We start from the raw sequence: 133,807 nt of genomic DNA on the forward strand, positions 1-133,807 counted from the left end.
ATATCTATGTCAATAGATATATAGATATGTGGCTTATAAAGTACCTTATTTACCAAGAACCCCCTAGAATATAAGCTCCTTGAGGTCAAAGACTTCTTCATTTTGTCAGTCCTTCTATATCCCCAGAAGATACCTCAAAACCCGAAAGACCCTGTGCTCAAGTCTCATCTCCAACACATAATGGCTGTATAAGCCCAGACAAGTCACTTACCCTCTTAGGGCTCTAGGCAACTGTCTAAAACCCTAAATTGCAAACAAGGAGCAAAACTGAGTTAGTAGAAGCACCTTCGTCATGGGGAAATATCCTGTGCCAGCAAAATGCCAGCTCTATTTCCAGTAATAATCCCAATGAATAGCATAGTGCGTTGAACAGTGTAGTCACTTTAGAAATGCCTATGAGATTGGTTTGGAGGTAGGTAATACGAATGTTATATCACCTCTTACAGATGAGGAAGCAGAAGCCTGGAGAGATGAACTGAGTTGCCCACAGCCACGCAGCTAGTTAACAATATTGCTGAGACGTGAACTCAGTCCTCCCAATTTAAAACCATGTGGTCTTTCACAATATAACATGCTAAAATGTCACAACTGATAGTCTGCCTTAAGAAAAATGTGATGGTGATTCATCTCATAAAAATGATGCCCAAAGCAGAGCACTACCACGTGACTCTCAGAGCCTTCTCAATAGCTTTTTATGTGATAGGATCAGAGGCATGGCAGATGACTGCATTTGCTGCAAGGGTGGACACCTCTTGCTGCCATCCCCAGACTAACTCTCACAAGCTTGGCTTGGTCCCCCAATATGCCTGAATAACCTCTATAGGTTATCATAAGTGTCCTGGAAAACATTCTCCGGGATAGGTGGAGAGGGAAGGGAGAGAGCTGCTCTCCTCCCACCTGCTAAAAGAATCCTTTTTTCTAAGGAGGTAAAGAAACCCAAACCATTATTATTCTACAAACTTACTGGCCCCATATCTTAAGGGAAAATTGTCTGTCCAGACCAGTTATTTCAGGAACAGCTTTAAACAGGTATCTTACATAGCATTTTTTGGAGGGTGAGGCAATGGAGTGAAGTGACATGCCCAAGGTCACACAGCTAATAGGTGTCAAGTATCTGAGGTCAGATTTGAACTCATCTTCCTGAACCCAGGGCCAATGCTCTGTTCACTGCACCGTCTAGTTGCCCTCTCTTCATAGCTTTTTTCTCCTCTTTGCTGGCCAGTGGCCTAGATAAGCTTCAGACACTTCCCTTCCAGGCCTCATATATTCACCTTTTACAGAATCATAGATCCATGGAACCTCAGAACCATTCAGGCTCACCAGAGGTAACCTAGTCCAATCTCTACATGAAACAAGAATCCCCTCAACAATATCCTTGACAAGTAGTCATCTGTCCTCCACTTGAACATCTCCAGAAACAGGGAGCTCGCTACTTCATATGGTAGTCAATTTTTAGATACCTCTAACAGTCAGGAAGCTTTTCTTTATAATGAGTTGAAATCTTTCTCAGGGCAATTATCATCCAGTGGCTCAGATTCTTTCCTGTAGGGCCAAGCAAAACAAGTTTAATCCATCTAACACTGGAAAACATTTTACATACATGTCTCATGCCACCCCCAAGTCCAATCATCTCCAAACTAAATGTATTACTGTTCCCTTCAACCAGTTCTTGTGTGACACTTTTGATTCCCTTCAACAAGGTCCTCCATTAGTCAGTCACTAAACATTTGTTAGGTTCCTACTGCACGCCTTGCACTATGCTAAGCACTGGAGATGCAAATAAGGGCAAAAGACAGTCCCTGCCCTCAAGGAGCTTACAATCTAATACTAACAAACTATATACAGGATAAATAGGAAATAATCACTAGAATTAAGAAAAATTGGGAAAGGTTTCCTACAAAAGGTGAGATTTTAGGGGATACTTGAAGGAAGTCGGAGAAGCCATGAGATGGAGAGTAGGAAAGAATATTCCAGGCCTTGGGGTGAGCCAGTGAAATTCCCAGAGTCAGAAATGTGCTCCTGCTTATTCTTCCTATGTTAGTGGCACCCAGAATTGACAATACTACAGCTTTGGCCTAATGACTTTATGATGCTTCAGTCAGTCAACAACATAGTATGACTGACCACTTCTGCTGATCACTAAACACAATATTTTAAGGGAAGTATTATATTACTCACCTACATTTATAGAGTGACAATAGTATTTGAAGACCTTTATATGTATATTATTTCAATTTCCCCTCCCCAGTAGTTTCATGATGGAAGCAGGAACTATTTTTTCTTTTCTTTTTTCTTTATTTGTTTTTCAAACAACGAAGAACCTGAGACTTTGTGGTGTTGGCTTGTTTGTGACCAAAAGTCACACAATGAGTATGCTGCAGAACTGGGAAAAGGAGGTGGGCAAGATTCGAAGAGCTTCGAGGGACCACTGGGGTCATTTTGTCCGCACCCTACCTGAATCAGAATCTGCCTTCTAACACCCTCAACCTTCACTTGGAAGCCTATCAGTGAGAGGGAGTCCATTAATCCTAAGAGACAGCCCTACTTTACTTTTGAATGACACTTTTCTGAGAAAGTGTTTTTCCCCACTACACAAAGCCCATATTTATCTCCCTGTAGCCATTGCACCTAATTCTGTCCTCTGGGGCTAAGCAAAATTAGTCTGGGCTGGAAATCAAGGTGCTTAAAACTGAATTAGAAAACTGGAGAAAATGCATTTAGGAAATTCAAAGAATGATATTTATAAGTTCACACAGAAACAGTAACTAATGATGGGAGTACTGATTATTTGAAAATCATAAAAATATTCATGGTACCCAAGCTTTACATTATCAAAACTTTTAAATGAAGAATGTGACTATGGGGCTTATTAACTCTGTCTGACCAGATGACTATTACATAACATTTGATTAGCCAAAGGAAGCTATGAGGCCCAGTGGATAGGTGAGGGAGGGAATAAGAATTTACACAGCACCTGCTATGTACCAGGTATTGTGCTATGTTGTTGTTGTGGCTGTTTTAACAAGTATTATCTCATTTAATCCTCACAACAACCTGGTGGGGTAGGTGCTATTATTATTCCCATTTTACAGTTGAGGAAACTGAGGCAAACAGCGGTGAAGTGATTTAGCCAGGGTCTCATAGCTACTAAGTGTCTGCAGCTGAATTTAAACTTATTCTTCCTGCCTCCAGGTCCAGCCAACAGGATAGAGTGCTGGACTTGGACTTAAAAAGACCTGAATTCAAATCTAACCTCCGACCTTTACTAGATGTATGACCATGGGCAAATCACTCACTTAACCCCTGTCTGCCTTTTCTTATCTGTAAAATGGGGGTAATGATAATAAAATTTTACATATAATGTTATGGTATATTAATAATATATTATAATTTATTATTCTAACAACGCGCCTACCTCCCAGGGTGGTTGTGAAGATTAAATAGGTTAATATTTGTGAAGTGCTTTGCAAAACTTAAAGCACCACATAAATGCTAACTATTATTATTATTATTAGCCAAATTCTAGTTACAGCATTTATTTGAAAGAAATAAAATCATTTTCACCTATTGTGAATGTAGATAAAATTACACTTTAAAAATAAATCAGATTTTCTTTTTACTCTTTTGAGTGGGTCCAACTAATCCAACCAATAATTTAAATTTAAGTAATTTGTATGTACTATCTCTACTCAGAATACTGTGCTGGGCCCTGGGTGAGACATAAATTTTAAATAGGACATGGCTTAACTTAGAAAATAAATTTAGTCTTACTAAACTTACTTATACCATAGGGTGTAAATCAAAAACATAAGTGCTGAATGGATACATGGTGAGGATCAGAATCAGTCTTCAGGCACTAATAAACTGTCTAAATTAAATCTACCTGGATTATTCAAATCACATCAGGTGGGGCTGTTTTTCAAGAGCAACTAAGGTGAACACGTCGTTGCTGTCTGCCTGAAACTGTTCTGTCAGCTTGATGGGGTAAAGGAGAGGGAGGCACTATGGTGGGCAGGAAAAGCCTGGACAATGGAGCCAAGATGGTCCCAGCATGCATCTAGGTTCAGTCACTTACTGCCCTGTGACCATGAGCAAGTAATTTTCTAAATCCTATGTAAAGATTGACTTCTCAGACAGGAAAAGAAAGACCAGAAGAAATATTTAGCCAATTCTTTGAATGGGCCAGTAAGGTGGTGGCAGTGGATGGAGTACCAGGCCTGGAGTCAGTCTTTTGAGTTCAAATCCAGCCTCAGACACTTATTAGCTGTGTAACCCTAGGCAAGTTACTTAACCCTTTTTGCCTCAGTTTCCTCATTTGTCAAATGAACTGGAGAAGGAAATGGCAACCCACTTCAGTATTTTTGCCTAGAAAACACTAAATGGGGTCATGAAAAGTCAGACGTGACTGAACAAAAAATTCTTTAAATGCATACCGGCAAAGCAATGTGGGTTCTCCTTAACCAATCAACATTATTGCGCCTACTATGTGTGAGACATTGTTTAATCACTGATGATACAAATATAAAAGTGAAGCAGTCCCTGCCTTTGATGAGCTTATTTACATCCCACAAAAGTCTCCACAGAGTGGGTAAGTCAAATTCCCAGAATGCCTTTGCAGACATGGCTAGATGCCATGGCTCTTCCCCTTCTCTCTCAAAATGCAAGTGACCCCAATCAGAGGGCACCAGACAAATGTTTGGTGGTTCACTAGGGTAGCCCTACCAGATCCTAACATTCTTCTGCTTTCCGTGGTTTCTTTGTATCTCACGAAGCTAGTCCTAACGCTCTACCAGCCTGCACTCTCAAGCCAGTTAAACAAATATCTCCTAATAGTTAAAAAGCTTGTAATTGTATTGCAGTAGCTGTTAAGCATTTAAAATGGGGCTGAGGGAAGAAGCGAAGATTTCAGGTCAAAACGTGCCATTTGGAAAGAAATGTAAGGTAAAAAACAAGCAGGGAAGTTGGGCTAAAATAACAAAGTATGCAGATATTTGACAGGATCGTGGATTTTAAGCTGCAAGGAACTTCAATCCCACCCTTCATTTTACAGATGGAGAAACTGAGGCCCAGGGAAGTTAAGAGATTTGCCCAAAGTCACAAAGATAATAAGGGAGAGGAGGATTTGAACTCATTCAGAGCCAGTGAACATTCTGCCACTTTAGGCCAAGCTCTGCCATTCATAAAGGATATATTCTCCCCTAGATACACTTGGTGACAACCTGGACAAGACTGCTAAATGTATGAATCAATTAATTAGTCGACTAGTATTTATTGTATGTCTACTAAGTACCAGACACGGTGCTAAGCCCTAGAGACACAAATAATTTCCTGCTCTCAAGATGCCCCCAATCTAATGGGGGAGACAATATACACACAACTATGCACAAATAAATTATAGATTGGATAAACTGCGGATAGTCTCAGATGAAAGGCACTAACATTAAGGACTGGGAAAGAATTCTTGTAAAAGATGATACTTGAAAGAAGGCAGGGAAATTAAGAGGGGGAGATGAGGAGGAAAAGTGTTCCGGGAATGGGAGACAATCAGTGAAAATGCTTGGAGTCAGGGGATGGAATGTCATGTGCAAGGAACAGCAAGGAGGGCAGTGTCACCTGACTGTAAAATTTGTAGAGGGGTGGAAGGTTTGAGGCTAGAACTACTGAATCACTTTAACAGAAACAATAAGACTACGCATGCAAGCATTTGCTTCCTCCTTAGCTGTAACATGGGGGTTGAGGGGTGGGAATGGGATCTATTATAATCTCATGCAATTATAGATCTTTAAATTGTTCAATTATTACCTATATGAAAATCATATCAGATGGGCAGCTAGGTGGCACAGTAAAAAGAGTGCCAGGCCTGGAGTCAGAAAGACCTGAGTTCAAATCTGTCCTCAGACCCTTACTAGCTGTGTTATCCTGGGCAAGTCACTTATCCCTGTTTGGCTCAGTTTCCTTATCTGTCAAATGAGCTGGAGAAGGAAATGGCAAACCACTCCAGTATCTTTGCCAAGAACCCCTTCACCCCCAGGGATCATGAAAAGTCAGACGTGAGTGGGGAAAAAAAAACCTAAACAATTTGTAAATGACTCCCAGATGTGTCTAATTATCCCCAGTTTCTAATCTGATCTTCAGTCGCGCATGATGAGCTCTCTATTGGGCATTTTGAATTGGATGCCCTTTAGGCTTCCCGAACTCAACATATCCAAAACAGGACATTATCTTTCTTCCCAAACTCACACCTTTTTGGAACTTCCCTATTACTGTTGAGGGTGCCCCCACCCTTCTAGTCCCCCAAGTTCTCAGTCCTAGTGTTATTCTTGGCTCTTCACTTTTGATCACTGCACAGATCTAAATATTTGTCAAGTTTTGTCAATTCCACTTCCACCGCACCTTTCACATCCATCCCCTTCTTTCCACTCACACAACCACTACCTTAGTTTATGGCCTTGTTGCCTTTCACCTGGACTATTGATATAGCATCCTAACTGACTTTGCTGCTCCAAGTGTCTCCAATCCATCCCATCTAATCCATCCACACAGCCATGTAAGTGATTGTCCTAATGTCCAGCTCTATCGCTCCCCTGCTCAATAAATTCTTAGGTCTCTCTATTGCTTCTAGGATCAAAATTTATTTCATGTTTCTTTCATCCTTTTTTTTATTCCTAAATTGTAGTTAATGTAATGCAGAGTAGATTGTATAATGTCAAGTATTACTATAGGACTATATTTGTATAACTTACAAATAATTGAATCCACATACATTGTGAACATAAACACACACACAAAAAAATTTTACTGATGGTGATATAAGATTAACTTTGAACACCATTTTCCTAAGCCATCCTTCCTGGCAGGAGATTCATAGTAAATATTCTTTTACTCAGATTCAAAGAATCTTACTATATGGAAAAGTCCTACTCTATGGAAGATAGCCAGTGATGGAGATAGCATTGCATCACAATTCAACAAACACTTATTAAAATCCTCTATGTGCAAGGGACTAAATATGTATCATTCCCAACATTTGAAGAATATGTACTCTAAAAGAAAAGATATGTACTCAAAAATATGAAAGAAACCAGAATGGTAATTGCTATATAATAAAGCAGCAAAATTCTAAGAATTTCAAGAAGAAAAGATGATTTTTGACTTGGAGAATTATTGGGAGAAGGTTCAAGGAAATAATGAAGTTAATTAATCCATCTGTCCAGTGGACCATTTTGTGTTTAAAAAAAAAATTCTCTGCTTCCTAGCTCCTGCTTGGTCCATGAAGGATGTGCTAGGAACAATGGATGGTAGTTACAGGATGACAGATTTAGGCTTAATGTAACATAAAGCTTCATAATAATTAAAGCTGTCCCAAAATGGAGTGCTCTTCCTGAAAAGGCAGTGAGTTTCCCTTGATTGGAAGTCTTCAAGCAGAGACTGGATTCTCTAAAATGTAGGTCTTACCATATCATCTTCCTATTCAATGAGCTCCATGATTTCTTATTAGCTCCAGAATCAAATCTAAAATTCCATGTTTGGTTTTTGAAATGCTTCACAATCTGCTCCTTCCCAGATTTTCCAGTATTAACCTTTCTTTTCTTCCATGGACTTGATAATCAGAAGTGTGCTGATACATGTTTAGCAACAGCCTCTCTAAAAAAAAAAATCTATACATAATATGCCTTTGAGTTTATTCTGTGATATTAACATTTCTCCATCATTTTCTTGTCTAGACAACCAACAAAATAATAAGTCAAGCTCTGATTTGTAGCATTTGCAGATTTCTGAGGTATAAATGATCACACTGAATGTTTAAGAAACTTACCATTGTTGGACTACAATCTTGCAATAGTGGTCTTCTTGCCATTCCATACAATACTCTAGTTCTTAACTGAACCTTTTCACTGGCTCTCCCATAAGGGGACATGGAAGGAATATTCTTCCTCCTCATATTCTTCCCCTGGCTTTCTCAAAGACTCAGCTCCAATCTCACCTCTGACAGTAGACAATTATATGCCAACAAATCTAACAATTTGGATGAATGTTTACAAAAATATAAATTGCCCAGCTTAACAGAAGAGGAAATAGAATAATTAAATAACCCTGTGACCAGGGCCTGGCAAAACATTAATGCACTTTTTCACTCTGGAACTGGGAACTAGAACTGTATATGTGCAACCCAGCACCAACAAATGGTTTCCTGTAACATCTTTCTGACCGGATATCCAACCCTCTTACCATCTCTGAGCTGAGAGCTCTTGAAGCCAATGTTGTAACTGCCTCTAAGGACTGCTGCTGGCATTGCCATGGTACTGCCAGCGCTGTACTCTGGCTCTACAACCATCATGGTGTGACAGATCTTTCCTACCAACCTTCTAAGTTGTCTTGGGCTGGAAAATGGTTTCATGCTGATTTTTGTTGGCTTTGCCTCTCCAGAATTTGATTTGAGGCATTATTTTAAAGTTGTTTGGAGGAGAATGTTGGGACAATTCAGGTGAGATCTCTCTACTCCTCCTCTACTTCGACATCTTGGCTTCTCCCCATCTCATTTCATAAATGAGAAAATTGAAGGCCAGAGAGGTTGAATGTCTTGACCAAAATCACACAGCTGAGCCATTGCTGAGAGGAACTGTAATTTTGGACTTCCATGAGACAGTATGGATTAGATTCTGTCTGTAGCCAATTTAGAGTTCCATAAGCTGCTTAGGGGGAAACTATTTATATAGAGAGACATCTTGGTATGATAGTGTTGGATATAGAGTCAGGAAGATTGGCCACTGAGAGATTATATTACGTGTCCTGGCCATTTGTCTTTATCATATGTCTTAGTCCAGATTGGACCCAAGTCTTCTTTACTATCAAGATAGTTCTCCATCCCTTAGGCAAGTGGTCTCCAAAGCAGGGGTTGTGGCTCTCTGAGGGTCGATGGAATGAAGTCAATGGACTTTTAGATTGATGGAATGGGTGATTAACCAATCAGAGGGCCCTTTTCTCTTCTCTGTATTTGCTCATTTGGTGACCACATCAATTAGAACAGTTTCAACTATCACTTATATTCAAATAACTCCCAGATCAAATAACAGCCTGCTCCAGTTTCTTACCTGCACTCCAGTTCCACAGTGCTTATTGAGCATTTACTTCCTTCATTTTCAGCCCATAAATCCACTGAAGCTTAGTTTCTATTATCCCAAAACAGTTTGTTAAAAAAAAAAATTAATGCTTTTAGCCAACTGATTTGTCTACATAATGACAAATAATAGGCTTGCCATCCTTTTTGACATAATTACTTGTATTGCCTGGTGTCATGTAGCTTAAGACCATAACCTAAGAGCATATGAGAAGATAAATTGCAAACTTCTATCAAGCAATCAATAGGCATTTATTAAGCACCTACTATGTGCCAGGCACTGTGCTAAGCACTGCAGATAGCAAAAAAAAAAAAAAAGGAAGAAACCTCCAATAATAGTGCAAAAAAGCAACCAAGAGAGAAAAGTTGTCCCCCAAAGAAACTTTCCCATAGAAAACATAGGCAGACAGGAAATGCCTGGTTGAGATGACAAATCCCAGATTATTCTACTTACTAAACTTCTATCATTGCTCTCCTGTGGCTACCATTATAAGTAAGAATAATCCTCCCAGGATCATTTTTTTTTTGTTTTGGATTGGGGTATAGAAATGACATGCTATACATTTGGCATTTTCCCTAGAGAACCAACCCTATATTTGCCACTCTACGGTATAGGAGGAAAAGCAATGTTTTCTCCTTGGAGATCATCAAGGTTGATTCTGGAATTGGAAAGAAGTCAAGAGGCCATAACATACAGTTTGTATCTGAACCAAGAATCCCTGTTCCTACATCCCCCAAAAGTGATTATCAGTTGGTCAATAAGCATTTATTAAGCACTTACGATGTGCCAGGTGTTGAGCTAAGTACAAGGGATAGAGAGAAAGGCAAAAAGTTGATCTCTGCCTTCAAGAAGCTTACATTTCTAATTGGGGAGAGAAAATACAAAAATATATATGTATGCACGGGTAAATCAAAGGTAATTTTAGAAGGAAGGTCCTAGAATTGGGAGTTAAGGAGGAAGATAAGTGAGATTGGAACTGAGTCTCTGAGGAAGCCAGGAGAAGAATGTGAGGAGGAAGAACATTTCTTCCATATTCCCCCATGAGGGAGAGCCAGTAAAAAGGCTCAGTTAGAAGATAGAAACCCAAGGCAGTTTCTTCATAGTCTTGATATTCTGAATGCTGTAAATAGAAGCACTGGGACACCCCAAATATCAAAGGAACCATAAGGGCAACATTGCAAGGAACCCTCTCCAGTCCTCATTTTCTTAAGAGATTTAGAATAGCCAAAGTTAGTTTGAATGGTTCTCTAAATTTTTAGTCAACCAGTTAAGAGTGCCTAATAGACCTCGCAAGGGAAGCCTTGAATCAAGACCACTTTGATAGCCTTTTATAACAGACACTTTTAATACATTATAGCTCCAAGAGACACTTAATTTACATAAAATGTTTCATGACTTTTTTTTTTAGCATAGCCACCTTTCTAACCTCTTGTGATATTACCAGTACTTCTCCTCTAGACTAGCACTGTCTACTGGGTATTATAGTTATTATTTCACAGCCTATTAAGTGTCTGAGTGGTTATGCAGTGCTGAAGAGGCCTCCCATAATTCTTTGTCCTACCTCAGAAAACCATGGCCCTTCTCTCTTTCAATCCCATGCTTAAACTTCACCTTGTACTTACTTGAAGATATCCCAAACAACCCAGAAACAGAAATGCAGAATCTCAAAGGACCTCAGTAGTCACCTAGTCCACAATACATACTTGACCAAGAAGATCTAAGACACACCAGACCAGGTCAACTAACCTTTGCTAAAAGCCCCATAGTAAAGGAGAACTCTCTACCTTCCAAGGCAGTATCTTCCACCTTAGTATAGTTCTAATTATGAGGAAGCTTTCCCTTTGTTGATTTGTTGGTCACTCATTTCAGTTGCATCTAACTCTTGGCAAAGATACTGTAGTGGTTTGCCATTTCCTTTTCCCACTCATTTTATAGGTGAGAAAACTGATGCAAACAGAGTTAAGGATTTGCCCAGGGTTACAGGGCTAGTAAGTGTCTGAGGCCAAATTTGAACTCAGGAGGATGAGTCTTCCTAACTCTAGGGCCAGCACTCTATCTTGGAACCTAGAACTCAATTCAATTCAATTCAACAAAGAATCATTAAGAGACTAGAATGTGCTAGGTATTGTGCTAAGCACTGCAAATACAAAGACTGAGTCTCAAAAATGAACACAGATAAATAGGTTACTTTAAGAAGGAGAAACTATTAATTGGGAGGATCCAGAAAGGTTTCATGAAAGAGATGATACCTAAAACGTACCCTGACCATGTCACACCCCTGCTCAGAAAGTTCCAGTGGCTCTAGGATCAAACTCAAATTCCTCTATTTGCATCTAAAGCCAATCTAGTTCTAGACTATCATTCTAGACTCTATACATCATTCCCATTGATATATTCTAGCCTCCAGTCAAATTGTTCTGTTTGCTATTCTCCATATGTACCATTCTATCATTTGTCTCTAAGACATTGTCCCCCATGCCTATAACGTTCTCCCTCCTCACCTCTTAGAATGCCCAGCTTCCTTCAAGGTTCTCTTCAAGCACCATCACTTCTTTCATAAGGCCTGGATCCCTCCAGCTGTTAGTGCTTCCCACCATATTACTTATCTATATACCAACTGTCTCTCCTGTCCCCCCCCCCATAGATTGTAAGCTCCCTGAGGGCAGGGAGTTTTTGCTTGAATACAAGTTGAATACTAATGCTGACCCAGGAAGAATGACAAGGATTCCAAGAAGTAGAGATAAGGAGGGTAGCATTCCAGGCATTGGGGATGGTTTATGCAAATTCACAGAAGTGGAATGTCAAATTCTGGAAACAGTTGTTTGGTTGGATTGTAAACTACTTGGAATAAGACTGCAAAGGTAGACTGGAGCTAGATTGTGAGGGTAAATTACATATTTATGAGTTTAAATGTTGTTCTAGAAGTGATAGGCAGGCAATTGAGAGTTTTTGAGCTAGCAAGTGACTTGGTCAGAGCTTTACTTTAGGGCATTTGGGCATCTCAGAGGAAGAGGGATTGTAGAGCGAAGAAACTGTAATTAGGAAGACCAATTAAGAAACTGTTACAATAGGGATGGGATGAAAGATTAAAATCCATCTAATCAGACCCACTAATTATACAGATGAGAAAACTGACGTCCATAGAGGTTTTATCCAAGGTTATGCAGAGCCAGAATCTTAGCTTTGGTCCTTTGATGTCAAATGAAATATTTTTTCCACTGTACCACATTACTTCTCTAAATCTGGGAAAAAGATGATAAGAGCCTATACTTGAGAGGTGATTACTTGGGTGAGGAGAAGCAGACTTAAGTGAGAGAAATAGTGAAAGCAAAATGGGCAAGCTTTGACAATTGATTGGCTGTGGAGGTCGTAAGGGTGAAAAGTCAAGAACTTCTCCTAAATTACGAATCTAGGTAAGTAGGTAAATTGTAGTACCCTTGACAGAAATAGGAAAGTATGGAAGTGGGGTTAGTCTAAGGGGAAAGGTGTTCAGCTCTGTTTTTGAAACATTGAATTTGAAATGCTAATGAGACATCCAGGTGGTAATGTCCAGCAGACAGTTGGTGAAGAGGGACTCGAGTTAAAGAGCTGTACTGATTGGGACTATGATAGATAATAGATAGATAGGATAGATCTGAAACCATGATCAAACCTCCTCTCTCGCTGCTCCTGGAAAGGGAAAACTCTGTCAATAAATTCCCCCAAGGCTTCACTCATCATTTCTGTAACTATTTAAACAAAAATACCTCTATCCCAATAAAATGTAAGCTCTTTTAGGGGCAGCTAGGTGGTACAGTGGGTAGAGGACCTGAATTCAAATCCGGCCTCAGACACATAACACTTACTAGCTGTGTGACCCTGGGCAAGTCACTTAACCCCATTGCCTAGCCAAAAAAAAAGGGAAAAAATGCAAGCTCTTTGATGACAGAGACTGTCTTTGCTTTTTGTATTAGTGTCTTCAGGATTTAACGCAGTGCTTGATACATAATCATCTCTCTCTCTTTCTCTGTACATAGGTAGGTATGTATGTGTATATATACACACACACACACACACACACATACATATGCATGCATATTATATATGTGTGTATACATAGAAATGATCATTGAATCTATGTTTCATTTTGGCTTTGAATCCTAGCCTCCAGTGTAGTACCTAGAATATAAGTAGAGTGTAATGAATGAATGGCTGATGCAGCCACCTAGGAATAATGAGGAGAGAAAAGAACAGAACTTTGAGGACATTGAAGCTCAGGGGGTAGGAGATGGATGATGATACAGCAAAGGAGACTGAGAAGAAGCAGTCAGACAGAAGGAAAATAAGAGACAGCAGTGTCACAGAAACTGAGGAAAGAGCATCCTGGGAGAGGGGATGATCAACAGTGTAAAAAGCTTCAGAGTGGTCAAGGAGGATGAGGATTTAGAAAAGACATTCGATTTGGAAAAAGGATAGTCCCAGTTAAGAGGTCATGGTAACCCTGCTGACAGAAGTTTTAACAGAGGGGTAGGGTTTGTAGCCTGGTTATAAGGAGAACCTACATCTACTAACTGGAAGCAGTCTGGTGTTCATTCTCCTGTTATTGCAAGCTCCTTCCCCCTATATTATCTTATTCTTATCTATAAGGAACCCTATGGGCAGGGGTGAGGCAAGGCTTCAGATACATGACTCTACTAGAGAATTTGGAGATGACTAACCCTTCATTAGCTAATAAAGCAAACCAAAGCATCCTTTCCTGACTCCACTTTTAGCCCAGGGCCTGCCCATGCCCTGGTAGTACCAAGTGCATCCCTAAAGAAGCACCAAACTAGGAAACAAAAGGCAATATTTATTTCTCCCTGTTGACAACTGACATCTAAATAAAGTCATCTCTGAATGTTCTCAGTGTTCCTGACGCTACTGGCTCGTGTTATGCTATATTTAATCTGCTGGCCTGGGGATCTGATAAACAAGCTTGTTAGACTTACAAATAAATTAAGAGTAAAAGACTGAGTGAAAGTCTAAGGCCTGGTAAAAAGCTCCAGTTGTGGTGTGTTGATTTGGGGCATCTATTTTAAAGACCATCAAGAAAATTTCTTTTGCTTTTGGATACTTGTCTATCTTCCAAATAGCTGACCTATTTCATTTCATCCCCTTTTCCTCTGGTATGATGGCTAGGGATGGTATGGATGTCCCAGAAGTGTAACCAAACCAATCTCTCCCCAGAGAGGCTGGCATATACAAGACAGAGCAGAATCATTCTCGTGGCCCCAGAGAACAGAACCGGAAGCAATGGGAAATTATGGGGAGGAAAATTTCTGCTCAACGTGAAGGCTTCTTAACTATCAGAGGTCTCCGCTAGTCAGACAATTTGCCTTTTGAGTGAAGTTCCATCACTGGAAATATACAAGCAGAGTCTGGATGCTCAATCATGAAGGATATTACAGAGGGTATGCTTGTTCAGGTATACATTGGACTAGATTCTTTCTAGAATCCCTTCCATCTCTGAGATGCTATGATTCTATGAGGGATTAGAGGCGAATGGGTTAGAAAATTTTTTGTAGAAACTTGATAGTGAAAGGAAGGTAAGATACAAGAAAATGGCTTTCAGGAATGGCAGGGTCAGGTTTTAAAAAAAGTTAAGAATGAGGAAATTGGGTATATTTGTAGGTGGAAGGAGCTGGTTGAAAAGGAAAAATGATTAAGAGGCAGAGAGAGAAAGCAAGACAGATTGAGAGTAAGAAGGGAGAGAGACAGAGACAGAGAGACAGAAGGAGATTGAGTGATTGATTAGAGGAACAAATTGCTTGAAGAAACAAGAGGTCAATTTGGAATAAAAGCACCAATGCTCTACAGCCAGCTGAACTAGAGTAGATTGTAAAATTTTCAGTGTAAGCATTTACGCCTTAGAAATTAGCCATTGCTACAACTAGAGCATGACTTATTATTTTGAAGTTTGCATAAAATTAACAAAAAACTTATAATGCAGATTAAACTTTAAAATGTGTCCTGCAAACATTTTTTCCAGGTTGGTGGTTAAATATTTACCAGCACTCAAGGACACAAGTGCCTAAGTTGAAGCAGCAGCTTTAACCAGAGGAAGTGCTCCCTCTTGCCTGGAGATTGGAGCCAAGGACAAGAAGGTATAGAGGAAAGGAAGTGAGAGCTCACAACAAATAGCCTCATTTTATTTTTTTCAGTAAGGTAGAACATTCAGGATGGTCCATGTGACTCAGGAAGCAGATTTGGAGCTGAAGCCAGGCGTTCCATTTTAATCACTTTTTGGCATCATGGAGAATTCACTCAGACTATTTAACATATTTTGGGGGGGAAGAGACTTGCATTTATGATGTCATTAGTATAGTGAACTCTCAATGCGGAAACTATCTCCCCTAAATGCATATTTGAAACTAGGGTATATTCTACAGTCTGAAAGTTTCCATTGATAAATTATTTGTCCATGGTCACAGATTATATGTATTAAAGACAGGGCTTGAACCCAGAGACCCCCAACTCCAAGGCCAAACTTCTATAAACTATGCTATACTGTTATGTGTGTATGTATGTATGTATGTATGTGTGTGTGTGTGTGTGTGTGTGTGTGTGTGTGTGGTTGGTTGTGCTTCTTCTCAAAGAGGACCAAAATGGCCTCACTATGCTAGAGTCAAGTTACAGTGTGTCCAACTACGGATGATCAAACTCATATGAGCTTGGAAGGCTCTACCACAACTCATGCATAAATAGTCCATGTGAACATTTGGGGTTCTATCAGTACAGACAGAAAAAGATAGTTGGCCCCTTGGACCATTATTTTAGATTCATTTGATTACATCTATTGTCTTTGTGCTGAAATTTTTTCTGCATCATTTACAGCATAGATTCTGAACTCAGACAAACCGTTACTTCTACCAGTTCATCAACAATCACTTTTAGGTGCCTGCTATATGGTAGGCACTATGCTAGATACTGAGGACACAAAGACAAATTCTCTGCCCTCAAAAAAATGTATGTTGTATTGGAGGAAGCAACAAATCCATATATAAATAAATACAAAATACATGGAAAATAAGTGCAAGGAAATGGGTGATTGGGGTGGGATATTACCAGCTGGGGACATTAGAAAAGGCCTCATGTAGGAAGTGGCCCTTGAGTTGATCTTTAAAGGAAGATAGAAATTGTAAGAGTTACAGAGGAGAAGGGATTCTAGGGATGGGGGACTGTCAGTCAATAAACATTTATTAAGCACCTACCACATACCAGGCACTGTGGGAAGAGCTAGGGATACAAAAAGAATCAGAAGACAGTCCTTGCCCTGAAGGAGCTTACATTCTAATGGCAGAGATAATAAGCAAACAAATAAATACAAGGAAGTTATATATAGGTTAAATAGGAATTAAATAAGAGAGGCAAGGCACTAGAATTAAGAGTTGTTGGAAGAGACTTACTGGAGAAGATGGGATTTTTCTTGGGACTTTCAAAAGGAGGTTGAAGAAAAGGGGACTTGACAGAACAGTATACAAAGGCATGGGAAACAGAATGTTACGAATGAGAGACAGCAAGTAGACTGGGTTGGCCGGGCCTTACTCTGTACAATAGAAAATAAATAATGTGTAATAGCCCAGAAAAGGAAGAATGGGGTGAGACTATGAAGAGCTTTAAATGCCAAAGAAGGTGTTGTTTTTTATCCTAGAGGTAATAGAGAACTACTGGAATTCTCTGAGCTCAGGCCAAACACGGTCAGGCCTACACTTCAGAAATATCCCTTTGGCAGCTTTGTAGAAGATTTAAACCAGTTCTGACCAATTACATGAAATATTCTTTTTCCTTGTTAACAAAACCCAAGCAATTATTACTGGTGAAGAAAACAATGGCTTTAGTGTATTTGGAACAGCTTAAATACCAATCTGGAGAGAACCTGCATGAATCATCCAGTAGTTGACAGAACAATGTATTTGGAGTCTGAGGACCTGGGTTCGGCTGTGACCTCTATTACTGAGTCTCTGCATGAGCTTGGGTTAGTCATCCAAACATCTCTGGGCTACAGTTTCTTCCTTTTTGCAAAATGGGTGGGTTTAACTAGATGGCCTCTAGTCCATTCTAGCTCTGAATCTATGATCTGGCTGCCCACAAGTAGTTTCAAGTCAGAGGGGACAATGAACTTCAGGACACTTCCTCAAACCAGATGGACATGGAAATGCTGCCTGATCCTATCTAGTCTAATATACGTCCCTCAGGAATCTTATTCTTAATATTATTATTATTGTCTGAGGAATCTCATTTTTATAATTTGTACAAAGGTTACATTTTCTTAAAATTTTTTATGTAGGAGCAGTATTAATATGAACACAGTCCCAAGTTAAAGTCTTCTCCATCTAGCCTATATTATACATATATGCACGTATGTATGTATTTGTGTATATATATATATATATATATATATGCTGCACGTCTATATTCAATTTTTTTCAGTGTAGAAGCATTATTAATTTGTACATACCTTCATTAATCTTCTTCATTTAACCTATATACACATATAAATATATAGATATATGCATAATTATTCTCTCTATATATGTATATATAAAACATATATATTACAGTTTTGTTTTTTGTTTGTTGTTTCATTTTTATTTTTTTAGATAAGGTGAGGACCTAGTCACCAGGGAATGAAATCGATCAAATTTTTTTAAAGTATAGTATTCATTCTGCTGGAATTACAAATATGACATTGGGAATCTTTGGAAGAAATAAACATGACATGGGGAATGGAATGTGGTTTACCACTACATAGAAAAGCTGTTTATACTCTTAACCACCAAGTATTATAGCCAAAAACACTTTTAGGGGAATAGGGGGAATCCCACATATTTCAGGAGCAAATGAATAATGTCTTCTACAGTCTTAAAATTGTTATACAAAGACCTTCCCTCTGAATAAATCATTGTTTTTCCTTCCTACCAGTAAAAATTGTTTGGATTTTGTGAACAAGGGAAAAGGATGTTTCTTGTCAGAAGTATAGGTCTACATAGCTGTCAAAGTAACATATTCCTAAAGCACAGGAATAAATGTACAGGACTACGAACCTTAAGGCATTTTATAGATACTAGCTATAATTACTATTAGTAAATTCAGAAGATTGAGAACTAGAAGGGACCTCAGAGATCATGTAGTACCAGCTACTCATTTTAGAGACTCATTTTAGAGATGAAGAAACTGAAGTCCAGAGGTTAGAGGACTTGTCCAAGGTCATAGAAACATTGAATTGCAGGACTGGGAACTTATCTAAGGTCTTCTGATTCCAAAGATTGCAGGTGCACCTGGTCAAGCCTTGAGCAGCATTTCTTGACTGAGTAATGCAACAATTTCAAAAACATCCAACCTTTAAATAAAATCAAGTTTTAAATGTCTTATAACCCCTCCCACTTAAGAATAGGATTCATGACACAGAAGGTGTTTTCTATGCTGTCATAGGAAAGCCACATCCATGTACAATTGAAATAATTTATTTACCACTAGAGCACCACAAAAACAGTCATACAATGTGATAATATACAGAGTAATCGGTCACCAAAATACAAAACAGCTGTTCTTATGTTCCATTAAAAAAAATATGCCAACCATACAATTGTATTGCTGCTTAACACACAGAAAATGCTGCCCTAACCACCCATGGTGCTGACATTTCCCCTGTTCCCTTCCCTCCACCCTATGTTCATATTTGCTAAAGGGGAATAAATGTCTAACAGAAGCCCCAAATGAAAAGGTTCTGGAGATTTAAAATAGAGCATTTAAAATATTATCAGTGCATCCATGAGGAAAGAAAACAAAACAAAACAAAACAAAACAAAACAAAACTTTGTCCTATCTGGAGAGAAAATACCTACAGAAATAAAAGCGCACTACATAGAATTAAAAAGAAAATGGAAAGAAAAAAAATAGTCAAATCTGGCATTGGGCTGCATTCAGCACACATCAAGTGCAGGTTTATCATCATGACATCCTATTCCTGTGCATTACTATTTCTCAAGCAATTTCTTCATTTTTAACCTAAATACATGGAAGTTGATAAGAGGAAACAAAAATTCACACTTCCCTTTTGACATCTGCCATTTTCATAATATCACCTCCCACATTTTATTTCAGTGTTTCTTTATCAGTCCATTGCCACTGACTAATGCTTGGGACACTTACAGATGCAGCTACAGGTGTCTTGACCAAAGGGCCTAGCCACCTATGTTAATGTGAGCCAATGCAATCCAAGCCTAAGAAAGAGATGACTCTCACTCCATAGGGCTCCATTTGTAAATAAAGAAGAATTTAGCTTCTCCTGGAGTATAAAAGAACATCTGGAACATCTATTCACTTTGGCAAAATAAACCAAACTAGCTATTTCTATACTGATGTAGGTTTTATTTTTCTTTAAAAAAAATTAAAAATAAAGGAAAAATATTTGAAATTTGTTTTCCCCTGAAAACTCAAAATCCAATTAAAACCAAAGATATTTTCTAGAGCTGTCTACCCTTTATGCAAACAATACAAAAAGTGGAATAAGTGAAAATATTGACTTAACCAAGTTAGAGACATTTATTTACCCAGCCATCAACTTCAGGCAGATCCTTAAGCCCCTTAAGGAAAACATTTCACTCTGACCATATCTATATGTCTAAAACTCTTTGTATAATCTTTTAAAAGACTTGTGGAGTGGGCTTTTTAAAATCTGAACTGCTTAGTAATTCGCAGCTGTAACCATGGAGACACAAAGTTCTGTGATTTCATTAAACCAATGTAGACAGTAACCCATCTATGACTTGGTAGATAAGTTCTAGGAAGTTGCCTCAGGCACACAGAAGTTCAAGGACATGCCTGGGGCCATATTGCTAAAATGTATTGAGGCTGGACTTGAACCCAGGTCTTTCTGATTCCAGGGCCAGAAGTTTATCCACTAGGCCATGTTGTCTTAATATCCATGGATTAAAGAAGGAAAAACAAATGAACTTGAATCTATTTCTTTTTTTTTTTTGGTAAAAGAAAAAAAGACAAGTGGAGTCAGGTAGCTTATGTCATAATGCTGAACAATATACAAAGCACATGTATAGCAAATATCATATAAACATGTATTTGTAGTGCAAGTAAAAAATATAGGGACTCTACTCATACTGGCCAGCTAGAGGGAAACACATTATTCTGGGTGATCCAAAAAAAAGAGCCCCAAATTTAAATTCAAACTTATCATAGTTGACAGTATTACAAAATACAAAAATATGGTGAAAATTTACACATTACACGTAAAGTACTTAATGATTTTTTTAATAGTTTACAATAGAGATCTACAGATATGTTTCCAATTAAGCTGGCTTTACTACCCACCTATTGTAATACTATAGGTATGGTTATAGATACCAAAAAGAAGGAAAAAATCCCATAGCATAGCTATACAGCAACACATTAAGTAAGGTCTGACGACTAGACCAATATATGTCAAAACATTTCAACATTTCATTAGTTTTACTAAACTGACATTTGAACCACTTATTGTAAAAAAAAAATCTTACAGACTTATCTTTCAGGCTAAAGATTTCCTTTATTAATGAGCTTTTTTCAGTATCTTAAACCTTACAAGAAGCTTCCTTAGGCATCTGGCATATGAAATACGTGTTTGGGTTTTTTTTTTTCCTTTTTTGTCTCAAGTCAGACTTTCTTAGTCATGTAATCACTGACTTCAGTCTTCACTCCACTATGTGGCCTTTTTTTTTTCCATTTTCCCCCCAGCTTGTCAAGAGTTCAAGTTCCCTAAGCCTTCCATCCTCAGGTTTCTGGCCATTGATTTGATCTCCTCTTCATCCACCAGTTTTTGCTTTCTGAGGGCCATGAAATGTTCATTGTATAGTTACACACAAATAAATAATGCACTGTTAACTCTACAGCTAAAAGAAATGGGAAAGGGGCCTATTGCATAGCAATACAGAGAAATCAAGTGAGGCATGGGATAGGACAGGTACATACAACAACTCCACTTGATGGGATTTTCCTGTTTTTTCCTTTCACATAGTTAACACTAAACAAATTTTTCCAGTGTTTATTTTTTTTTAAAAAAAAAAAGGTCTTGCTTCTTGTCTATCACACTATCAGAGAAGGTGAAATGTAGGATAAGGCCTTCAACTTTTTTTTTTTTTGCTTCGGATGCCAGTTTTAAAAAACAAAGAATCAAACCTCCAAAGTGTTCATACTAGTACCGCTTTTTCTTTTCTTTTCTTTTCTTTTTTTTTTTTTAACACTGATGAACTGAGGCTCTCTTTTTTTTCTTGGTACACATGTCATTATCATCGCAATCATCATCATCATCATTGTGATCATCGTCATCATTGTGATCATCATTATCTGCTTCCAGGATTTTTAGCTGCATTTGCAAGATTTGACAATCATATTGGAAAGCTGTTCAATCTTGGGTGTTTTGCCTACGTAGTAGAGGATGGTGAGAGGTTCTAAATCCTGGGATACACAGCAAGGAGACGCAGATGCTTCTGGATTTATGGTGTTGTATAAGCTGAGAACCTGTAAGGGGAAAAAGTAGTTGTGAAAAAATGAAATGGGAAGAGGAAGGGATGAAGGGGATTAGCTGACGGTGTAGAGAACTAACAAATTGCTTTACTGATAACCCAAAGAATTGATTAAAAAGTCTCATCTTAACTGAGAGTTCTAAGTTTCACAATTTTCTTCCCCTTGTCAGTCCATCTACACCCATATTAGGCTGCATCTATGTGCGAAGAGTGAACTGGCCACTTTTCACTCAACATTTTTGGTGGTCATCTCAGTAATTTGTTTCTGCAATACTGGTCAGAATGAACAAAACCAATAAATCAGTGATTGTCCCATCTCTCTTCAAGAAGCTTTCCCTCATTAAAGTTGGCCTTCTTACCATGATCCCTCTTCTTTAGTAAAACACATCAGCACTTACTGATCATGATGGTGCAAAAGCTTACCTTTGGTTCTAAGTTTCTTTATAATTGCAATTTATTTTTTTCTTCCATGTTCATACATTATGTCTTCCCATCTATATTATGAACTTCTGGAGGGCAATGACTGTGTCTAGCTTTCATAATCTATCTCCTCTTCCTAGAGTAGGGTGCTCTCTGTTACATGCCATAAGCACTAGTGTGTATGGAATGAATAAATACATCCTCTTTGTCACAGCTTTATATGACAGGATTTTAAGTCACTTTTAGATACAGAGCAAGACCTCTTACTTCAGGGTGGGAATACTACTAGAACAAGGAAGCATGGTATTATGAATGGAAACTGGATTCAGCATCCTAGGCTCTGAGTTCCAGAGTCAGCACTGTTACTACCTGTGTGACCTAGGGACAGTCTTTGAAAATCTGTGGACTTAGCTTACAAAACTAAAGGGCTGGACCAGATGACCTCTACATTCAAAATACTCTGAAGGTTTCCTGTCAAATGAATTGGGTGATCTAATTCCTAATTTCAGTTTACTCTTAAGTTCCAGAGAGAAATTTCCTTTGATTTACCCTTATTTTCAGAAATGAAATGATACCATGACTGTACATCAAGGGAAGAACAGGAAGGCCCCTTACTGCCTAGGTTTTTTTTTTCTTTTCTTTCCTATTTTTCACTTTAAAATCACATCAATTTAGACTTCCATGTTATGAGGGGGAAAGGAAAGGAAGGGAAGGGAAAGAAGACTAGAGAGCTAGCCGTGAAATCAAATGAACATCCAATTTCTACATATTTTAATACTATACTTTTAATCCCACATTATATTCACCTGGACATTCACCAAGAGAAGTCTATAGGTTACCTACTGGTATATATGGGTATTTCCAAGGCTACCATTAATGTGTTAAGTTAAACACTAACTGGCCTTTTCTTCAAAGATTCTATGTAGCTTTTCAGCCTCAGACAGAAATTCTGTTCAGCCCAGCAACACTAGCTACTTCACTAAATTTTCTCTGACTTCTTGGGGAACTGTCCAAACCACATATTTGTGACCATGACAGTTTATTCTTCCTCTCCCCTTAAAAAACAAGCACAACTCCCAATTTCCCATACTACGTATATGTAGCAAGGAGATGAACAATGTCTCTCCTTGGCAATTTAGACAAGCCTAAACTGCTGTTACTGCTGCCCTGATGGAACAGCCTAGCTGTCCAAAGAGAACCCAGAGAAAGGGAAGGGAATGTATGAGAATCTCTCTGGAGACTGAGGACTCAATTACCTTGGAGTGTCAAATCGATTTGACATAATAATTATAGCACAAATAGTAAGTGCCTGAGCAGGATTTAAATTCAAGTCTTCCTGACTCTAAGTCAGGTACTATGTCCTTGTACCACCTCAAATGTCAATCCAATGTTTCAGAATGCAGATGAAGAAGTGCAAGTCATATTTGTTCGTCTGATGTCAGATAGATATAGACACTTCAAAATTATTTCAGATATCTTCAAGAACTGATGTTGTATGCTCTTGGACATAACTAGGACAGATCACTCTGAGCACAGGGAAACTCTATAGACTAATATTTCACTTCGGGATAAATTATGGGTGTTTTCTGGCAGCAAATTCATCTTCCTATTCAGCACTGTCGGATATTGTCATAACCTCTTTTTTTTTTTTTTGGCTAGGCAATGAGGTTAAGTGATTTGCCCAGGGTCATGCAGTCAGTAAGTGTTATGTGTCTGAGGGCCAGATCTGAACTCAGGTCCTCCTGAATCTAGGGCCAGTGCTCTATCCACTGTGCCACCTAACTGCCCCCCATAACATCTCTTAAGTAAGAAGAACTACAAAAGCATTAAGTGTCAAACAATAATAATAATAGTAGCACTTAAATAACTTTTACAGTTTGCAAAGCATGTGACATGCATGATCCCTTTCAAGTTTCTTGACAACCTTGTAAGTCAGGTGATTCTCATTTCACAGACAAGGAAGTTGAGGTTCAGAGGTTAAGTGGATTCACTAAAGTCACTCAGCTAGTGACAGAAGCTGACTCTGAACTAACGCGCTCTTGTCATCTCCAAGTCTAGCCCTTATCTCTACTGTGCCATACTGTATTGGCTGATCTAGCTATCCCAGAAGTTAGCAGGTTCTTGACACAGACTCTGGGACACCCGCACAAGATGATATAAAGGAGAAAGAAAAAAGCGCAGGGCTGCAAGTTAAGAGACTTGGCACTGCCCCGATCTAACGATTCAATCTTGGACAAATCACCTAAACTCAATGAACTGCAGTTTTCTCTTCTGTAAAATGGAAAAAAAAATCTGAATTAATTGACCTTTGCCAACCAGTCTAGCTTATAATTTCTTTGCTTCTAAGGATCAAATGAGATAACATAGGCACAATGCTTTGCAAAGCTTAAAGAGCTACATAAATGTTAGCTACTATAATTATTATTCCTAGGCACAGGCAAGTATAATAGAGGATCAAGAGGCTTTCTTAAATATATACAGCAAAGATAATGCTGTAGATTAGAATCCATGGGAGATAATCTGTTTCCCCACCCTCCCTTCCCCCAAACCAACTATCTGTCCAGAGATAGTAAGCATAATGGCTAGAATACTAGACCTCTAGTTAGAAAGCCCTGAATTAAAATCTTACCTATGACATTTACAAACTGTGTGACTCTGAATGAGTTATTTAATCTCTCTGAACCTCAGTTGCCTCATCTATAAAATGGGGATAATAATACTTGCAGCACCTACCCTCACTGGTTTATTGTAATAATCTACACAGAGTGTCCCAAAAGTCTTAGTTCAGTTGTAAGCTATTAAAGCTTAAACCTATTTAAAATATAATAGTCTCAAAAGTGATAGTTCAGTTTTAAGCTTTCTTAAAACTATTTAAAATGTGAATAATAGTCTCAAATACAAAGTTTTAAGCTAGTAAGGCTTAAAAGACTATTATTGTTATTCAGGTTTAATAGCTTAAAACCGAAGACTTTTGGAACACCTGGCATAAAGTCCTTTGCAAACTTTAAAATCATAAACAAATGTCATTTGTTATTATCTTGACTTAAGTAGCTGGAAAACTGATACATCCCCACTTCATTTTGGTCTATGTGGAAATTTAGAAATGAAAACATTTAACAAATTACCATGAGGACAAGCTACCATCCAGTTTTCAAGTAACAAATCTGTTTCCTCTCATTGTTTTTGTCTGCTAACAACATGTCATTCAGTCACTCATCATTCAAAAACTATTTTGGGGGTACCTGCTATATGTAGGAGAATCTTGAGAGTCCTCACCCTCAGTGAGCTTGCAAACTGTTTGGGGAGACAAGCCCTATGCATCTTTCCAAAGGCAGAAAATGACCAAGTGAACTCATAGTGATTTCTCATTTACCAAAGTTTTCACATCTTTCTCCCCCATGTAGCAGATTCCTCCAGCATCCATCCATGAATAGTAATGTACCAAGTGCCACATTGTAATGTGTGTAAATGAATAGTAATGTACCATTGCCACACAGAAATCATTTGGAAATGCCATCAGCATGTGTATCTAAACACTATGCCAATGATTTCAAAATCAAATAGAAATGGGGGCCACTAAACCACACATGAGGCTCCCTGCAGGATGTATATTGACTTAGAAAACCACATTATAATATTAACTATGTTCTATTGTTTTATTTATTTTGTTAAATATTTCCCAATTACATGTTAATCAAGTTTGGGCACACTTGCGAATACTATAGGTCAAGAGTTTGACACCTTTGCTATGGACTTTCAATAGCTTTACAAGCAAGTATTAAAGTTAGTGAAATGCTTACTCTACTATGCTGAGTATCGGAACTCCATAGATATGGGCAGGCACCAGCACAGAAATTAGCATTGTACCCCTTGGGTTCATGAATCCATTTCCATCCAAGATCCCTCTTGAAATCAATATAAAGTGGACGCAGGCAACAGTTATCCTGTACATTCCTGTTGAGAGAAAAAGAGTAGACAGTGGCATTTGAATAAAAAAAGAACCACAGGCCTTTGGGTTTTGCTGTAATCTAGAGTAATGTTAGGGCAGTATAGTGATTTACTATGCTTTATGCTTTGAGCCCTAAATCTGACTAATCTAAACCCTGGCTAGGACGATCAAACTTTTATTCTCAATTTCCTTGTCAAATAATAGCAGAGACAAAGTTGGGAAAGACCAAATTCTCTGCAATTCTGCACAAAGGCAGTTTTGCAATTAGGTCAAGCACTTATCATGTGCCTAGTAGGCATCAGGCTCTATACTAGTCACAGGGTATATAAATACAAAGAGATGGTCTCTACTCTAAGGAAGCTTATATTCTATCAGATCCTATCATTTTAAAGAATTTTAGATGCCTTAGCACCAGAAGAGACTTCAAAGATCTTCAAGGTCAGGGGTTCTTTAACACTTCTATGTCATAGACCCCTCCCTTGGCAGTTTAGAGAGGTCTACAGACCCCTTCTCAAAATTATGCTTTTAAATGAATAAAATAAAACACATGGAATTACAAAGGACACTAATTATATTGAAATATAGTTCTCAGAATAGGTTTTCAAACTCAAGTTTATAGAGTCCAAGTTGAGAACCCCTGATTTAGTACAACCTTCTTGTCTTACAGATGAGGAAACTGAGATTGGGGGATGAAAGAACTTGTCTTGTGTTCACATATGTAATAAACAGCAATAGCATGAAGGACAAATGTCCCAGTGAAACTTTCTGGGGACAAAGAATTTTAGGACAGATGTGTCTCCTCTCCAGTGATACACACATCTATGTCTCAGCTGGTATAAGTGGCATCTTTAGTAATCACAGTGTCAAATGAATGAAATTGTTCTAAACCAAGGATCACAGTATTTATTCTGATGAGCAGGAATGAGAAATAGTTGTGAACAAATAGTAGGAACTACATATATACTGTAGATCAGGAGTGGGGAACCTGTGGCCTTCTAGATCCTTAAATCCTGAATCCAAATTTTACAGAACAAATTCTAAAACTTAAGGATCTAGAAGGCCACATGTGGCCTCAAGGCCACAGGTTCCCTACCACTTCTCTAGATATATTCTTAAAGCATACTTAGACCAGATATTCCTCTTTCTATTGGCTATGGCATGGGTCACAATAGATTCAGGTCTCATCCCTATTTCTCTGGTGCTGTTGACTAGAATGACAATCATCCTGTCTCTTCCTAGCCTGAGTTCGAAGAAACACATGATTTTTATCCTGCCCCCTCCTCTTTCCATGTTCTCTGCTCTGGCATTAATGAGGTAGCAAGAAGGACACAGTTTTGCTAAGCCCAACTACATATGTGTTGCCTTGGGTAAGTTACTTCTCTGGGTCCTAGGTCCCTCATTTGTAAAATAAGGGACTTGAATTAGATGATTCTATTTCTAAAGTCCCTTTTAGCTCTCACATTCTGTTACTAGAAACATCTAGGGCTAATCTTTAAAAAAACAGACAAGCATTTACATGTCAGGCACTGTGCTAAGTCTTTTCCAAATATTATTTAATTTTATGCTTACCACAATCCCAGGTGATACGTGCAGATGAGAAAACTGAGACATAAAGAGGCAAAATGACTTGCCCAGGATCACATAACTAATAAGTGTCTGAGTCTGCTTTGAACTCGGGTCTTCCTGACTCCAAGCCCAAGGCTCTATCCACCATCCCCCTAGCTGCCTACATAGTGGCAATAGGAAGAAAGCCTATTCCCTCTTCAACAAGGGATGAATCTATGCGAGCATTTAAAAGTAGGATTTTCTAGCTTCCACATCAGAAAGCATTGCTAGCAACCTCCTATATGCAAAGGAAAAAAGAGAATATAACATTCACTTGGAGTTACTAAGAAGAAAGTTAATAATAAGACATTATTCCCTTCATCTCTAGGCTAAGAAGTTAAGCCAGGAGTAACATTCAGTTCAACAAATGGGAAAAGCCATTCAAAAAGTAAAAAAGAAATGATTTTATTAGAATTTTTGTTTTGTTTACCTAAAACAATAGGCCGCATCTAGAGCGCGCTTCTTCCGCCGGCTGGACTGTTGCGACTCAAGTCTGTAGGAGGGTAACAACATTAGCAGGAGATGTGGGGTCTTCCCACTGTTTTTTTTCCTAGTGGACTTTATAGTTTTCAGATCACTGAAGGAGCCATCAATACCTTAATGCATTTGGGTAATAAATATTTAGCTTTTATCTTCATCAATTATAAGCAACCCTCTTTATCTCTTTGATCATTGTCACAGACAGTAGGGAGGATGATGAAATCGACAGCAGGGTGCTATGCTTGCCACCCATTGAGATGGATGCCATGCAATAGGCCTTGTCATGGACATAGTCACCAACTAGTTTTCTCAATAAGTTGTTTTTTGTTTTGTTTCCCCTAAATTAGTTTCTCTTCAAGTGGAACTTCAGTGACATGAGCAATAAGAACTGGAGGGAGAAGTTATCCTATAGTAAGTCCTTATCCCACAAATTAAGAGTAACCTCCCAAGTTTAGCTCAGTCAATATCCACCTGGGCTGGTCTCAGTCCTTTCCAGGCCAAAAGCAAGGCAGTCCACCATGCCTGGATGCCCATGCCTGTCACATTCTTCCCCAGGCTACCAAACCAGGAACATTCTCCAGCACAACACAAAGTAAGCCTTACACTGAGCAAGTTTAGTACGAGTAAAACAGAAGTCACCCTCACCTAGTGCTATTTTGGGAGATGGTGAAGAAAAGGCTTTTTCATCAACTTTATAGCATCCTTAGCACTTTCCTGATTCTCTCTAAGACTCAGAATCCTGAGCTCCAAGAAACACAATCAAGACATTGCTGGTTTAATCGTTTAATCTCTATTTGCAAGAATCATGACTAACTTGCATACTGACAGAGCTCTCAAGCCCTTCAGTAAAGGAAGGGATTTTTCCATTAGTTAGGGCCACAGAGCCCTACTGTGATCTTTCAAGAGTCATGGGAGGTTGGTCAGGGTGGTTCCTGAAGGGACAGTGACTCTTAAAGAAGCATGCCACATGATCTTGGTCTTGGATTGATGCAGTGGTAGTTTAGAACATGTCTGGGGGTTACTGAATGCAGCTCTTGCATTCAAAGCCCAATTACTGAATCTGTAGATAATCTGAACTGTTGGCTTCCCCCACTTCTTTGTGGCTTTTGGAGATTTTATTGATAATGTCCCTATCAGGAGGTGGACAGAGAGAAGAAAGGAGACTGAAACAAGTCATCTTTAAAACTTACTGTAAACTCTTGTAAATGTTGTGTGAGGAAGAACTTTGAGGCCTAAGTATGTCTATGGTTCAACCTGTGCTCTGAAGCTCACAACAGACAAGAGGATATCCAAAATTCTCTCCTTTCTGATATTCAATTTGGGATTTAAACCTGTGCCACTGTCCTAGAGCTAACAGCTAAAACAGGTTATGAGATTATGTGTGAATTTTTATCAGTGAGTGCCATCCCCTTTCTGATTATACAGATAACAGAGAGCAGGCTGTATCACTGAGAGGAATTTTCTTGTTGAACTCAAAGAAAAATAACATATAAGACGCTTTAACATTTCTCTGTACTACATTTCAGCCAGCTGTTCAACGAGGTATTAACTGAGCATCTATAGGGCATGGAGTTTGGGTAGTAGGTGTTTTCCAGTAATGCCTCCCTTTTTTCCTAAACCTCATGTGCACAGCCAGCCCCACTCTTGCCCTAGTAAGTGAAATTTATTCCTGCCCCATTTTGCATTTTCCCCTCTGTAGCATGATGTTTCCTGAACAAAATTCTAACCACCATCCCTACCTCAGAAGACAAAAAGCTACAGTAAGTTACCTGCAAATCTTGCTTCTAATTCTTCGCTTTTATTCGGGATGATGTAATTATTGGATGGTACAAAAGTGCAGCATGGGCAGTGTAAACTTATCTTAAATCCCAGGTTCCTGTCTGGAAAACATGAAGTCAGGGAAGTCATTCTTTTCCCCCCTTAACAACTCAGTCACCAAACATCTACCAAGGAAAGCAAAGGGCTGGTGCGTAACCTTTATGGTGCAGCCATTCATGCACAGCTTCGGTGACATCAAACGAGAGCCATTCCCCTTCTGCTCTTGTCTTAACAACTTTGCTATCAATGTAGCGCTGAGTTGGGGATGTTAAGTCTTTGGATTTGAGAATCTGGAAGAAAAGAAAAAGTAGCATGGAAAATAAAGAATTAGTATATATTAACCAAGACCTAACTGAAAATATTAGCTCCTCTCATGGGAACAGGATTTCAACTTAGCATCTAAATTTCAAGGAATCACAGAACTGAGGAACAAAGTATTATAGAATTAGAGTGGGAAGCTACCTCAAAGGCCATCCAGGCCATCCCTCCCCACCCTTGTTTTACAAATGAGGCCCAGGGAAGTTAAGTGACTTCCCAAATATCACACAGGTACAAGTGTTTCTGAGGAGGGATATGAACCTCGTCAGCCTTTAGAATAATCCAAACCTGAAAAGCATCCTCATTGTATCACACCCAACTAAGGGTTTTCCAGCCTCTCCCTGAAGTCATCCAATGAGGGGAAACCCACTGGCTCTCCAAGAAGCCCATTCCACTTTATGTTAGGAAGTTTATACTGACATCTAGTCTAAATTTCCCTCTGTTGCTTTTGGTTCCATATTCTGGAGCCACTCAGAACAAGCTTGATCCCATTTCTGCATGACAACCCCTCAAATTCTTGAAACCAGATGTTATATCCCCTCTATATCTTCTTTTCTTCAAGCTGAAATTATCTAGTTCCTTCAACTGTCCTCCTATGACACAGACTTGAGGTCATCACCATCCAAATTGCCCTCTGCTCAATAATCTCTGGGTTATGAAATTCCTTTTAGGTACTTGTGATTATCCACGTATTGTTACCTAGCTCTATAACATGGTCATATACACAGAACACATGAAACCAGGTTGTATTCTATGGGGAGGGGGGGGGAAAGGAATAATGAAATCAGCTGCTTGTTATGATAAAAAGTGACGTGAATTATCCAGCCAAATGTGTAATAGAAAGTGACATTAATTATTTTATTTCTGCTGACACATGCTTTATGAGGCTTCAGTCATAAAGTCAGTGCTATTAAGTTAATAGTTTTGTTGTTCCATAGATCTCAGTGCCATGTTTATTTAATTGGGGTGGAGTTGGCGGGTGGGGGGGGGGAGAAGAGGGTAGGGCCCTGGGCCCTCCCTCCCTCAGCCTCCCATCATCTTTTTTTTCTCTGAGTTTCTTTCTCTCTTTCTCCCTCTCTTTTTTCTTCTCCCTTGTTTTCTCTTGCTCTCTGAAGGTCTCTGTTATAAATCTCCTGATAAAGGAAACAGAGTTGTAACCCTCGCTCTTAACTCCACTGATACTAAATTCCTTGACATGCCACAACATTCTAGGTAAGGATAACACTGGACTTCTGGCTCCTAATAGGACTTAGTGGGATTTATAAAGACACCTCCTATCCCACAGGCTGGGAATGAGTTTGGGGCAGAAGTAGTCAGGAGCAGGGTGTAGATGAGAGCTCCCAGGTAAATCTAACTCAGTTATGCAAGACATCTTTAAGAGGTATACATTTCAAACAAGTGAAAAACAGCAGCACTGTCTCCTCAGGTTTTTGAAAGAGGATCTACCTTTTTAAATGGCTTTCTGATTCTCTGCCTTTGGGTAATAAACAGCACATATGAACAGGTTGGCCCAAAGCTTCCTGATGTTGGCTACTGACCCACCACAGCTCCTTTCTTCCAGAGTTTCACAGCATCTCTAGACCCAGGGTGGTACTACAGGACTTTGCCCTTCTTGACAGGTGGCAAGAGGCAGTGGAAAGAGCCATGGACTAACTAAGCACTGAGAATCACAGATCTCTACTAACTAGCTCTGATGGACTTTAACACTAAACAGGTTAGCAAGTCATTTCAGCACAATGTGGGAAGGATGCTGCTTTTCAATCCCACTACCTGGGTGACCATGTACATAATCCGATTTTGTGAACTCTCTAGTCTTCAGTTATGTCATGTATAAAACACAAGGGTGGGTTGGAGGAGATGATCTCTAAAGTTTCTTTAAGCTAAAATGTTATTATTTAGGACCCATTTCATGTATATAGGATTTGATCTCTCTAACTAGATCATAAGCTTCTCAAAAGTTAAAGATCATATTTCTTCTCTTTCTTTTGTATCCCACCCCCTAATTTGGCCCCTATACCTGTATAGCGCTAATGCTAGAGGAAATACTATAGACATTACTTAAAAGCAGGAGAAATAAGCAGTCCCTTGACAACACACATCTGGACTATTGGGACCCCCAGCGCCCATTATCCAGCTAGAAATAAATGTAACTTGCCAGTCTAGTATGTGCCATAATTATGAACAATGAAGAAAATATCTTTAGGAATTTCTGTTCCTGAGCTTCTAAAAACTCACCCTTAACCATCGTTGACTAATGTCTCTTCAGCAGTGATACCCAGAAACCCCACTTATGGCTCTGAATCTATTAAATCTGATGTCCCTTCTGTGTTAATTCATGGTGCTCGATATTTTTTTCTTTGAATTTTTTCTTTTAGAAAAATTTTGTTTACACCCCACCTGTGATTTCATTGAAATAGGGAACTCCCAGGAAGGAAGTATCAGTGAAGATCAGCTTCTGTTCTGCAACTTATAAGCTTAGGGTCCCAGTCACTAAAGAGGTTAGGTGACTTGCCCAGGGTCACACAGGCAGATTTTGAACCCAGGTCTTCCTGACTCAGGAAAGTTCTTTAGGCACTAACACCACATTGCTTCTCAGCATGAATATATTCTTAAAGTTGTTTTGAAAAATTGTTTGCTGGGATTGGGGAGGATGTGCATGTGCCAAGCAAGACTCAATCAATAAGCATTTATTAAATTCCTACAATGTGCCAGGCACTGTTCAAGGTGCTAGGGATATAAATGCAAAGAATAAAACAATACCTACTCACAAGGAATTGTCCTATCTCCCTCATTAGACTCTACTCAAAGGAATATAATTTTCTCTTTTTATCTTCCCATAGTGCTAAGAGGAGGGGGCAGAATGCAGCAGAATATGTTCTCTCTGTATTTATGACTTAATTAATTAATTGGCTGTTTAGTTAATTCTTAATTAATTAGTTAATTATTGTTACTGTCTACTGACTCGAGCCTCACTGTAATGATTGTTCAGTCTCAATGGTAGGAAAAAAACAACAACAATAAAGAATAAAACTCATAGATGTGGGTTCAAATGGCAGAGAGGCACAGGCACGTGGGAAACTAAGAAAATCCTAGACCTGATGGAGATAGGGGAGAATCAAAATCATTATCTCATAAAATAGACCAAAGTTCTCAAGGGAGAGCATTAAAATCTTTTTTTTTTAAGGCAATAGGGTTAAGTGAATTGCTCAGGGTCACACCTCTAGTAAGCATCTGAGACCAGAATTAAACTCAGGTCCTCTTGACTCGAGCACCTGTGCTCTATCCACTGCACCACCTAGCTATCCCATTAGAGTCCTTTCTAAGCCATAATCTATATGATACAGGTGAAGTCATGTAATCTACCAGAGACTACTGATCCCATAGATGTTTCCTTACATCACAGAAGGGGGAAGTAATCTTGAAATGTTATCTAGTCCATGCCCCTAGGGCAGACCAGCACTTACATTTAGTCCAGAAAAATTATTCCAACCCAATTCTTAATCAGGAAAGCTGACTCCTCTGCCTTTGTGGGTAGTTTAATACAATGTCCAGAAAGTTCTTGCTAAATCCCCCTCCTCCCTGCAGTTCAAGCTCTTTCCCTTTATCTGGTCCTCAGTGGAAACAGGAAATAGCTGCTCATCATCCCTCACAGAATATCCCTTCGTATTCTTGGAGGCTGTTATTAAGTCCTCCCCTTAGCCTGTTCTCTCCAGGCTAAATAAACTGAGTTTCTTAAGTCTTTACCTACAGGGCCAATTTCCTAAACCTTTAATCATACAGGTTGCCCTCCAGAATGAAAGATGATATACAAAAAAAAAAAAACAAAACCAAAAAAACCACCCTTCCTACTGCTTCATGATTCCCTTTGACTGAGAGCTGGCCTGGAACCCACCCCATCGTGGCTTAAAGCTCAGAAATCTTAACTCCAGAGGCGTAGCCTTCCTTGAACACTGTTTATCTCCCTTGCCAAATTAGATCATTTTGTGCAGATCTGACCTTTTGTGGGGGAAAGGGTGGACACACTGACCTGATGTTATCTTCTTTTTAAAATGTTAAGTAGATGTTTCTTCCACTCCAAAACTGACAGAAAGAGGGTCCAGAAGGCTTACTTTCTGATTTTGTTGAAGACTCCCTGCCCCATTCATCCACTAGGCTAATTTTAAAGTATGGATGTCCTAGGTGGACAGCAAGGACCTTACCATTTCCAAAAGCAGATTTCTTCCTAATTCTTTCATATGCATATATATATATATATATATATATATATATATATACACATACACACACATACACACATACACATATATACACACACCACACACATATACAACATATCCATGTATGTGTACATATGCATGCATGTGTTATATGTGTGTATATACGCACATGTATGTGTGTTATACGTGCGCACGTACATACACATAAATATGTACATATAAACATGTGCGTGTATACACTTATACATACTATATATATATGTATATATATATATATGTATATATGTACACACTTATACATACTATATATATGCTTGAAAAAGAATTTCCAGGCTACTTAAAACTAAAATCCAGTTGTTTCCCAACTTTGCTACCACCCACAATGATGGCAAATGTTTCATTTATTACGTTACTGATATACATTAACATCAATATGGGAAGGCATGGAACTGGATCTATGACTTCATTGATGTAAGGTGTTCTCTGGTGAGGAACTTCCCTTGCCACTGCAGATCAGCACCTTCTCTGCCACTGACAGTCTTGGGGAGCTGACTAATTAAGAGTTTAAGTGTTTTGCCTAGATTCATACACTGTGTCAGAAGCAGGCCTCAGATTCAGATCTTTTGAGGCTGGCTCTCTGCACCAACTGCCTCGGAAATACACAGATACATACATACACACTCAAAAATGTGAGAGGATCAAATGAGATAATGTATATGAACAATCTTGACGAACCATGAAATGCAAATGTAGTCTCACCTTCTGCGTAATTGGCCTTCACCAGTTGCTAATGCTTTCTCTCAGATGACCTTCCATCTGCTCTGTATATATCTTATGTTCACCTAGTTATTAACATATTATCTCCAACCGCCTTCCTTAGTCATATGTATGTTCTTTGAGAACAAAGCCTGTTTTTGCATTTCTTTGCATCCCTCACCACAGTACCTGGCACATATAACTGCTTAATAAACATTTATTGGCTGACTATCTTTATAGGCATATGTCCTACTATCTCCAACAGAGCCCCTACTCAATGAATACATTTGTTTATTCACTTTCCCTGGGGCAAAATCTCTTTGCTCCTACCACCATTTCATGGGAAGCCTCAGCCACTCTCACTTCACTTTCATCTCAGCTCACTCTCCTGATTTCATCTCCACACCATCAGCGTTCCCTTCATCTCGGTATTTTTGCCCTTAGACCTGCTTTTCTGACTGGCTTATTCCTTAACCAGATCACCATTTCATGAGAAGCCCCAGCCATGCTTGTTTGACTCGCAGCTCAATTCTCTCTCTTGACTTCTCTTACTCAATCTCCCCTATTAGAATGTAAGCTGCTTGGAGTTAAGGACCATCTTACTTGCTTGTATTTATATCCTCAGGCTTGGCACAGTGGCTGGCATGCAGTAAACACTAAATAAATTCTCTATCTCAGAACATGCCTTCAGTTTTCTTACATTTGTGCCCATGTTGTGCACTCCCTCCAAGAATGCCCTCCTTGCCTTTTCCCTTTATCAATATCCTGCATATCTTTGAAGTCCCAGGTGAAATTCCCTTTCTTCTATGAAGCCTTCTCTAACCAGCATAATCTAAAAATGATCTCTCCTTCCCCTGAATTTCTATGCCACCCTAGTGTCAACACAACTGATCTGGCACTAATCACAGAATACCTTGTAGTACAGTTGTATGTGTTCTATCCTCACTCCCTAACTATTGTAATCTCCTAGGGGACAAAAACAAAGTCTCTCACTTTTTGGTCTAAGGTCCTCCATAACATTACCTTGAACATACTTCCTAGGAAGTAAATAAATATTTGCTGACTGATTGATTCAGCCCTGAAAGAATATGGCTCATTGTGCTCAGCACCTAGATGAGGGTTTTGCACAAGCTAGAAGCTTAAAAAATGCTTACTGAATTTATTTAAAATACACAGAAAAACTAATTTAGGGTACTCTTTCTCTTAAAGACTGGCTTATGCTCAAGGTTCTAAAACAATTTTAATGCCCAAGCTGCTCACCTTAATGACAGAGAAAAGAAAATTTTGCCAACTAATGATAAGGGAGGACCTGGAATTCCAGGGCAATGATCAAAACCAGAGACAACAGGAACAGTGAGGCTCAAAAACTGCAGATTGCAGAGTGAACTTAACTTGATGCCTATGCCAGTAACTAAAAATCAGAAACTATCCAGTATTTGGTACTATAACAGGAGAAAAAAAAATTATCTTGGCATTTATTTTAAGGACAATCCATCAGGAAGAAAAAACGTGATTCATCAATACAATTAATGCCAGGCCTACAGTAAGGCTTTACTCAATCATTAAACACACACACACACACACACACACACACACTCACTCACTCCACACACACACACACACACACACACACATTCACACACATTAATTTTCAAGTAATCGAAAACCTGGCCTTGACCAGTGCCAGAGGCCTGAGTGAAATAAGTGGCTTTCGTTGTGATAAAATATTCCACTGTGGCACAAATACAACTCTGTATTCCCTTCGACTGTAGTCTGCTTGAGCACTACCTGGGTCACTTGAGAGGTACCTGAAAAACCAACACAGAGGATGGTTATTTCACAGAAGGGCCTGAACAGAACCAGCACTTATCTTGTTTTTCTCTTTATTTCTCCCTCCTGTAATTGCTATGGCTCCTTTGTAATTGCACCTCTCTAAGAGGTCTGAAGTAACATATGTCTTCGAATTTCAGTGCCTGCCTAATCTGCCCCCATGAAAAACAGATGACCCTCCAAAGAAAGAAGCACATAAAAGCACATACTTTATGTAGAGGAAAAAAGAGGCTCCAGATATGTAAGTTATTACTATGTCAAACATTGCCTTTTGACAGTGTATATGGAATCATACCAACATGCACCATTCCTTTATATGTTATGATGAATTGTATACAATGGTTCTGTCATTTTTAAGTTAATTTCATCAAATGTGGATGCAAAAAGATTCTTTAAGCTAAAACCCCAATTTCTATGAGAAAACTTTCTTGATCCCCTTAATGCTAAGGCTCTAGCTTTCCCAGTGTTGATTATCTCCAATTTATGCTGTCTATAGATTATTTGTAAATAGTTGTTTTCATGTCATCTTCCTCATTAGATTGGGAGCTCTGAAGGCATTCTTTTGTCTTCCTTTGAATCCCCCGAGTTATTATAGTGCCAGGCACACAGTAGGCACTTAATAATTGCTAATCAGCTAAAAAAGCCTCTCTTCCTACAATCTCTTCATTCTACAATGTGTTTTTCAAAGAGTCACAAAAACATAACTTCTTGATAATTTCAACCTGGAGAAAATGGAAGGAATGATGAGGTTGCTGCTGCTCTTCTGGATCAACAAGGAGGAGGTGGTTGCTAAAGGAGAAGTGGCCAGAAGCTTGAAAGGATGTGACCAATTGATCTTAGAGTTCACTAAAGATAAGGCATGTAACTGCTAGACACAGGCTGACATGTAGCCAATCCTGTGGGATAGTGAATTTTTTAAAGTTCAGAAAAAGGATAGGTAAAAATACCATGATCTGAGATTCTTTGAATGAAGTCAGTTCAAGAGGAAAGAGAAAAAAATGTCATGTCCGCTGCATAGCTCATCTAGAACTCTATTAACCTTGTTAAAAATGTAAATTAATTTAAGTCTTGCATAAACCTGCCATGAGCTCATGATAGTAATTACTGCTTTCTTTTCTAAGTACTCACAAAAACATTCCTTTAAAAACAAACCCTAGAATTTTGCCAAGGATTCAAAGTCAAACATTTTGGACTACTGTCTTCTTCTTTTTTGAGCATTTAGACAATATTTTCCTATCTCTAGGTCTGTGGTACTTCCCCCATTCACCACAATTTTACAAAGATCAAATGATTAAAAGCTTAGAGTATGAAGGGACTTTAGAGCTAGTTCAGGGGCCTGTGGATAGATTTCAGCAGCCCATGAACCTGGATGGAAAAAATTGTGTACTTTTATTTTCACTAGCCTTTAATTGGAATTCAGCATTTCCTTCGATTATAGATGTAGAAAACAAAAATATCACATGATATAAATAAGGTGGAGATATATGTATAGGCTGAGTGATAGTATAATTTGGTAGATCTAAAACTAGTTATAATAACCAGATGCCCAGACACATTATCTGTGTATGTATTCCCCACCCCCAATAACATCACAATATCATATATCCCACCGCTGACATTTATTAGCTATGTGACATTGATCAAATCATTTAACCACCCTGATCCTCATTTCCCTCATCTATAAAATGAGGGGGTGGGGGGTTAGACTATAAGGCCTCTGAGGTTTCTCCCAACTCTAAATTTATAATCCTATATGCTGCTCATTTTACAGATGAAGCAGCAAGTGGAAGAGTTGGGATTTGGATTCTGTTCCTCTGACTTCAAATCTGGGATTCTTTTCAATGTACTATCAGTGGATGCCAACCTTAACCTCATTCCCAGGTGTTTATGGCATAAATGATCAGGAGTAATTTGCAAACGAGTATGATGTTCAGACAATTGTTGGTTTTGTTTAACTATTCTGCCTTGTTACAAGGGAGGGCTCAGTGAATGGAGTAGTATATCTGCAAATGATTGATGTGAAAAAAAAAAGCAATAACACTATTTTTTTTAAGAAAAAGAAAAAAAAAGAGGAAACACAGTTTGAATCAGGGAAATCCAACAAACAAAATTTTCTTTCCTTGGTTTGAGTTGCTAATTGAGTTGCTAATTAACAGGTTATAAACCAGAATCTGAAAGGGTCACAATTCAATTCAGCCCAACCTTTATTAAGTGGCTACAATATGCAAGGTAGTGTAGAACAGCCATGGTGGATAGAAAGTTGGCTTCAGAGCCATCAAGAAAAGTTCTAGTTATGCCTCTGACACATATGGGCTGTGTAATCCTGAATAAATCACTGAAATTCTCAGTGCCCTAGACTCAGTGGTGTCAAACTCCCTGCCAGGCCACATATTGACTTACACACACACACCCACACACACACCCACACACACACATACACACACAAACTACCATTATCTGTGCTGTATTGTATTTTTACCTATTTTCAAACATTTTCCAATTACATTTTAATCTAGTTTGGGCTGCATTGGAGAGTTCTGTTAGCTGCTTAAGGTGTGGGCCACAAGAGAATTTGACATCACCATTCTAGAGGAGCCTTTATGACTGTAAGATGCAGAGAAGGTACAAACCTTGGCTAGTAGTGTGATTTTCCTCAGCAGAAACTTCCCTATACTAAGAAAATCCAGTCCCTATCCCTATATGCAAGGCATAGCACTGGGTACTGGGGATACAAGAGTACAATGGCCCTGAGGTGCTAACAAAGCATAGTGCTAACATATCGGCAAACTCTAGAATGTGGACAAGTTCCAATGAGCACCTGAAACCTCAACCTTTTCCTAAGGCTTACTGGCCTGGAACACAGTCTTGTGAATCTCATAACTTGAGGAGGAAGGAAGAGGAGGAAGAGGAGGAGGAGGAGGAGGAGGAGGAGGAGGAGAAGGAGAAGGAAAAGGAGAAGAAAAAGAAAGAAGGAGGAGGAGAAAGAAGGAGAAAAAAGTGGAGGAGAAGAAAGAGGAGGAGGAGGAGAAGGAGAAGATGATGATCAAGATGAAGAAGAAAGTCATCAACCCCAAAGACTTCAATTTCCTCATCTGCAAAAGGCAGATAGGAAGCTTGGTAGTAGAGTGCTAGACTTAAAAGTCAGAGAGACCTGAGTTCAAATCCTGCTTCAAACTCTTACTAATTGTGTGACAGATAAGTCATTTAACTTCTTTGGGGCTCTGTCTCTTCATCTATAAAATTCTTACCTTCCAATTTAAGGAAAATGCCCAGAAAGTGCCCATGTCTTTATTCTTCTTTGGGTTCTACTCCTGACTCTCTGGACTTTCTCTATCATGCAATCTCATAAGTACCTTCTCTCTTCCCTTTTACACTTCTCAGCTCCCTATTGCTGTCTTCTCCCATTAGAATGTAAGTTCCAGGAGGGGAAGAGGGATGGGAGTAGGGAGGAATGACTGTCTTTCTTCTTGCTTGTTTTTTGTATTCCCAGAGCCCAGGGCTTAGTACAAAGTGTGTGCTTAATAAATGCTTGTCTACTTGTTGACTAAAATGACAGTGTTGGACTACATAAACTCTAAGGTCCTTCCTTCTAGATGTATAATTATAGAATTCATTATTTGAAGCACTGCTCATACATCAATAGGATGGATGACAGCAAGAAACCAAAGCAATATCTATACAGTAGTTTGAACTGGAAAAATTACAAACAGAATTAACCAGCTAAAGAAAGACCTAAGGAGGCATGAGAATGCTGACCACATTGTTGATTGACTATTAAATCCATGGCAGACTGCTTTAACAGAGGGATAGGGGGATCAAGTCACTGGGTTTGTAGTTTCACTAGGATAGGTGAATAGGCCCCTCCATACCAATGCAGACCAGCCACTGCTCTACAACTTTTAGGGAATTTCTTAGAACACTGAGTTCAGTGACTCATCTAGGGCCATACAACAATATGGGTCCAAGGCAGGATTTAAACTCAGGTCATTCTGGTTTTGAGGCCAGCTCTTGCTACCTCTCTGAGATTTATTAGGCATTATTTTGTTAACTTTACTGAACAATACTTAGAGTTGCAGATCTTAGAGAACATCTGCTAATCCAATAGACTCATTTTGCAGATGAGGGAAATGAGCCTCCAAAGTGGAAGTGATTTACCTAGAACCATAGGATTTAGAGCTAGAAAGAAGTGCTTTTGGAGGTCATCGAGTCCAATCCCCTGTCCCCAAAGACATTAAGTGACTTGCCCTAGGTCACAAAGGCAGGGAGTAACAATGGCCAGATTCAAAAGCAGGCCCTGCTCAACTCGAAAGTCAGTGCTCTTTCCTTTGCAATAGAATAGAATTCGAGTTTTCGAAACCCCAGCTTAAGAGCCCTTGGAAAACAGCGGCAGATGGTCTAACCTGCTATGGAACAGTAGGAATTGGGTTCTCATTTTTATTTTTAAGGAAAGGTATCAAGTACAGCATTAGTCTAAAGTCAGAATTGCAACAGTGCCAGACTCTGAAAATAGCAGCTACAGAAGCAATCTTGAATGGAAAGTACAACTGGTCACGAATTAGCCTTTTTTGACCACACCCATTCACAAAGAGAATCATCAAACCCAGAGGACAGCATCAGCCCTCTACAGGAGTGACAATGATCTACTTTCCCTAGGAGGGCAGTGTGGCTTCTGTTCAGTTTGCAAAAATCTGGATGTTAATGGTCTCGTGCATACAACGTGTTTATTATATCATGAGACATTTTTTTAAAAGGGGGGTACTATGCTGTGTCTGCCTACCAGAGTGGCGCCTCAGTAAGGATCGGTGTGAAGGGGATTGTATGCCATAAAATCTTGGACAACAGAAGCACAGTATGACCTCTTTCAGTAGCACTTTTTGTAAATCTAATTTAACAGCCACTCTTTTTTTGGCTGACCTCTTTTTTTATTTTGTGCACCCCTGGGCAAAATGAGAAATGAAAGCCAAACTCTGTGTGTGTGTGTGTGTGTGTGTGTGTGTGTGTGTGTGTGTGTGTGTGTGTATGAGAGACAGACAGACAGAGACAGAGAGACAGAGAGAGACAAAGACACAGTGAAATGGAGACATAAAGACAGAGACAGAGATAGAGAGACAAACGAAGAGACACAGACTGACAGAGAAAAGGAGACACAAAAACAGAGACAAGGATAAATAAAGACAGAAATAGAGATAAAGACAGAGATAGAGACAGAGGGAGTATATGTAGCTCTGAGGAGAAAAATAGAGAAAACTCTTATTAACCCCATCAAGGCTATGTTCCATACATAGTTCACACCAGAATTTCCTTTAAAATAGAACTTGTTTCTCTGATCTTGTACTACAATTAGAGCACTAAGGGGCATTAGAGATAGTAATGACTTTAGAGATCTAATTCCTTTTACTTTACAAAGAAACTAAGCCTCAGAGAGGTGAGCTGGACTTCCCATGATCCAACAGCAAGTTAGTGGTAAAGGCAAGCACTAGACCAAGCATCCATCTATGCGCAGTCTATAGGCGGAGGCATCATCACAAAGGGTTGGAGGTGTGGGGTGGAATAGATAGGGTAGTGGTATTGCAAAATGACTATCCATAACTAAAGCCCACTATTGTCCTAGATAATGGATCTAGAAGGGGAAGGGAGCTCTATGGTCATTGAGGTGAAGAACCTGATTTTACAGATGAGAAAATCAAGGCCCCTGGAGGTCAAGTGTCTTGCCAAAGGTGACAGAGGTAGTAAATATCAGAAGAAGGATTTGAACACTGTCCTCTGACTTCAGATTCCAAAGACATATAGCTTTGGAATCACCATTGTCATATTATCCATATTATCATTCAACTACATTACCCAATATTTAACCAACCCATACATAACCCAAGATTTAACCAACTGCCAATAGTGTAAATATAATCCAATTTGGTAACTCAGTATGGAAATCCAAGAAGACTTAAGACATATTTCCAAAAAAAAGCCATTTCTCCCAAAGTTCCCAGGGCAGCTAGAGGTGATAGTAAAAATGCTGCAAATGTGTGCTCCTGCACAATTCCATTGTTCCCCTTGACCTGGAATTTTTATTCCCTTGTTGGAAATCTAGAGCTCCACTGAAACACACTGGGTAAGGTAGCAAGCTCATTTCAACTCAACACATTCCTTCTCTAATGATTAATGGGGAATGCTCAGCAGATTCCATTCTCCCAGTCTATCAGGGACCCAATATATGCAGCCTCACATTAACATCGTGATAAAAGGCAGCATTTTGGTGGCTTTTCTCGTGATGCTTTATGACGTATGACCCAAACACACCACATTGCTTCCCTAGTAAGTTATTTTAACATGTTACTGCTCAGTGGTTTGAAGCTAATAACTTAGTCTTGAAAACAATCTGGTGGCTCCTGTCTGAAAGCATTGACCTAAATGGCTTTTCTATCTGGAAAGGAGAAGTCTGAGAGAAGATAAGGTCAGCATTTCTAGAATCACAACCGATATGAATATGGAAGGCAAAGTTTCTTCCATAACTGGAAATCAAAAGTTACCAGTTAATAAACTCAAATTTCACAAAATACATATTCTATCCAATTAAACATTTACCAAGTGGAGAATATGGAAATAAATTTTTAGCATGGAATTATTTGAGTGAAACATACTAAAATTCTGTCCTTGAAGGACTAATAGAAAGGCATACTCCAATCTTTATGTAAGGAATATACATTGCTAACTTCATTATTACGTGATTAAAGTTATGTTTTATAATTCCCATGCTTCAGAAGAGCTGAGAATGTATCCCAAAAGTGTGAGCTGAAAATACAAGACTGCCACATGAATTACTCAACAAACCCCAGGATGTTGGGAGGAAGTTCCTTGATCAGAGAAGAACATCACTTGAAGAGAAATTAGAGGAATTTCTGCACTACCTATAACATCTTATTGGTCTAGCTGGTTTGCAGAAGAGGACTTCTTCACCCCCTGTAGTAGGAGAGTGAGACCATTCCCCTGGTAACTGAGTTCCAGTATGGCAATTCACACCTAAGGATTGCTCATCATGAAGTTTGAACTTACTAGCACCTCTTCTCCCAAACAAGGAAGGATTCTGAGGCAATTATGGCCTCTCTGTAGTTTAAACTGTGAATGTATTAGGACTGTGCCTGGTCCTGATCCATCAAATGTAGGAAGTTATACTTTACCATTTGATAGATTGGGTTGTAAATATATAAAATTTTTAATTCTGATATGTGGTAAAAGCTACAAATGACCAACAGCTTCAAGATGGGTTTGGATATTTTGCTGGATACAAACTGCTAATGGCTATTAAGAGGAAATTAAGGATATCTACTATTATTGTTATTATGATTGTATCCAGGACACAGAAAATCCTCTGAGGTCATTATTATAGAGAATAGACCCAGCCATGGATGCCAACTCTATAGTTGCATAGGGGTGGCATAATAGGGAAAAGAGAACTGGACTTGGGAGTCAGAGTTTGAACCCCACTGAGCACGTCATTTAACCCCTCTTGGCTCCAGTGTCTTTACCTATAAAATGGGAAGAATAGCAGCACCTATCTCACAAGGTAATAATAAAGATTAAGTTATATATGTCTGAAGTACCTTCCAGATATTACAACACTATGTAAATGTTAGTTATTATTGTTATTATTATCCTTCTAGTCCTGGTTCTCTAATTAAAGTCTTTGTATGATCCTGGGCAAATTGCTTGACCTCTATGGGCCTCAGTTTCCTCATCTGTAAAATGAAATGGTTTAACTAGATGATCTCTAGGTTTCCTTCAACCCTAAGAGTCGTTTCTCTGGTTTTAGCACTACAGTGTTTCCATGGTGCCACTGAACTGGTTAGATGGTGGCTCTGATCCAGTTCTTATGGTATACAGACAAGCTAACTGGTTGCCCCCGAGTTTCCCCTCCTCTAGGATGGTGCCCCTGGCTTGTTTCTGGAATGTTCCTTCAGAAGGGGATTCTCTTTTCCCATTTCCCTTTCCCAAACTCATGATTCTGGAAGAGATTTAATCACAAATACAGGAGCAACTTAATCAAAGAAAGATGTACTTGAATGTCCAAAGTGGCCAAGAGTTATGATAAATACCGTAGGTTCAAAGGCATTCCCAAATCATTGGAGCTTTATCTGATCAAATTCCAATAAAGGTTGCATTTGGCATAAATCTTTAAAAACATTGCTAGGGCTATTCATAGCTGGCAAAACTTTCTTACTTAATGTTGTTTTTTTCTTTCCCTCTGTATAAAGATTTTATCCCTCTAATATTGTCCCAAATCTTGGTGTACATTTGAAATCATACCGGGATCAAATAAATGTATGCTCTTTGGCAATGATTAGCATCGCAGGGGGCAAAGAAAGACAGCCCTGGGATCTTCCCTTCCTCCTGAGTGATGACAGAGAATTCTACAGGAGAGCTGAGAGAGCAGAATCGAAGTTCCAAGGTCCTCTGCCAAACCAAATGTGTCTTTCAAATAGAAGCTTCAGCTCCTAAGGTCTCTCTCATAGGGAGTGAGAGACAACAGTTCCTGTGTAGCCCTGGTAAAATAGCATTATTTAAGTGATCAATTACTTTGAAGAAAAACATGAAAAGCCATTAGAAATGATATGTGGGTTCCATCCAGGTCCGTATTCTAATTCTAATCATGGCATGATGGGACATGTTGTGGGAGAACCTTGAACCCAAACTGTAAGAGGAAGCATGATGCAACAGGATGAATGTTAGATTTGGAGTCAAAGGGCCTGAATTTGAGTTTGGACTCTACTTGTGTGACCCTGAGCAAACCACTTCCACTACTTGGGCTTGGTTTCCTTATCTGTAAAACTGAACTAGCTGGCCTCTAAGATCCTTCACCACTCTACATCCATGATTCCATGATCCAACATACCTTAAGGGGACAATCTCCCTTTAGTAACATGGTGCCATGGAAGGAATGTTGGACATAAGGATCACAAGACCCGAGTTTGAATCTTTACTCTGCCCCTTTGGGCAAATCACTTAACCTCTATGGGCCGTAATTTCTTCATCTGTAAAATGAGGCTGAGATAAGAAAGGGTTGTTGGGGAGAAGGGACTCGATGGCCTCGAAGGGCCTGTTTAAAAAATTTTAAGAGTAGAATGAGAACAAAGATCAACTAGTACCAGCAATATCTGAGCTCTTCCAGAATAGACCCTCGCAGAGACAGAAAATCATAGAATCTAAGAGTGAAAGGGGATCGACAGACCATCTAGTGCAGGGGTGGGGATCCTGGGGCCTCGAGGCCACACGTGGCCTCAATCAAAGGGCTGCACTTGAGGACCTAGAGGGCTACATGTAGCCTCAAGGCTGCAGGTTCCCCACCCCTGATCTAATGCAACCTCTCACTTGGTGCAAGCATCCCATCTTTGTATAATATCCCCAGTAAATGGTCATCCTGCCTTTGCTTGAATACTCACTGTCCCAAAAGACAGCCTATTATATTCATTTTCTTATTCTCAGTTGATTTATTCACCCTCAATAACTTGAAATAAAGGCTAGGAGTAAAGCAGATCTCAACAATCAATATTCATACAGATCTCCATTTGTCACAGTAATTGCTCATGGCCACATAATGTCATGGAATGTTCATCAGCCTAGGAACTAGAAGATCTGAGTTTTAATTCTGGGCAAGTCATTTAACCATCCTTTCACTTAATTCCATTTTCATCATCTATAAAATGGAAGAGAGAGCAGACGTGCACTAAATAATCTCTAAGGTGATTACTTTTTCTTCCAAGAGTAGTTTTGTTATCTGTTCTAATATCTCTTCTTTTTCCTTCCCTAGATAACAATATGAAAAGAAGGAGGACATATCTAGTGAATATTGTGGGGGAGAGATCAGGATGAATTTATGATTTTTAACATTTTTAAAGAAATTTAATTCTATAATTTTCAAGAACGTACATTAACAGGAACTAAGTGCTTCTGGGTTTACAAAATGTTGCCAAGTAGAGATCCTTTGGGACCCACTTTAATAACAAATGAAAACTTTTCCAATCAACACATCAATGATGTGAATGGAAATTACTGATCGAAAAATGTTTGTATTCAAACTCTGTTGGCATATAAGCAGAATCAATCTGCTTGACAAACTTTTCTCCCATAGATAAAGCAAGGATAGTGACCATTTAAATGAAGGCAGCCAAATGAGGTTTTATTGCATACTAAAATAAGCTGCCCCCCCCCCTTTTCTTCATGTTCTGCTTTAATAATGAGAGATGATGTGGTATGGCGGATAACATAGTGGGCTTAGAGTCAGGAAGACTCTGGTTTCACTCCTGCTTTTGATACCTACAAGCTATGTTCTCCCTTTGGCCAGTCATTGAACTTTTCTGAATTTTAATTTCTTCACTGGTAAAAGAGGAATAATAGTAATAATAATAATAATGGTGATGATGATGATGATGATAATAATAGTGCTCCTCCTCCAAGGACTGTTGTGAGTACTGAACGAGATCATGCATAGAAAGTGCTCTGCCAACTTTGAAGAGCTACATAAATGTCAACTATTATTAATTACATCACCATCATCATCATAGAACACACCTGCTGGAACAGCTGACCTTCAGTTCTGGCCAAATAGCTTATGGGAGAACACCTCAGAACAGCTGTCTTACTGCCGATGAAAGACTCCAGCCCTGTTCTGCCAGCCCTCCCTGTGTCAAAAGATAGTTTCTCTGTAGACTTTTAATGGTTCAAAAAAATAACACGCATGGTCACAATACACAAGTATAATATCCAGTAATAAGTGGATGCGTTCAAATTACATATTTTCTTGTCAGAAACTTTGTCACCAAAGGAAACATAGTGATATATTTCAGGGCATCAGAAGTGGGAGTGGGTGGTGGTGAAGATTTCCATTCCTCTATGAGAAAAAGAAAGCCTTGTCCCCTTCTAGTCCACTTTTCTTTCTTCTTTACTTCCCCTCTCTGACTATTTCCTTTGCCCTTTATCTCCTTGTCCCCTCTTGGTGCTATTTCTCAAACTCCCTCCTCATTTCCCTTCCCTCCTCATCTCTCTCCACTATATCTTTCCTCCTTTTTCAGTCCCTTTGCTTTTCTTGTAGAGCGGAAGCTGCTTGAGGGCAGCATTATATCAGTTTTGTATCTATATCCCCAGCCCCAATAGACAGGCATTCCATCAATGCTTTTTGATTGATCAATTGATTGATTGCATTACAGACCCAGCCACTGCCCTCTCTATATGCTTCAAGTAATTTTTATTTCTCTGACTCCTTCCCCATGTCCCTTCTGCTTTGGGGATGAGACTACCCCAAAATTAGCGGTTATGTTTCAAAGGAATTATGAAGCAGGAAGCTACTTTACCCAGAGAACTGTCTATCAATCTGTTGTGTCCTCTCAAGGGATTTAGTAATAATAATAATAATAATAATAATAATAATAATAATAATAATAAACACATAGATTGTTATGCAGCTTAAAAAGTACTTTCACTTTGATATTAAGACATGTTATCTTATCTGATTCTCCCAACCACTTGGTAAAGTAGTCAAGACAGGTATTATTTTTACCATTTTAAAGTTAAGGAAAATAGAAGACGAAGTTTAACTGATTCAAAGCTAATAAACAGCAGAGTTAGAGTTAGGACCCAAGGCTTCTGAGCCCCAAACCACTGCTCTTTCTACAGAAACACTTGGCTGACTTCATCATGAAAAAGCTTTTCACCCAGAGTATTCATTCATGAGGCATCTCTATCATGATATGATTACAAATTAGGCCATCCAGTCCAAACCCCTCATTTGACCAAAGAGGAAAACAGTGACTTGCCCAAGGTCACACAGGCAATAAATGTTATTTCTTCTTCTATTCTTTTTTAAAGTATTATTTCTAGGATTTTAACTCCAGTCCTTTGACTCTAAAGTCTACTGTATTATGCTACTTCCCCATATGAGGGTATAAACACTCTTATATTATGTAGTTGTCATGATGGCCAAATTGGGTGAAAAAGCTAAAGCTGTAGAAAGACCTCTCCCAATAGGTTACAAATCATCCCAACTATCCCAGACAATTTACCTGATAGAGCTCGATCCGTTGCTCAGACACCCGGGCCTTAGGATTTGCAGCCGAAAGACCCTGAACTCTGCCTTCACCAAGTTGGAAGCATTCTTCTCCATTGCTGAGACATCAAATCTGACAATTCTAAAGTAGGGCCTGTACAAAGTGGGCGGGATGGCATCTGTAAAGAGTTAAGGAAGTCACTGAGAATGATAAAATTCATTGTTCTCCCCAAAAGACCACAGTACAAGATAGCCCTAGAGACATCATAAGGAAAAGATCTGCAGCCTGGTTTGGGTTCCAATTGCCAATTTAATACCATTAACAATTTAACCAGGAAAAATAAGCATGTGCATTTGATTATGGGAATAACAGATTAATAGAGATTAACAAACCATTTTGAACTCCGTTTGAGGGCATGCAGTTAACCCTGTCCTTTGAAAGCTGAAAGAATGGTGGAAAATCCTAGATGCTTATGAACTGGAACCAGTGCACACAGTTGATGGCTGGAGATGGCTGTCAGGCCTGCATACACTTTAATTGGATGTGCCAAGAAAATAGCTCATAATGGCAAGCAGTTTGCCCTGTGTATTTTTTTTCCTCGAAAGTTTGGCATCAAAATGTTCAACATTATCCAGGCCCCTATTGCATCTTTTTCTGATTCAGTATTTTGGTCTTTTCTCAAACACACACACACACACACACACACACACACACACACACACACACACACACACACATTGAGAATCCCAGCATTAGAAAATTGCCTGGGATAATGAGAAGTTAAGTAATTTGCCTAAAGTAATACAGTCAGGATATGTCCACGCTGGGACTTGAACCCAAGTCTTGCTGACTCCTAGCTCAGCTCTCCATCAGCTATCCCACACTACCTACCTTTTACCCTTTCCATCTCACACCTATGATTTCATGGGTGACATTTCCTGCTATCTTCTGAGACATGCTCCCTCTTTCTATAAAATGTCGTTTTAAGCTCAGGTTCTGTTTTCCCTATGAACTCTACCTAGCTCCTATTACTTCATTATTTTGCATATGTGTCCAGTTTACAAATGAGACAAAACCTTTCTACTCTTGTCAGCTCCCATCTGGAGAATTATTTTCACTTCTGTGAACATGTTAGGAATATTGATAATCTGGCCAGTGTCCAGAGAAATCATTTTGTGGCCTATTCAGTCTAAGATCTAAGACTACAGGTTCTCCTTAAGGAAGAGGTGATAGGTTCTCTTTTTATAACTCCCCACAGTGTACTTACACCAATACTCTGTATATAATGGGAACTCAACAGATGCTTACTTGCTTCTTAAACTTTTGAACATATATGAATTTCCAAAAAGATCCAGATACCTAGCTCTGTGAACTCAAGCAAGCCCCTTAATTTCTTATAGTCTCAGATTTCCTCATTAGCAAAATGGAGATAAAAATACTTATTACTTTTTATATTTATTACAACAGCTAGGTGGCTCAGCGAATAGAGTGCAGGGGCTAGAGTTAGAAAGATTCAACTTCCTGAGTTCAAATCCAGCCTCAGACACTGACTAGCTGTGTCACCCTGGGCAAATCACTTTCCTCTGTTGGTCTCAGTTTCCTCATTCATAAAAGGAGCTGCAAGCCACTCTAGCATCTTTGCTAAGAAAACCCCAAATGGGGTCACAAAGAGTCAGACTTAACTAATAACAACAACAAAATATTTATTATATACTTACTGTGTAATAACCCGCTTCACAGGGTTTCTATGTAATGAAGTGAGGAAAAGTACTTCGTAAAACTGAAGCACAATAAGAAAAGGCAGCCAGGTTGCAGTGGATAGAGTGTCTAGCCTGGAGTCAGGAAGACTCATCTTCCTGAGTTCAAACCTGGCTTCAGAAATTTACTAGCTGTGTGATTCTGGGCAAGTCACTTAACCCTGCTTGCCTCAGTTTCCTCATCTGTAAAGTGAGCCAGAGAAGGAAATGCTAAACCACTTGAATATCTTTGCCAAGAAAACCCAAATGGGATCATGAAGAGTCAGACGTGATTGAAAACAACTGAACAAGCATGGTGTAGCAGATGGAAGGTCAGCCTCAGGAAGACCTGGGCCCAGGTTCTACCACTAAAACATACTGGCTATGTGACCTTGGACAAGTCACTTCAATTCTTAGGGCTCCCAAGCAACTTTCTAATGCTGTAAGTTACAGCTGAGTTGCTGATGTATATTAGTTTCCTAACTGGAAGTTCAGTATACCCATGAAATCATAAGTCTGCATGGAAATAAATCAGTGAATAACTGTTTACTTGATTATATAGAGGACTTTGTGAGGTCAGGGAGGTTCTCATAAGGATATCCATTCTACCAATGCAGACTAGAATCTGCTCTGCAACTAAAGAGTCTTAGCCAGTTGCCTAAAGCACTGAAAAGTTGAGTGATTTGTCCAAAATCACCCAGCTAGCTTGTGTAAGTCCTGAACTTCAGGCTTCCAGATACAAAGTAGTTGTCTATTCACTATTCAATTTCCTGCCACCTCTCAAGTAGTTAGAAAAGGTAGGGGTTGGGGAAGGGAAAGGAAGGTATGTGTGGAGGAGAGTATTTAGATAGGGGTTGATGAGAAGGGAGGAGATAGATAAGTAGATAAATAGAGACAGATAAGTAGATAGAAAGAGGGAGAGAGAGAGAGAGAGAGAGAGAGAGAGAGAGAGAGAGAGAGAGAGAGAGAGAGAGAGAGAGAGAGAGAGAAGAGAGAGAGGAGAAGAAAGGGATAGATAAGTGGAGAGGGAGAGATATATAGATAAGGAGAGAAAGAGATGAGTTGATAGATAGGGAGAGATAAATAGATAGACAGACAGATAGATACTCATTTGACTTATGACTTGAAGACCTTGACTTCTGATATATCCTAGCTATGTGATCCTGGGCAGCTAGGGTACACAGTGGACAAAGAGCCAGACCTGGAGTCTGAAGACCTGAGTTCAAATCTGCCCTCAGACACTTACTAGCTTTGTAACCTTATGCGAGTCATTTAATTTCTGTCTGCCTTAGTTTCCTCTCTGCAAAACGAGGAAAATCAATAGCACCTACCTCACAGGCTGTTTTGAGGATCAGATGAAATAATAATTATAAATCACTACACAAAACCTTAAAGCATTATATAAATGGAAGCTGCTCCATTATTATCATTGTTGTTGTTTTGTTGTCATGCCACTTCATGTCTGGGGGTCCCAGGTCATATTTTAGTATGTGTAAGAGTAGATATTTATATATTAGTTCCTATTTGACAAATGTTATTTCATTTGATCCTCACAACAACCCTGTGGGGTAGAAGCTTTAATTATTTCCATTTTACAGATGAGGAGAGCGAGGCGTAAGGATGTTAAGTAATTCACATAGGATCAGGCAGCTAGTGAGAGGCTGATGCAGCATTCTATAAAGGCCTGAAAAGACCTCCCCACCTTGCAGTACCCAGATCCAGGTGACTAGGTAACACTGGTCCTTCTGGTCCTTTCCTCCTACCCGCTACATTTTGTTGCTCTGCCCGTATCCCAGCCATGCCAGCTCAGGCAACGAGGAGGCCATGAGAACAGGCAGGGAGCCAGAGACGAGGCAGGGCGATGCCTCAGGCCTTACGTGACATGTCATATACGCTAGCTAAAGTTTGTTTGAGAAACTGCCCCAGAGAAGGAGTGGCATTTATTGTGCAGTGTGGGGCCTCTCAGTGTTAGACAGCAGAAGCTGCAAGCATTCTTTGAAAGAGCATCTTTAAGGAGTGGAACTAATTTAATATGTTTCCTGTTGTCAGGAAAAGTAAACAAGTCTTGTCTTTTATTTCCCCCCTCCCTCTCCTCTTCTCTCAAAGGAACCTTACTGGCCAGCAGCACATGGACAAACACAATTCTTCCCCCACACCCATCCCTACCCCACACACCATAAGCTTCTATCTTCCCCTTCCATCAAGGTTTGTAAATAAAAGCTCTGGAGATTTATTTTTATTCTCTTTTTTGTTTATTAAACTTTAGAGGGTTTTTCTTTTCCTTTCTGGTCTTCTGCCCATACTCTCTCTTATTATGGCTGCCTCAGACCAGCAGGTCAATTTTTTTCCCTCTCTTTCTAAGCAAATCACCCAAATGGCCTGTCTTGGGCTTTGGAGCTTTTGAAGCCCTTATATGCAAATATTTACAGGAGTAGCTTGATTATTTATTAACTGCAGTTGTTATGTTCTCTATAAGTTGGCAAAGGGCCCTCTCCCCCTCTGGCTATTATAACCATTTAGGCTTGTTTATATTATAACTCCCTGATAACACAAACCCAGATTTCTCCTCACCCCCCACCCCTTTATTTTATGAGTAGAAGCCGTTTATACATAAGGTGGAAAGCCTGCTGTGCAGCCCTGCCAGAGGCTAGCAGCTCCCTGCCTGGGTCCTGTTGCAGCAGTGGGATGAGCACGCTGAGACAACAACCAATCTACCCTTCAGTCCAGCTCCAAGCTCAGAGCACAGTGGGGACTCAATAAATATTGTTGACTGAATGACTGTCTACCACTTTCAACATTTTGGTTGCTGTTTTCCCCTGCTGTCATTTGCTATAGGGTCAAAAGCCCCCTGCCTGTCTGAGGGACTTGAACAACCTGTCTGATGTCTCAGGGTTTGAAAAAAAAAATTTTTTTTAACCCTCTCAGCTAATTGCTTTTGGCCCACTTCTTTGACCCTGCCCTAACCCTCTGGAAAGCTTTCTGGATGCTGGGTGCAGGAGGACCAAAACAGGCCTGTCAGAACACTGCTGGGACTTCTGAGGCCCACTCCCCCTGCTCAGGAGCCCAGATGGGCAGGCTAGGGATTTAATGACTTGAGCATCACTCATCCACCCAGCAAGACTTGGAGGGATGGAGATTTTTCCTCTGCCTTTCTCCAAGAGCTAGTTTTTTCACCTTCTGGAATGAGAGTTCTCCATAATGTTCTCTGTAGCTCCATACTCCTGCTCTTTCTGATCACAAGTCATCAGGTCCTTAGCCCTAACCTTTGCAAGTATCCACACTTACTCTCCTCACTCCAGCCAAACAAATATTCCCTCAGTCCTTTTAAGCTTATCTTTCAACTCTTAATTCTTTTCCTTTTCCCACAATAAGCCCCTAAAAGCCCCTAACCTCCCATATTCCTTTCCTAGATACAAAACAGTAGCTAGTCCACGGACTATGTTCAAGAATGCAACTGTTGTTACTGTGTTGGATGGTATTAAAATGCTAAGACAGGGGCAGCTAGGTGGCGCAGTAGACAGAGCACCGGCCCTGGATTCAGGAGGACCTGAGTTCAAATCCGACCGCAGACACATAACACTTACTAGCTATGTGCAAGTCACTTAACCCCACTGCCTAGCCAAAAAAAAAAAAAAGCTAGGATAATTCTTCCTGATTCAGGCTTTGGGAAACAAGATAAAGAAATATGTGGGAACCTAAGTGACCATAATAGTCAGAGGGAATTCAAGGAAATTGTATTTGACAATTATTAAGTACTAACTGCACAGAGCACTCGGTGAGCTGAAGGGGAAGATACAAACTTAAGATAAGACGTGGCCCTTGCTCTCAAGCAGCTTAGAGTTTAGTAGGGAAAGGAAATAGTAACCAGGATAATTGCAGACTCTGCATAACACTGCCTCAACTAATGTTTTCTATTCTGTTAAAAATAATATACTGCTCCTTCCTCCCTCTCCAAGTTGGCTCCTCACTCCCTTCTTCAGCTGTTGTTTTGCCCAGTATTGCGTTTTCATGGAAGTAGCTCATGATGTTAGACAAGGCATGCCTGTCTCAGGAGCAAAACACCCGTACTTCGGAACAATCAAGCCAGTCCTGTTGTTACATACAGTCTATTTGCTTAAAGTCTGTGACACACAAGCTAGCAGTTTGCCATGTACTGCCTCATTTACTCCTCATTTCATGTGGCTGTGCGTAGGTCTTGCCCAGCCTAAGTGTCTTATACTTGTAACCCAGTGCACTCATCTTACTGAGATCAAATCCAGCCTCAGACACTTACTAGCTGTGTGACCCTGGGCAAATCACTTAACTCTGTTTGCCTCAGTTTCCTTGCTTATAAAATGAGGATAGTAAGAATGATAGCACCTACCTCCCAGGGTTGTTGGTGAGGATCAAACAAATTAATATCTGTAAAGCATTTTGCAAACCTTATAGTGCCATATAAATGCTATTATTTTTATTATTGGTAGACTATGACCAGAATTTGGTTTAACTGTCACAATGGCTCATTGAGAAGGAGAGGCAATGCGTTACAGGAGAAAGAACACTAGATTCAGAGTAAAGAAAACCTAAGTTTAAAGCCTCCTTTCACTGCAATGTGAGCCTCAAGTGCTTAAACTGTAAGATTTTGTACTAGGTGGTCTCTAAGATCCCTTCTAGCTCTTAATCTGTGATCCTATGAGGCTTCTCTTAACATCCTATATCCTATAATACTTTCACTCCACAAGGGAAAAAATATGCATGGCCCTCACACTGAAAAGCTGATCTCATTGTGGCTTCTTCACATAGGCTCCTTATGCTGCCTGACATCCTCTTTGGGTAATACAAGGACACCTTTAAGAAATAAATATGACCCAAAAAGTGTTGGACTGTAGGAAAGGCCATGAAAGGCTTCCTTCACTTGAAAGATGTTTCATTCTGCATCCAACAGTATTTAATTCTAAGATCTTTCTATGAAGCCCCCAAATTTTAATTGATATACTTGCATACTAATCCAATAATCCCAAGAAAATTCACCCATTGAATTGAGGACACAAAAAAATTGGTCCTTACAAGGTAATTAGTGACCTCAGCATAAAAGCAATTAAGAGGTGGTCTTTGTTCACTCTGCATCGTATTCATGCCAGTGACTTTCCAAGATCTTTGAGGCCCCTTGTCAAACTTCCCAGACCTTCGTACTCCCACTCTAGTCCTCAGGGTGGCCATCTGTGTCTCTCATCCAGAACCCTCCTGATATAAGCAATGCAGCACTGATATCCATCTTTCCATAAACTGCTGAACTCTCCCTGTGGCTCTCTAGAGATTGGCATGGATTTCTGACATGCCTCAGGGGAGTGGTGACTTCTCACTCCTGACCTCCACAGCATCTGAGGAAGTAGTTTGGGGTTCATTAGAAGCCCGCTGGAGGGAGGAAAATGAAGCTGCTCATGGGGCGGTCAGGGAGCGCAATCACCTCAACCTCTGCCTATGTTTGCACAAACACAGCCAGCAAGAAAGCAAGACAATTGTGTTTTGGGGTTTTCTGAAATTTGTCTTGGCACGCCGGGTATGGGTTTGATTTCACTACCACATCCCAAGCTGTGCTGACATTCAAGTCACAGTGATTTAACACAAAATGACGGAGAAATAAACAGTGTATCAACAGTGGTTTCTGTTTGCCGCTTAGACCATCCTTCCCTGTTAAATGTAATACAGCAGTGCAGCATCTGTAATTTAAGGCGTGAGCCTCCAAGGCTGGGAATGTGTCAAACTCGACAAGGCACTGGCACGGACGTGCCTAATTCCAACGACACACAGCTGATGCAACTCAGCCCTCACACTGCCTGTGATGGTGGGTTCTACAGAGACCAGTGAAGTGGAGGACCAGGTCCTCTTCTGAACACTCCAGAAAAATGCAGCTGAATCATTATAAGTAGCTTTCCTTACCCTCACATTAAGTTACATGGTACAAGTCAGCCCTGAATGACTACCTGAATTCTATGATGTCCATCAGACTGATCCCAACTGTCAAAGGCAGGTAACCAATGGGCACTAATGAATATCATTTTTCATCAAAGAAACATGGGTTATGCAGTCAAACAGAGGAGCTTGCAGTCCTTAACTGGGAGGCAGATGACTGCTGTTGAGCTACCAAGCCAAGAGCTTTGGTAGCTGAAGGCTTCAGGAAAGAGATAGTAGTCTAGAAATGAAATATTTGGTTCCTCATAGCCCAGTGGGCTCTGAATGATTATAAGATTACTAAATCTACAGCAGAAATGGAGCTAAGAGATCATCTAGTCTAACTCCTTAATTTTGTAATTGTGGAACCTGAGGTCCAGAGTGTTTACCCAGGATCATACAAGTAGCAAAGATCAGAGGCAGAATTTGAACTCAGGCCCTTATGAACTCGGGTCCTGTGCCTTCAAAGCCAACATTCTTTCTAACACATTACACTAACTCATGACCTTTAGAATGAGTATGAGAGTTTATTCCCTAAAATATGGAGGAGTTACTGTCAGTGGGTACCACTTAAAGCAACTGCTGTTTGTATTCTGCTCCTCTGCTCCCACCCAACTATATGCTGCTCTTTTATTTTTTCTGTTCTTCTGTCCCCCTCTCCCTTCTTTGTCTTCTATTCTCTTTTAGAGTAATTTACCACTAAAGCTTGGAGAGACCTTCAGAGTCATTTAATCTAACCTTCTTATACTCCAGAAGAGAAAATTGAAGTAATTTGTCTAAAGGTTTGTTTTCTTCCTTTTCTCCTTTCTAAGTTTTATGACTGCCAGGGACATTCAGTGGCACCAGCTCAACATTGAGCTCCTTTGATAAGGGAGGGCTTCGACCACCACTATCACTCTGCCACTTCCACTCTAAGGGACTAATTGCACAGACTCCAATTCTAGAATTACCCTCAGTCTACAAAAAGATAAAACAGAGAAAAATAGAATGAATGTGGATTCAATTACTAGACTAAAAAGAACCCTGCATGTCACCCTATTACTCTTCATAGACTAGGAGCACAGATGCTTTCCACATAAGGAGAAATTCAAACTCAGGATATTTCTAGGGTCTCAAAAGGTAACAATGGCAGAATTAGGATTATAATTTCTAACCTCCAACTTTTTAGGTTTACTTAAGAAACTAATTTTTAAGATCTTAAATTATTTTTAAAAAGTGGTAGGGGGAAAAATTATCCAGTCTTTCTAGCATCACATTGGTGGTACTGTTTAAAGTCTTGAAGGTATCTAGCACCGGTACTATCGACTGGCTTTCTCACTTTTCTTTTTTGCTTATAGTCTGATTCATTTTTCTTTCAGGCAATGAGCTGGTCTACATGGCTGCTTTGCCTATGAGTAGTAATATGTCACACCCTCATCAAAACTCAAGCTAGAGCAAAGGCTCAAAGAAGTTTAGAGTTGAAAGTGACCTGGGGGTGGAGGGTCATCTAGTCCAATCCATACATAAGTAAGAATCCCATTGACAAGATTCTGGGCAAGTGGTTATTTGGTCTTTGTTTAAAGGCCTTTTATGAGGGGCAACCCAAGTATCTGCAAAGGCAGAACATTCCACTACTGGAAAGCTCTAATGGTTAAAGTTTTTCCTTACATTAAGCCAAAATCTGCCTCTCTGACACGTCCTACCAGTACTCTGAGTTCTATCCTCTAGGGCCAAGTGGAACAAGCCTAATCCTTCTTCCCCATGAGAGTCTTTCAAATACTTGAAGACAGCTGTTCTGCCTCCTCATGAGACTTTTTTTCCCGCTAAACTAAAGAGACCTAGTTTTTCATCTGATCCTCACATGTCATGATTTAAGGGGTGATAACCAGAATAAATAGGAGGATTTTAAGAGAGCATCTAAATGGAGAAATTCAAGTTACCAGGCAACAGTGGACAGAGTGGGGAAGGTGGCAGGATATAATTGGATAAGCCATTGTCAATGATCTCTGAAAGATCGTAGAGAATGGAAGTACTGCAGGTACAGAGAAGGGAAGGACAAATATTCTAATTTTCCAGAAAAAGAGTAAAAAGAATAGAGCCTGCAAACTATAGGTCAACGAGCTTATTGTCAGTGAAGACCTAGAACAGATCACAAAGAACAGTGCTCATCATGAACAGGTTCTATCAGACTAACCTCATTTCTTGTTGGTTAGGGGTACTAAAATAATGAATTACAAATGTTTGTACTGTTGTTCCTGCTCTAGCTGTGATGCCGTATCCCTCTGTAAAAGCTAATTGGTGGTAAGTTGTTAAATAGAACTGGAGTCTTGGTTATTGGTCCCCTGACAAATGGGGAAAACCCAGATGGAGGGACTCCACGATGATGGCAGTGGAAAAGTGACACTTTCTCATCACCCCCTAGAACTTTAAGGGGAAGATGTGGCAGCTGGGCTCTGGGAGAATGAGCCAGAGCACATGTGCCAGCCATGCTTATATGTATACATGTTGTCACTTCCTGGGCCATCTCCAGTCCTCCTGATCCACCTCTAGCCATTGGACCCAGATGGCTCCAGAGGAGAAAGTGAGGCTGGTGACTTTGCACAGCCCTCCCTCCCTTAAATTCAATTCACTTGAATGTCATGGCATCACTTCCCAGATGTCATGGTCTTCTCTGAGAACAAAGGACAGACAGCAGCAGCAACCCCAGTACATCTAAGCTGTGTAGAGGAAGGGATTGTTTCATTTTGAGTTTTGCATCCTCAGTGTTTACAACAATGCCTAGCGCACAGCAGGCACTTAAAAATATTTGTTGATCTCTGGATGAAGAGCAGGCCTCTGAGTAAAGGAGACCTGGGTTCGAATCCCACCTCTGACAAGTACTGACTGATGATCCTGGCCAACTCCAAGATGATAAATGAAGGGCAGAGTAGTTCCTGCTTGTGGTTCTCTGCTCTGCAGAAGCCACGTGTGGAGCATTTTGTACTGGGCGACATATTTCAAGGGCACTGATAAACCTCAGAGTGTGAGAAGAGGCAAGTAAGAGACCTGGAGATCCCAACACATGAGGATAATTTGAAAGGACTGAGGATGTTTAGAAAGGGATGACTTGGAGGGGATGGCTTGTGGGGGTCACAATAACTGTCTTCAAAGGCTATCACATGGAAGAGAGGGTTCTATTTGGTCCTGGATGAGAGAACTAGCAGCAATGGGGAGAAGATGCAAAGAAGGAAATTTAGGATTGATATACAGGAGACTTGTTAAGAAGCCTAACACCTAAAGCTATACAAAAAGAAATGTGATTGGCTCCCTTTGGAAGCAGAGTGGATAGAGTTCCTCAAGTAAAAGCTTTCTGGTATGTTGTAAAGCGGATTCATATCCAGGCATGGATTGGTAGACTAGATGACCTCTGAGGTCCCTTCAGACTCTGAGGTTCTCTGATGTTATGAAGCAGCTAGGTGACACAGTACATAGAGCCAGGGCTTGGAGTCAGGAAGCCCTGAGTTCAAATCCCACCTCAGATACTTACTAGCTATGTGACCCTGGGTCAGTCACTCAGCCTCTGCTTGCCCTAGTTTCCCCAAATGTGAAATAGGGATAATAATAGCACCTACCTTCCAGGACGGTTGTGAGGATCCAACAAAATAATATTCACAGAGTGCTTAGCGTGGTGCCTGTCATGTAGTAAGCACTATACAAATGCTGGATTATTATGATCATTGTTATTATTACTATGAAAGGCTCAGTTCAAGACCCAAATTTGTTACTTAGTAACTTTTCACTGTGGGATTCTATTTCTGCATCAGTAAAATGAGGGAAATGGATTCACTAGACACTATCTAAAGTTCCTCCCAGCTCTAATGTTCTATGATTTCTAACTTAAATAGTGAGTAATATCAGGTGAAACTGACTGTAAGGCTTGAATAGTTTGAATGATAGGAATTCTCAAGCTGAAAGGCTTCTCTGAGGTCATGTAGTGATCTCCCTTCTGAGTGGTGAGGAAACTGAGGCCCAGAGATGAAGCCACTAGCCCAAAGTGTTGCTATATTCCTTGTATCCTCCCACTCTTCCCTCTTGGGCAGTGGCCACTGGAACAGGAATTGTTTACAGCAGACATTGCACTGAAGTGGAAAAAGAACTTGATTTGTAATCAGAAGTCCTGGATTCAAATCCAGGCTCTGCTACTTACTACTCATGTGACCTTGAGAAAGTTGCTTAAAATTTGTCTTTAATTTCCATAACTACAAATAAGGAGGCTTGAACTACATGGCCTATATGGCTCCAAAGCTGTAAGCTACACACGATACCTAAAACTCATTTTGCCAATAATTTCAACTTCTAACACCAGTGAAAGATAGAACCAGAAAGGTGAAACCTATTACTTTGTACCAGGTATTGACTTATTGTAGGCCATGAAGAACCTCAGCTGCTTCTCAGAACCCACAAAATTTCTCATTACTCCACCCTGTTACCCTGAGGAATTAAATGCATTAGTTAATTTTGTATTAGGAACAAAATTCCCTTCTTCCACCAGCGCCCCTAAAAAAGCCAGTTATCACCACTGTCAATCAGTTACAGCAATGGCTGATAGGAATGCCACCTCCTTCCCCTAGTAGACAAAAGGAAAGTGAAGAAAAGGGTAAGCTGGTCCCTAAAATGGGAAGTCAAGCCCCAAACTGCCACAAGCTGGCCAAGCAATTATCCAGAAGGTCCCACAATTAGAACTTAAAGCAGTACATGAGGTTAAAGGAAGAGATTTCCCATCTGTGTAAGCAGCATTAGCACCTCGCAAAGATGGTTTTTTTCAGTGCTGGAACTAAACCAACCACTTCCAAATAGGTCATCTGCAGCATCTGAAGGCCTATTTGTTCTTTGGGGAAAATGCTTGCCCATGCAACTATGATACAAAGGAGATGGGGGAGAAGATTGCCAGGAAGGAAAATACGGTTCCCAGAGAAGGAATATAAGTATTTCAAAGGATGGTGGTTTAGTTCCTTACAAGGAATATTAGAGTTTCAAAGGACAGTGGTTTCTTAGCATTGGTAGAGGTATTCATTAAGGGTGTTCACTCTTCCCCCATCCTGTTTGTATTGGCAACAGAGTCATGGGCAATTAAGATACGGGAACATAAAGGAATTATAGGAATCCAGATGAACTGTGGCATGAAGAGTTCTGGCAGCAAGCCAAGGGTGTTAGGCTTCTTTTAAGAGATCTTATTAATTTGGGTACTACCCTGCTCTCTGTTTTCTAAGCCCTGGCCTCCATTTATGGAGAAAACCTCCTATCTTCAAAGTGAGAGGTACTGATACAAGACAGTTACCTGCTAGTTACCTGGAAGATTCTTGAAGCATATGTATTCTTTTTAGTTGATTTAGCTAGCCTGGAGCAAAGTATGTGGTTTAGTTATAAACGATTTTCTAAGCTTTTCTCATTGTGTGTGGAGGAGGCTGAAAAATGTCCAAAATGGTATACAACAGGATCCTTGCTTTCCAAGATTGAATTGCTTCTCAGCACATTTGGGGGGCACTAAACAGGCTCAGAATGTATTTTATGGATATTTAGTATTCCCTAAACTTCCTAGGAAAGGACTGGCCAAACATCCAAAAGAACAGGCCCCAGATCATCTCAATTCTTAAAAAAAAAAAAGGGGGGGTGCTGGGAGCTCTCCAGTGTTAAGAGAGAAGAGAAGAATTCTTTGGCCAAAAAAACCAAAACCAAAACCAAAACAAAACCCTACTTTTCTGCTATTTGGGGGAACTTGGATTCTTTGTTCTACCGGCCCCTCTGACTGTTTTGGCAGCCTTCAGAGGGCTTTAGATCCAGGGGTCAAATCTCAGGGGGCTCCTGAAAGTCAAGAGTTTGTATAGTCTCCTCCCTACTTCCTTTCCTCCCTGAAGGCTGTTTAGCTGGGACAAGACGAACTATTCTTCTTCCTCCCACCACAAGAATGTTCATGTGATAGAGAACCAGGTGAGATAATCCATTCTAGGCCCAAATAAATTAGCTTAGATAGGTCCTTTGATTAAAAAAAAAATGACTCTATAAATATTTTAGAATGGAAAGAGAGGGATTGGAAGAGGAACGATATCTTCCCCTCCCAAATAAATACATAAATAAATAAATGATTGTGTGGTTGTTCATATATATATATATGTATATATATGTATATGTCCATGTATATATACATATAGAGATGTATACACATAGAGGCAGGCCAATAGATATGTCTATATACACACATACTGTCCAATAAAGTCTTATTTTGATGCCTCCCAGGTAGTACTGCTAGGTTCCTAAAAGTTAAATCATCAGAGACCAAAATCTAGTGGGGCCTACCCAGCTGAAAATCCCTTGAGTATGGGCTCACTAATGACTGTCTATAATTCAAGGACAAGCCCAGTTAAAATACTCCCCACCAGAAAGTTGACTAACACATGACACATTTTTTGGCCACAAGAACTTGTAAAGACATCTACCTACTAAGGTATAGAGGAACAGGGATATGCATCAGTGAAGGGAATACCCACACCATTGAAATCACTGATCCCTGAAATAAAAATTAATACATGCAGGGCAGGTTATCCATAAATATATGTGTGTATGGTTGCCTAAATATATATTGTGTGTGTGTGTGTGTGTGTGTGTGTGTGGTGCGCGCACGCACGCTAGGTGGTGCAGTGGATAAAGAACCAGGCCTGGAGTCGGGAAGACTCAGGTTCAAATCTGGCCTCAGACACTTACTAGGTGACCCTGGGCAAGTCACTTAACCCTGTTTGCCTCACTTTCCTCATCTGTGAAATGAGCTGGAGAAGGAAATGGCAAACCACTCCAGCATCTTTACCAAGAAAACCCCAAAAAGGGTCACAAAGAGTCAGATATGACTGAAACAACAACATACATATGTGTTTGAGCATGTAAATTAAACAACTACAGAAAAATCTATTCATGACCCAGTATAGGGTTGTAAAGGATTTGTGTTAAGACTACATAGCTTTGACAAGTATATCCTGGTTTGGGCATTTGAAACAACTTCAGCTCTTTCTGGTTAAGTGAAACAGGTCACTGATGACAATAAATTCAAATCATAGGACTTTAAAAGTTAGAAGTGATCTAAAGTCTTTCAGTGCAGTTAAGGGGTCATCTTGTCTCAGTTTGACAACCTCTAGTGATAGGGAGCAATCCATTCCATTTGTTAATAACTCAATTATTAAGAAGTTCTTTCATGTATTCAACCTAAATTTATCTCCCTGTTACAAATTCATAAATCTAGGGCTGGAAGGAAACTTAGAGATGACCTGATTCAAACTCCTCATTTCACAGTTGAAGAAACTGAGATCCAGAGAGGTCATCCACTGGGAGAAAGGAACTGAGCCAAGATTTGAACACAGGTCTTTGATTACAAATCCATTGCTCTTCCTATAGTTCAACACATTCCTATTAGTGCTAATTTGACCATCCAGGGTTAGGCAGAACAAATGTAATCTCTCTTCCACATGACAATCTTCTGAATATCGAAGAATGTCAGTTTTGCTTTCTACTCCCTACTGAATTAAAGTCCTACTCTGGTACTTCATTGCCGCCTGGAGGTAGTCCGTGTCCTTGAAGGTCCACCAAGCTGTGAGCAGAGGCACAATAAAGTGTTGTCCAAGGACAAGCCCAGCCAAGGTCAGAGAACCTCATCACCAAGTCATCCAAGGATTGATGAATTTGTTAGCCGCTCTGACTCACAAAGATCATTTACTAAAGCGTGGAAGGAGTGGTAATCTATGTCAGCAGAAGACTCACGAGATCATACATTTAGAGTTGATCAGTAGAGGAAACCTAGTCAAACTCTCTCATTTTACAGATGAGAAAAGTGAGGCCCAGGGGTCACAGAAGTGGTCGGTGGCAGAACCAAAGTTTTTGAACATCATATCTTCCTAAATCATCTCTTTTCCAGGTTGAAAATTCCTCCTTCCAGTTCTTTCAACTTTCTTCTATCCATATTATCATTGGACTAATAAATCTATTGATAAAGACCAGATCAAATGCCAGAAGGATTTTAATGAGATTTTTAAAAATACTTCCCTCCAAATCACCCTGTAGTAGTAGTTCATTGAGAGCCAGCCCTGGAGTCAAGAAGATTTGGATGAAGTCCATACTGGCTGTGTGATTCCGGGCAAGCTTCACCAGTGCCCCAGGCAGCTCTCTGAGTCTAAGTTGCACAATATTCAAAGCTGTGTATTAGTAGAGGGAATTTCCTCACTGGGAATTCCTAGAGTGATGAAATCACAGACACAGAAACAAACAAACAAAAAAGGGTCGGTACTACAAATATTATAGACCTATGTTTGACAGGTGAGGAATATGAGATTCAGACAGGTTAGTTAACTTGTCCATAGATACATAGCTATAAAGTCTCAGAAGTAAGATTCAAACTCACATCCACTGACTGAGTCCAGAGCTCTTGATGCCACAAAATATTGCCTCAACCAGTTGACAAAAGTTCTACAATCTGCTGAATAAATCTGTTCCGGTTCTGGGTCTTCCAAGATAAGACAGGGACTGACATGGAAGTCACAATAAGAGATGTTGCGGTATGGATAATAGGGCACTGGATTTGGAGTCAGGAAATCTGGGCTCCAGTCACATCTCAAGTCACTCAAACTTTCAGAGCCTCAGTTTTCTCATCTGCAAAATGGGAATAATAGCACTCAAATTACCTACCCCACAGGACTATGGTGAGGAAAATGATTTGAAATCTTAAAGCATGCAATCAACAATTATTAAGGATCCAATGTGTTTCAGGCATATTGTAACCCTTGGGCTACAATGACAAAAATGAAACCACACCTGCCTTCTAGGAACTTACATTCTATTAGGGGAAACGTGTGCATATGTAAGAACATACAAAATACAATAAATGATACTAAATAAATTGAGCTACTACTGTTGTGTTCACATTGTCAATCATGCACAGATGTCTTTCTGCCACAGTTACCAACATAATATTGTAGCTTTGGATTCATTTCATATGAGGAATCCACAAGGAGATATTAATAAGCTCACCAAAGTCACATAATAATAACAATAATATAGCACCTACTATGTTTCAGGTACTGTGTTAAACACTTTACAAATATTATCTCACTAAATCCTCACAACAAAACTGAGTTCTGTTCTGTTCAGTTGTTTTCATTAATTAATAGGGTTGAGTGACTTTGCAGGGTCACACAGCTAGTAAATGTCTGAGGTCACATTTGAACTCATGTCCTCCTGACCCCATGGCCAGCACTCTATCCACTGTGCCACCCACCTACCCCATGGGTGCTATTATTATCTCCATTTTACAGATGAGGAAACTGAGGTAAACAGATTGAATAAACAAGGTCACACAGCTTATGATTTGAACTCAAGAAAAGATCTTGCCCATGCCACATAAAATATCTTATGGAGCAACTGTGTTCCTAACAGGTATGTGGAGAATTATTCTGGGAAGGAGCTCCCATAAATTCTAATTCAGATCTGCACATGAACATAGACTGAAGGATAGCCTAGTGTCCTTGGAAGTACCAGTGGCTTTGATACCCTGACCTCTATCTTGAAAGTTTCCTTATTTCAGAGAGAGCTGTTTATTGCTGCCAAGAGATGGAAGCAGCCTCCAGTGCCAAACACAGATATCTAGACGAGCAAAGTCTTTGAAAGAGGTGAGTGGGAGAAGACAGTATGTACCAGGGCTTGTTACCACCTCACTCTGACTCATCTCATTGGGGCAGACCAAGCTATGTAATAGCTTACAACACCCACTGGCCTGTTTAGGGCTTTGTACTCCTGGTGTGTCTGGGGAGGTGGAGATGGAGACAGGGGTGGGGGATGGGGGTCCATTCCACGGCAGCTGCACTAGCAATCCACAAGGTAAGTTAGCCTGCAAAGGCACCAAGCCCAGTGGCAGATGGATGGATGAAAGAGACATGGCTCCAGTGTTAGGTCTATGAGTGAAGAGCTTGGGGGTCCTTAGAACTGACTGTTCTTTCCAATCACTTGGGAAAGGAGGAAGTGGATTTATTAACCCCTCATCAGTGGTCAAGCCAAAGAATAAAGAATGTTATTTCGGTAGTAGCCTCACCCCCATTCACTGCCTGGCAAGGATCTGCCCGATTTGAGCCTAGGTCAAAGGTACCTAGATGTCTTCAAATATTCAGCGGGTTATCCCTTCCAGCCTCTAAATGCTCAAAGATAAAGGCCAGTGGAAGAGCTATAAATAGGTCAGTCAGACAGTCATTCAGTCAGCTGGCACTTACTAAGTACTTAACTAAGGGACAGGCACTGTGCTAAGTGCTGGGGATACAAAAGAAGGCAAAAGACTGTACTCTCAAGGAGCTCACAGTCTAATGAGGAAGAGAGGTGGAAACGATTATGTACAAACAAGATATACACAGGACAAATTGGAGATAATAGAGGGAAGGCACAAGAATTAAAGAGGATCAGATAAAGCTTCTCATAGAAGATGAGATTTTAGCTGAAATCTGGAAGCCAGGAAAGGTTTCAGTAATTAGCACTTGAAACTTATTTAGTTCAAGATAGAAGGAGAAGGCAGTCAGGTGGCCTGGGATCAGGAAGACCTGAGTTCAAATCTGGCCTCAGACACTTACTAGCTGTGTGTGATGCTAGGCAAGGTTTGCCTTAGTTTCCTCATATGTAAAATAAGATGGAGAAGGAAATGGCAAACCGCTCCATTATCTTTGCCAAGAAAGCCCCAAAAGGGATCACGAAGACTCAGACATGACTGAAACCATTTGAACAACAACAACAACAACAACAACAACAACCTGGAGTCTGTCAACTTTTTAGAAAATATATTTTCATAACCATATTTCAATAAAATTGGTTTCCTTTTTTCCTGTATTTTATTTTATGGACTTAAAAACATTACTTGGACTTAAAAACATAGGTTTCACCAGAATTACAAAGGGGTCCTGAGCCCCAAAAGTTAAGAGTCCCTGTGATCAACAGAGCATATATTCAATAACAGACATTGTGTTATAATCCTATGTACAATGCATGGTGCTAGCTGCAAGGGGAAAAAAGAGGCAATGTAACAGTTTCTGCATTCAAGAGGCTTGCAAAATAATGAAGGGAACATTACAAGTACAAAGGTAAATATAATATATAAGGTAGCAGAAAGACCTAAAGCATTCTAGGAAAATTTGAGGAAGGTGGGTGGGTTTCAAGGGAAGTCAAGGAACAAAGTTATTTTGAAGAGAACCAAGCCTCTATGGGCTACTTACATACAATGGACACTTTCAACATTGACTTACTCAAGAATTATTAAGCATCCACTTTCACGTGTTATACATGTGCCATAGAATATAAACTTAATACACTGCTGCTACATCAAGCAGACTTATGACCTGAGACTAACAAGTATTTTCTAGCAATATTTTTATGCTACCAAATGAGCCAGTTTTCTATCCTAAACCATCTTCTACTCCCTCATAAATCCTTTCAATGACAAGTCTTTGGGAAAATGTTTTAATTCCCAATGGTGCTTTTCAACTTAATCCTGTCTTGATGCATTTGCTGAATAAGGCCAGAACACATCTAAGATGAATGAAACTATTTCAGCTTCATAGCAATTGTCAAAATTGAAGCTTCAAGGGTTAGTTACTTCCAAATTAACTAAGATGCCTCCAAAGGGGTATCTCTCTGCCCCATTAACTAGTCATCTTACCCACCATTTTTAATTTGGCCACGAAATGTGGGGGATGGAACTGACTGGGGTCCCCAGAGATGATTTAATATTTTTTAAATGGTCGTACCCTAGACCCTATGATTAAAGTCCAGATTGAATCTACTTCAAGCAATTTTGTATCCATAAGGTAGCCAAATTCATTAATTTTTCCGGTAGTTGTTGGGAGAATCAACTAATACCCATGAATCAAGCACCTACCCATACACAGCAATCTGTAAGTAATACAAAAAACACAGGAAAAGACAAAGGTCCCTGCCTTCTTAGAAATCAACTCTTTGTTGGAAAACAATCAGAAAATAACACCAGTTGGTAAATGTTCAATTGACAAATCAAATCAACAAACTGATATCTCTTCAAAATAGTTTCAGTCATATGACAGAGATTATAAGAGTTTACAGGAATCTAGTAAAGAGATATAAGTGTAAACTAGAATAATTTGGATCATAAAATCTTGGAGTTGGAAGGCACCCTCATTATGAGGGATTCTCCTCTGTAATCCCTGACAAGGACAAGAAAAGAAGGAAACCGAAGCTTTGTAGGTAGAGTGCCGATACCTTTTTTTCCTTTCAGATTAGTAGTCCATGGATATATGGTAAAGAAAAACTCCTAATAATTAGAACTATCCCAAAGTGTAATGGGATGTCTTGGGATGTAGCAGGTTTCTGCTCAGTAAAAGTCTTCAAGGAAAGGCAGTGTGCTCATTTGCCAAGTATGTTGTAGAAGTCAAATCTTACTCATAGGATTATAAATTTTGAGCTATAAGGGGCTTTGGAGATTACCTAATCCAGGGGTTCTTAGCCATTTTTGTGTTCTGGACTCCTTGAGAAATCTGGCAAAGCCAGATTACTTTCTCACAGTAATGTTTTAAAAATGCACAAAATAAAATATAGAACTACCAAGGAGACCAATTATACCGAAGTAAAGATGCAATTTTTTTCCCCATCCACATTCATAGACCCTTCCCCCCCAAAAAAAATATCTATCCACAGATCCATTGGATGAGGCCTGGAGAGACAAAATCACTTGCTCAAGGTCCCACAGAAAGTAAAAAGCAAAGCTAAGGATTTAGCTCCTGCCCCATGACTATAAATTCACTACATCATGCTTGAGGACAATAGAAAGGAAACTACAAAATACTAAGTTCTCTAATAAGCCCCAGTCATCTCATTATAATAGCTGTTATGGGCCTACAACCTAAGATCAAATGGTGGTTGGGCACAGTAATGTCCACGCAGCATACAATCAATAGTAGTAAAAATATTTTCTACTACAAAAGGAAAGGATGCAGTGGGCTTTGGATTGCATGGCTTCAATCTCTTGCTTTGCCTTGTGGCCACTTAAACTGGGAATGCCCCCTGCAAAGAAGCATTTATGAGAAAAGTTATCATCCTTGAAATAAGGGCAGTTATTCCAATGGTGTCATATAAGGCATTATTCTTCTTGCTTTCTCTCTAATGCTGTTTAAGGCCAGTTCCCCTCCCTCATCATCTCCTAACAGAGTAGACTTAACACAATCACTAACACATAGCAGGTGCTCAATAATACTTGTTGAATTAATTGATTGAATGAATGACAGCCACACTGTATGGTCTCAGTTATTTTCTATGTAGGTTTGCTCAGATATACATAAGGGTAGGGGCAGGACACAGCAAGGGAAGATGAGGTGTGGGGATAGGGATGGGGCAGGGTGTAAGCAGAGAGACTTCAAGTCAGTGCCAGTAATTGAAAATGAAATCAGAGGTCACTGGACATCTGGACTGAAATAAACAGAATAGAGATACAAGTGTTTAGCTATTTCCCCTGCAATGCTGCTCATAAGGAAAGCATAAACAATAAACATATTCAGGTCCCCTTCTCCCTAATAAATGATAAACTCCAAAAACGTAGGGACTCGTTTCCTTTTCATCTTTGTAACCTCAGCCCCTTGCATAGCATTTGGCACACAGAGTAGCAACACCATTCCAGTTATTATTGACTGGCAGAGTCCACTATAAACATCTCAATAATTCACAATCTTTGACATACTAAGAATCAGACATAAAAGGTGTCAGTGAAAAGCCCAATATAACAGAGTTAGCTCTGAGCCATTTAGAGTTAGAAGGAACTTTAGAGGTCATCTGATAATGTGAGAACCGATCATTTTATATATGAGTAGAGTAGAGTAAGGCTGAGAGATCAAGTGATTGTTCCGACACAAGTAGGAAACAGCAGAGCCAAGAATCAAACACATATCTCTGCCTGACTCAGGCCTCTTTCCTCCACAAATGGTGTTGGCTGACAGACAGCAATACTATAAGAGACAGGGAGGGACAGTGTATAGACTTTGAGTCGGATGCAAATACTGCTCCAGATGTTTAATAGCTGTGTGACCCTAGATAAATCACTTAACTCCTCTGTGCCTCAAATGCCTTATCTGTAAAATGAGGAGATTGACCTTGGATGCCTCTAAATGTCTCCTCCAGCTCTAAATCCATGTTCCTATGATTCTAGGGTAACAAGAACAGGAGCTTTTTTTTCCTCCTTCCAAATCCTATCTCTAGCCCTTATCTTCCCTTCCTCCTCTCCCCCACCACCAACAAATAAATTAAAGACCACAGAAGCAGCCTTTCTTTCACTGGTCGAATCAGGAGGGAAGAAGTGGCCTCTTTGTTCTCCTTTCATAAATTTGTAAGGGTATCCAAACTGCTAATGGATGAGCCAAAATGAGCCTCCACAACTTTTTGTGGCAAGGCTAACCAAAGTCATCACTAAAATAGACCAGATTCTCCTTGGGTGGTATTTGTAAGGCTAACCACAGCTCTCTCTTCCCAACAGAGCACAGAATCGTCAAGTTGGAGTGAACCTCAGTGACCATGTAGTTCAAACTGTCCCTACAAGAATCTCATGATGAATGGTCAATCAACAAGCATTTATTAACCACCGCCATGTTCCGGGCACTGTAATGAGCCTAAAAGAAACACAAAGCTCAATCCATGCCTTCAAAGAGCCCATAGTCTGATGAGGAAGACAACTACGTACAAACCAGTTACAGAGAGGATGAACAAGAGCTAATCAGCAGAGGACAAAAGCACTAGAATTAAGAGGGATGGGAAAAGGGTTGCTATAGAAGGTGGGGTTTTAGTGGAGGCTGGAAGCCAAGGAAGCTGAGGGAGCCATGAAGCTGAGAGGAGGAGGGATACCTCCAGCAGAAATCCGTCCTTCCTGAAACAGCCCATTCTACTTTGTCAGAGAGAGTTCCAATGGCTAGGAACTTTTTTTCCTGACTTCAAGCCTGACTTCTTTGCTCTGGATTGGCCCTCTGAGGACAAACAGAACAATACATGTCGTTCGTTTTTTCTTCTCATTGACAGCCCTACAAATTCTAGATGATAGCTATTGTATTCCACTCTACCCTTCAGTCTTTTTCCAGGCTACATATCTCTAATTTCTTCTAACAGTCCTCAACTCAAAGCCCTTTTCCATCTGTGTTGCCCTCCTCTGGCCACCTTTTAGGTTACCAATGCCCTTCCTAAAATGGGGCATATAAAACTGAACATAATATTGTAGATGTGGTCTGGCCAGGACAGAGACAAGAGGGCTTCCCAAATCCTTGGGTTTCTGAACTCTTCATCCCTCTTAATGCAGCCGAAGCTTCCTCAACTGCAATATCACACTCAATAACCTATATTCCAGAGACCATGCTACTAATCAGCTGTGTGACATCAGACCAATCGCTACATCCCTCTGAATTCTCAGTTTCCTCCTTTGTAAAATAGTAACAGAGTAGGGTGGCATACTCAATAGAGTACAGAGCTTGAAATAGGGAAGACTTTTGTTCAATTCCTCCTTCTGACACTTACTAGCTTTGTGACCCCGGGAAAGTCACTTAATCTCTATGTGTCTCAAGCAATTCTCCTTCTACTTATCCACTGAATCACTGAGGTTTAGTGGGGTCCTGGTGACTAAAATCACAAATCCCTAGTATTTAAGTAAAATGGAAATAATAATACTTGTTCTAACTGCCTGTTCTTAATGGAATGAAATGAGATTTTAAAAGCAAGTGCACTTTGCCAAATTAAAAGTAAAATCCACATACTCCAAGTCTTCAAGATAGTATAAGGATTTAAGGATTTATGATGAGGCTTTTTTTCTGTCTAAATTCCTCTCTTCTTCAGAACAATAACATTTAACTTCTATATTTTCAAAATTTATGCACATTAACTCATTTAATTCTTACAATGACCCTGTGAGGTAAGTAGGTCAGGTATTATTATCTCCAATTTAAAATGAAATAAAATAAAATAAACTGAGAGATTAAGAATTTGTCTAAAGTCACACAGTTAGTACCAGAACCAGAGTTAGAACTCAGATATTCTCAGCCCAAACCCAGACCAGAACACAGTCTCTTCTTTTCCCATGTCCTTTGGAAATAGTTAGGACTGTGGTTTGCTTGAAAGTTAGAATGAATTAGCTTTAGGAAATTTCCCCAAATACCAATTTACAAATAAACTATGTTATATTTTTTAAAATTCAAAATCAATGAAAGGTACTCTGGGACAGAGATTTACTTCTATTGAACCTATTGGGTCATTTAAAATGCCACTGACACTATAGACTATTATTCACCTATTTATCATAAGTGAATGATCTCCATCGGACATGCCTTTGAGATGTATATTGATCCACACATGTACTAATTCACAGAACAAGACCCTATCTACATGCAGTAGTTTCCTATCCTAATGAAATTCCAAGTCCAATCCTATGCACACATGTGCACAGATATATGTGTGTATGTGTTTTATTGGATCAGCAATTTTATCATTAAAGGAATACCTGGTGAGGAAGTTCCCCTACCAATGAAGGTCAGCCCTCTTTCTGTAATTTATAGTCTTAGAAAATTGCTTAAGGGCACTAAGAGCTTAAATGACTGGCCCAATGCCACATAGCCAGTATGTTATAGAGAAGTAACTTGAATCCAGGTCCTCTTGACCCTGAGGCCATGTTTTTATTCAAAATTTATATATGTGTATATACATATAGTAGCTATACATATATGTATATCTATTTGTACATGTGTATGTGCATATACATATGTCAGGCATATATATATGCACATATATACATGTATGTGTGCATATACATATGTGTCAGGTGTGGTCTGGTCAGGGCAGAGTACTGCAGGACTCCCGACTTCTTAGATTCCTGAATTCTTCATCCCTCTTAATGCAGCCTAAAGCTTAATTTTCTCAACTGCCACTTCACACTCAATATACACACTGCCCCCCTTACCCTCCTTAGATTTACAGAGCATAAACTTCTAAGGACTCAATGCCTGGATTTGCAAATATATCAGGGAACCATAGTATACTATATCCAAGTATACACCTACCTCAGTAAGCATCACTGGCATAAATTGTTTCAAAGCCTGTATCAATCAATTAGCATTTGTTAAGCATCTACACTATACTAGGCACTGAAGAAACAAAGACAAAAAAAAATAGGCCCCATTGTCGGGGTTGTTAAAAGCTTTAGATGCCAAACAGAAGAGTCTGTATTTGACCCTAGAGGTAATAGGGAGCCACTGGAGTTTGCTAAGTAGAAGAATGACCTGTCAGACCTCTGCTGTAGGAAAAAACAAAAACAAAAACAAGAACTTTTTTGGACAATGGACTGGAAAGGGGAGAGATACGGCAGGGAAACCAATTAAGAGGCTTTTGCAGTAATCTAGTTGAGAGATGACAACAGACTTGAACCTCATTGGTGGCCTTTATATCTGCTTAAAACTGCCTCACCCCTTCTCAACACCTATCTTCCCAGGAGTTTGATCTAAAATTCCTGACACAAAGGCAGCTACTACAGCTGAGTGAGGAAACATAGGTTCTAGTCTGAACTTTGACGCTTAATGTTCTTTGTGCTGCTGTTCAAACTCTTTAACTTCCGAGTGCTTCTCATTCCTCCTCTACAGAATGGGCATAATGATATCTGTCAAGTGGTACCACTGTCATGTGGCTTAGGTAAAATGGGATGTGAGGAAGTACTTTGGAAATCTCTAAATCTGAGTAAAGTGGATGCTGTGGTAGGGTAGTTATATTTCTGAATAAGGACCTTGTTCTTAACCCTCCTTGGCGGCTTATCCTGAAGGAAGAATAAAAACAAAGCCAGGAAATGTGAAAAGACACAGCACAATCAAACACACTTGGCACAGACTGGCATTAGCTCTGCAAGTCATAGCCTTGTTTTACAACTTCATAATATTACCCATAGCAGCTAATACTTTATTATGTTCACCCAAAAGCACACCACCTACAATTCCTTTTTTTCACGATTAACAGTGGCAAGCTCTTATAGCCCAAATATTATCACCACTAAATTTCTCCTTCTAAATTTCTCCTTCTTTCCCTTTCCTGGAGGGATGAGGTGGCACAATGGATAGAGTGCCAGGCCGAAGTCAAGAAGACTCAACTTCCTGAGCTCAAATTGGACCTCAGACATTTACTAGCTCTGTGACCCTCCGACTCTGTGACGCTTAACCCTGTTTGCCTCAGTTTCTTCATCTATAAAATGAGCTGGAGAAGCAAAAGGTAAACCATTCCAGTATCTTTGCCAAGAAAACCCCAAATAGGGTCATGAAAAGTTGGACAGAACTGAAAAGAGTGAACCATAACAAACCTTTCCTGGCCTCAAATCTAAGGACAGACAATAAGCAAATGACACGAGAAAACCCCCAAACTAGATGATCCGCTATTTCACCTGAGATGTCAAAGTGTCAATAAGTAGGTCCCTTTGGTAACTAAACTACACTAAAACCCTTTGGATGGGTTTCAAGCTAGACTTATGCTATACTATACCTCACCAAGACTACTATTTTAGAGAGGTTTCACATACTTTGTGTTTACATTGAATATTCTCCACCTTTCAGAGTGTCTAAGGAGCTAAGCTATGTCATTCTTTCTCTGTAGATTCCCAGGATGGTCTAATTTTGTCATGTCTACTTGACATAACTAAATTGTGATTGTTTACATGAAAAAGCCTCTAACTGCTAATGCTGCAAAATAATCTAGTAGAATGTAAGCTTGTGGAGGACAGGGCCTCTTTCAGTTTTGTCTTCGTATTCCTAGCAATTAGCCCAGTGCCAGGCACAAAGTAAGTACTTAATAAATGTTTGTTGAATCGAATAATTCAAGACCAGTATTTCAATTCCCATTATAAATACTCATGCTGTTTAATTAATCTGTGACCCATCCTTTCAAGAGAAGGGAGGAAAACACTAAACCTCAACACTTTCTGTATTAATTAATTAATGCACCATAAGCAAACTACCTTCAAATGAATTTTTCTCTAGCACTATCACAAATACCACAAAACTATCATAAAAAACCAACTCCAGGATATTTCAGGGGAAAATATTTGGGGGCCAATTCCCAATTATAGGACTACAGAAAAGGAGCTGAGTGAGACCTTAGAGATCATGAAATCTAATCCCCTACTTTATAGATGAAGAAACTGAGGCCCAGAGAAGTTCAGTAATTTGTCCAAGATCATCTGTAAAGTCAGTGACAGAGTAAGGATTTGAATTCAGGTCCTCTGATTATAAATCCAGCATTCATTCCACTGTATCACACTCTCTACTTAATATGGGTTCTTAAAGGGGTCCATGAACTTGGTTTTGTTTATTTGTTTTTGTTTTTGTTTTTTGTATTTTGATAATTATCTTTCAAGGTAATTGGTTTCCTTTGTAATCTTGTATATTTCATTTTATGAATTTCAAAAAAATTATTCAGAGAAGGGATCCAGAGACTGCCATAGAGGTCCATGATACCAAAAAATGGTTAATAACTCCTGCTCTAGGGGCTTCTCAGAATTTGGTGTTTACCTTTCTACTTTTGGGAGTGAATGGGGAATTTAAAGGTTACTTTATTACATAAAATCACCTTTTTCATAAAACACTTCATGAGCCTGTGGTTAATATGTTGTTACTTCCAAGCCAGGGAAACCAACACATGGGAAACATCCCCAAATCCTGGGCATGCCTCTGACATGTGGTGATATTTAAGCATGTAAATGAAAAAAACCTAAACTGTGATGATCAATGGGATGAAGAACTTCCACAAAATACTTTCACTTCTCATCACCCATGCAATTCCTACTTTTCCATAGTGCTGCTGTCTGCAAGCTTGCTTTCTCTGCCTGTGGAAGCCTTTAGTTCCATGAACCACCTGCCTCAACAGCTCCTGCTGCCTCTAGGGAGGAAAGACTTTGGCCTGGACAAATAACCAGTCTTTCTGTTGCATCTAAAAACCATTCATTTTTCATACTTCTGGGCATAGGTTCAAATCTGCAGTGGATTGTGGCATGCATTATATTCTGGAGACTAACTTGGGTGCCACACATCAAAAGCTACCACTTCTAAAGGTATTCTGCCGCTACTCAGTCATTTCACTTTTTAATCAAACCTCTGTTCCTGTCATGAGTCCACAACTTCTCTGAACCCATAACACTCTGAGATGGAAGAGACCGAGAACTATTTAAGTTCTATCTTCTTTGGACAGGCCATAAAGCCTTCCTTCCTCTCAGTATTTTTTTTTAATTTTTCTTCCCTGAAAATTTCCCTTTTTTTTAGAATGTTAAACTCTAAAAGCTAAGGGTATTACAAAAAACACAACTGGGAAGGGTGTTGTGATAGTCCCCTCTTTAATATTTCTCTCTTCTATTACATAAACTATTTATTTTCTGAAGTTGTGACCAGAAGTCAATGGTGAAAGGGTGTTGTTCTTAGGCTCCTTTCCCAACTGAAATTCAAAGCTTTCTATGGAATACACCAATGTGAAGGATATGGATAGCATTTAAAGGCAACTGTGACCTAGTGCTGAGAACAAAAGCACAGATAGATGGTGCAGTAGATAGAGCTCAGGGCCTGGACTCAGGGCCTGGACTGAGGAAGACCTGAGTTCAAATCAGGCCTCAGACACTTACTAGCTGTGTGACCCTGGGCAAGTCACTTAACCCTGTTTGCCTCAGTTTCCTCACCTGTCAAATGAGCTGGAGAAGGAAATGGCAAACTACTCCAGCATCTTTGCCAAGAAAACCCCAAATGGGGTCATGAAGAGTTGGGCATGACTGAAACGAGAAAAATAAACAAAACTGTGGGCAAGGGTAAGGCCCAGATTTTTCTTTTCCTAGTTTCTTCACCTACTGACTAACTGTTGGGCTATGAATTCACTGCTTAAGCTCCATGTGTGTTAAGATTTCAAATGTGGGAAAATCATTCTTTGGATAAAGTCAGTTCCCTTATCCAAAAGCTCACTAACAGGGCATAATTGAGCTACAAAGGAGAAAGAAAGAAAGAAAGAAAGAAAGAAAGAAAAGAAAGAAAGAAAAGAAAAAAAAGAAGAAAGAAAGAGAAAAAGAAAGAAAAGAAAGAAAGAAAAAGAAAGAAAGAAAGAAAGAAAGAAAGAAAGAAAGAAAGAAAGAAAGAAAGAAGAAGAAAGAAAGAAAGAAAGAAAGAAAGAAAGAAAGAAAGAAAGAAAGAAAGAAAGAAAGAAAGAAAGAAAGAAAAGAAAGAAAGAAAGAAAGAAAGAAAGAAAGAAAGAAAGAAAGAAAGAAAGAAAGAAAGAAAGAAAGAAAGAAAGAAAGAAAGAAAGAAAGAAAGAAAGAAAGAAAGGAAGAAGAAAGGAAGAAAGAAGAAGGAAGGAAGAAAGAAAGAAAGAAAGAAAGAAAGAAAAAAGAAAGAAAAGAAAGAAAGAAAGGAAGGAAGAAAGGAAGGAAGGAAGGAAGGAAGGAAGGAAGGAAGGAAGGAAGACATTATCATTTGATAAAGAAAGACTTTTTTCAAAGAAGAAAAAAATATGACCACCTATTCTAATTGGAAAGCACAACCAAATGATTAAAAAATGATAATTTTATTAGTAGCATACTTGGTAGTGTCATTAAACTTCTCTATAGTCATTAACTTGTTTACCTGAAGTCTGAATGTGTCTTGGGATACATCTACCAAAAGGTAAAGCAACCCAGGGATCTCTGCAGCTTTTCCTTTGCCTTGAAAATGTTTCACCTTCTATTAAACATAATAAAAATATAATAGCTGGCACTTATGCTGCATTTTAAGGTATGTATGCACAGCACTTTATAAAATATTATTTCATTTGATCCTCAGGAAGGTAAGTGCTACTATTATCCCTATTTTACAGATGAAGAAAATGAAGCAGACAGGTTAATCAATTTGCCCAGAGTCACACAGCTAGGAAGTATCTGAGGCAGGATTCCATTTTGGGTGAAACTTAACTAAAGCACATTCCCTGAGAAGAAAATAAATTGTGGCTGAGCAAAGGCTCTCTCAATGGCTCCCAAAGCAAGAAAGGTTAACTCTGTTTCCAGCTTCCAGCCTCTCGAAAAACAGCCCTGAGTACCATGAATGCAAACTGACTTTTAAAAAGTAGTGTTGCATGTGATACCTGGTCCAATGCTGCGGTCGTCAACATGGAACAAACACTTTTTAAAAAATGACAAACAGACTCAAATTTTTCAGATCATTAAAAAAGGTACCTCACATTTTGGAAGTTTGGGAACCTCCATTATAAAGGCAAGAATGAATAGGACACGGTTTTCTCCATTGAAATATGAGAACCTGTAAGAATTTTTCAAGGGATTTGCTCTTCAGATGAGATGATGCTAAGAGTAAAATACAGTGGTTTTATATTGATGCTTTCATAACAATTCAGCTCTGTAAGCCTCAGTTTACTTATTTGTGAAATAAGGAACCCTTTCTCCATACAAATTTATATCTCTGTACCTCTTGACTAAAAGTGTAGAAGTAAAGAGTAAGGCTCAGAGAATGGTATTGGTCAGGTAGGAAAAGTTCAAATGAGTTGCTGAGTATAATGCTTATAGTACCTACCTCTGGAGGTCATTGCATATAATAATAGCAACAACAACAACAACAACAATAATAATACCTACATAGCACTTTAAGGTTTTCAAAGCACTTTCCATATTATCCCATTTGATCCTCATACCTCTTTGAAGTAGGTGATATTATCATCCTCATCTTACAGATGAGAAAACTGAAACTGACAGAAGTTAAGTGATTGGATTAGGATCACACAGCTAATGAAAACCTGAGGCAGAATTCAAACACAGATCTTTCTGACTCCAGTTAGGCCACCTCGCTGCCTCAAAACTGATATACCATATGTAAAGTTCTTGGAAAACCTGAAGTGCCAGTTAATATTATTTTATAGCTAGGCCTGAAAGAGTGTACATAATAAAACCTGTGATGTGGTCATTCATGCCTTCTAAATTCATACTATTCAAAGTTATAATTATGTAAAATATTGTCATTGGTGTTAGCCCAATGGAAATATGCAGTTCAAATTAAAATAATGTCACCACTCCATGAGATTCATTATTCTTAGCAATTGGGACCTAGATGTATTATCATGACTGCTACGGCTGCATTTTTTAATTCATTCAGTTTGAAAATGTTCTACTTTTTTCCCTTTCTCCATCCCAAATTTTCTCTCATTTACTAGTTTGTACAAATAGATAAATGGGGTTCTATTTAGCCTACCTGGATCTCTATCTCCAACTCCTCCTTTCGTGGAGAATTCAGTTCATTAGCAACAACTTTTTAAAATAACTACTTCCTGGACCCATACTGGCTCCACAAAAATAAAAAGGGAACCAGAGACAGAAGCAGGGTGAAGCCCATGACAAGAGTAACAGTCAAATTTGTACATTTTCTTTCATTCAAAAGTAAACAAAATTAAAATGAGGAAGCTTCCAGACTGCTTTACTATTTAGCCACACACTGTTAATCTGGAAAGACCTTTGACCTCTACCCACAAGGTCTCTTTTCTGTTTCCTTTCCTATTAGTTCCCAGCAAGGGCAGATTTCTAACAAAACTTTCACCCAACTCAGCTACCCAAATGCCAGGGCAATTCATCTAACTCTTTCCTTTTCACACAGAGATTTTCCCTGCCCCAACCCCAGAACTCCCTCCTACCCGGCTCTTGCTCCTCATCTCCAGAAGAAGCAAAAAATCTGGTAAATATTACACTTAGAAGGTAACAGGTTTGGAATGCTCGGCATCCCAGGCTCAATGCAGTTCCTTCTTGGCACCTCCACATATTCACTCTTGCCTCTTGCCAGACCGCCTTTGGCTGCTTTGTACAATTCAAATAAAGATATCAAAAACCCTCCAACTCTATAAACATTTGCTCTGTTTGCTAATCAAAGGAGCCTATAAAAATCATGCCATCCAAAAAAAAAATGTGACATTCTCAACTTCCTCTTTTTAAAAATTTCTGACCCTAATGAACATTTACTAATGAACATTCACTAATGTTTTCCATTTTTCAGTATAGTAATTTCTTTGTAAATTCAGCCCAATGGAAGACCAGGGTAGTATTATCTTTTTCATCTCATCTCCCCCTACTCTCAACTCTTTTCTGTAGTGTACAAAAACCAGCCCTTTCCCTATACAAATTCAGTACCTCTGAGCTGCAAGTGTGGGAGTGAGGGCTGAAGACTCAGAGGATGCTATTTGTCAGTAATGAAAAGTTTGAATAAGAGTTAATTATTTTAAAGGAGGCTAAGCTAGCACACCAGCAAAGAAGAGATAAACACTGAGCTCAATTAAATCAGAAGACTGTTTGGTTGGTTTTTTTTCAGACATCTGCATAAGGAGGAATTGAAATTTTCTCCCAGAAAGCTACCAGCAATTAAATCACACTTCCATGGTACCTGCCTGTGGCAAGGAATTACTCAGCTTACTAGTGTCGACAACTACATGTAATCTTCATGTCCTCATCACATTATCAGGGAGTAGGTATCTGCTATCAAGCATGTGCTTGGTAGTGCACTCTGGATCAAATAATGAGAGTAATAAGCAGAGTGAATGACAAATTGGCACCTCTTCAAATGGGACTGGTCCTTTGCTTTCCCTCAATCTCGAATTTCTAGCTATTAACAGCAAGCTGGTCGCTGGAAATGTATATCACAGTGCACAAGAATCTAAAAAGTCGAATAAAGTGAATCAGCCACTTCTCACTCTTCGAACCCAAGGAGAAAGAAAATGTTCAGGTGAAAAAGGCAAAATGAGATCATGCATGAAGCAGAAATGCAAACTTGGGTCTTTCCTGGTACAAATGCCAAGACAAGGGAAGAAACTAAGAGAACTTTCCCAGGGCATACTTCTATCTCTTGTATCTTTTCCTCTACATTGTTTAAACAGTTTCCTCCCCATTGGCAAAATGTGAATGGGGGGGAGGGGGGAGAACATATAGGTTGAATCTGAGAATTAGGAATTAAGAAGAGTGCAGAGTTTTCTTTTTGTTGTTTTTGTCCCAACCTGTGAATCCTCTGGTAAAGGGAACTGACAGTAAGGAATATTCCCACCACCAATGCTGATTCATAGCTACTCTGCAACTATGGCTCAAAGATCATAGATTTAGAGTTGGAAAAGACTTTAGGGATCATCTGATCAAACCCCCTCAGCTGTGGGTTGGTATATCCGAAGTGGTACATTGGGCCAGACATTGATATAGCTTTGAAGATTCATCTTCATTGTCCCACACAGTGCTGTTCTGTTCCCTTCTTTCTCCTCCCTTCCCCATTTAGTATCTTTTGATTTATCCTTTTTTTTTTTAGGCAATTGGGGTTAAGTCACTTATCCAGGGTCACACAGCTAGTAAGTGTCAAGTGTTTGGTCTGAGGTCAGATTTGAACCCAGGTCCTCCTGACTGTAGGGCCAGTGCTCTATCCACTTTGCCACCTAGCTGCCCCCCCCATTTAGTATCTTTTGAAACATGCACTCACAGGATGACCTAGATCCCTCCAGTCTAGAAGGGCTATATTTTATAAACTAACACACTAAGAAATTACTGGCTTTTTGTGTTACATCACCCCTACCCCTTTCCACAAGTATTTATGTTTTAAAAGGACCCAGGGAGAAAGCAGGGTTTAACCCAAATGCACAGATTTCTAAAGTTAGAGTTATAGCAATTAATGGGGAAACATTTTGGACAGGGGTGGTACCCCTTGAATAACATCATGAGCTATAACCACCTGGCAAAGGACAGGGTAAAGGATACAGCCAGGGGTTTATGGCACACGTGTACCTGTTGGAGTTTGTTTGTTTAAGAGGATGGAGAAGATGGGGAGGAAATAGCTTGGTATATGCCCTTATCCTCTACCAAGAGGTAAGAAAGGGGGTACAAATAACTAATTCACAAAAAAAAAATGGAGATTAAAAAAGGAGCTTTGGTCTCTTCCATACTTAGGGAAATAAAATATTTCCCAAAACAAAGGGGAGTACTAAATGGAATGAATGACTAGTTAAAATGAGACCCCACTTATGATGCTCTGGGGAGGACAGCAAGCTTAGAAAACAAGCAGGTATAGTAATGCAAAACTTTAACGTCAGAAGGCCTGGATTCAAATTCCACTTCTGCCACATCTGACTTGTACGGTCTTGAATAAGACACTTCTCTTCCCTGAGAATTGTTTCCTCATCTTTAAAATGAGGGACTCAGGCTTAATGCTCTCCAAGAGTCCCTCTAGATTGAAATCCAAAGTTCTATCAGGCTTCTACTGCTCAAAGCAGCTGGCTGTGGAGGGATGTGACTCTACAGCATATCTTGATCCAAGGGTCATGTTATAACAGAGTTATGCTGCATAGCATTTCATTAAGTATTGTGGAAAAAATGTTATCATTGACACACAGAACATTAGCTTCATTCCCTTCCTAAGTGCTTTTATCATGCTGATGAGCCTGCCCAATTTTTTTTTCTAGTTAAGCTAGTTTTCTAGCTTATGCTATTAAGGCCAAGGAGGCTGATTGTCCATGGCAGCCCAATTGCCCTGGAGATGCCATAGTTTTCCTCTCTAAAATGTAAGTTTCATCACTTTACTGAGTACTGACTGCATTTTTCAGGACTAGGCTCTAAGCAGTGATTTAAAACTTGTGAAAAAGAGATGAAAAGCAAATGGGTGTGGAATGGCTTGTGTAATATTTCAGTAGGAGAAATAAAGTAGTTAGATTATCAAAATGCACGGTACTGTAAGGCTAATTCAGGGAATCAGATGGTTTTAGGCCCTCCTGATAAGAAGCAAATTAAAGCAGGGTAACCCCGTCCTCTCTACCCCACCCATCTCCAACCCAATTCAAATACTGACACTAATATCATATTCTTCTTACAAAGTAACGACTACATTTTCTTTGTCCCAGTTTTCAGATACCATTTGCTTTTCTCAAATTCCCCTCACCCCACCCCCAGAAGATACTGAGTTAAATTGAATAAATCTCTTAAACTGGACATTATAAAATGCGGACATGACCTTCTTATATTGCTATGGCCTGAGAGCAGCACTTGGAAAGGGGGGGCAAGAAGGAAAAGTCAAAAGCTCTGAAGGGTCTGGAGGAAGGAGAAATTCTAACTCAAGAGATGATGGAGGCTCCTAACCGGGAGTCGCCTTCTTGGCTTGTCCTTTGTGGCCTCGAGATCAAAAAGACAAAGGGTGACATCTTCACCAAATTTAAAAGAAAAGACCACCAACTGTTAGAAGAGTGAAAAAGAAACAAAGAGAGGCCTATTCTATGAACTAGTCTGTCTAGACAGATGACTAAACAGGGGTCCCTCCAGGGTTAGACTTGAATTTCCTTTACTCAGCCTGCTGGATATTTAGCTATGAAGAAAACTGTTTAAAGACTGTAACACCGATCCAACCCCTCCTGCACTGCCCTGAGAATAGCTTAAAAGTTGTTTCAGTGAAGCCGCATGTGTTAAAGCTTCAAGCAGGGATCACCAATTGAGACAAGAAGAGCCCTAAAAATACTTAGGCTGTCTGGCTGAGGACCCAAGTGCACAGACCTAAATTTCTCTTTATAACCCCACTGACAGCAGCTTGAACTCCCAAAGGGAGAGTTGTCTAATAGAGGTGTCCCTGCAGGAATATCCATGGCGGGAATGCACAGGAGTTGGGCTTCTCCTCTTTCACAATGGCTGGCAAGCAGCTTCTCTCTTGATCCTGCGGTGCCCTAGGGACTCAGAGCCTTTTTGAGTCCATAATATGCTTTTATGAAGAATGCTACTTAAAACAACAACAGAAGTGAGCCATGCTTGAGCAAGGCTAAGCAAAAACTGCAGTGCCATGGTGATTAGTGTTCAGAGTTCCTCTAGGTAAGCAATTAAAAGCTGGCTAAAAGACTGGATGGCCTGGTGAAAAAAAAATCTGGGTTGTGGCCAATTTCAACCCTCTGTTCCTGATAACCTATGAAGTTCTTGGTCAAGTCAAGAAGCATTTAATAAGAATTGCTATAATGGAGGAGACAGCAGGCAAACTATGTGTGTACAAGATCTATACAGGGCAAATTGGGAGTAATCTCAAAGGGAAGTCACTAGCAATGGGAGAGGGGAGACAGGGAACCCTGGAAAAGCCTTTAGCAGGAGACCATTTTAGGCATGGGTTACAGCCAAAATGCAAAAAGATGGAGTGTTCTATACAAGGAACCGTCCAGTGTTGTGGGATCATAGCATATATGGAGGAGAGTAAAGTGTAAGCCAGGTGGCTTGATGGATAGAATGCTGGGCTGGAAGTCAGGATGACTCATCCTCCTGAATTCAAATCTGGCCTCAGACACTTACTAGCTGTGTGACCCTGCGCAAGTCACTTAACACTGTTTGCTTCAGTTTCCTCATCTGTAAAATGAGCTGGAAAAGGCAATGGCAAGACACTCCAGTATCTTTGCCAAGAAAACCCCAAATGGGGTCATGAAAAGTCAGCCAGAACTGAAAGGACTCAACAATAACAACAAAGTATAAGAAGATTGGAATGAAAGGCTGTGTATGGCTTTAAATACCAAACAGATGACATTGTATTCGATCTGAAAGGTAACAGGGAACCACCATAGTTCATTAAGGACAGGAGTGACGTGGTCAGACCTGTGCTTTAGGAAAGACAATCACTTTGGCATCTGAGTGGAGGAGGGACTGGAATGGGGAGACTATTCAGGCAGGAAGACCAATCAGAGACTATTGCAAAAGTCCAGAATTGATGTGATGAGGGTACACCAGCATGACAGCTGAGTCAGAAGAAAGCAGCGGACATAGACAAGAGATGCTGTGCAGGGAAAAATTACTTAGCTTGGCAAATGCTTGGAAAGTGGGAGGGCAGGGCAGGGGGAGCACATGAGAGAGTGTGGGGAATTAAAAATGTCACTGAGGTGAATGGGAGGATGGTGATATCCTACAAAGGAATAGGGAAGTTGAGAAGAGGGAACGATTTAAGGGAATCATAATTAATTCTTTTTTTTTTGGAGGTGTTCAGTTTAAGATGCTAACTAGCAATCTAATCTGAGATGTTTAAGAGGCAGCTGGTAATGCAAGACTATGCATTATTACTATTGTAAAATTCAATTATTCCCTCACTCACTCACCAATTCATTCATGCATTCAACAAACATTGATTGAACACCTACTATTCCTTAAAGTGAAAAGGAAGGTATACGAAGGCTACTGGTCATTTTACCCAGCATACAGCTATCAAAATTTCTAGAACTTCTACCTGTTGATAGAGATTGGTGCTATACTATCTATCATAAACATCAATGAATTAAAAAGTAATCACAAATAATAAACCAAAGTAACCAGTTTGCAAAAAAAAAAGGCTGACTCTTTCTGTGAAAGGAATACAAACATATACATCAAGAGTTTTTAATATTTACTTCTTATCCTGAATACTCATTACTCATCTTAGAAAAGTAGCTATCTGCAAGAATATACTGCTTCCCTTTATAACAGTCAGAGGCACCATCTTCATTATTTAAGTGCTTTTAAATCATAAATTTGGAAGAGACATTATAGGTTATTTGGTCTAACCCTCTCACTCTATAGAGAAAGTGAGGTCAAGAGAGATAAAATGACTTGCCCAAAGTCACATCTAATTAAGGGTAAAGATCAAAATAAAACCCAATGAGGCAACAAGGTGGCACAGTAAATAGAGCTGGGCCTGGAGTTGGGACAACCTGAATTCAAATCCAGTCTCAGGCATAACTAGCTGTGTCCCTCTATGCAAGTCATTTAACCTCTGTTTACTCAACTATAAAATGGGAATCATAATAGCATCTACCTCCCAGGGTTGTTGTGAGGATCACGAGATAATAGTTGTAAAGTGCTAAGCACAGTGCTTGGCATGTAGTAAGCGCTTAATAAAATGCTATTATTTCCTCTCCCCTTCCTCCTCTAGTGCTGAGATGGTATGGTACAGCATAAAGATCACTGCATTTGGAGACAGAAAACTTGTGTTCAGTCAATGGATCGATCAGTCAACCAGTAAGCACACAGAAATGAAACATCTCTGACCTTAAGTAACTTACATTCCATCTGGGGAGACAATATGTACGTGAAAGTTCATACAAATCCCAACTCTGTCACTTACTATCTGAATGACCCCAATTGGACAAATCATTTAATCTGTCTTGGCCTGAATTTCCTCATCAGAGAAATAAGATGGTTGAACCAGATGGCTTCTGAGGGCTCTTCCGGCTCTAAATCTACGAGCCTGTGATTCTAGGTTTCTTTCCACAGATAGGAAAAACAGAGGGATGCAGTCAGTAGGTCAAAGGCAGCCAGGGAATACTCTTCTTTTGATTCTAATACCAGTGGAGAATGTCCTGAACTCTGCTGTCAAACCTGGAATTTCACAGGTTTTTACTGCGACAGCTTAGAAACAAAGTGGGTTAAAATACAACAGCAACTAGAATTCTCCAAAGAATACAATAAACCCCTTTTCCTAAATATAAAATGTTTTCCAAATTCAAAAAGGCACACTTTGAATTCTCTGTTCATCCATCTTTAAAAAAAATTTTTTTTGCTGTTTTATTTTTCGCTGCTAATTCAAAATTCCTTATACAAAAGTGGTGAAAAAATGCCAAATCTCAACAGAAAAAAAGCACTGGAATCAGAGGACTTAAAATCCTACCTCTGCCACTAACTACCAAAGGGCCTCAGTTTCTTCATCTGCAAAATAAGGGGTAGGGTGTGTCCTCGAGGCCATATATAGCCCTCTAGGTCCTCAAGTGTGGCCCTTTGAATCTAAACTTCACAGAACAAATGTCCTTAATAAAAGGATTTGTTCCATAAAACTTGGATTCAGTCAAAAGGCCACACCCAAGGACCTAGAAGGCCACATGTTCCCCATCCCTGGACTAGATGGTCCCTACTTTTCAACTCTCTATATATAGAATCTATGCTGCTAAATTTAACATAACTGAAAAAAAAATGCATGGATCCTGAATGTTGCTTCCATATTGGTAGCAGAAACTTAGTCTACAAAGTCATAAAAGTCTATTTAACAGGTAGGCAGGCCTCCTGAGTTTCTGAATGGATGCTTAAGCCTTAGGGCAGATGATCAAAATACATGACCTTCACTCCACAAGATCTGAAAAGTTGGTCCAAGTTTTCATGAGGTTACTGGAGTTTCCATAGCTATTCATTAGGTTAGCTGCTCATGGTACTTCACCTGTTTTGTTTCTGAAAACCAATCTGTTCTCTTCCTAACAATAACACTGAAGTAAATGATCCTTGAAGCCACACTGGCTTCAGTTCCATGGGGAGCCGCCTTCCTCCTTTCCTGGATGCACATAAAGGGCTGAGGTAAGTAGCAGTCTTGGGAAAACAGGCAAGGTACACTGGGAAAACAGGCAAGGTACACTAGGAAAAGGGAAGCAATCTATGCTGAATATGCAAACGCATACAAATCTGTACTAGGCGCTTGAGACCCAAGATGTGATCCAAGGAAATATTAGAAAAATATGGCCTGACCATTTCGATTTTGGAGGAATCCAAAACCAATTTAGACTCTAGTCTGTGGACAAAGTTCATATTCAGCAAAACAGCTCCAGCAGTTGCATCATACACACAACAGGGCAATTCAGAAAACACAGATGTCCAGCCATGTGCAAAACAATGCTTTCCTTTTTTCCTCTTCTTTCCAGCCCCCATTCCTCACCCCTACCAGGACCCCAAAGAGCAGGATGGGAAAAGAGCAGCATCTGTTGTTACTAAGAATAAGCTGTAGAGATGATTATTTATGAACTTGTAAGACCCAAGGAACCCAAGAAGCTCAGGGCCTGTCAGAAAGCTGAACTGCTGGCTTTGCATCGCATTAGGGATGCGCTCGCTCACTGTCTCCGTTACATGCAATCTCTCTGGTTTTCTAACCAGTCTAAGGAAGCAAGATTTCACATAATCTTCCTGATAAGTGTTTGTTAGAATACTAAGGCTTAGTTTTATACGGAATTCTGAAAGACTATGAAGAACATGATGTTTGCATTGGCAAGGGACTCAGAGAAAATAAAGAACACTCCTTAAAAAAAAATAGGCTGAGAAATGTGGAATTACACCAGAGATTAGAAAACTGGAGAGCTGCGCTCCCTCTAGGCAAATGGTGGGGGATTCAGTTATGCTAAACTGGAAATGTAATTCAAATCATTACCTTAGAGAGAACATAAGAGATATTTCTAGGCTTCTCAGGGCCATGGTGGCTCTTGCCTAGGACCCCCAAGGGTCAAGGTGTTCTGCACTAAAGCAAAGAGTGTTTACAGAAAGGTTCCAGGGTACTTTTATATTTAGAGAAGGAGTTGCTGAGGCACAGAGAGTTTTAATTTCTTTAACACAGTCAAGCCACACATGAGACTGTGCTACAAAGTCCTTGGCAAAACTGGCTATGCCATATTATAGATGATAAACTTGTCTCAGTTACAAAAACCAAATTATATGTGAAAATGGTCTGAAATGAAATTTATTTTTCTTCTTTAAATATAGAGAAGAAGCATCATGTAGTGGCTATAGTGCTGGACTTCTAGTCAGGGAAGACCCAGGTTCAAATCTGCCTCTGATACATACTGGCTGTGTAACCCTGGGAAAGTCACTTTTCTTGTTTCTACTCTTCACATCACACATCATTTTTCCTTCTTACCTAGTCACCATCCTGGTACAAACTCTCATCACCTCTCACCTGGACTATAAAAGAGCCTGCTGGTTGGTCTCTCTATCTTGTGACTCCCCACTCCAATCCATTCTCCACTCAGAAGCTAGTAATTTTCTTAAAACACACGACTGACCATGTCATCCCCCTTGTCCCAAAATCAATATATTTCAGTGGCTTCCTGCTATCTCCAGGATCAAATACAAAATCCTGTTTTGCATTAAAGCCCTTTACAGCCATGTCCCTTCCTATCTTTCTATTTTTTTTCATCTCTTCCTCCCTTTTATATGCTCTATAATGGACCAACACTGGCTTCTTTGCTGTTTCTTACATAGGACATACTATCTCCTGACTCCATATCTCATGCCTTTTCACTAGCTGATCCCCATGTGCGCTCTCTCTCTCTCTCTCTCTCTCTCTCTCTCTCTCTCTCTCTCTCTCTCTCTCTCTCTCTCTCTCCCCCTTTTCAGATATGTTTTAAACTGAAGTATTTGAAAGCCCCTGAACCATTATAGCTACCAGGCCTAGGCTGCTACATTAGAACACGTGGCAATCACCAGTCCAAGATTAGAGAGACTGTAAGGCAAGCAACACCATACATCCTCATCTCCTTCTAAACTGTTCTGAATCTTATTGGAATCTCATGTCTCTCTCTCTCTCTCCCTATCCACCCTTCCTCACTTCCACCTCCTGGCTTGAGAATTTCAGTGATAATGCTGTGCTATTAGGAATTTAAGAATTGAATGCAGTAGAAATCCTACACATTGGGCAATATGCAAATGCTTGGTGGCTTTCAGGACTAATCTAGGATCATGGATTCACAGCTGAAAGGTACTTTAGAGGTCGTGAAGTATAGCCCTCTCATTTTAATATTCTACTTTCAGTCTCATTTGGGCTTTTAAGCAATAGTACTTTCTAACCTTTATGTCTCAAGGTTTATTAGTCAAGTCTAAAGGCCCAGTTGATCCCAGCTATGTGTCCTCAACTGCACAAAGAACTCATGAGCTGGACATTAAAGGTATGAGAAAATAGGCCACTGCAAGATGGGAGTTTCTTACTCACTTAGCAGATACAGTGCTACTCCCTACAACTGTGAGCAATTTTGCTGCCTCTGGAGCGAGCAGAAGTGGCAATACTTTGTTAGTGAGCTCTGGGGAATGATTCTCTGTCCTGGTCTACAATGTGGAATCACAGAATGTTAGAGCTGGAAAGGACCTTAGTCCATCCCCTCTTTCTATGTGGTGCAGAGAACTGAAGTAACTTACCCAAGATCACACAGTGAATTAGGCATAAGGACTGGGACTAAAAACCAGACAAGTTTGGTCATATCAGCTTCTCATCAGGCCTGACGAAGTACAGGGTAGAAGAAGGGGACACACTTATTAATATTTCAAGACTTTTGACACATAGAGGACACCCCTCTAAAGAGAAGATAAGGAAAACTGAGTCTCTTGAAGCACCTGTACCTACATCTATTGTATCCTCAAAGTACACTAGAAATGCTGTGATACTATTTACAAGTGAAGGAGTTGGTACCTGGAGTGGATCTATCTTGGATCATGGTGTAGTGGACAGAGTACTGCATTGGGGGTCAGTAATAATTAATATTAATTCATATATTAGAAGTTCCTTCTACCTAGAACCGTGTCTTCATTGTCTAACTCCTCCCACAGTCTTCATTTAAGGACATCCAAGCCATTTCACTCCAGATTTTTCTCTACCATGCCCCAGAAATCTCTTCATCCTGAAAACTTACTCCAACTTTGGAATTCACACAAGGGAAGTACTCAACTACCCAAATCTCCCTCTGATTGATCAGCTGGCTCCTCCTTAGACCCTCAATTTTAAAAGGACTCTAGGGCAATATTGTCTCATTCCTCTACAGGCTGTACTACAGACTTTCTATACCATTCACCCACTAGCACCCTAGCTGGGGACCTTCTAATCAACCCCACTCCCATTAGAATAAAAAATTCCTGGAGGGCAGAGACTATCTTCCTTTCTCCTTTAATTCGTTTTTGTATTCCCAACACTTAGGACAGAGCCTGGAGGGTAGTAAGTGCTTAGTGAAAGCTAGTTGACTTTCCTCAATTAGAATGGAAGCTCCCTGAGGGCAGAGGCTGTTTTATCTTTGTCCTTATATCCCCAGTGCTTAGCACAGCTCCAGGTGCATAATACATATTTAATATATGTATTATGTTGGTTAGATATCTAGTTTGCAATAGAATTGGAACTAGAATTCATTTCAGTGATGCTTTTCCTAGGGCTCCTTATTTTTGTTGTTGTTTCTTCTCTTGTTTCAACTTAGATATATACACAGTAAACTAAGAAACTCTGAGGAGACTTGGAGATTTCTCAAAGCAGCTTACTGGACAAAATTCTACAATAACTATCTGAGTCAGGGCAGCCATACTGTAGAGCTGAACCCAGGAGACAAAGTGGGTCAGAAACCCCATCATTCTCACTGCTTGGGCTGCCAGATTCATCTTTCCATGTAAGGAGCAGCTACAAAACTAATTCGAGGTAAGAGGGTGGGGTTGGTTTTAGTGTATGGACACTCATGCACCATATGAATCACCCAACCTATTTAATTTAGCAGTGATTTTTTTTTCTATTATTGTATGCATTTAAATCAGTTGGTCAGATTTTTGCCTGTGGTAATTCCCCTGGAAGAGAATAGTACTAAGCAGAGAAAACTTTGTTGACCTGAAAATGCCTTTTGGCTGTGACACTAGAATTTGCATTCTGTCTAAGGCTAGATTCTCAGCCCACAGAATGCGGGAATGCTCAGCATGAGACTCTGGCCATGAACGGGCTGGAAAAGTCTCGACCAAAACACAACCACAGGGAACTGCTCTTTAGCTTCCAAAATTCCCTTCCTGCTCCACAGCTGCCCCAATTAAACGTACTTGGATAAAGGAATTTAGTCCCATGCATAACCAATCCAACTTCTAAACTCGGCACCCACTTCTTGAGTTTGGAATCTCAAGTGATTACAATGCTCCATACCATGTAAGCACCCTCACTCTTTAGACCCTTGTTGGGAGTGATCTGCTTACCCATGTGGAAATGGGTGTTACAGACTAGAAAACAGGGTTAACTCTTCACTGCTTATATTCAAGGGAAAGGAGGAAGAGAGACAGTCAACTGGGCAAAACAGCACTGAGCCCAGATTCTCCCTCACTGAGTAACCCTGAATAAGCTTACATGGATCTTCAGATTTGCCATTTATCCCCAGATAAACTGAGATCATTAGAAGTTGTTCAGTAACCAGCTGAAAATCCAAACCCACCACAGTGGATGCACTAATTCATGGGCCTGTAGGATTGCTGGAGTTGGAAATGGAAGCACCCTTGGAATCATCTAATCAGACTTTCATTGTACAGATGAAGTTAAAGTCACATGGAGATAGATGTATGTATGTATATATAATATACATTTGCATGTATATTGTTTGTTGTTTCCTCCATTAAAATATGAGCTCCTTGAGAGCAGGGACTGTCTTTTGCCTTTCTTGTATCTGCAGAACTTAGCACAGTGCCTGGCACTTAGTAGGTACTTAATAAATGTTTACTGACTGATACACACACACACACACACACACACAAACATATACTTCCTAAATTATTTACCCTTTGGACTTCTGTATCCCCTGGACAACCTCTCCGGCTTCTGAAGACATTCTCCTTTTTGGTCATGTTAGCAGGAATTAATGAGGAAGACCCTTCCCACAAAAAAAAAATTTAAAAATCAAACAAAATAATCTAGACAGGTGGAAAGTAAATACTGTTTTAAACCGAGAAGTATTTTAAAGCACCTGAACCATTACAGCTGTCAGGCCCAGGCTGCAACATTAGAACACGTGGCAATCACCAGCCAGCCCAAGATTAGAGGGACGGGAAAGCAAGAGGCGCCATAGGTCCTGGTCTCCTTCTAAACCATTCCCAACATCTCCTTGGAATGGAGACGCGGTTCATGCAAGGTGACAGAGATGGCCCTCGAACTGCTTGGCACCAGTCATTTCCACTTAACGAGTGTTCAAAATCACACTCAGCATGGAGAAATTCACTCTGACCCTGGACGCCTGCCCCCTGGCACATACTCACTTACATTTTTACTCAATTACTATTTCTAAGAAAAGAGACGAAAGAAATGCAGACCCCCACTGCTCAGCTATACTGCACGAAAGATTTAAAAGCGGTCAATAGATTTTTCTGTCTGGACTGTCAGCAAAGACAAAAGCTCTGGTCCTCAAGCACTAAATGGTAGATGCTGTCTCCTCTTGCTCCTGCTTTTCCCCCTTGCATCCACCGAGATGCACTCCTGAATTTTCCAAACTAGCTGAGAAGTGTACTGAGCTCCCATTTTCAACAAGGTTGAAAGCAGGGCCCTTGTAACAGACTAATAAGACATAACCCAAACCAAGAAGGAGTGTCTAGGAAGAAATACTGCCCAGGAAACCAGGATAGATTGATTGCTCAACCTGTTTACTGTGGTAATAATGGATGAAAAGGAAATTAGCCCAAAGTGATAGGCTGCTTTTAAGAGGACAGAGAAAGCAAAGGAAAGAAAAGGAAAGAAATGTTTTGGCCCCAAAAGAGTTTCAAAAGGAGTTGTACAGAGGACAGCAAGTCAGACTTTTGGCTCTTGGATTCAAATCCTAACATGAAATTAAAGTGAGAGATTTTACACAATGCAAACAAAATGGACAACCACACACTCTCTCTCTCTCTCTCTCTCTCTCTCTCTCTCTCTCTCTCTCTCTCTCTCTCTCTCTCTCAAGTAAATTTTGAAAATAATAAAGAACAAGCCTGACTTTTAAGAAGATACATGAGAAGACTCTCCCATCCCACCCCTTTGCAGAGGCAGGAGGTCCACAAGTTATTATACAATGCATCTATTTTCAGAGTTTTTCAATATATTGACCAGTTTTGCTGATTTTTTCCTGTTCCTTTTTTTTAATCTTTAAAAAAATGTATTTGTTTTATGGGATTGCTATCTGGGAGGGAGAAGATACTAAGAATGCAAAAAAAGACAATAAAACTTATTTTTTAAAAAAGAAAGTGAGCTATCTGAAACAGATATTGCTTCAGAATTGTCTGTATCATAAGATGGAGGAAAAGGAAAATAAAATGTCCTCATTTTCAGCATCAATTAGGTGCCTGGTTCTTCTGGGTTTTTTTCCTTTTAAATATATATGTGGGCTCCTAGTCCCAGAGGAGGTTTCCCAATATTAAGAGAAATATACAACCTTTTTAGAAGCCAGCTCTTCTGAGGAAAACCACAGTCCATGGTGCTGTGAAATAAACCATAGTGATTCTTTAGAAGTGAGGTTAGGCCTGACAAATTGCAGAGTATAATATCCAAGTAAACCAGTCCTCAGCTGTAGCCATTATCTGGCAAACCAGCTTGGGTAGAAATGAGAAGGTTGTTTCTCCCTGAATCTTGAACCTTCATCCATTTTTGGAACCCAACCAAAGCCAAAAGTCTTCACTGGCCTCAAGAGCATGGAGCAAACACCAACCTCTTCTCCCTTTCACCCTGCCTGTGCACGGCTGAGCTCTCATGGAGATAAGAAAAGAAAATGAATGAAAGGTTCAGGTTGTCCAGCCAGCCAGCTGCACAACTAGCTATATCATTCTCCTGAATTTTCTACTTTTGCATAGCTGTTTCAAGGTGCTTTCAGCAAGGAAGACTGCCTCAGTTTTCTATTTGCATCTCTTAAAATTTATCACAGTGCTTGGCACACAGTAAGCACTTAATAAATGCTTTTCCACTCCAAAGTAGACAAGATATCCGCAAAGAGATCTTGGAACATTACCCAGTTTTCTCTGAGATATAATTCAATCCAACAAATGTTTATTTATTCATTTATCGATTATAAATTACTCTCTTTCCAGCACTCTATAATCCAGTAAAACTGGCCTTATCTCTGTTCCTCACATATAGCACTCCATCTCCTATTCTCATGTTTTATACTGACCACTCCTCATGCTTACAATGCACATCCTTCTCACTTTTGCCTCAGAAAGTTCCTCTTCCTCCTACAAGATGTAGTTCAAGCAGCACCTTCTGAATGAAGCCTTTCCTGATTCCTACACCTGCTAGTGTCTTCCATAACTACCTAGTATATTAGCATTTTGTATGTATCTGTATTTGAAATCTCCAAAGGGCAGTTGTTGATGTGGGACCTGGGCTCAGTAGAGAGGCGGAGATTGGATCTATAGATCTCAGAAGTGTCTACATAAAAATGATCATTAAACTCATGTGAACTGATAAGATCACCAAGCAAAATAGTATAGAGGGAGAATGAAGCGGGCCCAGAGCAGAGTTTTGGGGGGCACCCACAATTAGCGTGCATGCACTAGATGAAGATCCTTGCAAAGGAGACTGAGGAGTATCAGAGAGGAAGAAAATCAGGAGAGAACAACGTCATGGAAACCTAGACAGGAGTAAGTATCCAAGAAAGGAAAATAAACAGTTAAATTCCAGGTAGGTCAAGAAGGATGAGGATTGAGAATTGCCATGAGATTTGGCAAGTAAGACATCACTGATAACTTTAGGGAGAATAGTTGAATCTTAAGATCAGAAGCCAAGTTGCAGAGAGTTTAGAAGTAAATGTTTGGAGTCTAAGATGCTTTGACCTCTCCAAATGAAAAGCAATTTACAAATGAATCTACAAGCTATTATTTGCTCCAGAAATCCACTATCCTGAATTTCTGAATCCTAAGAAAACACTGATCATTTCTATTAGCATAAGATACCTTCTTGGCCAAGTAATAGAATTGTCCACAAGCCTGAAGGCATGAATGCTCTATAACCAGTGCTATTAGGAGCTCCAGGTGATGTAAGTAATGAAATAGTTTACTTTTGAAGAACAGCAGTCAGACCTGGTAAACTGGTCTGTATTTTCTCCCAATGAGAAATTTAACAGGAATAACCTCAGTTTAGCAGGAACTACTGCTGAGAATCCAAATACCTGACCATTTGCCTTAAAAAGGCTAAAACACTAGAAGTATAAATGTCTAATTCATTACTTAGCAAAAAATAGAGCCACCTCATTCTATAATAGTTATAATAAGTAGAAAATTAATGATGATAATGATGATGATGATAGCTAATAGTTCTGCCACTAACAAACTCTATGACCTTAGGCACGTCACTACAAAATGAAGCACATGGTCAACTTCAAGGTCCCTTTCAGCTCTAACAGTGGGTGATTCCTTTATGTGCCTACTTCCTTTTTTACTAAATTTTTGAAATTGCTTATCTTTTGTTCAACTAGGCCTTATCTTTTAGAAGTGCCATAGGATTATAGATTTAGAGCTAGAAGGGACCTTCAAGGTCATCTAATCCAATCCCAACATTTTATAGATGACAAAACCAAGGAAGCTCCCAAGGAGTAGAATGACTCACCAAGGTCACACAAGTACCTAGTGGCAGAAATTGAACCCAAACTCTCTCTGACTGAATTCAGTGCTTTTCCCACCATACCACACTGTCTCCATTGTGGCTAGGTTTTCATTCATCCCTGATTGAAGGACTTTCTCTAATGACAGGAAAAGATCTTATAATTTCAAAGTTGGCAGAGAACCATAGAGTTCATTAATTTCTACTAAAACCCTTACCTGATACATGAATTCACTCTACAAGAACCCTGAAATAGTTGATCATGTAGCCTCTGCTTGAAGACCTCCAAGAATAGGCATTATTTCAATTCATTCTATTTTAGGAGGAATCCAATTATTAAGAAACCTTTTCTGACATTGAGCTGAAATCTACTCACTATGGGCCAAGAAGTTAACCCTGTTTTTTCATTGGTATTGGGAACTCCCATGTGGGAAAACTCCCTCCAACAATGCAGGTCAGCATCTTTTCTATAACTTACTGTCTTAAGAGAGTTTAAAAGGACCCTGAGAAAGTGACTTGCTCAGGGTCTCATTGCCAATATTTGTCAGAGGCAAGATTTAAGCATAAGTCTTCTAGTTCCAAGGATAGCTCTCCATCCACTACGCCACAAAGTCTCACTCTAGCAAAAAAGTCCATCTTATATTTAATGAATATAAAAATCAGACTTCTAGGAAATAATCATTATAGCAAATGACTGGTACATTATCACTCAAATAAATCCTAACCACCTTTATGAGTATCTGATAGATTTTTGCCTCTGGCTTGCCTTGTTCCTATTGCACATACCAAAGGTAGAATTTACAATTTATATGCTAGGTCCTAAATCCAAAGTCAGGAGGGACCTCAGAAGCTACAGAGTTAAATTTTCATTTTACCATGAGGAAACAGAGGCCCAGGAAGTTAAGTGACTTGCCCAAGGCCACACACATCTAAGTGTGTGATCTTTCCTTTGACCATGCTTCCTGACATGAATAAGTCAGAGGTGAAGTGTTCTGGAAAGATTGACTCTTCTCTTCTCAAGTGCCTTTAGCAATATGCTGAAGCCATTAACTGTGCTAACAAGATTCCAGTACTATACTGTGATCTGCTGCATCATATTTTCCCAGTCAGAATACTATTTATTTCAGGTGTAGGAGATTGAACAATCTGAACATTATGGGGGCATGAATGAAGGCCTGTCACTCTCTGTTCTGCAATCAGACACACTACCATATTGTTGCCATATGCTGCTACCAATGGACATCTGCTCACATATGTTCCCAACAATAAGGAACCATATTGTTTATTTTTAAATCCTTTTTGTAACGGCTTACAGAGAAAAAACCTCAAATAACCAGTTAGCAAAGACAGGAAGCTACAGTGATATAAACTGTTTGCTCCTCTCCAGATTAACAAGTCAAACAAAGTTTTCTCACTACTATCTGACCTTTGAAGGAGAGATGCTGAAAATTGTTCTCTTAAATACAAACCTCAAGCAGAATAACCAATGAGAAAGAAACAGCGGGACTCTGGCTCGGTTAATTCTACTTTCCCCCAACTCTGGTATTAGGCATTTCTTGGGGGATTTAACTCCTTTCCCTTGGAAACAGCACCTTCTTCAGGCCAGTGTCTACTGTGTTGCAGAAAAGAGACACTCTTTTAATTAGCTGAACTCAGAATTTCTCCAGAGTCACCAAGTGCACAAGGGTAGGATAACAACTAACAATTTATGTCAAGCAGTAGTCAAGTATGTAAATTTAGTTTACATTTAGTAGGTGAATAGAACCTGGAAAAGGCACCATTAGATAGATCTACAGGCTGGTCAAAAATCTTTCCTTACCTACAGGGTAATACCTCTCTTTGCAGCCGAATGAACTGAGTTGAATTGAAGCCAGTATCTTCACTAATTCAATTCATGGGATCATAGATTTATATTGGGAAGGAACCTCAGAGATCATCCAGTTCAAGTCTTCATTTTACAGACGAGGAAACTGAGGTCCAGCAAACTTAAGTAACTATGAAATAGTAACTTACTTAGGTGGGATATGAACTGGAATCCAACCCAATACTCCTGCTGCACCAATTTTATAGTATTCTGGCTACTGGAAAGAATTCAAGTTCTATTCACTGTTGCTCTGGGCTGGGCTGGGCTGGGCTCAGACCAATCCCATAGGTTCAATACTGGAACAAAATGAGACACTTGTAGGTCATTCAAAGTTAACAAAAAGAGATTTATTTAGCCATAGCAAGAAGGATGTTCAACAAGGATAGTCACTGAGGAAATTTCAAACTGATTCAGCTGAGGGAAAGTCACTCATCTGAGCTACCCATCACGATCCACCAGCCAAGCACTATGGCATACCTTGAGCTCCTCCTGGCTGCTTTGTACTTAGGAGACCAGAAAGTGATATCTGAGCCTTTACTCCCCTGAGTCAATCAAGTCTCAGGCAAGGTCTTGATACCTTCTAAGGAATAACCAACCCAGGGTGGGGTGTCTCTTCTGAGCTCTTCTTCAGGGACAGCCTTATTACTTATATTTTATAACTTTCCTTTTTGAATGTTTTGTGATGGTTGTTTTTTACAATGTTGTAGTCATTGGATATACTGTTTTCCTGGCTCTGATGACTGCAGTTTGTATCAGTTCATGTAAGTTTTTTCATGCTTCTCTGTACTCATCATGTTAGTCATTTCTTACAGTACAGTAATATAGACAGTTCTTGCTTTATGCAAATGTGCATCATGCAAATTTAACTTTACGTGAAGAATCCTAAAAGAAATCTGCATTAAAAAAAAACCCACCCATGTTAACTTTACTACAGTATTGTGCTCTCTCTCTGTCTCACTTTCTCTCTGTCTCCCTCCCCTCATGCCCCTCAGCTCCACAGCCTCCCACCCCCCCGAAAAAAATCCCTCCAAGTGAAAGCAAAAGAACAGACTAATGAAGACATTACCACTGATGGATGGGGGGCTCCACTTGAGACCTCCTGAGAGAGGAGACCTTTGCCGTGCTGTACCTATCCACCTGAGTGTCTGCCTCTGCCTGTTCCCTGTCTTCTGATGTCTGTGTCTGCCTCCCCCACAACCCTCACTCCCGTATTCTTTCTCTTAGTTCTGGCCCCAGTGAAGCTGGCCCTGCCCCACATGTTCCTCCTCCTGCTTCTCTCTCCTGGCCCCCTCCCTCCACCAGGGTGCAGCCCCCTTTCTGCTTCCCTCACTCTCTTCCCCACATCTGTGGGCAAATTCATATTATGTAAAAATCGCTCTATGTAGAGATCTGAGGAATGTCCATTTACATAAAGTGAGAACAGCCTATATTCTATTAAGACATTTATGTCCCACAATTTGTTTAGCCATTCTCTAATCAATGGACATCTGCTGTTTCTAGTTCCTTGCTACCACAAAAAGAGCAATCTAAATTTGGGGGTATCTATGGCCTTTCTTTTCATCAATGGCATTTTTGTGATATATGCCCTGCATCTCTTTTAGTATAACACAAAAATCCTACAAAGTAAAGCAGGTGCTACCATTTCCTCCCAGCCCCAACATTAAATGAGGTTCTACTTGGGGGAATCCAATACTAAATTAGTTTAGTGGAACGTAAGTTTATTGAAGGCAGAATATCCCTTTTTCATTTGTATCAATGAAACCTAGCACAGTATCTAGTACATAACAAGTGCTTTAAAAAAAATGCTTTGTTGTTGTTGAGTAGTAAGTCGTGTCTGACTCCTCTTTGTGACCCCATCTTGGTGAAGATACTGGAGTGGTTTGCCATTTCTTTTTCCAGCTCATTTTATAGGTGCTCTATCCACTGTGTCACCTAGCTGCCCCAGTAAATACTTACTGATCCAATAACAAGGGCTTAATAAATACTTGTTGATTTATTGGTCAAGTGAGTGATCTAGGGCAGGTGTGCTGGTACCACAAAATTACTAACACTGTACTTTACCCCATCCACGAGACTCCTGTCTTCTTTTTTAGTTATTATTCATCAGCTTGATGATGATACTCTCCAACAATAGGATCATCCTTAAATACACCCCTAAGAGTTAGGCTAGCATCATTCTTCCCATTCTGTAGAACAGAAAAACCACAGGGAAGGAGACACGCCCAAGTTCAGAAAGTGAATCAGTTGCAGGGCTGAGATTAGCTCAAAGGCTCTGACCCCACGCCCAGAGCTCAATCAACACACTTAGTAATTTCAGGTTTAATTCTAGGCTGATAAACATCTATATGACTAAGCTAGCATACAAGTCAGTGTGATCAAAGGTACCTGTCCCCAGTGTGGCTCAGATCCAGAACAGGACATTCACAGATACAAATCCTAAGTCATAGGCTTGAGCAGAGAGACATAAAAAAGGCACCAAGCAACTGTCTTAGACCTTGAGAAGAAATATGCATGTATGTGTTTATGTATGTATGTATGTGTGTGTGAACGTATTGGGGGGGATGGAAGGGAAGGCAAGGAAAAGTGACAGTTATGCATTAGGTTTTTTTAGGGTGTTCACTTACACATACACACACACTTTTAAGGGGTGATAAACTATTTTCTAAGCATTCTTTCTGTTTCTGATGACTTACCCTTACTCTTTTTCCAAAAGTCAACATTGTAAAGGAGCAGGTTTTGAGGACTAAGACTTCTGTTTCTTCTCTCCCCTCCCCTGTCAGTTACTTCACCAAATCATCTACCTTCTGCAAGAAAACTACCTCAAATAGTGAGTATTACATCTCCATCTAATCTACAACCAGAATAAATTAGCAGTCTTTTACTAACCAGCTGAAATACCTGCTTAATTACAAATCATAAACAAACAAAAGAACAAAGAAAGAAATAAAATATCAACATTATTTTTCTAGCTTAAGAATTCAAAGCAGGGTTGTGAGATGAAACCAATGGAAAAAAAGGAGATAAAGATACCAGCCAAAAAATGGGAGAATAAATGATTGTATAAGTAGGAAAAGCCAAGATGGAAAAAATGACAGATTTACTGCTACATTTGGTGTACAGAGAACAATTACTGATAGGCAGACTTTACCCAAGAACCGTTGAAATTACAATTACTGAAGTGAATCCAAAACTTAACAATTAAACGATCTTTCCCAGAACATTCCGATTTGTGATCCAGCAACAAGAGATGGTTTAATGCTCTTCAGTGTATTTATTTTATTTTTTTTTAAATCCACAACAGCATGAGATCCTCTTTCAAAAAGACTTCCTTCTTGACTTTTTGTAAAGATGATGCACTTTCAGTCACTTGACAGGGTCCTTTTTCCAAGCCAAAGTTTGCATTCCCTATCACAAGATTAAGTAACAAATAGGAATTCTTACAACAGCCTGAAGTTATGAATGAATGGTTATTTGTGAACTAGCTTGTCAAGATAGATGGGGTATTTGTCAGAGTAGTGTGGGTGAGATATGGAGAAAAAGAGCCAAACAAACAGAGCCAAGATCTAAGTCACAGCATTTGCTTCCTTTTTTTGTTTGTTTGTTTTCATGAGACTAAAAAGATGCTACATTTAAAAAATAAATAAAAGCTAGTCATTATTTTTATACAGCTTGCTGTATGTTTTTCTTTTCTTTTGGGAAAAAAATATCTTTTCCTCAGGCATAAAACATCTGAATCTGCTTCAAATTTATCTTAAAAAAAAAAACAGAGAACTCAAAAGACCTGAAAAAAACAATGACAAATCCTCATTGTGAGCATGGACATAAGCACATCTGCATTTGAGGTTTAGTATATGTTTTAAAACTGGTTTCAGATGGTTGGGGCATCACAAAATCCAACAATCATTTTCCCCTCTTTTTCCCTGATTCCAGTAATTCTCTCTATTTGAAGGGAAATTCAATCTACCCATTTCTGTTTTTGTTAACCATGACTTAGTTAAGTATCCAAAGGTGACTGGACAAACTACTTACATCAAGTTTTCTTTTGACCCACACCAAGCTTTCCTTGCACAGGGAAAGAGAGGGTAACAGACACCCATGTGTTACTCCACTTTTAGCCTACCTGAGGTCAGGAGATAGAGAAGGTGATGCTCAACACTTTGGCTGTACTCCCTTTGGAGGAATTATTGGAAGATATGGACAAGATAAGAGATTAAGGATGGATTTTTCCATTTTTACCAATGGATTCTACACGGTATTCACACTAATAAGATCCTACATCCATTGAAGTATAAAAGAATGTTTTTCTTACCACTAACAAATACAAACTCCTAAGGACTCAGGACTTCACACCTCCCCACCCCATGATAGGGAAACATCTTTAGTGCCAATGAGGGGGTTTCAAAAAACTGTAACAGAGCAATTGAGATGTGAACTAAAACAGGAATGGCTTCAACTTCTCTTCTGGGATGATATCACCTTCCTTATGACATGCCAGCAATATAGCCATGCACAAGTCACCTAACTACCTCTCAGAGCCTCAGTTTCCCCACCTATAATATGGGTATAAAAATACCTGAAGTATCTTACCCCACAGAATTATTGTGAGGCTTGAGTAAACTCATGAATATGTAATAACAGCTTCACTAGATGACATATATAAACTATTTCGCAAATCTTGAAGCACTATGTGACCATAAATTTTAATAAATTTAGTCTTCCTCTCTGATCTTCCTGGGTTGGCCTTCCATTATATCTTCCCTTTCCTCTTTCCTGGGAACCTTCTTACTCTATCTCTCCCTTTCATGAACTTCACTCCTTCCAATAGGTTTTCCCCTCTTCATCACCAACCTCCAGCTTGGTAGGTTTGGTTATCAGTTGCTTTTGGAAGTCCTCTGAGCAAGGACTGTTTTAAGTTTTTGGTCTTTGTATTTCCAAGTCAGAGCACAACCAAAAATATAAAAAGCACTGTATAAATGAATGTTGACTGACTAATTGATTGTAGCCTCCTGAACTGTCAGATTCATACCATCTCAAATTTCTTAATTGTGGTTCTGTCAGGATTTGGAACTATTGGGGCAAGGGGAGGGAAGGTTTGATCAAGGTGATAGATAATATTTATACAGTGTACAATGTATACTCCCTGCTTTCATCCCAAGGTTCAAGGCATTGAGGGTGTGGGCAGTAGGTCAAAACCTTGGGTCTACAACTCCTAGTATATTATTTTTATTTCCTGACACATAAAAATCAAAGGGAAGGACAGGTTTTATGGCATACATTTAAAGGTGGGCATATTAATATGAATTTAATTCATTTTTATGTGAGATCTCGCAAAGCTTCTGGAGATAACTGGGGACATCCCAGCATGTCACATAGCCAAGACCACTCTAGGGCAGTAACTTACCACATGCTCAAAAGCATTGGCTTCACTACAATTCTAGATGCTACTGTTGCCAGATTACTAGATTTTTACATTCCATCTACTGTTAGCTCTCTCAAATAGGTGTTAAGGCTCCCTGAGGGTAGACAAGAAGGGAGCCTTCTCTTTGGCTGGGAATTCCCACAGCAAACAGTACTGTGCCCTGCCCAGACATAATAAATGCTGGTGGGTCAAGTGAGCCAATGTCATTACCAATGAGGAATCCAAGAGAAAAATTAAAGTCAAGGTAGCTAGTTTTGCTCTGTTAGCAAAAGTGGTAAAATGATAGCAGGAAAATGTTTCCAACTAAAGAATAAAATCAGGGATTTCAATGACCCGTGCCCTCCTTATCTCTGAATTGCAGGGAAGAAAGAGTTAACTGTACTTATGAGGGGGAAAATGAAGCAGGGAGAGATAGGCGTAAAGACTTAGCCAAGTTTCACGACCAGTTATTCTTATTTGTAAGGACAGAGTTTAAAGAATATAAATACAAGCAATATTTTTTAGTGAATATGCACTTAATATTAATAACTCTTCCACTTTGCTTAGTTTATTCCCTTGATCCATCAGCTAACCAGTCTAGGGAGAAGGAGGAGTGCCAAATTCCTCAATCTCCTAGGCTACACATTAAACCCCAGACCATGAGTCAATCTGAGGTTATTGGAATCTCTAGACTTGGAATGAAAAGACTTTAATAACAAGGGGAAAGACAGTCCTCAGTTGGTCACATGGTCACTTGTTCCTGGAATCCTCCAACTAACCCATTCGCTCCTTCCTCTGAGTTGAAGGGAAATTCTCACCAACTTCATTGGCATCAGGACTATAGGTAGGACTAGACCCGACCTTCCTGCCTCTTTCATCCTTCAAGTGTCAAAGGCATTCTTAACCAGAGAAGTATCTCACTGAACCAAGATTGTGTGCTCTTACTAAGCAGAGACAGCAATACAGAAAATGAGCTAGAAGGCCTGACATTGCAAACAGTGCCCAGTGGGTTACTGTACCAATACCTTCCAACCTTATCTTAGAAAGCATTCCAGGTTTGTGCATGGCATACTCTGGATCTAAGTCATATGTACGTTTAATTGCTAAACATGCAGGTATTTCATAATAACAGTCAGGGTGAATGCAACTGAGAAATTATGGGAAAGAAGTCAAGGGGGACTTTTCAGAGGAAATAGAGCCAGCCAGGCCAAGTCAGGAAGAAAGCTGGTAATGCTGTAGTTCCACATCTACTTCTGGACACTTGAAGATTAAAAAAGAAGTAAAAAACAGTTTGTGGTTGCAGGCAGGATGCAAACTTACTCTAAATAAATGACCAAGGCAAACTTTTCAGTCTAAACAAACCTGTTGAGGCATCCCTGACTTATTATTAAATGAGAGACAGAGACAGAGGAAAGAGAAAGGGAGAGAGGAGAAGAAGAAGAGAAGAAGAAGAAGAAGAAGAAGAAGAAGAAGAAGAAGAAGAAAGAAGAAGAAGAAGAAGAAGAAGAAGAAGAAGAAGAAGAAGAAGAAGAAGAAGAAGGAGGAGGAGGAGGAGGAGGAGGAGGAGGAGGAGGAGGAGGAGGAGGAGGAGGAGGAGGAGGAGAAGGGAGAGACAGAGGGAGAGAGAGAAAGAGAAAGAGAAAGAGAGAGAGAGAGAGAGAGAGAGAGAGAGAGAGAAGAGAGAGAGAGAGAGAGAGAAAGAGAGAGAGAGAGAGAGAGAGAGAGAGAGAGAGAGAGGAGAGAGAGAGAGAATACCTGGAGAACATATAATTCTCAGGCTAAAAAGTACCTTTGTTTTAAAAAATGAAAACACACCACATACAGTTTCAAAATGACAATGGGAACATTTGTTTATCTTTGCCAGGGCCTCCTTTTGTCAAACTGTTCAGAGCCTTAACTCCCAGTCTGCAATGTGGAAAACACTCCTGAGGAGAAGGTCAGCATGAGCAGGAGGAGCACATCTGGCAAATCCAAAGCATCTCTCCCGGTTCCCACCAGTCTCTGAAACATTACATCAAGACAGTTGAAAGGGATGCTATTTAAAAGCTCACCTTCTGGAGGATTCTGGGTTGGGGAGAGGAGAGAAATAGTATGAATTTTCTAATTACTATAGTCATACAGAGGCAGTGAGGAGCATGGATAGTGAGAGCTGGCCTCAAAGTGTGGAAGAACTGGGTTCAAGTCCTACTTCCTGACAAGTAAGTTAGCTTAGCTAAGTGGTGTGATGGATAGAGCAGAGGCCTGGAGTCAAGACCTGAGTTCAAATCCGACCTCAGACACTTACTAGCTGTGTGACTGGCCCTGGGCAAGTCACAACATCTGTTTGCCTCAGTTCTTCATCTGTAAAATGGGGAAAATAATAGCACATTTCTTCCAGGGTTGTTGTGATGATCAAATAAGATAATGATTGTAAAGTGCTTAGCACAGTGCTGGGCACATAGCACAACTCTGTGTAAATCAATATTTTATGTCTTTATTATTATGAATAACCTCTCAGTGCCCAAAGTAACTCTCTAAAGAGACTATCAGTTGCAAATCGGTTGCTGATCTGCATTGGTAGAAGGAGTTTCTCTATACCAATGAAAGTACAATGCGTCCCTCTTCCTCAAAAAAAAAAAAAGAACACATAAAACCTTTAAGTTGGAAGGATCTCAGAGGGTCATAATCCAACATCCCCATCTGGTGTAGGAATTTCAGACAACTGGCCTTAGAGCCTTTCTTTGAACATTTCCGGTGGCAGAAGAATCCACCACCAGGTAGGTCAGTCCATTCTCTTGGTAGACAGCTCAATTTCTCAGAAAGTTTTCCTTTATACAGAGCCAAGAATCTTTTCCCCAATAATTTCTACCTACAGGTCCTAATTCTGCCCTTTGGAACTACAAAGAATAACTCTAATCTGCTTCCCCTATCCCAATCCTTCTAATATTTCAAGATGGATTGTGCCTTCCCTAAAATGACCTGTCATCATCAGTGGTCTTTTTACACCAAAATCTTTCTATCTCTCCTGGGATTCTGAAGACCTCTTTAGATTTGACTTCTTTACTTTGCTTTCTCTAATCTATTATCCCTGCAGTCACTAAATGTATTCTAGTCCTTAAGCCATTAATGACCTGAGAGTCAAAGGCCCAAGTTGGGGAGATTCCTCAGGTCAGCCAACAACTGTATGTAGGATCTTCTCCTTGGCACATCTCAATTTCCTCTGTGAAAATAGTCTGGTACGTTTCGGTATTTTTATATGAAAAATGAAATAACCATGCCAAATGTCCCCGGAGGAGATGGGAAGAGGGCAATAGTCTGGGGTCAAATTCCACCTCTGTCACTAACTACCTGTGTGACCTTGCACAAATCACTCTGCATCTCTGGACCTCAGTTTTTTTTGTTTGTTTTTGTTTTTGTTTTTCATCTGTAAAATAAGGGGGTTTTATTAGGTGGCCTCTGAAGTCCCTGCCAGGTCTAGAAGCTATAATTCTGGGAAGTGAAAACCTCAAAATGTCATGCTATATGTGGACTGTAGGGGTCACTGTGGAGACATAAGTGCTCCCAGCCCTGGTCAAGGATTCACAATCATCTTTCTAGCCCAAGAAAGTAAATTGTTTTTGCTCCCATGACAGAAGTCAGATTTCCTAGTAGTTCATATGATGACAGATTTAGATCCAGGTGGAACCTTAAAACTCATTTCATCCAACTCCCTCATTTTATAGACAAGGAAATTTAGGCCAAATGAGGTTAAGGGAGTAACCCAAGGACATAGGTAATAAGAAAGTAATCAGAATTCAAACCCAGGTCTTCGGACTTCAAAGCCCCTACTGTGAGCTGGAGAGGGTACCAAGTCAGTCAGCCTTCCTAATGCCTCACTACAAAATGTCTCATTATTTCAGTTTCAAAGTATTATGTTTATTTTAAATATGCTTTTCATCTTTGGATGAAGTGAAAGAGGACAGGGAGAGACAGAAAAAGAGAAACAGAGAGAGGAGGAGGAGAGACAGAGAAACAGAGAGGGAGAGAACAGAAGAAAGGGGGGGAGGGAAAGGGAGGAAGAGACAAGGAGAAAGGGAAAAAAGAGAAGGGGAGAAAAAAAAGAAATCCTGATCCTGAGTCAGTAGTGACCTAAACTAAAGGCACCAAGAGTGGGCTGCAGAGCAGTAACAACACAGAGTCATGATGCAATATATGAAGGGGAGGAGAGAAGTTTTTGCCAATTGCATACCAGTAATTATTCTGAATTCCTGAAAAATCAACGCCTCGGAGATAAAGCCAAAAACACTTCTGTGTCCAGTCAGTAATGTTTTCTTTCATTGGGCAGTTGGCCAGCAGAGAGTCGATTTATATGTAGAAAGCAGTATTCCTAAACAGAATGCTCAGCTCCACTCCCTAAACCTACCACGGTATTGACACTCACTCTGCATTCCACAGTGTCACTGAGAAAGATTAGAGGCAGGGGAACTTCTAAAAGGAAATGTTTAAAATTCATGTGAAACAATAACAAAGGAAATTTCATTGTGATTTTTCAGACTGTATAGTTTAGCCCATCCAATTCAAAATGATAGAATTAGCCAAGTGATGACTGACTTACTTTCTTCAGTGCCTAGCTTGGCCGTGTTCTGCATTTGCATGAACTGCTTGTTTTCTGTGCAAGTAAAATCTAAGACATATCTTCATTTTCCCTCCCAAAATTGACTAACATGACATGGATGCTGACTGAGACTCCCTAAGAAAAGATCATCAGTGAAACTGAATGAATGGGAAAGGGCCTCGGTAAGTAAAGATCCCAAGAATAACACATGCTACATAAAAAGAATTCACAGTCTCCCATTTACCTAAGATGGCTTTCTAATGATCCTTTTATTCAATTTCTAAAGTATTTTTTGTGCACAACTGTATTTTAAAAAGCAGCATGGTTTAGTATAAAGAAGATAGCATAAGGAGTCAAAGGAACAAAGTTATTTCTGGCCAAAGTCTACCTGTTTGCTGTGTGACTTAGGCAAGTGACTTAACTTCTCTGATTCTCATTTATCTGTAAAATAGGGGTAATCATACCTGTACAGCCTGTTTTACAGAGTTGTTAAAAGAATCAGATAAAAAAAGGTGAAAATGCTTCAAAAATAGCAAAGAAATATACATGTACAAGGTATTAATTACAATTACTACCAACAAAATAACTAAAGAAAGTCAGTAATCTGAAATGAATGTAAAGGAAGGAATTGTGTCATATCATACTATAATAAAGCAATATAAGAAATGAAGAGATTGTTACAATTAAAGGGAAGGAAGAAGCAGAGAAGAGGAAAAGGGAAAAAAGGTTTTAGAACCTTTTGATTTACCAAGCCCTTAGGTTATATTTTTATTGTTAGTAGTTTAAAAACATCGAGAAGCCTATTGTATTTGGAGCAATCTTTCTGAGTCTCTCAAGCCTTTTGCAATATCTTTTGAATAGATGAGCCTTGAATCTCAAAAGGATTGTCAAAAGGACCAGATGTCCCCTTATTCCCTCCGTGCAAACTATGGGTAAACCTTAGCATAACTCTACTTTGAGCCTTAAACTAACAGCATGTGAAAAGATTAATATGAATAAATTCAAAACTAATCAGAGCCCTTCTTTAAATGTTGACACAGTATTATTTATATCCTATACATACCTTCTTGACTAAAATTCATCCCAGGAGATTGGCACCTGGCCAGTTCTATTCATATTTACTGTTTTTATATAGTACAGTTGGCCAAGGATAATATTTAAGACAAAATATGCCTTAGGGCATATACAATATCTCTTATATTTTTGCTTTTAAATCTCCACATTGCTAAAAATATTTAGTCTGAACTTTATAAAATGTCCTGCAAAGGGCTATCAGCAATCTGTAGTGATATATAGCTGGCTCAGTATAATTAGAGCATATTTGTAATACTTATGCCAAAGTCAGTCACTGAATGCTAACAACTTTGTGGTTAAAAAAAAACCCTGAGCCAGTGATCTTTCCCATGCCTTCATCTCTACAGCTTTTGACCTTCATCGTACTCATTGCAAGAAATTTCAGTCTCCTTCCCCACCTCCCTTACCACTCCATGACTCTTTTCAGCAATGAAAGAGGTAAAAACTATGCAATAAAGTTCTAAACGGGGAAAGCTGGTCTGTTCTCCAATGCTGGTACTTTCAATTTACTCCTTGAAAAAAAAAATGGTGATTTCTTCCTTTTTTTTTTTTAAAGATTCGTATAATCCAGCATAACTACAAAGTGCTGGAAAATCAGTTAACCTACTTTCTATAAAATCATCTAGTATTTACACAGTAGTACCCAATGCGCTACTTGCAGGACCTGCTTCTAAACTGCTGTGATGCGCCCTGTTGGTAGATACCTGGATTAGCTGTTACCTTCTCTGTTAACAGACTCATATCTCTGAATGCCTTGATAATATTTTAGATACCTAATCTGGCCCTTTATAGGAAGGTATTGCCTAAACTGAACCTATATAACACGCACTGGTCTCTTTCTAAAACCAGAGGTTTCCTCCAGCTAAAAGGGAAATAGGTAACTGGGATGCTGTGGCCTTAACTTCTTAGATCATTCAAGGTTCTAGTGGGAAGAACCCTGGGTCGATACATTTTTCTTAGATAACCTGATATCTCCAAAATAATTGGTTACAGATTGGAGATGTGTCCAAGAACTGAGAGCAATTTATTTTCGCGTTTGTTGCTAAACGCCTCAAGCACGACCTATTCGGGCACCAGATAGTGTGCTCGCCTGTCCACCCAAGTACCAGCAGGGCTGCTGCACGTGCCGGAAAAAGAAAGCTGGCCTGATTCCTCACTCAATCTCCCTGGTATTGCTACAGCTTGCAATGCCATTGCTTTCCGAATATCCCATTGGCTCCAACCCAAGTAAAAAGGCTTATTTCCCTGGGGATAATAAGGGTGGTGCTTATTCCTCATAGCTGTTGTTAGAGGGTGCCATAATTACAATAGTAAAATCATCCTGCTTGCCAGAGTGTCCTGAACCTGATGCTGTCATTTCACAATAAAAGAGAGACAACAGCGGCAGAAGAAAGGCTGCCTAAAAGGCTGGGGTTCAGACACACCGGCTGTCATTCTGGGACCATCACCTACAAGACGTGACAAGCCACGAAGCAGCGACTTGTTAAACTAAAAATAAATATATTTTAAAATGCACCACCCTGCAATTAGAAACTCTTGGATAAAGTTACCAAGATGGCTGTATTATCTATTTAGGCAAGACACAGAGACTTTGCAAAAGTGGCCAACAAGTATATAGGGCATGGAAAGGGGAGGAGAGAAATGGGTAGCCAATGAAACGGAAAGGGATTGGGATTTGGAATACAGTAATGTTGAAGGATTCCCCCTCCCCCTTGCTTCTTCCTGGTATTTAACCCTCTCAGGTATCACAGGAGGCATTTTTAAAGAAGCGCTCTGAATCCATTTCAAGTTAACTGCCCCATTCCGTTCTTCTCCCTGCTCTCCCCCCCCACCAAAGAACTCCACAATAAATCATTTCACTCCAGTCACTACTGTATGCCAGATGGATTTGAGGATATGGCAACCCTGCACAGTCTAGGAGCCGGGAGGGCTCTTTTACTCCCTTTTAGATTTAGGAATGCATCATCAAAACAACTGCCGAGAGCAAAGGAAAAGGGAGTTAGCACAGGCAACAAAGGTTGAAAAGAGAGGATTTGTTATAAACCTATTAAGAAAAATGGAGTTTTCAACTAAACCATTAAGCAAACAATAATGACCAAATGAGTGTGAGTGGCAGGGGAAGAGAGGTCAGGCTGCACTCAATTTAGGGGGAAAGTCAACTTAAAACTCAAGTACTGAAAAAAAGTTCCCATTTTCTTATGAATGAAAGTCAAAAAAGTGAAATTAGAAGATTTTGGAGGGGGAATGGGGGCAGGGGGGATGTGCATTCATTTTCTGGTGGTAAGGGATGCATTAGGGACTGATGAGGTCAAATTCAAAGTTGGGGGGTTTTTGGTAGATGTATTTTTTTTAGATATAATTTTTAAACATTGATACAATGGAGACGGAATCAGAAATATGTAGTCAGATCAGCGGTGGGGCGGGGGATGGGGAGAAGAGGCAAATCTTCGCCCTTTTTCTCCCTCCCCATTTTTTTTAACCATTCAAGACCCGATGTGGTAACAAACCCTTCTGCCCAAAGAAAATAAACCTACCAAGATTTCTGCAGTCAGTTCTGCCCCTGGGGAGAGGATCGTAGGTTGCTGAGGAGGGCTGCCTCCTCGCCAATGGACCTTGTGATGAATTTTCAGGGAAGAGGAAAAAGAAGAGCGCAGCTGAGGAGATTGGGAGGAAAAGGAGGGAAGAAAGAGGGAGGGAAAGGGAGAAAAACAGAAAGTAAAGGTACAAAGAAATTGCCTCGAGCACAACTCTAAAGGATCGCTGGGCCGGGGAGAGTGGGGGAGGAGGAAGGAATGGGGGAAGATAGCTTGAGCCGAGATGGAACTCGGAGAGGAGAGGAGAGGACGATAGAGGGAGGTTGGAAAGCTCCGGGCACAGCCAAATCTCAGGGACTCGAGAAGAATAAACGTAGCACTTACTTTCCGAGTAGTAGGGCATATCTATTTTGTAAACCTCTTTGGCATAGTACTCCTCGTCGCTCCTCTCCCTCTCGCAAGCCGCTGCCCTCCGGTTGGCTTTCTCCTGGAGCAAGTCCCTGGTGCTGTTGTAAATGGAGATCACCTCCGGGGGGACCTCCTCGGGTTCGGGGTATTCTTCAGGGGGGCTGGTGAGCTTCAGCTTGCTGAGGATCTGGCCCCGGATCGCCTCGATCCTCTTGCGCATGAACTGATCCATGTCGAGTGTGCTGCAGGTAGAGAGGCTCAGCGCCACGGTGACCAGATCCAGGGTCAGGAAAACGCTTAGGAGATAGTAGTGCATTTTTTTTTTTAAGAATCGGAAGGGGGGAGTTAAAAGGGGTAAATCCTCAAAATAGAGAATAGATGGGGATTAAAGAAAAAAAAATCAGATCAAGTATGTAACTTGGCAAACAAACCAAAAACAATGACCAAATGACCTCTCAAATTGTGTAAAAAAGAGAAAATATGAGTCCTTAGAAGGGTGGCAGCATAAATATGAGCCGGGTAATTGGGTGAGTGAGGGGGAATTCTGAATATTTTTTTTGGTCGGGCGGGGGCAAGGGGAGGGGAAAAAAAAGAAGGGAAAAGTCTCTTAGGCAGAAACCATTGAGCCGAAGGACGCGGGGTTCAGTGTGTCAGTGTCCAGCCCGAAGGAGCTAACCTGAACTCGTCTCCTACAGCCAAAGTGGGGAGAGAGAGATGGAGAGGCCCCAGGACTGGCAGCTAGCAACCCGACAGAAAGGGGTGTTCCAGGATGCTATGGGTATTGGGAAGGGGGAAGAGAGATTAAAAATAAAAATCAAAAAAGGGGGGGGTGTAGGGAACAAGCAGCAGCTCTCCCCACTTCCACTGCGGGCGCCGATGTCTCTGCGAGAGAAGACAGACACCGCGGCTGGAGGAGCAGCCGAGAATCGCACACGTGTGTGTGTGTGTGTGTGTGTGTGTGTGTGTGTGTGTGTGTGTGTGTGTGTGTACGCGCGCGCGCGCGTGTGTGTGTTGGGGGAGAGCCCGAGACACCGAGGGGAGGCGGGGTGCGCTACGCTTCCCACCCCGCTCCGTCCTTGTCCGTAGCGGGCAGCAAAGGCGGCGACGATCTTCGCTCCGGGTTGCCGCAAGCTGTTGCATGCACCCCGGGCCGCGTGCACCAACCCCGCCCGGGTTACTTTTTGTAGCTGCAGCCGCCGGTGCTGCCTTCGAGCGCCTCCTCCTCCTCTCCTTCTCCTCCTCCTCCTTCTGCTTCTCCAAACCAAACTCTGTAACCCAGCTACAAACAAGCCACTGCCCCGGCCGCCGCCGCCAGCGCTGCCTTCACCGCCGCTGCCGCCGCCGCTGTCTTCCCCTCCTGGTTGCCGGCAAAGGCAGTGACTTGGAAGGACTGGTGGGGGAGATGCTTTATTCCTAAGGGGCGTGGGGGTTGTTTTCAGTGGGTTCCTTGCTCGCTCCCTTGGACTCCCACCTCCCCCTTTCCCCAACCTCTCTCCGTCTTTGGCCCGCTTGACCAATCTTCCTTGTGTTCTTTTCCAGCACTTGCCACCCGGAAAGTCAAAGAGTCTCTCCCGCTTTCTTTTCTCTCCTTTTCTACCGGACAACCCCTGTTCCTTTCCTGAATGGATTGGAAGACCGTTATACTCTGTTCTCCATCTCTCTCTCTCTCTCTCTCTCTCTCTCTCTCTCTCTCTCTCTCTCTCTCTCTCTCTCTTCTCTCTCTCTCTCTCTCTCTCTCTCTCTCTCTCTCTCTCTCTCCTCCTTTAGCTCAGCGGGAAACTTTTGCCAGCAGATAACATCACGATCTTGCCGGGGAGGGGAGATTTATAAGTTCTCCTCGTACCACGTGTTTGCCTCCAACAAAGTGACGTGCTGGGATTGCAGTCAGAAGTCCTCCCGGTTTTTTTCCTTTTTTTTCTTTTTCCCTCTTACCCCCAGCTATTGAATCTCTCTGAGGCGATGATGGGGTGTGGGATTGAAGGAGGTAGGGGAGAAGCGTATGAGTGTAGCAGCCCTTACATAAAATGATTAACTGCATTTACTTTATATAGTAACTTTAGGCGGTTCTCCTGGAAGGTTGAGCTTGCATTTACCCTACATTATTAAACCGTCTTTTTGAAAGCCAGGGAGGGCTTCATAGCTTGTTCTCAAATTTGAGTCCTTCATGGCAATTATATATTTCTATGTATGCACATGTGTATATAAATATATACATATATTTGCACATAAATATATGTATGTATATACAAAGGGATACTTCACCTTTAGTACTCTGGTCTATCTACAATTCAATCTCCCAGCCTTTCCCTTGCCCACTAACCACTGCACATCTTAAAAAAAAAGGCGTGTCTTCACCTATCTCAAATCCTAGATCCTACCATTATCCTTAGTTGCTGCTTAATCCATTGTTTGGCTCACTCTTCACCTCCTCCTCTGGCCAAGGAGTTTGCACTTCAGTTGTTTTCTTTCTTTCTTTTTTTTTTTTCCTATGAGCATTCATCTAGTGATTTGAGTTCTAACTTGGCTATCTCCTGCAATGCACTGCACACAGCTTGCCATTTTCTGCCTCAGTCTCTTCCTTTGGAGAAATGCAAGATAAAATTCTGCCAGTTAACCTTGTTCTCTTTCTTTTTTCTTTTTTTACTTCAGTTAGATAATAATTAAAGAGGTCATTCAGGTAGGAAGGGCTCCATCACTGGGGAAGGTTCATCCCTGATGTGAACGGGACTATCTCATTCTTTGAAAAAATAATGCTTTCCTTCTTTGCAACACAGAAAAATCAGGCACTGTTCACAGCTTTTAGAATTCAAGTTCTAGATATGAATCGGGCCTGGAGGGCATGTGACCAAAGTAGCCAGTAAGCTAAAGGAGATCCTGCCACCACCCTGTAACCAAAACAAAAAAATAACAGAGAGGAGACTGAGATTGGTAGGCAGTTCAAGAGAGGCAACCATGAAACAATAATCCTTTCACTATGTTGAGGTCATAAGGCATTAAAATGTGAGCAGTTGCTTTGTGGAAAAGGGGTCCATTTTGGCACTAGCAATAATGCTTTGTGACCACATAATCAATCAACAAGCATGTACTAAATTCCTGGTATGTACACAGAGCACTGAAACTGGAGTTAGGAAGGCTTGAATTTGTATCTGCCTCAGGCACTGGCTGTATGACCTTAGGCAAGTCATTTAACCTCTTTCGGGTTCTGTTACTTCATTTGTAAAATGGGGAGGTAAATAGCACCTTATCATACCAGCTAGTTGGGAAGGACAGGGTAAGGCTGACAGTAAAGTTCTTCAGGTGAGGGTGCTACATCTGGTTGTCATCCACTTCCTATTGGGAAGCCCAGTAAACTGGAGAAGGGAGTGTGCAGAGAAAGAAGTTTGGCAACCATCATGAAGTCCTCCCATGCAAGAAAGGCTTCAGAACCTATGGGCAGATTCTCATCTACTGGGTCAGAACTTCTGCTTGAGAGATCTCTCTCCTTTCTCTCTATTTCTATATCACTCTCTATTTCTCAGTCTTGAGTGAAAATAGTACATATATTCTCTGAAGAAAATTACATCTAAAGTTATGGCTCTGTGGCCACTTTGTTCTCTATAATTTTCACTGTTTTCTGGGACTGCAGGTAATAGGCATAGAATACTGACTTCTTCATTTTTTTTTTTTTTTTCTTTAAATTAGGCAGTTGGGGTTAAGTGACTTGCCCAGGGTCACACAGCTAGTAAGTGTCAAGTGTTTGGTCTGAGGCCAGATTTGAATTCAGGTCCTCCTGACTTCGGGGCTGGTGCTTTATCCACTGCACCACCTAGCTGCCCCAAATCCTGAGGACATTTTTTGATTTCTTTTTTTTTGTTTGTTTGTTAGGCAATAAGGTTAAGTGACTTGCATAGGGTCACACAGCTAGTGTTATGTGTCAGTCTGAGGCCGGTTTTGAACTCAGGTCCTCCTAAATCCAGGGCCTTACTCTATCCACTGTGCCACCTAGCTACCCCCATTTTCTTAATAAAATGAGGAAACCATTAGGCTAGGTAAAGGTCAGTGAAAAACAATGACGTTCAGTTTCACTTGTGAATACTTGCTCATTATTACCAATAGGGAGACCCACTGAAAAAGAGCCCCAGAACCCAGTAATGCCTTTCCCAAAATTGGCCACTCAATGAAATTTGATAAATTATAGAGATGGGGTACTATGTAGCTCATTTATTGCATGTGTTGAAAAAGTTAACATTAAAAAAATAAATAAAATAAGAGTATTCTATCTTCTAATTATTTTATTAAGTGCCCAACCCTGGCCACCATCTTCACCCCATTTGATCTCAACCCCTGGATCCCCTAGCCCTGATGGGCAACTAGAGCCTTGCCTTGCTGGAGCCTAGGCCTTCATGCAACTTCCTAGCTCTCTCCTCACCATGCCTGTATATAGTTTCCCTCCCCTTCACTTCCATTATCCTTACCCCATTTAAATATAACTTCTTGGATAGAAGAGACTGTCATGCTTGTTTGTATGTATGTGTATGCCCAGTGCTTAGTATGGTACCTGGCATATAGTAAACACTTAATAAATGTTCTATCTATGACAATGGCTTTCCCAGTTCCCTCCTCCCCCCAACCTTGCTTGTGGTTTGCTTGTGAGCACTCTTATAGAAAAGATCCTATAACCATGGATTTATCTATCTCTGTCCATGGGGAGAAAGAACTGGGAAATGCCCAGAATGGGACACTAGTTTACCATTAAAATCCTGCAAAGCAGTAAGGATTTAAGTCTCTTGCAACTTAACTTGAAACTGAATTCTTTGTTTTCCAGATCAGAGTGCAAAAAGAGGGTGCAGCTGTTTCACTAGCTTTTGCCCGCTCATTAAATGGTGCCATTCACTTAGGTCTTCTGGAATTCCTACAACAGCCTAACCAAATGTTTGATGTCAAAACTACTCACTGCTATCCTTCAGCATTAACCTTACTGATCAGGGAAGGTGAGGAGTTGGTGAGCTGATGGGTTCTTCCTAATGCTAATGAAAGAATAATTTCATTTGCAATCATTCTGAAAGGTTCCCATAGTGATTTTAAAGGGAAGAAAAAAATTATTAAACTCCTGAACTAATTAAATTTTACTATAAATCTCGGCACCTGATAAATGCAAAGCCTTTAATGTGAGAATACAGACATCATTCAATAAACATTTATTAAGTGCCTACTATGTGCTAAGCACTATGCTAAGCACTAGGTAGTCTAAATTCTTGCATGCAGATTATCCTGCTGATAACACTAGTTTTAACATTTACATGGCACTTTAAGGTTTATAAAGCACCTTGCAAATATTATCTCATTTGACCCTATCTACTGTTCCAAGCTGCTTGTCAGTTTCTCAATTAAAAAACATTTGAGAGTCTACTGTATACTATTCAGATACTTGGGGAGGGGAAAGGTGGTACACTCAGAAAGGACAGTTGAAGAACAATTAAAACATGAATATACTATCCACTTCCAATTTGTTGCTATCCATAGGAAAACTTGTCAGCTTGCAGAATGTAAAATTCAAAATGAAATGCTCTTTTTATAAATGGTCTAAATGCATGAGTAGTTTTTTTTTTTCCTCCCCTATTTAAGGTCACTAATTCTATAGGGAAAAGAAACAATTAAGAACCACACAAGTGAAAAAAATTACTTTTTCTTAGGAAAAAATGACATTCTACTCACCTTTTAAAAACAAGATTATGGTACAGATATAAAACTATTTCATAAATCAACAAATACTACAGAATGCATTTCAGTTCCATATTGCAGCCAGTTAAAGGATGGTCACAGTAGAATCAAACCAACAAGCATTTAAGTGCCTGCTATGTGCTACACAGTGGGAATACAAAGAAAGGCAAATAGGAAAAAAAGGCATCTCAAAGAGCTCCCAGTCTGAAGGGGAAGACAATGTGGTTAGATGAAGGGTGGTAAGGAAGAGTCAAAGGAAGATAGGGGCTAGAGGAACAGGTAAGGCCAGAGGGACAGGAGTCAGCAGGAAAAAACTGGCCTTTTAAAAAATAGGTTTAAGGTTTTACAGGGAGGTAAACTGTGCCTTGCTATTCAGTTGGGTTGTGAGAGTCTGAGCAAGTTACTGCTACCCTTTAAAATTATGATTAGCTTATTAATAACTCTTCAGAGAGGCTTGTGGTAAATGGGATGGTCATAATAGCGCCCCAAAGGGGAAATCCTCACCGTCCACAGAACACTCTCCCTCTGAGAGCCATATCAGGCCTGTGGGCCAGAAGTTCTCTATTCTTGGTCTACTAGTAGATTAAGCGAAGTGAACAAAACAAACCTGTAGCAAAATATTTGGCCTATGACACATGAGTGTGTAATAAATAACTGGTTATGACAAAAGAGTCCATTTTTTTAAGGAGGTGGTTATCAGTGCACTATGTTCACACCCTCAACTTAACTACCCCTATGTCCCTCTCCCTCACTTCTGAAGGCTGACATTTAATAGCACAAGTATCTGGGCTTTGCTTGCTGGGAAAGGGAACAATACTAAGAGTAGGGCCTTCATTGAGGAGAAGTAAGGAGAAGAGAGAAATGCAAGATAAGGAATGGAGGAGGTAAATGATACAGAGAAAAGCAAATCAGATATTTTCACAATTCATACAAATATGACTTTTGAAGTGTGTCAGCCCACCCCTTGGTTATACCTTTTTATTGGAGATAATAATATATGGACATGTTTGGTGCATTTTATCTGCTACACATTTCATTAGGGTTTCTAGATTGTGTAATATATTCCATTAACATAGTCGTCATCTCACATACAGGGATGACATCATTTCATGTCGACTTTTTTTCTGCCTAATAATTAGAGACTAAAAACAAATTGGAACTATCGATTCTACCTAAAAACAAAAGCTCAGAGCAATCTTTACATAAAAGAGAAAACTAATCATCATGAGAAGACAGCAACCCTAATGTTGATGATTCATTATTTAGGAGGCTGTGCCAGATTCCCCCAAAGAGCATAGGGAACCCTCAAATTAGGAGAAGGAAAGAAGTTAGCAAGTGGAATCCTGCTAACATATCATAAGATCATAGATTTAAAACCAGATAGAATGTAGAGATCATTTAGTCCTGGCTCCATCACTTTACACAAAGTAACCAAAGCTGAGAAAAGTTCAAAGTGACCTTCTCGAGTGCCAAGATCTGAACCCAGGTTCTCTGACTATAAATCACCTGCCCTGACTTTCTACTTGTTTGGGTGCCAGTGGTACTCCCACACTGCTCATCACTGCTATACTAGTTGCCAGGTCCTGACTCATCAAAGTATTTAATAGTAAAGGACATACTCCAGGTTTGCTATTAGGAGGCATAAACTTACACTACCTCCCCAGTCACTATCAAACTTAGTGCTTCCCTGGGCCCTCAGATTGTGTTAACACTAATCACTGTTTTCTTCTCCCTGCTCTATCTGTCCCATTGACCTAAATGTTGTAGATAACATACTACACTATTATTTCCATATTAGGGGAAGATGTATTGTCAAGAATTTTACTGAATAACTGTTAACTTTTCTCAAATTCCTTTTCTTAGATTTTGGTTCATTCAAATTACAGTAAGTTATTGTTGGGTTTTTTTTTTCATCTTCCAAATCCAGTTTCTCCTTTACAATAAGTCTCTATCTTCTCAAAATAAAATTAAACAAGCTTAATTGTGGATTATATTTGAATCCTATATTCATTTACAGTTTCTGTGTACATGCTGTTTCTCAAGAAAACATAAACTGCTTGAGGACAGCAGCTGAGTGGTTGTTGTTGTTTTTGCCTTAGTTATCTCCAGCCTGGTATATAGTAGGTCCTAAATGTTTGATGAACTGAAATTAAAATAATTTACAAATATAATAGTGTAAAAAGCCAATTTCTTATTAAAGGAATTTCACTTTAAAAAAATTTACTGTATATATTTTAAGGTATTTAAATTCTTGTTGCCTAGGGGCTCTAAATCTGCCATTGATTGGAAAGAATCCATACCTATCGTTTCTCACTTTTTTGTTTTCTCAGGACATGGTATAAAGACAGAAAGATCCCATGATGAACTTTTGCTTTGGGTGGTGAACGTAAAACATTCATTTTCCAATTACTTTCACATTATCTTGCTATGACAGGGATACTATATTCAAACAACACCTTCCTGATCATGTCAAGATAGATGGCAAAGAATTATAGTAAGATGGAAACTCGGATTGAGAGTAACATATGTTGATAATTCCATTCTACCCCAACTCCTTGTGCTGAAGATACACCAATAACTACTACCATGACTACTTTTAAAAGACTTTATTTTCTTGAGCTATTTAGAAGGAATATAAATTTGGATCAACACAAAGACACAAAGGCCCAGAAGATCCCTCTACAAGACTCTTGATATCCATGAGCACAAACCTCTTATAGAAGGCAGAGGTGGGTGAAGCCAGAAAGAGGTTTATCAAGAGTTTGCAAAGTGGGAACAGAAAGTAGGGCCGAGGGGCTGACAGCAATCTCGTACCACAGCTGGAGAAAACACTCTTCTTCCTGCTGACTCTTCTGTTCCCATTCTGGTAAATTCACTTTTAAATTTTAGAAAACGAGCAACCAATTAAGATTCTGAAGAGCAAAATCAGACTTTTCCTTCTTCCCATTTTAGTGCCGGTACAGAAAAAGAACAGAACGTTTCTGTTTGTCATTTGGTGCTTTCAGCTCCCCATAATGCTGTCTTTTCACATGTTGATCTTTCCTTTTTAATAAACAGTAACTGCTTCACAAAACCAGAGACACCTGGGAAGTTACTTCACAAAATTGAAAGGGCTTGTGTTTCCTGTTAACTTAAAAAAATTATGTGGTTGGGATTTCAACAATTTGTGGTCTCTCTTTAGATTGTTTTGGTTATATCCAAATGGGTTTGGTTATATCCAAATGTGAAATACAAAGACAATAATCTCGCCTGAATGGCTTGGTCAGCAATTTCCAGAAAGGATGCTAATGACTTAATCCTAACCAAAGAAATACACTGAAAAAAGGGACATCCAAATTAAGGAGACCCTACCTCTAGCCTAGCACACAAAAGCTCCAGGACACCTAGCCAAATGTTTGGTATAGCTACTAGAGATAGTTACACAAATTCTTTTCTTCAGAGAGCAAGCACTTCATCTCCTCACAGTGGAATGACTAAGGCTGTACCCGAACAAGTTAAATTATTGAATTGCTGCAGCACAGCTGGTTTTAGCAATTGCATCTTATCAACTGAAAGCTGAACTGCTTGAGTGTGAAGAAACCAGCAATTCATAGGGTTGGGGGAAACAGTTGATTCAATGACAGCTTAAATCATGCCACCTAGAGGAAAACAGTGATAGGTTCTGCACTGTAACATTTTTAAAAGACCCACAAACTAATTGCACGTATCTTATCATTGCAAGTTTACAAAATATGCAATGTAAAAATTATTTCTATTATTATTTTTGGTTTAGACCTTAGACTTCAGTGGGGAAGAAAATTCCTTGTGTGAAAACACTTTCAACTGATGCAGGGTAGCAATGCAGAAATTTCATGAGGTTATAGATTATGGGGTTATAGATTCAGAGCTTGAAGGGAATCTAGAGATAATCTAGTCCAGGGAATATATAAATAGATAGAAAAATAGATAAAGTGAGCATATTTCAATATAATTGATTTCTTTTTGTATGTATTTTGTTTTACGCATTTAAAAACTATCACGAGAAGAAGTCCCTAAGCTTCACCAGACTGCCAAAGAAGTCCAACACACACACACACACACACACACACACACACACACAACACACAGAGAGAACTGTTGATTTAGTCCAACCTGATTTTACAGATGAGTCAATAAGTCAATCAACATTAATTAAATGTCTACTATGTACCAGGGATTGTGCTAAACACTGGGGATGCAAAAAAGCAAAAGACCCTACCCTCAAAGGGTTTATAATTTGATAGGGGAGACGACAAATACATATGTACAAACAACCAATACACAAGATAAACAGGAAATAATTAAGAGAGGGAAGTCACTAGAATTAAGAGGGATTGGGAAAGGCTTCCTGTAGAAGATGGGATTTTAGTCGGGACTTGAAGGAAGCCAGGAGGAGGAGATAAGGAAGGAGAGCATTCCAAACATGGAGTACAGCTAATGAAAATGCCTAGAGAGAAGAGATGGGAGTGTTTTGTTTTTTGGGCATCAAGGAGGCCAGTGTCACTGTATTGAGCAGTATGCCGAAGGATGTAGGATGTGAGATGTTAAAGATGCCTCTGTCTGTATGTGTGTGTGTTTGGGGGACAGTTATATAGGGCTTTGAACATCTGAGGAGTTTGTTTTTGATCCTGGAGTTGATAGGAAGTTACTGGAGGTCACTGAATAAGGGGGAACAGTTGTGCGTGTGTGGGCATATGTTTAGGCCTGCACATTAGGAAAATTGCTTTGGTGGTTGAATGGAGGATGGATTAGAGAAAGGAGAGACTTGAGTCAGGTAGTCCCTCTAATGGAGCTATTGCAATAGTTGAGGCATGAGGTAATGAGGACTCGTACCAGGGTGGTAGCAATATGAAGGAGACAAGGGGACACACTTGAGAGAGGCGGCCAAGGTGAAACTGTCAGGCCTTTACAATACATTAGATATGGGGCAGGGGAGGGGAAGATAGTGTGGAGTTGCGGATGACATCTAAGTTGTAAGTCTAGGGGCCTGGGAGGATGGTGGTGCCCTCAACATTAATAAGGAAGTTTGGAGGGGGTTTGGGGGTAGGGAATAAGGAAACTGAGAAGTGGAGTGACTTGCACAATGCCACACAAGTAGGGAGTGACGGAGCTGGAATCTGAACACAGGTTCTCTGACTCTATATTAAGTATACTTTCAAATTGACTACACTTAAAAAGCTAAACATGCTTACACAACTATAGTACTCCAAGGCTGTGCTTTAGTTACCAAATCACACAATCTAATTTCTGTCCACCAATAGAAAAAACTCTTACAAAGCACAGGCCTGTCTCAATAAGTTATTTGAAAATCATATTTCGAATTATTTCCAAAGCTTGGAATATAGCTCCTTTGTTTACATAAAATAAACTTTTGCGTGGATCACTAAAATATGAAGAGTAAGAGAAAAAATAGCTGTCTAAATTCTTACTAGCAAGGAATCTCACAATCTTAATCCACATAGACTAAATTTAACTTGAGGGTCTTCAAATACTAACCTAATTACAATTTGTTTCATTTTAGTACATATGTGACAATAGCAGTTAAAGCTGGTCATTTTTCACTAGATAAATGCTCATCACTCCAGCGGTGATAGTAATTATCCTATATCAGAACACTCAGAAGATTCAATTGTAGTACTTTGGTTATTAATAATATAAGCATAGATTGGGATCGGGTGAAATAAGAAGATTTTAAAAGATGACGGATGGTTATATACAACTTCAACATGGGACATATGGTGGCATAAGGCTTTAAGTTCTAAATCGTAAGTTTGCACAATAAAAGATGATGTTTTCTTATTTACAAAGACTGTGTCCCATTTTCTTTTCCTTGCTTTTTCTGCTGGCCATAAACTCAGGTTGTATGAAGGATGGTCCTGAATGACACATATACATACATACATATATATGTATGTATGTATGAAGCAGGTTATATAGCTAGTGAATGGCAGGAGCAGGATTCACACCCAGGTCCCATTAACTCCAAATGACACACACTTTCCTACTGAAGCTGTTCAGCAGAAATCTGAAAAATTTTGGAGCTCTTGACAAAGGCTGGCATTGGCAAGAACTGTTTTTGTTCTTTGGAACTCCAGTTTCCAAGATTGCTCAATGTGTCCTCCTGTTCCACAGTGTCCTCTGAAGTGATTTTTTTTGGGGGTGGAGGGGGTTTGGTCTGCTTTTTTTTTGAGTGAATCACTTGACCTCTCACTGGCTCAATGAGAGGCTTGGACAAGATGGACTCTAAGGTCTCTCCTCCCTCTAAATGATGATCTTGTGATCTTTCAGGCTATCCCAGTAGTATCTTAAATTGAACATGCCCCAAACAGAGCATATCTTTCTCCCCAAACAGATCACTTCCCCTTATTTCTGTCCAGTACCTCCTGATTCTCCCAGTCACCCATGATCAAAACTTTTGACTTGGAAGGTGAAAAAAGTAAAGTCAAATATAATTCCTATTAGTTACCAAGTCCCATCAATTATGCTTCTGTAATTTTTCCCATTCCTTACCTCTTCTCTTCTTCAATTTCCATCACCACAAACCAGGTACTACTACCTCTCTGAAAGACAAGTCTGCACACCTTCAGTCCCTCTATTGCCAACAGAATTCCTAATGAAGAGATTTGATTAGGTCAATCTATTTAAAGCTCTTCAAAAGCCCCTTATTGCCTACTGAGTCAAAAATTCGTTAGCCAGATATTCAAGGCCATTCACAACCTGACCCTGCCACGGCCCACCTTTCTACTATATAAGACACTACCATCTACCCAAAGGTGGCATTAAGCTTCAGTCTGACAGGATTATAAACCAAATCTTTGTGTATATCAATTAAATTCAAATGCTTATCAAACACCTGTGTTCAACACACTACCCTAGATTATGGGCATATAAAAGTAAAAACCAAAACAGTTCTTGCAGCTAAGTTGTTATTGGGGAGCACATGTATAGAAAATGAGGTAACTTGAAGGAGAGGAGAGAGTACTAACTGGGAGTGACAGGAATAATTAGTAAAGGTTTCACAGGGGATGGTACCTAAACTGATTCTTGAAGAAAGATAAGGACATTGAAGGCAAGATTTTTTTCCTGTCTCCCTCTTTGCTAATGCTGTTCTCTAAACCTGAAGTGCTCTCCTCTTCCCACATCTTTCAAAATCTCATCGTTCAAGGCTCATCTGAAAAATCACAATACTATAGTTTCCTTCTTCTCCAGAGCACACTATACTTTTCCCCACTTTTATGACAGTATATTCTGCATTATGGCTACTGCACTGTACTACTGCATAGTATGTGTATAGGTCGGATCCTTTAAATAGACTGTCCACTCCACGAGTAGCAGGGACCGATGTCTTAATTACCTTAATTATTTCCCTAAGGTCTTATCTTAGTACTTGTACATAGGTGATTCAAAAATAGCTGTCAAAAGAACAAAATGGCCTTTCCCATTTTAATTAGAACTGATTATGCAAAGTGCAAAATCAAAATGTACCTACAAGCTAGTGTCAATGCCAGTACCTCCTGTATCAATCCTTAAGTGGTCATGGGTAAGAAAAAGGATAATTTAAATGTGGAGGTTCCAAAAATAAAGGTCGATAAGGTGGAAAAAAAATCAAAAGCAGCTTTAAATTGTCTTTTTGTTATTTGATTCAATGACTTATTGAGGAATCCTGATATATTTTTCCCCCTCTAAGCCTCAGACTTGCCTTTTCAGGTTGACCTAGAAGTCTCTTATTCACTGTCAGAAATTTCTTATTATCCAACAGTCCATGTATTTTGACAAAATAAATAAAAATTTAAAATAACAAATACCTAAAACCAAATCAAAGAAGGAGCCTTATAAGCGCTGTTCAATAACGATGTGGGATTTCAAAAAATTACTTTATCTGCAGGAAAAAAAAACACACATGGGAGAGAACCTCAAGATACAATGTGTAACTCTCCATTCTGTTTTTGAACAATTTGAAAAGTACATAGGTTTCATTTATAATTACCTATGGCAAAAATTCCCAGGGAAACCTAACATATATAACAAGCATTTTGTTCTAACATGACACAAAGTAACAAACATCACTAAGGTTGCTACCAATGTCAGATGTAAATATGGAACCCATAATTTATTTCACAACTAAATACACGAAATCAATTTCCCTCTTATTTAAAGGTGAATATTGGTGTGGTGACTGTCTCTACTTACAAGTCACAGAAAACACTCACCCCGAGTCCTAGGAGGATGCATTTTTACATTTGCAACACACTAAGGGGACAGATATTGTGCAAAACCAAACATCATCATTTAGGAAAGATTCTGAGATTGCATTTGGTACTGCACAATGTTTCAGTCACTGCTGTGTCTGGCTGTTTCACTGCAGTTTTGAGAGTTGAGGTCAATCCATTGCTTCTATCAATTCCACGCCGGGCTATGAATTGACTTCAGGCCAAATTCTGGTTCTGCAAGAGCAAAGAGGCAACCCCCAAGCAGCTCAAAGATGGATCAACAGCTGCAGAGGCCACCCACGTCTCAGGACACAGCTCTCAGCTGTCTCTCCATTCAGAATTCCAGTTGGTCCTGACCCCATACAAATGTGGTGTTCCCGCTTTGATATTTATGAACCGATTACATTAGAAATGCAGTGTAATGATCCAGAGGTTGGAGAAAATGTTATTTATACAAATGTGGTTAACACCTCATCACTTTAATCTAAGTTAATATTGCTCATTGTGCTTTTTGTTTTCTGGGGTTTCTCTTGCCCCAAAATGCAACCCACACTTGTATTCCCTGTATGATATAGAGTGTGATGGACAGAGTGGAGCTGTTGGAGAACTTGAGGCCCACAACTGAGCCAATCTCTCAGAAGACCTAAATAATTGTTCTTTGGTTCAAGTTCAATGCTAACATGAGAATCCAGTGACTGGGAAGGTAGTCCAGAAGTCATAGAGTCTATTATCTGTTGCATGGTAGCTCCCATTTTACACTGTTTCTGGGCCTCATTTCTGTTGGAGTACAGAGGAAATTTTAAGTTTGGCATAGTGTTTTTAGGGGATGTAGAAGAAAGGTGATGTTTAAATATATTTCTAGGGTTCTATCTAGCTCTAACTTTCTGTGATTTTAGTTAAATACTGCACATCATGGAAACAATGAATCCTAAACTCGGTAAATAATTAAAAATAATTAGCAAAAACTTTAAACACCCCTCCTTCAATATCAACTGTACAAGAGACCTTAAATACAACTGATAAAGTTGAATCATTTTTCAATACTGTTCCTTGAAACTTCATAAGGCATTTCGATGGCACGAAAATTCATTTGTTTTGCTACATATAAAAATCCCATCATTTCTAACTGCATTTTTCATTGTATTTTGACTAAGGCAAATTAGTATCTACTTATACTAACCCTGTGAGGTAGACAGTACAAATAGTATGCCCACTTTACAGGCATGGAAACTGCTTCAGAAAGCTTAGGCGATCTGCTTTTGGTAACACGTTCAGGTCTTATGCCTCCAAGTCCAGCATTCTTTCCATCATCCTACTCTGTCTCTACAATATTTCCGAGTCAAAAGTCAAAATTGCACACAATCAAAATAGTTTTAAATATATGTAGAAATGTAGCATTTCCATAAAATTTATTCATTTACTTTATATGGGATAAAAATCAAATTCAAGAAAAAACCAAAAACAAATGCCAAAGATGAGGTAATTATACATTCAGGGTGCTTGTTCAGTTACTTTATTAGAAGAAAGTAAGGGGGAAAGAAGTAGATAAAGATGAATGAATTGGATAAAAGAGCTTCAAAAAAGGCACAAAAGCACAATGAAAGCAATCCTTTGCATTCTGATCCAAAGAATCCATGGCTGAGCATGAAAAAGTATTTGAAACTACATATTTGAAAAAATATATAATTATTTCTTGGTCCTTGTGTCAAGGACCTCCTTGGGGTGTGGCCAGTAGGAAAAACCTCAAACAAAAATCACAAAAGAAAAAAATCCAGCTTTAAAGAGTTTCTTCAAAGGTACTGTACCTAACAGCTGTTACTAAGTCATATCTGAATGCCTCACCTAACTGAACAGCTGATAAGGAAAATCCTTCAATCTTCAGCAAAACACAAGATGCCAACTATTACTAGAACAAATTTTCTAGTTTAAAAAAAATTGAATGTTATACTTTGCTAGAATACATAAATCAAAATCTTTAATGTCGCTCCTTACTTTAAAAACTTCACAACATGCTATTTTCAAAGCTGGCTGGAGACTCTGTGCCCATCAGAATTTCAACTTCAGAAAAACCTTGCTCTTTTGCAGCAAAGTATAACAGACTTTAAGATCAAGAGGGAAACTCACAGGGCCTACCTCTGCCTTGAATAGTCAGTAAGATTCATCTACCCAGCTGGCCATAATTCAGACTCCTGTTTTCTTGGGGAGGGAATGAGAGAGCTTTTTGTAGGCACAGAATGGTTCTCTCTTCAGTTTCAAAATTTCATCTTACTGCCAATTCACCTCAAATAGTCTCTCATAATATCTGCAGGCCCTAAAATATTCCCCCTACCTATAACTGACATGCAATATGGGGACATGTGTCAATCATACTGACCATTAAAGTATGAGCAGAAAGTGAATTCTATATCCTCAATTAAGACTATTCCCCAAATAACATATACTTGAAAAAGGTTGCTACAGGCCATATTTATTCATTCTAGTCCTTGACAATCTGCTGTATCCCAGTCCCTGGTTCAAGTATAGGGCAAATCCCACTATAACAAATATGATTCCAACAAAAAGCTCTCTTTAAACAACAAAAAAAACCCTTCCAAGTTCCAGGAGATGGCCTATTTATTTCATGCAGCCTTCGACATAACAAACTGCAGTAGAAATTAAACTTGAGTCAGAGAAATTTTTTTAAAGGAATTTAAATTGTGGTCAATGACTTTGGAAAAAAAAATAAGGTTCATGTTGGTCTTTATATGAGATGTACGATAGAGAACATTAAATTCTGGGTTAGAGGGCCTGGGCTGGCCTCCCTACTTTGCCGCTCAATAACTCTGAGACCTTTGGTAAGTGACCTAATGTCTCTGGACCTCAGTTTCCTCATCTGTAAACTGAAAGGGTTAGATGACTTCTAAGGTCTTTTCCAGTTCTAAGTCTATAATCTTGCGAAAATTATCTTCTTGCTGTGGACCTGTGATTTCATCAGTGTAGAGAACTTTTGGTAAAGAAAATTCCTCCGCCAATAAAATTTCAGTAACTGTTCTGAAACTTAAAATGAGTTGCTTAGGGCACTGAGCAGTTAACTCAGTATGTGTTCAGGGTAGGGTTTCTGAACCCAGGTCTTCCTGACTCTGAGACTACGTCTCTACCTCTATATCATGTTGCCTTTGAAGACGTGAATTTCATGTATCATAATGTTACTCTGAGGTTTGTACTCATTTAACAGATTATTTTAAAATCCCTTCTAGGATGAAAAGAATAAATCCACATCTGAACTGTGTGGTGGAACATATACATATGCTTCAAACAAGAAACTATGAAAGACTGTAAGAGCCACATTTTGGAACACAAAATAAAGTGTGGGACTTATAAAGTGACTTGCAAAGAACAGAATGGAGAGAGCCAATTAGATGTGTAATGAGTTATCTATATATTCAATGACAGTCTGGATAACAAGTGAATAAAACAAATACATGGTCCTGCTTAAAGCCCAGTAGAGGCTATACTGTGATAACTTTTATGTTCCACTGAGAGGTTTCAGTAAGGAGATGTCAGCTTATTGTTCAAATAGCCTATTTAATTGACATTTGTCACTCAAAAGGATGAAAACAAATGTGGCAAAAATCCAGCAATATGTATCCTCAAATATTTGCTCACTTATCAAAATACATATGACAATTTTAAAGGAACAAAAAATAACCACTTTTAAATATTTTGTGAAATGACCTATCAGTAGGTTTAAGTGATGCAAATACAGCAAATGATAATCATATCTTAGTTTTACACGCAGAAAACATTAACACTGAATTTTCTAGCACATATTTACAAAGAATTTCAACTGATTTTTTTGTTCATTAGAAATGTTAATTATTATACCCAATCTGAGGTCTTTTATGAGATTTGAATTTATATTTGTGAGGTCTCTTTTCAGAGACAGATAATGTTATAAGTTACCATTAAAGGTTCTAGATGATGTCTTAATTTTATACACACACATATATAAATGCATGTTATGTATACATATATATGTATATTTCTCATTAATTTTTTGCAAATGATTTGGAAGAAGAGAATATCACTGAAGCTTTTATTTCCAAACCTCTTACCTAGGTTGGACTGTCTATCTTCTGTGTAGAGAGGAACTACAAGCAAAGCAAACTGGTTCTTATTTCTCCACAAAGAGTGGCTCAGTTAAGAGGATGATTAGGGATCCAAGAACCCAAGTGCATTTCACTCAGAACACAGAACTAAATTTCAACAAATTTATTGGTACTGATATTTAGAAAGAAAAGTTTTACAAAAATATAAATTACTATTTACAGGGAGGAAAATACATATAAAAATGTCAGATTACTTAAAATATGTATTTAGGTTGGCTAATGCCTTTTTGATCATCCATAAATTTAACCCAATCTTCTCAAGGACAACCATACTATTGTAAAATGACTGGTTAGGAATGGCAGTTGAGTCTACAGCCATGGCATGTGGCTACATATTAGCTGTTTTTATGGATAGCCTTACCTTCAAATCTTCCTACCTACCAATGTGCCTTCTGATTTATTTAATGTTCTACTTCATGCTAATGAAGCTGTACCTAATATACTTTTGGTTAAAAAAATATATTAACATTGGACTTACGTAGTAAAGAATTTGAAACTAAATTCAGTACTCAAGTAATTTCAACTGTATTGTAAAGTTTTTGTCTTTTTTTTTTTTTAAGGCAATTGGTGTTAAGTGACTTGCCCAGGGTCACACAGCTAGTAATTTTTGTCTTTTTTGATAGGGAACTAGAAAGATGGTCCAAGATCTGTATATTTCGATTTCCCAATAATATGTAAATTCTGTCCACTGATGAAGCCAGGCAATTTATCAGTAACTTCAAGTTTTAGAGAAATGCCTGAGGCACTAAAAGTTAAGTGATTTGTCCAAGGTCACATAACTAGTTATATGCCAGAGACAGAACTTGAACACAGGTCTTCCTGATTCCAAAGTCAGCCTGCTATCCACTATGTCACACTGCCTCTATACATATAACTGGACAATCTGCCACATGATTGTCAAAATGACTTGTTTGAAACATATTTCATGTCCAAAAAAGGCATTACTATTTGGACTTCTAGATTATTGCTTAATAAGTTAACAGTAATCAAATGACACTCAATGCTGAGAATGCTTCCCTGTAAATATATAAGCAAATATATAAGCATAACTCAAAAGTTACGGTTACTATGTCCTCAAGCTTTATAACAAAATAAATCAGCTTCTACCACCAAGCTGAACTAAACAAGTACAAAAAGAAATGTGGTTCTAACATTATGATATTCAGCTGAATAAATGATTTATAACAATCTGCCCTGAAGTGTGACAATAAAATTGGATTTATAAAAGGTATCTAAAGCATTAGAGGTAACTAATGCATTCCTATGGAAAAAAAAATGTAACCATTTCATTACCCCTCCTCTCTACCATGATTAATGATGGAATTCAAATCCTTAGTAAATACAATTTTGTGACATGGATATAGATGGGAACAGCTAAAAAAAACCTTTAGCTCTATTTTTGTTTTTTTTTTCATGACATCCATTGCTAGGTTCATTTTCATACCAGGTAGTCTTTTGACCAATCTCCACAAATGCAGAAAACTTTCAGTCCTTGAGGTAAAACCTGTTCATGTACCTCATGTGTGTGCTCCACCCAGGAGGTGTCTTATTTTACTTAGTTGGTATACTTTCTGTGTAAGTGGCAAATCAATTCTCCTTTTAAAAAAGTAATAAAGAACCTAAGACAAAACTAGCACCATAGCATGTTCTGCCCTCTTCTAGAGGAGATTTCTAAGGATTAAGATCTGCTTCAAATGTGAAGGAATACAATTTCCAAAAAGTGATCCTCTCCCTTGCTGGTAAGCTGCACAACTACTTATCACTTTGAAAAAGGGAACCACAGCTTCTTGATATGCTCCTTCAAAACAACTTTTTGTTGAACAAGAAATTAAAACTCACCAGCTTCTGGCATATTAATTTGATTTTCAACAGAACGCTTGCTTACTTTAAGAGCTTAGTGGCATAAGAGAGACCATGTACTTCAAGAACTTAAAAAGACTAATGAAAAAACAAAACCATAAAGCTCTGGGTGCTATAAGGAAAGTGACACACCATTAACTGTGCCATGTTAACCTCTATTAGAACTTCATAATTTTACTTATTGAATTCTAGTTATATTAATAGTGACAATATATTTGCTTATGTTATAACTAAGAAGATACCAGTTCCACAATTTAATGATGTTAAGCGATCAGAAGTGAGGATTAAGGCATCTTGAGCTTTGCAAGTTTAGCCCTGGATATTCTGGGTGTGTATATTATTTTATGATAATATCAAGACATGTGCTAATGTATCTTTAGATATCTAGTATCTTTCACACTCTAATAAGCTTGAAAATGTAAACGTTTTTGCTATTAGCTTTAAGAGGTTTTTTTTTTTGAAAGATTATGCTACAGTATATACCAGATGCAAGTACGTCATGGATAACAAAGGAACTATTCTTAGTGGGCAATGATAGAGAATGGAATGGATTTTAACTTGACCAAAGTTGTTAAATATTTCATTAAGGAACTATGAATCCTCTGATTTAATTTCTTTTCTTTTTATAAAAGCCAGTTGTGATGGTAAACAAAACCTTCACAAATTCTCAAATAAACCATTCAAAAGTATAATCTTGCACAAAAATTAAGCAAAATAGTATGAAAGAGTAATTAGTGTAACTTACACTCTTGTATTTTACTGTTTGTTAAGAGAAATGAAAGGTGTGAGCTTTAATTTTAATTATTTAGCATCAATATCATCACAGTATAGCCCTGTGTTTGGCCTATACAAAAACTGGCCTATAAGCCAAGTTCACAAATATTTTTAAACCATATAGATTCAATCCTAACTTATCTTCCACCTTTGATAAACATTTGATGTCATCCAAATTACTAATCTTTGCAGTTACTACATACAGTGAATTACATCAATATTTCTAGTTTTATAACATACCTTACATGTCAACTCTGTTCTTCCTTTACTCAAACCAGAGTAAGAAAAGAACAGCATACTGCCCCCCCTCCAAAAAAATCCCCACAAACAAACAAACAAACAAAATCACCCACTCTTCAGGACATCATGTGATTTTTTTTTGAGGGGGGGCAAACTGAAACAATGGCAGTC

General features: G+C 39.6%; 1 protein-coding gene across 1 annotated transcript; it reads right to left on the reverse strand.

Moving 5' to 3' along the window:
- Positions 1-18,585: 18,585 nt before the first annotated feature.
- On the reverse strand, positions 18,586-114,361 carry TGFB2 (transforming growth factor beta 2). The gene is given in 8 exon segments (XM_020982253.2): positions 18,586-21,650; positions 25,876-26,029; positions 28,060-28,225; positions 29,879-29,989; positions 30,085-30,217; positions 49,099-49,145; positions 49,148-49,261; positions 112,663-114,361. Coding segments are annotated over 8 exon segments (1,224 nt in total). The 5' UTR covers positions 113,003-114,361; the 3' UTR covers positions 18,586-21,491.
- Positions 114,362-133,807: the final 19,446 nt, after the last annotated feature.

This window comes from Phascolarctos cinereus, unplaced genomic scaffold (genome assembly GCF_003287225.1).
Source record: "Phascolarctos cinereus isolate Bilbo 61053 unplaced genomic scaffold, phaCin_HiC Scaffold_5;HRSCAF=322, whole genome shotgun sequence".
Lineage (NCBI taxonomy): Eukaryota > Metazoa > Chordata > Mammalia > Diprotodontia > Phascolarctidae > Phascolarctos > Phascolarctos cinereus.